We start from the raw sequence: 137,915 nt of genomic DNA on the forward strand, positions 1-137,915 counted from the left end.
TAGAGATAGTAGAGAACCTGGAGACCCTCTCTCTCTCTCTGGAGTTATATACAGTAGTGTTATCAGAGATAGTAGAGGACCTGGAGACCTCTCTCTCTCTCTCTGGAGTTATATACAGTAGTGTTATCAGAGATAGTAGAGAACCTGGAGACCTCTCTCTCTCTCTCTGGAGTTATATACAGTAGTGTTATCAGAGATAGTAGAGAACCTGGAGACCTCTCTCTCTCTCTCTGGAGTTATATACAGTAGTGTTATCAGAGATAGTAGAGAACCTGGAGACTCTCTCTCTCTGGAGTTATATACAGTAGTGTTATCAGAGATAGTAGAGAACCTAGAGACTCTCTCTCTCTGGAGTTATATACAGTAGTGTTATCAGAGATAGTAGAGAACCTGGAGACCTCTCTCTCTCTCTGGAGTTATATACAGTAGTGTTATCAGAGATAGTAGAGGACCTGGAGACCTCTCTCTCTCTCTCTGGAGTTATATACAGTAGTGTTATCAGAGATAGTAGAGAACCTAGAGACTCTCTCTCTCTCTCTGGAGTTATATACAGTAGTGTTATCAGAGATAGTAGAGAACCTGGAGACCTCTCTCTCTCTCTGGAGTTATATACAGTAGTGTTATCAGAGATAGTAGAGAACCTGGAGACCTCTCTCTCTCTCTCTGGAGTTATATACAGTAGTGTTATCAGAGATAGTAGAGAACCTGGAGACCTCTCTCTCTCTCTGGAGTTATATACAGTAGTGTTATCAGAGATAGTAGAGAACCTGGAGACTTCTCTCTCTGGAGTTATATACAGTAGTGTTATCAGAGATAGTAGAGAACCTAGAGACCTCTCTCTCTCTCTCTGGAGTTATATACAGTAGTGTTATCAGAGATAGTAGAGGACCTGGAGACCTCTCTCTCTCTCTCTGGAGTTATATACAGTAGTGTTATCAGAGATAGTAGAGAACCTAGAGACCTCTCTCTCTCTCTGGAGTTATATACAGTAGTGTTATCAGAGATAGTAGAGAACCTGGAGACCTCTCTCTCTCTCTCTGGAGTTATATACAGTAGTGTTATCAGAGATAGTAGAGAACCTGGAGACCCTCTCTCTCTCTCTCTGGAGTTATATACAGTAGTGTTATCAGAGATAGTAGAGAACCTGGAGATCTCTCTCTCTCTGGAGTTATATACAGTAGTGTTATCAGAGATAGTAGAGAACCTGGAGACTTCTCTCTCTCTGGAGTTATATACAGTAGTGTTATCAGAGATAGTAGAGAACCTAGAGACATCTCTCTCTCTCTCTGGAGTTATATACAGTAGTGTTATCAGAGATAGTAGAGAACCTGGAGACCTCTCTCTCTCTCTCTGGAGTTATATACAGTAGTCTTATCAGAGATAGTAGAGAACCTGGAGACCTCTCTCTCTCTCTCTGGAGTTATATACAGTAGTGTTATCAGAGATAGTAGAGAACCTAGAGACCTCTCTCTCTCTCTGGAGTTATATACAGTAGTGTTATCAGAGATAGTAGAGAACCTGGAGACCTCTCTCTCTCTCTCTGGAGTTATATACAGTAGTGTTATCAGAGATAGTAGAGAACCTGGAGACCTCTCTCTCTCTCTGGAGTTATATACAGTAGTGTTATCAGAGATAGTAGAGAACCTGGAGACCTTCTCTCTCTCTTTCGGGAGTTATATACAGTAGTGTTATCAGAGATAGTAGAGAAACTGGAGACCTCTCTCTCTCTCTCTCTGGAGTTAAATACAGTAGTGTTATCAGAGATAGTAGAGAACCTAGAGACTCTCTCTCTCTCTGGAGTTATATACAGTAGTGTTATCAGAGATAGTAGAGAACCTAGAGACCTCGCTCTCTCTCTCTCTCTCTGGAGTTATATACAGTAGTGTTATCAGAGATAGTAGAGAACCTGGAGACCTCTCTCTCTCTCTCTCTGGAGTTAAATACAGTAGTGTTATCAGAGATAGTAGAGAACCTAGAGACCTCTCTCTCTCTCTGGAGTTAAATACAGTAGTGTTATCAGAGATAGTAGAGAACCTAGAGACCTATCTCTCTCTCTCTGGAGTTATATACAGTAGTGTTATCAGAGATAGTAGAGAACCTAGAGACCTCTCTCTCTCTCTGGAGTTAAATACAGTAGTGTTATCAGAGATAGTAGAGAACCTAGAGACCTCTCTCTCTCTCTGGAGTTATATACAGTAGTGTTATCAGAGATAGTAGAGAACCTAGAGACCTCTCTCTCTCTCTCTCTCTCTGGAGTTATATACAGTAGTGTTATCAGAGATAGTAGAGAACCTGGAGACCTCTCTCTCTCTCTCTGGAGTTATATACAGTAGTGTTATCAGAGATAGTAGAGAACCTAGAGACCTCTCTCTCTCTCTCTGGAGTTATATACAGTAGTGTTATCAGAGATAGGAGAGAACCTGGAGACCTCTCTCTCTCTCTCTCTCTGGAGTTATATACAGTAGTGTTATCAGAGATAGTAGAGAACCTGGAGACCTCTCTCTCTCTCTCTGGAGTTATATACAGTAGTGTTATCAGAGATAGTAGAGAACCTGGAGACCTCTCTCTCTCTCTCTCTCTCTGGAGTTATATACAGTAGTGTTATCAGAGATAGTAGAGAACCTGGAGACCTCTCTCTCTCTCTGGAGTTATATACAGTAGTGTTATCAGAGATAGTAGAGAACCTAGAGACATCTCTCTCTCTCTCTGGAGTTATATACAGTAGTGTTATCAGAGATAGTAGAGAACCTGGAGACCTCTCTCTCTCTCTCTGGAGTTATATACAGTAGTCTTATCAGAGATAGTAGAGAACCTAGAGACCGCTCTCTCTCTCTGGAGTTAAATACAGTAGTGTTATCAGAGATAGTAGAGAACCTGGAGACCTCTCTCTCTCTCTGGAGTTATAACAGTAGTGTTATCAGAGATAGTAGAGAACCTAGAGACCTCTCTCTCTCTCTCTGGAGTTATATACAGTAGTGTTATCAGAGATAGTAGAGAACCTGGAGACCTCTCTCTCTCTCTGGAGTTATATACAGTAGTGTTATCAGAGATAGTAGAGAACCTGGAGACCTCTCTCTCTCTCTCTCTCTGGAGTTAAATACAGTAGTGTTATCAGAGATAGTAGAGAACCTAGAGACCTCTCTCTCTCTCTCTCTGGAGTTAAATACAGTAGTGTTATCAGAGATAGTAGAGAACCTAGAGACCTCTCTCTCTCTCTGGAGTTATATACAGTAGTGTTATCAGAGATAGTAGAGAACCTAGAGACCTCTCTCTCTCTCTGGAGTTATATACAGTAGTGTTATCAGAGATAGTAGAGAACCTGGAGACCTCTCTCTCTCTCTGGAGTTATATACAGTAGTGTTATCAGAGATAGTAGAGAACCTGGAGACCTCTCTCTCTCTCTCTCTCTGGAGTTAAATACAGTAGTGTTATCAGAGATAGTAGAGAACCTAGAGACCTCTCTCTCTCTCTCTCTCTGGAGTTAAATACAGTAGTGTTATCAGAGATAGTAGAGAACCTAGAGACCTCTCTCTCTCTCTGGAGTTATATACAGTAGTGTTATCAGAGATAGTAGAGAACCTAGAGACCTCTCTCTCTCTCTCTCTCTGGAGTTATATACAGTAGTGTTATCAGAGATAGTAGAGAACCTGGAGACCTCTCTCTCTCTCTCTCTGGAGTTAAATACAGTAGTGTTATCAGAGATAGTAGAGAACCTAGAGACCTCTCTCTCTCTCTGGAGTTAAATACAGTAGTGTTATCAGAGATAGTAGAGAACCTAGAGACCTCTCTCTCTCTCTGGAGTTATATACAGTAGTGTTATCAGAGATAGTAGAGAACCTAGAGACCTCTCTCTCTCTCTGGAGTTAAATACAGTAGTGTTATCAGAGATAGTAGAGAACCTAGAGACCTCTCCCTCTCTTTTCTCTCTCTCTGGAGTTATCTGAACCGGTACATGCTGACTACACCGGCCACCGCATGTCCATGTGCACCATCGTGTGTATGTTGATTTTGTATATCCCCACCAGATGCAATCATGACACGCAGGTTAAAATACCAAAATAAACTGTGAATCAATTATATTAATTTTGGGGTCGGTCGAAACCAGTAGCGGTGCATGGGTAAAAACACTGGGGAAGCCAGAAAAAAAAGCCATATTACAATCTCTGTGTTGTAATAATTGAGTTATTTTCTCTATAACCTGTTAGTTCATATGCCTTGCCACCGTGATATATAGTCCTAAGGTCAAGACAATAAGACACAGTGGCAGAATAAATTCAACCACACCTTTGTTTAATCACAAAACCGGATAGCAACCTGTTATGCATGTTTAGCATGTAGCAAACAGGTACAGTACACGACCTACAGTATGTTCAAGAAAGTTCATGTTTCCAACATTGTCAGACTACTAAACAACTATTGATTTAGAACCACGGAGACTTACCGCAAGTTGCAAAGAAAAACAGGAGCAGCCTCCACTATTCCAGCACCATTTCAACTTCAACATTTCATCATCATCAAATCACCTCTGCTTAGTCTAATACAGTGACAACTAAAAGATACCAAAAACAATTTAGTCCAATCAACGTAAGATAAATATGATGTGGCTGTCCATTGTTCTGATTTGCGTGTGTGTGTGGGTGTGGGTGTGTGCGCGTTCGTGCACGTATAAAAAACATGTTGACTCACCCTACTTGTAGAGAATTGCCAATGCCATCCTCCTCTCTTTCAACGAAACGGTCTATGACTCTTTCATACAGTACACGCTTTAAGTTAACTGGCTAAAATGCTTGCTCGCTAGCCTAACTTCCTTTCATGGGCAACGTTAGCTAGTTAACATTAGCCTTTTACATCTAGCTACATATTGAACTTCCATCCTCTCAGTCCAGGGGCACAATGTATTTTATGGTTGGATCAGAATCGTCGTTATAATCACTGGGCAGTACGGAGAATTGAGTAAAACGTCCATATCCCGATCTCCATCCATATCCCTATCTCCATCCATATCCCTATCTCCATCCATATCCCGATCTCCATCCATATACCTATCTCCATCCATATCCATCCATATTTACATTTTACATTTTAGTCATTTAGCAGACGCTCTTATCCAGAGCGACTTACAGGAGCAATTAGGGTTAAGTGCCTTGCTCAAGGGCACATCGACAGATTTTTCACCTAGTCAGCTCGGGGATTAGAACCAGCGACCTTTCGGTTACTGGCACAACGCTCTTAACCACTAAGCTACCTGCCGCCCCCATATCCCTATCCATATCCCTATCTCCATCCATATCCCTATCTCCATCCATATCCCTATCTCCATCCATATCCCGATCTCCATCCATATCCCGATCTCCATATCCCGATCTCCATCCATATCCCGATCTCCATCCATATCCCGATCTCCATCCATATCCCGATCTCCATCCATATCCCTATCTCCATCCATATCCCTATCTCCATCCATATCCCGATCTCCATCCATATCCCTATCTCCATCCATATCCCTGTCTCCATCCATATCCCTATCTCCATCCATATCCCTATCTCCATCCATATACCTATCTCCATCCATATCCCGATCTCCATCCATATTTACATTTTACATTTTAGTCATTTAGCAGACGCTCTTATCCAGAGCGACTTACAGGAGCAATTAGGGTTAAGTGCCTTGCTCAAGGGCACATCGACAGATTTTTCACCTAGTCAGCTCGGGGATTAGAACCAGCGACCTTTCGGTTACTGGCACAACGCTCTTAACCACTAAGCTACCTGCCGCCCCCATATCCCTATCTCCATCCATATCCCTATCTCCATCCATATCCCTATCTCCATCCATATCCCTATCTCCATCCATATCCCGGTCTCCATCCATATCCCTGTCTCCATCCATATCCCTATCTCCATCCATATCCCTATCTCCATCCATATCCCGATCTCCATCCATATCCCGATCTCCATCCATATCCCGATCTCCATCCATATCCCGATCTCCATCCATATCCCGATCTCCATCCATATCCTTATCTCCGTCCATATCCCTATCTCCGTCCATGGCTAATTTAGGAAAGGGCCAATTTTAGCTAGCTAGCCACCGGAGGACAACATGCAACAATTCAAGTTGTTTCCATCGATGACGTGCAGTATTTCTCTCGGAGTGAAGCAGAATCCAAGCTGGCTTCCCTTGACACTTTTTTTTTCACTCAGTTTAGCTCAACGCTGATTGGCTATTATTTTATACTTTTTTTATCAAGGGAGGCCAAATGATCGTTGACTCATTTGGACCAGACAGAATCAGATAGATGGCACTGTTTCTCTCCCTTGGATGCTTTCTCCGGTGAGATAAATTCAGCCTCTTGTGAAATGAAGGAAAATTATGGAAACACAGAGACGAAAGATACAACGTTTTTTTCTTTGGTACATTTTTTACCATGAATACACGCCACTGGTCGAAACACAAATGAAACATTCATGGACATTTAACTAGCTAGCTTTTGCTAGCTAGTTTGTCCTGGGAGATGAACATTGGGTTGTTATTTTACCTAACATGTATATGGTCCAATGTACAGCACTTGTACAGCACACAATAATAATAATAATAATAATAATAATAATAATAATAATAATAATAATGTCACATAAGATACGAATCACTTGTCAATGTTGGTCCAGACATGAGATGGGTAGGCTGTCATGGGTAGGCTGTCATGGGTAGGCTGTCAAGGGTAGGCTGTCATGTGTAGGCTGTCATGGGTAGGCTGTCAAGGGTAGGCTGTCATGGGTAGGCTGTCATGGGTAGGCTGTCATCAGCTTTATATCTTACTGGAGCTGTAATATAATGTATTGGAACATGTTCCATGTGTATCCAGAAGGACAGGAGAGGGCAGCGGGACAGGAGGACAGGAGGACAGGAGGACAGGAGAGGGCAGCGGGACAGGAGGACAGGAGGACAGGAGGACAGGAGGACAGGAGGACAGGAGAGGGCAGCGGGACAGGAGGACAGGAGGACAGGAGGACAGGAGAGGGCAGGAGGACAGGAGGACAGGAGGACAGGAGAGGACAGGAGGACAGGAGGACAGGAGAGGACAGGAGAGGACAGGAGGACAGGAGAGGACAGGAGGACAGGAGGACAGGAGAGGACAGGAGGACAGTAGGACAGGAGGACAGGAGAGGGCAGCGGGACAGGAGGACAGGAGGACAGGAGGACAGGAGGACAGGAGGACAGGCGAGGGCAGCGGGACAGGAGGACAGGAGGACAGGAGAGGGCAGGAGGACAGGAGGACAGGAGGACAGGAGAGGACAGGAGGACAGGAGGACAGGAGAGGACAGGAGAGGACAGGAGGACAGGAGAGGACAGGAGGACAGGAGGACAGGAGGACAGGAGGACAGGAGAGGACAGGAGAGGACAGGAGGACAGGAGAGGACAGGAGGACAGGAGGACAGGAGAGGACAGGAGGACAGTAGGACAGGAGGACAGGAGGACAGGAGGACAGGAGGACAGGAGGACAGGAGGACAGGGAGGACAGGAGGACAGGAGGACAGGAGAGGACAGGAGGACAGGAGGACAGAGGAGAGGACAGGAGGACAGGAGGACAGGAGGACAGGAAGGACAGGAGGACAGGAGGACAGGAGGACAGGAGAGGACAGGAGGACAGGAGGACAGGAGGACAGGGAGGACAGGAGGACAGGAGGACAGGAGAGGACAGGAGGACAGGAGGACAGGAGGACAGGAGGACAGGAGGACAGGAGGACAGGAGAGGGCAGTGGGACAGGAGGACAGGAGGACAGGAGAGGACAGGAGGACAGGAGGACAGGAGAGGACAGGAGGACAGGAGAGGACAGGAGGACAGGAGGACAGGAGGACAGGAGAGGACAGGAGGACAGGAGGACAGGAGGACAGGAGGACAGGAGGACAGGAGGACAGGAGAGGGCAGCGGGACAGGAGGACAGGAGGACAGGAGAGGGCAGCGGGACAGGAGGACAGGAGGACAGGAGGACAGGAGGACAGGAGGACAGGAGGACAGGAGGACAGGAGAGGGCAGCGGGACAGGAGGACAGGAGGACAGGAGAGGGCAGCGGGACAGGAGGACAGGAGGACAGGAGAGGACAGGAGAGGGCAGCGGGACAGACAGTCAACTATTTCCATACAGCAGCTGCTGTCTATTTGTAACTACTGCTGTACACTTCTGACACTGAATAGATATAGATGTTCATTACATTGATTATCCCTGATTTGTTTTCTCTCAAATTACATGGTGACATGTATGGAACTGACTGAACTGCTAAACCGATTGTTTAGAATCTGAACACATAACTAAACGCATAACTAAACGCATAACTAAACGCATAACTAAACGCATAACTAAACGCATAACTAAACTCGTCACAGTGTTTAGATTGTAAACGCCAGAACATGTTTATTCGCTGTAACCCTTTTTAAACACCTGAACACGTTTATTCAGCACAAGGCATTTAGGGTTTAAACACTAAACACTGGGGGAGTTGTTTTAACACCATCGGGAGAGGTTGTGTTTTTCTCTAGCAGGAGGTAAGCAGGAGGTAAGCTTCTCATATGGTGTTGAGTAAAGCTTAACCATGTATTAGATCGTAGGTAGGTAGTTAGTTGTAGTTAGGTATTGTAGTTATTGTAGGTTAGTATTGTTGTTATTGTAGGTTTCCGTAGGTAATTGTAGGTTAGTATCGAAGCACGAGGCTAGCTAGCTAGCGGGTAGCTACTGGTAACGTTTAGCAACGGTGGAGAGCTGTTTCCAATGTTAATGTGCTGCTAGCCAACGTTTAATTTTTGCTGCGTTATGCGTTATGAAAGGAACTAGACACGGACATGAATTATCTGTTTAGTGTGCTAACACACTCTTGGCAGTTTGTTGTAACCAAGTATTGGTGCTAAACTGTGTGTTAATGGATGCTAGCATGCTAGTTAGCTATGGCGTCATAGCTAGGCATCGTGGGTTGTTGTGGGTAGTTACTGTAAGTTGGCAGTGTCTTCGGCCGTGCCGGCTGTAGCACGAAGCGAGCTAACTAGCCGTTTTTCGAACAGAGTCAGAGTCAACACAGTAGCCATTGTGTGCCGGGTGTAGCACGAAGCTAGCTAGCTAGCCGTTCTTCAAACAAAGTCAACACAGTGGCCATTGCTAGCTACCCAACACGACCAGCTAACTGTACTGTAGTAGCTAAATACAATATACTTGTCCTAGCTAGCCAACGTTTAATCATTGCTGCGTCATGAAAGGAACTTGACACAGACACGAATGATCTGTTTAGTGTGTTATCACACTATTGGTGGTTTGTTGTGACCAGTGTTGGTGCTAAACTGTGTGTTACTGGATGCTAGCATGCTAGTTAGCTAGTTAACACACTATTGGTGGTTTGTTGTGACCAAGTGTTGGTGCTAAACTGTGTGTTATTGTTATTGGATGCTAGCATGCTAGTTAGCTATGCTGTCATAGTTAGCTAGCTGAATAAAGTGGGTTGAGTCTATTCCTTTAAACATTGAACCGCTGTGGTTCACACACAATTCTGATTTCTAAAGGTGGAAGTTGGGAGAGTTTTTGTTCGGGGGGTTCAGTGAAACAATTTTAGTTTCTGAGGTAGAAGTTTTTGGTGAGGGAGGCCCTGCTCTCTCCTCTCCCAGATGCTTAGCTCATTTCATTCCGATCTCCTCTGCATTTTTGTAGCCATTTGCTACAGCCTGTCAACTATGCCTCTGCCTATCCCTGTTCTCTCCCTCTCTGCACAGGCTACACAAACGCACCACACCGCGTGGCTGCTGCCTCTCTAACCTGGTGGTCCCTGCACGCACCCCACACCTGGAGTTCCAGGTCGCAGGCAGCCTCTGGAACTGCCGTTCTGCTGCCAACAAAGCTGACTTCATCCCAGCCTATGCCAACCTCCAGTCCCTCGACTTCCTGGCGCTGACGGAAACATGGATCACCATTGAAAACATTGCTACTCCTACTGCTCTCTCCTCGTCTGACCATGTGTTCTCGCATACCCGCGAGAGCATCTGGTCAGAGGGGTGGTGGTACAGGAATCCTCATCTCTCCCAAGTGGACATTCTCAATTTTTCCCCTAACCCATCTGTCTATCTCCTCATTTGAATTCCATGCTGTCACAGTCACTAGCCCATTTAAGCTTAATATCCTTGTCATCTATCGCCCTCCAGGTTCCCTTGGAGAGTTCATCAATGAGCTTGACGCCTTGATAAGTTCCTTCCCTGAGGATGGCTCACCCCTCACAGTTTTGGGGGGATTTCAACCTCCCTATGTCCACATTTGACTCATTTCTCTCTGCCTCCTTCTTTCCACTCCTCTCCTCTTTTGACCTCACCCTCTCACCGTCCCCCCTACTCACAAGGCAGGCAATACGCTTGACCTCATCTTCACTAGATGCTGCTCCTCTACTAATCTCACTGCAACTCCCCTCCATGTCTCCGACCACTACTTTGTTTCCTTTTCTCTCTCGCTCTCCTCCCACACTACTCACTCTGCCCCTACACAGATGGTAATGCGCCGCCGCAACCTTCGCTCTCTCTCTCCCACTACTCTCTCCTCTTCCATCCTATCATCTCTTCCCTCTGCTCAATCCTTCTCCCTCCAATCTCCTGATTCTGCCTCCTCAACCCTCCTCTCCTCCCTTTCTGCATCCTTTGACTCTCTGTGTCCCCCTATCCTCCCGGCCGGCTCGGTCCTCCCCCTCCAGCTCCGTGGCTTGATGACTCATTGCGAGCTCACAGAACAGAGCTCCGGGCAGCGGAGCGGAAATGGAAGAAAACTAAACTCCCTGTCGACCTGGCATCTTTTCACTCCCTCCTCTCTACATTTTCTTCATCTGTTTCTGCTGCTAAGGCCACCTTCTACCACTCTAAATTCCAAGCATCTGCCTCTAACCCTAGGAAGCTCTTTGCCACATTTTCCTCCCTCCTGAATCCCCCCTCCTCTCTCTCTGTGGATGACTTCGTCAACCACTTTGAAAAAGAAGGTTGACGACATCCGATCCTCGTTTGTTAAGTCTAATGACACTGCTGGTCCTGCTCACACTGCCCTACCCTATGCTTTGACTTCTTTCTCCCCTCTCTCTCCAGATAAAATCCTGCGACTTGTGACTGCAGGCCGCCCAACAACCTGCCCGCTTGACCCCATCCCCTCCTCCCTTCTCCAGACCATCTCCGGTGACCTTCTCCCCTACCTCACCTCGCTGATCAACTCATCCTTGACCGCTGGCCATGTCCCTTCCGTCTTCAAGAGAGCGAGAGTTGCTCCCCTTCTCAAAAAAACCAACACTCGACCCCACTGATGTCAACAACTACAGACCAGTATCCCTTCTTTCTTTTCTTTCCAAAACTATTGAGCGTGCCGTCTTTAGCCAACTCTCTTGCTATCTCTCTCAGAATGACCTTCTTGATCCAAACCAATCAGGTTTCAGGACTGGTCATTCAACTGAGACTGCTCTTCTCTGTGTCACGGAGACTCTCCGCACTGCTAAAGCTAACTCTCTCTCCTCTGCTCTTGTCCTTCTAGACCTGTCTGCTGCCTTTGATACTGTGAACCATCAGATCCTCCTCTCCACCCTCTCCGAGCTGGGCATCTCCGGCGCGGCTCACTCCTGGATTGCGTCCTACCTGACCGGTCGCTCCTACCAAGTGGCGTGGCGAGAAGCTGTCTCCGCACCACGTGCTCTCACCACTGGTGTCCCCAGGGGCTAAGTTCTAGGCCCTCTCCTTTTCTCCCTATACACCAAGTCACTTGGCTCTGTCATATCCTCACACGGCCTCTCCTATCATTGCTACGCTGACGATACACAACTAATCTTCTCCTTTCCCCCTTCTGATAACCAGGTGGCGAATCGCATCTCTGCATGTCTGGCAGACATATCAGTATGGATGACGGATCACCACCTCAAGCTGAACCCTGGCAAGACGGAGCTGCTCTTCCTCCCGGGGAAGGACTGCCCGTTCCATGATCTCGCCATCACGGTTGACAACTCCGTTGTGTCCTCCTCCCAGAGTGCGAAGAGCCTTGGCGTGACCCTGGACAACACCCTGTCGTTCTCCGCTAACATCAAGGCGGTGACCCGCTCCTGCAGGTTCATGCTCTACAACATTCGGAGAGTACGACCCTGCCTTACACAGGAAGCGGCACAGGTCCTAATCCAGGCACTTGTCATCTCCCGTCTGGATTACTGCAACTCGCTGTTGGCTGGCCTCCCTGCATGTGCCATTAAACCCCTACAACTCATCCAGAATGCCGCAGCCCGTCTGGTGTTCAACCTTCCCAAGTTCTCTCACGTCACCCCCCTCCTCCGCACACTCCACTGGCTTCCAGTTGAAGCTCGCATCCGTTACAAGACCATGGTGCTTGCCTTTGGAGCAGCGAGGGGAACGGCACCTCTGTACCTTCGGGCTCTGATCAGTCCCTACACCCAAACGAGGGCATTGCGTTCATCCACCTCTGGCCTGCTGGCTCCCTTCCTCTGCGGAAGCATAGCTCCCGCTCAGCCCAGTCAAAACTGTTCGCTGCTCTGGCACCCCAATGGTGGAACAAGCTCCCTCACGACGCCAGGACAGCGGAGTCACTCACCACCTTCCGGAGACATTTGAAACCCCACCTCTTTAAGGAATACCTGGGATAGGATAAAGCAATCCTTCTACCCCCCACACACACAGCGGAGTCACTCACCACCTTCCGGAGACATTTGAAACCCCACCTCTTTAAGGAATACCTGGGATAGGATAAAGCAATCCTTCTCCCCCCCCACACACACAGCGGAGTCACTCACCACCTTCCGGAGACATTTGAAACCCCACCTCTTTAAGGAATACCTGGGATAGGATAAAGCAATCCTTCTACCCCCCCCCCACACACACAGCGGTGTCACTCACCACCTTCCGGAGACATTTGAAACCCCACCTCTTTAAGGAATACCTGGGATAGGATAAAGTAGTCCTTCTACCCCCCCCACACACACAGCGGAGTCGCTCACCACCTTCCGGAGACATTTGAAACCCCACCTCTTTAAGGAATACCTGGGATAGGATAAAGTAATCCTTCTCCCCCCCCCCCCCCAAAAAAAAAAATTGTAAAGTGGTTATCCCACTGGCTATAGGGTGAATGCATCAATTTGTGAGTCGCTCTGGACTAGAGCGTCTGCTAAATGACGTAAATGTGCCCTTGAGCAAGGCACTTAACCCTAATTGCTCCTGTAAGTCGCTCTGGATAAGAGCGTCTGCTAAATGACTAAAATGTAAATGTAAATGTAAAATGTAAATGTAACGCTGTATTTGCATATTTACCAGCATGCCTTTCAAGTTAATGTGAGAGATACCCACCCATGACTGTGTTTGTTAATGATAGAGACATGGTTGTAGCATTCAATAACTTATATTCCTGAAGCCTTCACCAAGTGACTGTCTAAGTGAATGTTTTTCAATTAAAAGTAAACCCTTTATGACCACATATTAGACATGTCATAAGGCCTTTAGTTATGACCTAGTTATCCTCTACCTTTAGTTATGGTCTAGTTATCCTCAACCTTTAGTTATGGTCTAGTTATCCTCAGCCTTTAGTTATGACCTAGTTATCCTCAACCTTTAGTTATGGTCTAGTTATTCTCAGCCTTTAGTTATGACCTAGTTATCCTCAACCTTTAGTTATGGTCTAGTTATCCTCAACATTGTGGTCTAAAAATCCAGGATCAAGGACCACATCAAACCAAGTCACAATAAGCTGGTTTGTGAAGTGATTAGTAATTCCTATCGGAATCCAGCCAAAGAGAGAACATCCAACAATTTAAATAGTTTATCATCCACAATCTACACTCAGCATGACTGCTATAATGAATGAATTAACAAACAAGACTACCTAACCCATCTCAACTGGAACAACCATCTCAATAACGGGTGCAATAACTCCAACCCTTACAGATTGGATTATTTTAGAAAAATGTTAGTTATTTATCTTTGTGTAGTATAAGATCAATAAATCAATCAACATGCATGAGGAAACCGATATTAAAACAAACTATTCTAAAAACAGAACTGCAACAAAGCATGCTGGGAAATAGGATAATGGAAGGTCACATACATTTCTAATGACTAAATGCTCTCTAAACAGGACTGAATGCACTCTAAACAGGACTGAATGCACTCTAAACAGGACTGAATGCACTCTAAACAGGACAATGACTGAATGCACTCTAAACAGGACAATGACTGAATGCACTCTAAACAGGACAATGACTAAATGCACTCTAAACAGGACAATGTGAAAAGCAAACACTAGTGTTTAAAATCTGAACACTTAGCAGATATAGGTGTTCTCCTGGTTGGAAACACACCGGAAAAAAACTGACTGTCTTCTTTAATCTAGTATTCTAAACGCATGTGTTTAAGATGAGAACACTTATTGGCAAATCTAAATGCCTAATGTTTAAGTTTTAAACACTGACATTTAGGTCATAAACGTGTCACATGTTTCATGGTTTTCCAGTGTAGCCTGTTGCATTAGCCGAAGGGTTATTGCCCATTGACCAATTTTAGTCTACTTAATACTTTTATTAGGCTACTTTATTCTGCTTGCTATGAATAATAGCCTACGTTGCATTAAACATGCACATTTGATCTCCATAATCAAAACTGTTGCTGCTATTAAAATCACTTCTCTGTGATGTTAGCTGGTTAAATGTCACATGGTCATGCACTGCCATTTGTAGCCTTATAATAGCAACACCTGTTTCGGTACTGACCTTGAGGCGGCAAAGTAGCTGAAACCCCAAACAAGTGTTGGTGAAACCAAGTCAACAAGTCAACAAAGTAAATGCAATCCCCCCTAAAACTAAATAAAAAGACAAAATGGAAAAAACAAGAGAGGGGGAAAGAAAGCAGTCTAGTGCATCGGTAGTGTTGTTACAGGTCCAATGGTGTGGTCGGCGCTAGTGCATCGGTAGTGTTGTTACAGGTCCAATGGTGTGGTCGGCGCTAGTGCATCGGTAGTGTTGTTACAGGTCCAATGGTGTGGTCGGCGCTAGTGCATCGGTAGTGTTGTTACAGGTCCAATGGTGTGGTCGGCGCTAGTGCATCGGTAGTGTTGTTACAGGTCCAATGGTGTGGTCGGCGCTAGTGCATCGGTAGTGTTGTTACAGGTCCAATGGTGTGGTCGGCGCTAGTGCATCGGTAGTGTTGTTACAGGTCCAATGGTGTGGTCGGCGCTAGTGCATCGGTAGTGTTGTTACAGGTCCAATGGTGTGGTCGGCGCTAGTGCATCGGTAGTGTTGTTACAGGTCCAATGGTGTGGTCGGCGCTAGTGCATCGGTAGTGTTGTTACAGGTCCAATGGTGTGGTCGGCGCTAGTGCATCGGTAGTGTTGTTACAGGTCCAATGGTGTGGTCGGCGCTAGTGCATCGGTAGTGTTGTTACAGGTCCAATGGTGTGGTCGGCGCGCGGGGGGACGGAGCTGCCAACAATTAAAGGTGCGCGCGGATGTATTCATATTCCCCAGGGGGCGGACCCGTTACAGCAGCCTGTCACAGCTAAATACAGCGGTAAATGTAGCTGACCGTTATATCTGTTGCCCTGTCATATCTCTCATTTAACTATTATTATCTGTCAATTCATCCTGTATCCAATAGATAAAGGTTCGTTGGGTTTACCTGGTTAGAATATCCATGACATGTCCAGTTCATAGAGAAGAGCTCAGTTTTGTTCTGGAACTGGTGGCCAGGATGAGCTGAAACAGGGGAGATTAGGGGTGATAGGGGGTATCAATGTCAGGATTCAAATTTAAATTTGGATGGAAAGTCTTCCTTCCTCTGATGTCCTGAGAAAATGTTCAGTTTATTTGCTTGTTGAATTATCTCAAAATCATTGTCATTACAATAAATAATTGACTGACAGATGAGGAGATCACTTCAGATGAAGCTAACTGTGCTGTCATAACCCCAGCTGGTCTGACAGTACATTGCTTTCTATTCATAATCTATTGGGTCTCAACAGAACAATGCAAACCACAGCTGTCTATGCAGCAGGACAGGAGCAGTACATTACTTTCTATTCATAACAGGAGCAGGTGCAAAAACCGTTCTGGTCTGACAAGGCTGTGAACATAATACTTTTTTTTAAATTAACTTAAAGGCTAATCAATTATGTTCATTTAAAGTTCTGATCAAAATAATTTATTTCACACTTTATAAGTAGACTGTAACATTTTAACAGAGTCATGTGTTTCTTTCCTCTCTCATCAGTGTTGCCAGGTCTGTTTGGGGAGGGTCTGAACCTGTAGTTCTCTCTGTTGCCAGGTCTGTTTGGGGAGGGTCTGAACCTGTAGTTCTCTCTGTTGCCAGGTCTGTTTGGGGAGGGTCTGAACCTGTAGTTCTCTCTGTTGCCAGGTCTGTTTGGGGAGGGTCTGAACCTGTAGTTCTCTCTGTTGCCAGGTCTGTTTGGGGAGGGTTGAACCTGTAGTTCTCTGTTGCCAGGTCTGTTTGGGGAGGGTCTGAACCTGTAGTTCTCTCTGCTGCCAGGTCTGTTTGGGGAGGGTCTGAACCTGTAGTTCTCTCTGTTGCCAGGTCTGTTTGGGGAGGGTCTGAACCTGTAGTTCTCTCTGTTGCCAGGTCTGTTTGGGGAGGGTCTGAACCTGTAGTTCTCTCTGTTGCCAGGTCTGTTTGGGGAGGGTCTGAACCTGTAGTTCTCTCTGTTGCCAGGTCTGTTTGGGGAGGGTCTGAACCTGTAGTTCTCTCTGTTGCCAGGTCTGTTTGGGGAGGGTCTGAACCTGTAGTTCTCTGTGTTGCCAGGTCTGTTTGGAGAGGGTCTAAGCGTCATTCAGCAATACAGCCTTATCAAAACATTGTTACAATACAGCCTTATCAATACAGGGTTACATTACAGCAATACAGCCTTATCAATACAGTGTTACATTACAGCAATACAGCCTTATCAATACAGTGTTACATTACAGCAATGCAGCCTTATCAATACAGTGTTACATTACAGCAATACAGCCTTATCAATACAGTGTTACATTACAGCAATACAGCCTTATCAATACAGTGTTACATTACAGCAATACAGCCTTATCAATACATTGTTACATTACAGCAATACAGCCTTATCAATACAGTGTTGCAATACAGCAATACAGCCTTATCAATATAGAGTTGCAATACAGCCATAATCCCTTATACGTTTACATTTACATTTACGTCATTTAGCAGACGCTCTTATCCAGAGCGACTTACAAATTGGTGCATTCACCTTATAGCCAGTGGGATAACCACTTTACAATATATATATTAATTTTTTTTGGGGGGGGGGGTGTAGAAGGATTACTTTATCCTATCCCAGGTATTCCTTAAAGAGGTGGGGTTTCAAGTGTCTCCGGAAGGTGGTGAGTGACTCCGCTGTCCTGGCGTCGTGAGGGAGCTTTTTCCACCATTGGGGTGCCAGAGCAGCGAACAGTTTTGACTGGGCTGAGCAGGAACTGTGCTTCCGCAGACGTAGGGGGGCCAGCAGGCCAGAGGTGGATGAACGCAATGCCCTCGTTTGGGTGTAGCTGATCAGAGCCTGAAGGTACGGAGGTACCGTTCCCCTCACAGCTCCGTAGGCAAGCACCATGGTCTTGTAGCAGATGCGAGCTTCAACTGGAAGCCAGTGGAGTGTGCGGAGGAGCGGGGTGACGTGAGAGAACTTGGGAAGGTTGAACACCAGACGGGCTGCGGCATTCTGGATGAGTTGTAGGGGTTTAATGGCACAGGCAGGGAGCCCAGCCAACAGCGAGTTGCAGTAAAACAGCCTTATCAATACTGTGGTTCAATACAGCAATACAGACTTATCAATACAGTGTTACAATACAGCAATACATTCTTATCAATACAATGTTAAGATACAGTGTTACAACACAGTAATACAACCTTATCAATACAGTCTTATCAATATAGCCTTATCAATACAGTTTTACAATACAGCAATACAACCATTTCAATACAGACATTATCAATACAATGTTACAATACAGCAATACAGCCTAATCAATACAGTGTTACAATAATTTAATTACAGCCTTATCAATACAGCCTTATCAATACAGCCTTATCAATACAGTGTTTCAATACAGTGGTTGTATTGATAAGGCTGTATTGCTGTATTGTAACACTGTATTGTTAAGGCTGTATTGGTGTATTGTAACACTGTATTGATATGGCTGTGTTGCAACACTGTATTGATAAGGCTGTTTTTGTGTATTGTAACACTGTATTTATAAGAACATATTGCATTACTATAACACTGTATTGATGAGGCTGTAATGATAAGGCTGTTATTGTATTGTAAAACTGTATTGATACGTCTGTATTGCTATATTAATAATATAATAATAATAATATGCCATTTAGCAGACACTTTTATCCAAAGCGACTTACAGTCATGTGCGCATACATTTTTATGTATGGGTGGTCCTGGGGATCGAACCCACTACCCTGGCGTTACAAACACCATGCTCTACCAATTGAGCTACAGAGGACCACCCATAATCGTGTGTTTAGTACGTTAATTTAATAAAATAATGTACGCTTATCACGCTGCGCCTTGGTCCGCTTCTTACAACGATCGTGACAGAAGATCCCACCAAAACAGGACCAAGCAGCGTGTTCAGGAACAAACGCCGGGTAAGGAACAGGAGGTTACTCTAGTGGATGTCCTCCTCGGTTGGGGGAAGATCACGGAGGAGGAGGCCGTCCGCTACCGGAGGGCGATGAGGGAGGATGCCCAGGCAGGAGAGGAGAAGCGGCGCCAACCGGGTCTTCGTCGGACAGGCGAGAGGCAACCACAATACATTTTTTGGGGGGGGGCACACGGCATGGACGACGGGGATGCTGGAGGCAGCTACAGGACGTATCGGCGGATTAGAAGAGGAGGCCACCAGGTTTGGGGGGCTGGAAGGGAGGTTGGCGGAGCCTAGAGGTAGAGCAGAGCCAACTCCCCGTACTCAGGCTAGGCAGCGTGAGACTGGGCAGGTTCCGAGTTATGCGGAGCTGCGTACTGTGCCGCGAGTGGTCCGGCACAGTCCTGTACGTCCTGTGCTAGCACCACGCACGTGTTGTGCTAAGGTGGGCATGCAGCCAGGACGGAGTGTGCCGGCTCAACGTTCGTGGCCTCCAGTACCCCTCCTCGGTCCCGGATATCCTGCGCCAGTGCCACGTGCTGTAGTGCCAGTACGAGTGCACAGCCCTGTACGTCCTGTGCTGATGCCTCACACAGAGTGTGTAGAAATAGGCATTCAGCCAGGACGGGTTGTGTCAGCTCTTCGCTCCAGACCTCCAGTCCGTCTCCACAGTCCAGTCCGGCTTGTTCCTGCTCCCCGCACCAAGCCAGTGGTGCGCGTCGCCAGCCCGGTCCGGCCCGTTCCTGCTCCCCGCACCAAGCCAGTGGTGCGCGTCGTCAGCCCGGTCCGGCCCGTTCCTGCTCCCCGCACCAAGCCAGTGGTGCGCGTCGCCAGCCCGGTCCGGCCCGTTCCTGCTCCCCACACCAAGCCAGTGGTGCGCGTCGCCAGCCCGGTCCGGCCCGTTCCTGCTCCCCGCACCAAGCCTGTGGTGCGCGTCGCCAGCCCGGTCCGGCCCGTTCCTGCTCCCCGCACCAAGCCTGTGGTGCGCGTCGCCAGCCCGGTCCGGCCTGTTCCTGCTTCCCGCACCAAGCCTGTGTTGCGCGTCGCCAGCCCGGTCCGGCCCGTTCCTGCTCCCCGCACCAAGCCAGTGGTGCGCGTCGCCAGCCCGGTCCGGCCTGTTCCTGCTCCCCGCACCAAGCCAGTGGTGCGCGTCGTCAGCCCGGTCCGGCCTGTTCCTGCTCCCCGCACCAAGCCAGTGGTGCGCGTCGTCAGTCCGGCACAGCCCGTGCCTGTTCCACCAGGCACCGGTCAGCTGCTCCACACCGGAGCCTGAGCAATCCGCTCCACCGGTGTCCAGTCCAGCTCCGGCCAGCGGGGCCAGACCAGACCAGGGGCGCTACGGGGGGGTAGCGAGAGAGTGGTGGTCACGCCCGGAGCCGGATCCGCCTCCGATGCGGAATGCCCACCCGGCCCCTCCCCTGTTGGGTTTGGTTGGGGGGGGGTACTGTCACGCCCTGGCTCTGGGGACTCTTATATGTTGAGTTAGGGTGTGGATTTTCTATGTGTGATTTTCTATGTTGTGTTCTAGTTCGTGTTTTCTATGTTGGCCAGGGTGGTTCCCAATCAGAGGCAGCTGATTCTCGTTGTCTCTGATTGGGAACCATACTTAGGCAGCCTGTTGGCACTAGTTATTTGTGGGATCTTGTTCCGTTAAGGTTTGTGTTGTATGACCTAGGACTTCACGTATAGTTTGTTGTTTTGTGTTGATCGTGTGTTTAGTACATTAATTGAATAAAATAATGTACATATCACGCTGCGCCTTGGTCCGCTTCTTACAACGATCGTGACATTATCAAAAATAAATTTACAATAAACCGTTGCATGTAAAAACATCAGTGGTTGTTAGTAGAGGCAGTTAAAGGTAGCTGGTCAGAGGTTATAGGTGAGTTGCCAGGAATCATCAGTGATCTGGCCAACGGCTTCATGACTTGGGCCAAGGTGCAGAGCAAGTACCCCATCTTTGAGGGACAGGAGACCAGCAAGAAGGAGTAGACCTCTGACCTCTGACCTCTGACCTGACCTGGAGAGATAGCATAGAAAACATACAGTTAACCCAGACAATAGTTAATTAACATGACCTTTCAGTCAGTCACTTCTAGTACACAGTAATACAGTATGTTGACGTATTTGAAGTAAAGATGTCGTACCTCGGCCCAGATCTGCCTCATGGAGTCGCGGTCCCTCAGCGTGGCGGCGTGGGGCGTCTTGTTCACCGTGTCAAAGTCGAACGCCACTCCGATCTTGTCCGTCCTGGGATAGCGCTTCCTGATGGATCCTGATGAGTCGTCCACCTTGTGGGACACGCCCTGTTTGGTCATCGCTTCAGCTGTTATCAGGGCAGGAAATAGTGACAATTAGATCAAAATGTATCATTTCAGCTCTGATTGTCTTTGCACGATATATCGATAACATTGGAGATTAATCAACAGAAGGAATATAAAAACTGATTAAAAACGAAGTTCTCTAGATGAGGTGGATACTCACAAAGTTCCTAAATGAAAGGGTGAATTCCTGGTTTTGGCTCATAGGATTTATGTGGAGCTACAGGGAAGCTGAAGAACTGGAGACGAGAGGAGAGAGAAGCGAAGAGAGGAGAGGAGAGAAGAGGAGAGAGGAGAGAAGAGGAGAGAGGAGAGGAGAGGAGGAGAGAGGAGAGAAGAGGAGAGAGGAGAGAAGAGGAGAGAGGAGAGGAGGTTAATACTAGTGAATAAGAAAATAATTTGTTACTGTAACAACTATGCTAGTAATTATGAATACATCACATTTTAAATTATATAATAACTATGAATACATCACATATTTTAAACAATAACAACTATGAATACATCACATAATTTACAATATTATGTGCATGGGTGATACAGTGGGTTTAACTGAACAACGTCCTCTTCACAGTGACTCTACCATTCTCTGTTGGTCTCCCTCCGGATATGGAACGAGTGCTCGAAGATTGAGTACATGATTCTACCGATGCCAAAGGAGGGATCGATTACATTGGGAACAATCTCTTCCACTGTGGGAACAGAGAGAGAGATGTTTCCCACCAGAATTAAAGGGATTTATTTGTTATCCATCAATAGCGTCTGGGAGTCTAGGTTCTAGAAGGTTCTAGAGTGTAGTCTCACCATGCAGGGTCTAGGTTCTAAGGTTCTAGAGTGTAGGTTCTAGAGTGTAGTCTCACCATGCAGGGTCTAGGTTCTAGAAGGTTCTAGAGTGTAGTCTCACTATGCAGGGTCTAGGTTCTAGAAGGTTCTAGAGTGTAGTCTCACCAGGGTCTAGAATATTAAAATGTAGAGGGAATATTAAAGTCATATAGACTACTAACACCTGTAGAGGGAATATTAAAGTCATATAGACTACTAACACCTGTAGAGGGAATATTAAAGTCATACAGACTACTAACACCTGTAGAGGGAATATTAAAGTCATATAGACTACTAACACCTGTAGAGGGAATATTAAAGTCATACAGACTACTAACACCTGTAGAGGGAATATTAAAGTCATACAGACTACTAACACCTGTAGAGGGAATATTAAAGTCATACAGACTACTAACACCTGTAGAGGGAATATTAAAGTCATAGAGACTACTAACACATGTAGAGGGAATATTAAAGTCATACAGACTACTAACACCTGTAGAGTGAATATTAAAGTCATAGAGACTACTAACACCTGTAGAGGGAATATTAAAGTCATATAGACTACTAACACCTGTAGAGGGAATATTAAAGTCATAGACTAACACCTGTAGAGGGAATATTAAAGTCATATAGACTACTAACACCTGTAGAGGGAATATTAAAGTCATATAGACTACTAACACCTGTAGAGGGAATATTAAAGTCATACAAACTACTAACACCTGTAGAGGGAATATTAAAGTCATACAGACTACTAACACCTGTAGAGGGAATATTAAAGTCATACAGACTACTAACACCTGTAGAGGGAATATTAAAGTCATATAGACTACTAACACCTGTAGAGGGAATATTAAAGTCATATAGACTACTAACACCTGTAGAGGGAATATTAAAGTCATATAGACTACTAACACCTGAGGAGGGAATATTAAAGTAATATAGACTACTAACACCTGTAGAGGGAATATTAAAGTCATATAGACTACTAACACCTGTAGAGGGAATATTAAAGTCATACAGACTAACACCTGTAGAGGGAATATTAAAGTCATACAGACTACTAACACCTGTAGAGGGAATATTAAAGTCATATAGACTACTAACACCTGTAGAGGGAATATTAAAGTCATACAGACTACTAACACCTGTAGAGGGAATATTAAAGTCATATAGACTACTAACACCTGTAGAGGGAATATTAAAGTCATATAGACTACTAACACCTGTAGAGGGAATATTAAAGTCATACAGACTACTAACACCTGTAGAGGGAATATTAAAGTCATACAGACTACTAACACCTGTAGAGGGAATATTAAAGTCATACAGACTACTAACACCTGTAGAGGGAATATTAAAGTCATACAGACTACTAACACCTGTAGAGTGAATATTAAAGTCATACAGACTACTAACACCTGTAGAGGGAATATTAAAGTCATACAGACTACTAACACCTATAGAGGGAATATTAAAGTCATAGAGACTACTAACACCTGTAGAGAGAATATTAAAGTCATACAGACTACTAACACCTGTAGAGTGAATATTAAAGTCATAGAGACTACTAACACCTGTAGAGGGAATATTAAAGTCATAGAGACTACTAACACCTGTAGAGGGAATATTAAAGTCATAGACTAACACCTGTAGAGGGAATATTAAAGTCATACAGACTACTAACACCTGTAGAGGGAATATTAAAGTCATACAAACTACTAACACCTGTAGAGGGAATATTAAAGTCATACAGACTACTAACACCTGTAGAGGGAATATTAAAGTCATATAGACTACTAACACCTGTAGAGGGAATATTAAAGTCATATAGACCACTTACACCTGTAGAGGGAATTTTAAAGTCATACAGACTACTAACACCTGTAGAGTAATATTAAAGTCATACAGACTACTAACACCTGTAGAGGGAATATTAAAGTCATATAGACTACTAACACCTGTAGAGGGAATATTAAAGTCATACAGACTACTAACACCTGTAGAGGGAATATTAAAGTCATATAGACTACTAACACCTGTAGAGGGAATATTAAAGTCATACAGACTACTAACACCTGTAGAGCGAATATTAAAGTCATATAGACTACTAACACCTGTAGAGGGAATATTAAAGTCATATAGACTACTAACTCCTGTAGAGGGAATATTAAAGTCATACAGACTACTAACACCTGTAGAGGGAATATTAAAGTCATATAGACTACTAACACCTGTAGAGGGAATATTAAAGTCATACAGACTAACACCTGTAGAGGGAATATTAAAGTCATATAGACTACTAACACCTGTAGAGGGAATATTAAAGTCATACAGACTACTAACACCTGTAGAGGGAATATTAAAGTCATACAGACTACTAACACCTGTAGAGGGAATATTAAAGTCATACAGACTACTAACACCTGTAGAGGGAATATTAAAGTCATATAGACCACTTACACCTGTAGAGGGAATTTTAAAGTCATACAGACTACTAACACCTGTAGAGCAATATTAAAGTCATACAGACTACTAACACCTGTAGAGGGAATATTAAAGTCATATAGACTACTAACACCTGTAGAGGGAATATTAAAGTCATACAGACTACTAACACCTGTAGAGGGAATATTAAAGTCATACAGACTACTAACACCTGTAGAGCGAATATTAAAGTCATATAGACTACTAACACCTGTAGAGGGAATATTAAAGTCATATAGACTACTAACTCCTGTAGAGGGAATATTAAAGTCATACAGACTACTAACACCTGTAGAGGGAATATTAAAATCATATAGACTACTAACACCTGTAGAGGGAATATTAAAGTCATACAGACTAACACCTGTAGAGGGAATATTAAAGTCATACAGACTACTAACACCTGTAGAGCGAATATTAAAGTCATATAGACTACTAACACCTGTAGAGGGAATATTAAAGTCATATAGACTACTAACTCCTGTAGAGGGAATATTAAAGTCATACAGACTACTAACACCTGTAGAGGGAATATTAAAGTCATATAGACTACAAACACCTGTAGAGGGAATATTAAAGTCATACAGACTAATAACACCTGTAGAGGGAATATTAAAGTCAAACAGACTACTAACACCTGTAGAGGGAATATTAAAGTCATACAGACTACTAACACCTGTAGAGGGAATATTAAAGTCATACAGACTACTAACACATGTAGAGGGAATATTAAAGTCATACAGACTACTAACACCTGTAGAGGGAATATTAAAGTCATACAGACTACTAACACCTGTAGAGGGAATATTAAAGTCATATAGACTACTAACACCTGTAGAGGGAATATTAAAGTCATAGACTAACACCTGTAGAGGGAATATTAAAGTCATATAGACTACTAACACCTGTAGAGGGAATATTAAAGTCATATAGACTACTAACACCTGTAGAGGGAATATTAAAGTCATACAGACTACTAACACCTGTAGAGGGAATATTAAAGTCATATAGACTACTAACACCTGTAGAGGGAATATTAAAGTCATACAGACTACTAACACCTGTAGAGGGAATATTAAAGTCATATAGACTACTAACACCTGTAGAGGGAATATTAAAGTCATACAGACTACTAACACCTGTAGAGGGAATATTAAAGTCATATAGACTACTAACACCTGTAGAGGGAATATTAAAGTCATATAGACTACTAACACCTGTAGAGGGAATATTAAAGTCATATAGACTACTAACACCTGTAGAGGGAATATTAAAGTCATATAGACTACTAACACCTGTAGAGGGAATATTAAAGTCATACAGATTACTAACACCTGTAGAGGGAATATTAAAGTCATATAGACTACTAACACCTGTAGAGGGAATATTAAAGTCATACAGACTACTAACACCTGTAGAGGGAATATTAAAGTCATATAGACTACTAACACCTGTAGAGGGAATATTAAAGTCATACAGATTACTAACACCTGTAGAGTGTCACGATCGTTAGACGGAGTAGACCAAGGTGCAGCGTGATGAACGAACATATTTCTTTATTTAATGAAAACACGATAAACAAAACAACAAACGATGACGTGACGTCCTAGGTTAACAACCAACACGGAACAAACCAAACGGAACAAGATCCCACAAACACTAAGGGAAAACAGACTGTTTAAACATGGCTCCCAATCAGAGACAACCAGCAACAGCTGACACTCGTTGCCTCTGATTGGGAACCACTCTGGCCAACATAGAAATACAAGAACTAGACTGTGAACATAGAACAAAACACATAGAAACTACACACCCTGGCTCAACATATAGAGTCCCCAGAGCCAGGGTGTGACAGTACCCCCCAAAGGCGCGGACTGCGACCGCGCCTCCACATAAACCAAACAGGGGAGGGCTGGGTGGGCATTCCTCCTCGGAGGCGGTTCCGGCTCCGGGCTTGCCCACCACCCTCCAATAATCCCCCCGTAACGCCCCTGGTCCGGTCTGGCCCCGCTGGCTGGAGCTGGACTGGACATCGTAGGAGCGGATTGCTTCAGCTCCGGTGTGGAGCAGCTGACCGGTACCTGACCAGGCACCGGTGACCCAGGCACGGGTTGTGCCGACTGACGACGCACACCCCTGGCTTGGTGCGTGGAGCAGAAACGGGCCGGACCGGGCTGACGAGCGCGCACCCCTGGCTTGGTGCGTGGAGCAGCAACGGGCCGGACGGGCTGACGATGCGCACCCCGGCTTGGTGCGTGGAGCAGGAACGGGCCGGACCGGGCTGACGATGCGCACCCCTGGCTTGGTGCGTGGAGCAGCTACGGGCCGGACGGCTGACGATGCGCACCCCTGGCTTGTGCGTGGAGCCGGAACGGGCCGCACCGGGCTGACGATGCGCACCCCCTGGCTTGGTGCGTGGAGCAGGAACGGGCCGGACCGGGCTGACGACTTGCACCCCTGGCTTGGTGTGTGGAGCAGGAACGGGCCGGACCGGGCTGACGACGCACACCCCTGGCTTGGTGCGTGGAGCAGGAACGGGCCGGACCGGGCTGACGATGCGCACCCCTGGCTTGGTGCGTGGAGCAGGAATGGGCCGGACCGGGCTGGCGACACGCACCGTAGGCTTGGTGCGAGTGGCAGGAACAGGCCGGGCCGGGCTGGCGACGCGCACCGTAGGCTTGGTGCTAGTGGCAGGAACAGGCCGGGCCGGGCTGGCGACGCGCACCGTAGGCTTGGTGCGGGGAGCAGGAACAGACCGGACCGTACTGGGGACACACACCACTGGCCCTACGCAGGGATCTGGAACGGGCCGGACCGGACTGGTAACACACCCCAGTACCTCTCGCCGTGCCTCTACACCTTCCTTCCCCTCTTTGACCAGTGGCCCCCGTAACCTGGCGGCCTCCTCTGCCAACCCGCTGGGCCGCTCAATCGCGGTCTCCTGCTGTCCCGTCGTCCACGGCGTTAGCCCCCCCCTAAAAAAATTCTGGGATTCTCTCCTACCCGTGGACCAGGTCTCCATACTTTTCGCCAGACTCTCACCCCACTGCTCCAAAGTCCAACCTCTCTGCTCTTCACTTGGCTTGGCCCAGTCGAGACTCTTACTCCACTGCTCCAAAGTCCAACCTCTCTGCTCTTCACTTGGCTTGGCCCAGTCGAGGTTGCAAAGGCGATCAGCTAGAGATTCCCCTGGCGATGGCTCCTGGACACGCTGCTTGGTCCAGTTTTGGTGGGATCTTCTGTCACGATCGTTAGACGGAGTAGACCAAGGCGCAGCGTGATGAACGAACAAATTTCTTTATTTAATGAAAACACGATAAACAAAACAACAAACGATGACGTGACGTCCTAGGTTAACAACCAACACGGAACAAACCAAACGGAACAAGATCCCACAAACACTAAGGGAAAACAGACTGTTTAAATATGGCTCCCAATCAGAGACAACCAGCAACAGCTGACACTCGTTGCCTCTGATTGGGAACCACTCTGGCCAACATAGAAATAAAAGAACTAGACTGTGAACATAGAACAAAACACATAGAAACTACACACCCTGGCTCAACATATAGAGTCCCCAGAGCCAGGGTGTGACATAGAGGGAATATTAAAGTCATACAGACTACTAACACCTGTAGAGGGAATATTAAAGTCATAGAGACTACTAACACCTGTAGAGGGAATATTAAAGTCATAGACTAACACCTGTAGAGGGAATATTAAAGTCATACAGACTACTAACACCTGTAGAGGGAATATTAAAGTCATATAGACCACTAACACATGTAGAGGGAATATTTGAATGGTTGAAAGTTGCCTATGGGCACAGCAAGATGTCAAGTAATTCTGGCTGCCCTGCATACTGCATGATAGTTATGGCTGGGATGATGGTGTTGTCAAAGCCCTTCATGGCTACAGACGTGAGTGCTACGGGTCGGTAGTCAGTTAGGGAGGTTACCTTGGTGTTGTTGGTTACAGGGACTATGGTGGTCTGCTTGAAACATGTAGGTATTACAGACTCAGTCAGGGACAGGTTGAAAATGTCAGTGAAGACACTTGCCAGTTTGTCAGCGCATTCTCAGAGTCCACGCCCTGGTAATCCGTCTGGCCCTGCGAATGTGAATGTTGACCTGTTTAAAGGTCTTACTCACATCGGATACGGAGAGCGTGATTACGCAGTCGTCCAGAACAGCTTGTGCTCTCATGCATGCTTCAGTGTTGCTTGCCTCACAGCGAGCATATAAGTAATTTAGCTCGTCTGGTAGGCTTGTGTCACTGGGCAGCTCGCAACTGTGCTTCCCTTTGTAGCCTGTAATAGTTTGCAAGCCTGTTTGATGTTTCGTTGGAGGTTATATCGGTATTTCTTATAAGCGTCCGGGTTAGAGTTCCACTCCTTGAAAGTGGCAGCTCTACCCTTTAGCTCAGTGCGGATGTTGCCTGTAATCCATGGCTTCTGGTTGGGGTATGTACAGTACATACGGTTACTGTGGGGACGACATCATCGATGCACTTATTGATGAAGCCAGTGATTGATGTGGTATACTCCCTAATCTTGGAACAGTTTCTAGTCTGTGCTAGCAAAACAGCCTTGTAGCTTAGCATCTGAGTCATCTGACTTCCGTATTGAGCGAGTCATTAGTCCTTCCTGCTTTAGTTTTTGCTTATAAGCAGGAATCAAGAGAATATAATTATGGTCAGATTTGCCAAATAGAAGGCGAGGGAGAGCTTTGTACACATCTCTGTGTGTGGAGTAAAGGTGGTCTATAGTTTTTTTCCCCTCTAGTTGTACATGTGACATGCTGGTAGAAATTAGGTAAAACGGATGTAAGTTTCATGCATTAAAGTCCCCGGTCACTAGGAGCGCCGCCTCTGGACAAGCATTTTCTTGTTTGCTTATGGCCTTATACAGCTCGTTGAGTGTGGTCTTAGTGCCAGCATCGGTTTGTGGTGGTAAATAGATTGCTACAAAAAATATAGATGAACTCTCTTGGTAAATAGTGTGGTCTACAGCTTATCATGAGATACTCTACCTCAGGCGAGCAAAACCTTGAGACTTCTTTAATATTAGATTTCTCGCACCAGCTGTTATTGACAAATAGACACAGGCCACCACCCCTTGTCTTACCGGAGGTAGCTGTTCTGTCTTGCCGATGCCAACTGTATATTATCCATGTCGATGTTCAGCCACGACTCGGTGAAACATAAGATATTACAGTTTTTACTGTCCCGTTGGTAGGATAGTCTTGATCGGAGCTCATCCAGTTTATTCTCCAGTGATTGCACGTTGGCCAATAGGACGGATGGTAGAGGCGGGTTACCCACTCGCGACGAATTCTCATAAGGCACCCCTGTATCAGCATCTCTTATTCTTGCGAATGACGGGGATTTGGGCCTGGTCCGGTATCAGCAGTAAATCCTTCGCGTCCGACTCGTTAAAGAAACAATCTTCATCCAGGTCGAGGTGAGTTACTGCTGATCTGATATCCAGAAGCTCTTTCGGTCATAAGAGTCGGTAGCAGAAACATTATGTACAAAATAAGTTACAAACAACTCGAAAAAACACACATAATAGCACAGTTGGCATAATGAATTAGGAGCTTGTAAAACGACAGCCATCCCCTCCGTAAAACGACAGCCATCCCCTCCGTAAAACGACAGCCATCCCCTCCGTAAAACGACAGCCATCCCCTCCGTAAAACGACAGCCATCCCCTCTGTAAAACGACAGCCATCCCCTCCGTAAAACGACAGCCATCCCCTCCGTAAAACGACAGCCATCCCCTCCGTAAAACGACAGCCATCCCCTCCAGCGCCATTGCGTACCTATAACATTATCACAGAGAATCTGACAAATTATGCTCCCCTCTGCCTATTGGCTACTAAACTTATCCAAGCCTGTCTCAAAATACAACACTGCCCATTTAAGACAGAAAAAAAGCTCTTTACCTGACTCGTTTTTCGAAGATGGGTAGAAATGCATAGGTTGGAAGCAACCACTTCCCCATTGATGACTATAAATCAGCCATAACTGGGCTAATAACTCAAATAGTATGAACAAATGTGCACAGGTGGCTACATGCAGCTCTCGCTTTGATCTCAAAACAAGCACATCTACTCACGACCGCTCATGCTGTGAACACAGTCCAGTTCAAAGTGAATGGCACAGATACATATATGACAATGGTCTATTTGCATATAGGGATACTGCAGCTCTGATTGGTTATGGCGCACTGGTCTGGTAGGGTCGTTCCTGTCACTGGAATAGAATCCTACTCCAATGCGCTCTGCCTAAAATAAAATATATTGCGTAGTTCGTTTCGTTTCGGTATGTTGCATTGAAAGTGGCTAATATTGTGTTGATTCAATCACAATTCTCACAGCAGAGGGAAACATTGATAGTGTTAACTAAATGTAGAAAGTTGAATGGAATTCAATCTTGTGCTTCTCTGCACGGGCTGATATTTCCTCTGCTTGGCAGACCCGGGGGAGCTGCGTGCCCGCTTGTTGACTACCTATATTTTAATAGCAATAAAATAGCATTTAGTTTCGATTAGTCAACAAAAACGAAGGCTCCCCCACCTCCCAATTATCAATTCAATTAACCTCTGTCTATCAGATTACAACAAGGATTAGGCCGAGTTCAAATGCTAACATCAAATTCAAAGCAATTGGCGCACTGCCTAAACATCTGACTGGAAAAGCAAACTGTCTGTCTCTGCTCTCTGATTTCTAAAAGTGAAAGAAAAGGCACACATGCTGGCAGCTGCTATCCGTCCTAAAGCCAGCCAACCCAATGCTAAACAGCCATTGCATTTTAATCGGGATTGGAATGGTTTTAGTTTTTATTTAGCCTGTTTGGTCTTGAGCTAGGCAATTGGCCATTTAAAGCCACAGAAATTAGGCTAAACCTTATTTTATCCTTTCCAAAGATCCGTATACCATTCATTCATTATCTCCCTTAACAGCTCAAACACATCTGTTGTCGCTAGCTATTACTGGTAGCTATTTGGCTAGCTAGCCAGCTAACAATGCCATGTGACGGATATCTCTGCAGTAGCTAGCTATCGGGTAGCGCCATAACTAACGCCTTGATCACACCGACAGTGTCTTGCGCAAAATGGTACACAGCATCATCTGGATGTGTGCAACACAAGTTCAACATTCACCTTCTGCTCCCATTTCTGTCAAGCCGTGAACACATACAGTTTGATGCATACAGTCGATAAATACAACGTATGCACCACACAGAACGTAGTGCCTCTGGAACGCAATGCTGCAAGGCAAACGTAGCGTTCCGTTGGAAATAAATGTACTTCTGCTGTACCAAAATGCAAGATGCTATCAGTGTGATCGAGGCGTAACTTCGCTACCGGTAGCTAGTATGATAATTAATGTTTTGTGCTTAAGTCCTGTGGCCGGCCAGTTAGCTGGAGATCTGCAGAGCAGCTTTGTGAGAGCAACACATTCATCATTTGTTTATTGTGTTGACTGTTAACGTTATCTATACCAAGTGCTAGGTTGTGATATGGTAGCATTGGTAACATCAGGGAAGACGCGGCTGCTAAAAGCCCCGTTTACAGGGTGCAGCGGAGGGAAAGTTTACAGACACAGTCCTAGCTAGTCCTAGCTAGGCTACTAAAAATGTTGCAGTCTGGCTTTGGTTTTTAAATCTTCACAATGAATAAACTGAAAAGAAAACCTGCAACAACACACAATGCAAAGGAGAAACATGTAGGCCCATTACAGCAACATTTTAACAGTAGCCTAGGATAGCTAGCTAGGATAGCTACTCAACCAAAGGCAGTTTGCTAGTTACAGCAGCAGCGCGGAACGACAACGAAGAGGTAGGTGAGAAGCTTGGAGACGGAGGTGAGAAGCTTGGATGACGGAGGTGAGAAGCTTGGATGACGGAGGTGAGAAGCTTGGATGACGGAGGTGAGAAGCTTAGAGACGGAGGTGAGAAGCTTGGAGACGGAGGTGAGAAGCTTGGAGACGGAGGTGAGAAGCTTGGAGACGGAGGTGAGAAGGTGATGAAGTGTACTTCATGAGCTGCAACCAAAAAACAACTGGCATTTGGAAAAGTTTGAGGTGAGGTAGAAAGTGTGGTGGAAAAAGAATTGTTAGCATTGTTAAGTATCTTGCTACAGTAGCTGGATTGAATTCTCCGTTAGCAGGCCAGAGAAATGTTGAGCAACATTAGCTAACTTAGCTGGTCAAATATTTGAGTTCATGGTGTGAAAATTAGCTGGCTAACAATTTCAGACAGCTAGCTAGCTAACGTTACAACATCAGATGAGGTAACGTTAGTAACGTTAGCGCGAGGAACCAATTAGCTATAGTATTAACTGGTATACGACTCCTTGCCGTTCCTCAAGCTATAACGTTAGTTGCTCACTGGACCCTGGCAATCTGTGTGAAATGTTAACTAGTTAGCTAGCTAACGAACTAACTACTATCCATGAACTAATGTTTTCTCTTTATGTGTTTAATTTTCAGAATGAGAGAATTAGGTGAAAATGAGGCGTTGCTTGATAAACAATTGGATTCAGGGATCAAGTGTAGTTGGAGCTGGGCCTGGTTTAAGATGGATGCCACTATAGAGGTGGGCCTGGTTTAAGATGGATGCCACTATAGAGGTGGGCCTGGTTTAAGATGGATGCCACTATAGAGGTGGGCCTGGTTTAAGATGGATGCCACTATAGAGGTGGGCCTGGTTTAAGATGGATGCCACTATAGAGGTGGGCCTGGTTTAAGATGGATGCCACTATAGAGGTGGGCCTGGTTTAAGATGGATGCCACTATAGAGGTGGGCCTGGTTTAAGATGGATGCCACTATAGAGGTGGGCCTGGTTTAAGATGGATGCCACTATAGAGGTGGGCCTGGTTTAAGATGGATGCCACTATAGAGGTGGGCCTGGTTTAAGATGGATGCCACTATAGAGGTGGGCCTGGTTTAAGATGGATGCCACTATAGAGGTGGGCCTGGTTTAAGATGGATGCCACTATAGAGGTGGGCCTGGTTTAAGATGGATGCCACTATAGAGGTGGGCCTGGTTTAAGATGGCTGCCACTATAGAGGTGGGCCTGGTTTAAGATGGATGCCACTATAGAGGTGGGCCTGGTTTAAGATGGATGCCACTATAGAGGTGGGCCTGGTTTAAGATGGATGCCACTATAGAGGTGGGCCTGGTTTAAGATGGATGCCACTATAGAGGTGGGCCTGGTTTAAGATGGATGCCACTATAGAGGTGGGCCTGGTTTAAGATGGATGCCACTATAGAGGTGGGCCTGGTTTAAGATGGATGCCACTATAGAGGTGGGCCTGGTTTAAGATGGATGCCACTATAGAGGTGGGCCTGGTTTAAGATGGATGCCACTATAGAGGTGGGCCTGGTTTAAGATGGATGCCACTATAGAGGTGGGCCTGGTTTAAGATGGACGCCACTATAGAGGTGGGCCTGGTTTAAGATGGATGCCACTATAGAGGTGGGCCTGGTTTAAGATGGATGCCACTATAGAGGTGGGCCTGGTTTAAGATGGATGCCACTATAGAGGTGGGCCTGGTTTAAGATGGATGCCACTATAGAGGTGGGCCTGGTTTAAGATGGACGCCACTATAGAGGTGAGGCCTGGTTTAAGATGGATGCCACTATAGAGGTGGGCCTGGTTTAAGATGGATGCCACTATAGAGGTGGGCCTGGTTTAAGATGGATGCCACTATAGAGGTGGGCCTGGTTTAAGATGGATGCCACTATAGAGGTGGGCCTGGTTTAAGATGGATGCCACTATAGAGGTGGGCCTGGTTTAAGATGGATGCCACTATAGAGGTGGGCCTGGTTTAAGATGGATGCCACTATAGAGGTGGGCCTGGTTTAAGATGGATGCCACTATAGAGGTGGGCCTGGTTTAAGATGGATGCCACTATAGAGGTGGGCCTGGTTTAAGATGGATGCCACTATAGAGGTGGGCCTGGTTTAAGATGGATGCCACTATAGAGGTGGGCCTGGTTTAAGATGGATGCCACTATAGAGGTGGGCCTGGTTTAAGATGGATGCCACTATAGAGGTGGGCCTGGTTTAAGATGGATGCCACTATAGAGGTGGGCCTGGTTTAAGATGGATGCCACTATAGAGGTGGGCCTGGTTTAAGATGGATGCCACTATAGAGGTGGGCCTGGTTTAAGATGGATGCCACTATAGAGGTGGGCCTGGTTTAAGATGGATGCCACTATAGAGGTGGGCCTGGTTTAAGATGGATGCCACTATAGAGGTGGGCCTGGTTTAAGATGGATGCCACTATAGAGGTGGGCCTGGTTTAAGATGGATGCCACTATAGAGGTGGGCCTGGTTTAAGATGGATGCCACTATAGAGGTGGGCCTGGTTTAAGATGGATGCCACTATAGAGGTGGGCCTGGTTTAAGATGGATGCCACTATAGAGGTGGGCCTGGTTTAAGATGGATGCCACTATAGAGGTGGGCCTGGTTTAAGATGGATGCCACTATAGAGGTGGGCCTGGTTTAAGATGGATGCCACTATAGAGGTGGGCCTGGTTTAAGATGGATGCCACTATAGAGGTGGGCCTGGTTTAAGATGGATGCCACTATAGAGGTGGGCCTGGTTTAAGATGGATGCCACTATAGAGGTGGGCCTGGTTTAAGATGGATGCCACTATAGAGGTGGGCCTGGTTTAAGATGGACGCCACTATAGAGGTGGGCCTGGTTTAAGATGGATGCCACTATAGAGGTGGGCCTGGTTTAAGATGGATGCCACTATAGAGGTGGGCCTGGTTTAAGATGGATGCCACTATAGAGGTGGGCCTGGTTTAAGATGGATGCCACTATAGAGGTGGGCCTGGTTTAAGATGGATGCCACTATAGAGGTGGGCCTGGTTTAAGATGGATGCCACTATAGAGGTGGGCCTGGTTTAAGATGGATGCCACTATAGAGGTGGGCCTGGTTTAAGATGGATGCCACTATAGAGGTGGGCCTGGTTTAAGATGGATGCCACTATAGAGGTGGGCCTGGTTTAAGATGGATGCCACTATAGAGGTGGGCCTGGTTTAAGATGGATGCCACTATAGAGGCGGGCCTGGTTTAAGATGGATGCCACTATAGAGGTGGGCCTGGTTTAAGATGGATGCCACTATAGAGGTGGGCCTGGTTTAAGATGGATGCCACTATAGAGGTGGGCCTGGTTTAAGATGGATGCCACTATAGAGGTGGGCCTGGTTTAAGATGGATGCCACTATAGAGGTGGGCCTGGTTTAAGATGGATGCCACTATAGAGGTGGGCCTGGTTTAAGATGGATGCCACTATAGAGGTGGGCCTGGTTTAAGATGGATGCCACTATAGAGGTGGGCCTGGTTTAAGATGGATGCCACTATAGAGGTGGGCCTGGTTTAAGATGGATGCCACTATAGAGGTGGGCCTGGTTTAAGATGGATGCCACTATAGAGGTGGGCCTGGTTTAAGATGGATGCCACTATAGAGGTGGGCCTGGTTTAAGATGGATGCCACTATAGAGGTGGGCCTGGTTTAAGATGGATGCCACTATAGAGGTGGGCCTGGTTTAAGATGGATGCCACTATAGAGGTGGGCCTGGTTTAAGATGGATGCCACTATAGAGGTGGGCCTGGTTTAAGATGGATGCCACTATAGAGGTGGGCCTGGTTTAAGATGGATGCCACTATAGAGGTGGGCCTGGTTTAAGATGGATGCCACTATAGAGGTGAAAGGAGCACCACACACTTTCCCTCTTTCTCACTTTTTCAATACGTGGATGAAAGGGGTGTGCCTGAAAGTGATCAGTTATGCCAACAGAGGGTCTCATGCTCTGCTGCTGGCACACTGTAGAACAGACGTCCACAGGCAGAAAGTGTACGATGTAATAACGCGCAGTGTAACCCAACGATATTGCTGTTGTTGTGTTGAACTTGACATACTGTAACACTTGTGTGTGAGTGAGGGGGGATCCTTTCATTTTTTACACAGTGAACGTTATTTTTTCACATGTAGCCTTGTGCACTTGATCGATGACTACTATAGTGGCCACTATAACAGAGAAAAAATATAATTCCTGTTTCATTCTATTTCTTAAGATGTTTTTTTCCCAAGTGCAATATTTAGATGTGTGTGGTCACAAGGCTGTCATGGCTAACTGCAATATTAATGTATTGTTTTTTCTCTGGACATTTGCAGTAAAGGCATCAAATATCATTGGATTGCTTTCCTTAAAATGTTTAGCTATGAGTTTGGTTCACATTAACAACTTTTTATTTTACACACAGAGACTGATCATGTAGATTATATTCTTTGTTGTTTAACAGTTAAAACCTGCATTTCAAGAAGGGATCTAGCCTAAAAGTCACTAAAGCCATAGACCGTAAAAAGAAACCGAACTCAGAGCAAAATTGATGCTTTTGAGATTTCAAAACTTTTAAAATCATGACTAGAGAGACTCAATAAATACAGCAAAGAGCTGCTGTTTTTATGAGTAAGTTCATGTTTAAGCTGTTATTCAGCTGTCAACACTTTGTTCAACTTTTATAAGCCATAAAATGCAAGTTTTCCCTACTTCCACTCACACTACAACCAGCACTGCAGCTGTAATGAATGAGTATAGCAATTTTTTATATCAAGGAATATTTCACTTTCTCTGGTCATGGGAGTAACAACATGAATTGGTGCATGAGGCAGAAATAAAGCAGTGCGACTTGAGTTTCACCATCAGCTGGAAGACTGTCCCCTGTTCTCAGTGAAGGGAGGGAGGGAGAGAGGAGGCAGCCTCATGGCTGCTCCCTCCCTCCTCTGACAGACCATCAGATGCAGGGAATAGTCACAACAACCAAAAAGCTAATGATTATGCTCACTCAGCTGTGCCTCACAAATAATACAACACATGATCTATTACCAGTGTGATCATATACCTACATTTAAATATCATTTCAAAACGGAATGTGAGAACATATTGGGCCCTATAGTCTACTACACAATCTGCTACAGAACTGTTTTAACTAGTTAATGTTGCATAGGCTTACGTTTTTTAAAAGTCATGTTCCAAAAAAATAATCTGAGCGGTTGAGATCTCGGCTTGCGTTTTTGACTCAAAGTGATCTTGACTCAAAAATTTTGGTGATCAGTGTCCTACAGTATCTCTCACAGTATCTCTGGCTAGCATGCTAGTAGATACCCAGTATCTCTTGCTAGCATGCTAGTAGATACCCATAGACTTCCAGTCACTAATGTTAATTGGCGTGTGAACCTACCTCTAACCTCGTTCATACTGGACACAGAGACATTAAAATGGACAATCTGACTCTGGAAACTCATCTGACTCTGGAGAAGTAGATTAAGGGCTGTTATGTTCTCTGGGCCTTTTAATAGCCCTGTATTAGCAGACCGTTCCCCAACAAGAAAATCAAAATGTCACTCAAACAGAAGAGGGAACTAACAGAGTCACTGACGACAACCAAAGCGAAACAGGTGAGGTTTTATGAGGGGTTCTGAAAGGCACTCATGGGGGTGTCCACTGGAGGTTGACTAGCAACAACACCTGGAACCTAAAAGACACCCACTATAAGACAAAACAATAGAAAAACAATAGAAAAACCTTACGGAGATTTTTAGTGGACTATGAGATAAAACTGGGTTAATCACGAACATAGAGTTAGAATTCTTTGTTGCTAGGCAAAGAACGTAATTGGGTCATTTCACTGTGTGTGAGTGGGTGAAGTGGGGATCTGAGCTAGGGTCGAATTGCTCGCTCTTACTTAAATCCATGGCTGTCCTACCTTATCAGAGACTGAAACCAGACTGTGGTCAAACAAAGGTTCTGAGAGCCAGGGTTGAACAGAGTTTAAACTAAGATAAGAGCGTCTGCTAAATGACGTAAATGTAAATGTTGATTAAATGCTTTTTTCATTAGACAATTTTCTCTTGAACCACATCTATCTACGAGAAACTCATGGAAACAAAATAATACTATATGAATAAATATTGATTTACAAAGTTAAAGTATAAATTACATATTAGATATATTTTCTGTTAATTATAAAAATGTACTGAATATTCCAGTAACTGGGGTAAATGACCAGTAGCTTTGCTACTCTTCAGAGACAGGCAAAACAATCACTATACAACAGGCTGGCATACAGACAGATCTAGCATCTCATATCAGGACATTGCTGGTAGTAAGTACATTTTTCCTGAAAGTAGCTACAGTTGAAGTCGGAAGTTTACATACACTTAGGTTGGAGTCATTAAAACTCATTTTTCAACCACTCCAAAAATGTATTGTTAACAAACTATAGTTTTGGCGGTTAGGACATCTACTTTGTGCTTGACAAGTAATGTTTCCAATAATTGTTTACAGACAGATTATTTCACTTATAATTCACTGTATCACAATTCCAGTGGGTCAGAAGTTTACATACACTAAGTTGACTGTGCCTTTAAACAGCTTGGACAATTCCAGAAAATGATGTCATGGCTTTAGAAGCTTCTGATAGGCTAATTGACATCATTTGAGTCAATTGGAGGTGTACCTGTGGATGTATTTCAAGGCCTACCTTCAAACTCTTTGCTTGACATCATGGGAAAATCAAAAGAAATCAGCCAAGACCTCAGAAAAAGAATTGTAGACCTCCACAAGTCTGGTTCATCCTTGGGAGCAATTTCCAAACGCCTGAAGGTACCACGTTCATCTGTACAAACAATAGTACGCAAGTATAAACACCATGGGACCACGCAGCCGTCATACCGCTCAGGAAGGAGACGCATTCTGTCTCCTAGAGATGAACATACTTTGGTGCGAGAAGTGCAAATAAATCCCAGAACAACAGCAAAGGACCTTGTGAAGATGCTGCAGGAAACAGGTACAAAAGTATCTATATCCACAGTAAAACGAGACCTAAATCGACATAACCTGAAAAGCCGCTCAGCAAGGAAGAAGCCACTGCTCCAAAACCGCCATAAAAAAGCCAGACTACGGTTTGCAACTGCTCATGGGGACAAAGATCGTACTTTTTGGTGAAATGTCCTCTGGTCTGATGAAACAAAAATATAACTGTTTGGCCATAATGGCCATTGTTATGTTTGGAGGAAAAAGGGGGTGGCTTGCAAGCCAAAGAACAACATCCCAACCGTGAAGCACGGGGGTGGCAGCATCATGCTGTGGGGGTGCTTTGCTGCAGGAGGGACTGGTGCACTTCACAAAATAGATGGCATCATGAGGAAGGAATATTATATGGATATATTGAAGCAACATCTCAAGACATCAGTCAGGAAGTTCAAGCTTGATCGCAAATGGGTCTTCCAAATGGACAATGACCCCAAGCATACTTCCAAAGTTGTGGCAAAATAGATGATGGATGTTATGTCCCCAAAAAACAGTGAATATATTGCAGGCCTAACTGTTAGGGTAACCTGCCCCCTGCCTTCTCACAGAATCCAATTCATGTCACAATCCCCCCCCCCTAACACTTTCCCTGGTTGCCACTACTCTTGCTCAATTAAAAATGTAATCGGTCTCATATCAATTTAAGTCACTCCCAAAAAAAAGATTGAGGTAGGGTGGCGTTTCACCCCAAGTTACCCTATACAGTGCCTTCGGAAAGTATTCAGACCCCTTGACTCCACATTTTGTTACGTTACAGCCTTATTCTAAAATGGATTTCACCAGTTATGTGAAATCCATAGATTAGGGCCTAATTTATTTATTTCAATTGACTGATTTCCTTATATCAATATGTAACTCAGTAAAACCTTTTAAGTTGTTGCATATTGCGTTTATATTTTTGTTCAGCATACTAACTTCTGTACACTGGAATCTTCCAGGGTTAATAAAGTTGGTTGGTAAGATGGGTCAGTCAAGTTGTTTATTGTAGTCATGGTCATAAGATGCAAGGTAAGATGTCAGAATCGATCCAATCAGCATCCCATTCATAGTTACTATGCACAGCTACACCCAGAGACATACATGATATATATCTGTAACGTTATCATAAATATGCTCAATGTGTGACATGTCTGGTGAGTATGCAGGCCATGGAAGAACTGGGACATTTTCAGCTTCCAGGAATTGTGTACAGATCCTTGCAACATGGGGCCGTGCATTTTCATGCTGAAACGTGAGGTGATGGTTGGAGATGAATGGCACGACAACGGGCCTCAGGATCTCATCATGGTATCTCTGTGCACCACCAGGAGGCACTCTGTTCACAGCTTTGACATCAGCAAACCACTCGCCCACACAACGCCATACAAGTGGTCTGTGGTTGTGAGGCCGGTTGGACGCACTGCCAAATTCTTTAAAACAATGTTGGCGGTGGCTTATGGTAGAGAAATGAACATTCAATATTCTGGCAACAACTATGGTGGACATTGCTGCAGTCAGCATGCCAATTGAACACTCCTCAAATATTGAGACATCTGTGGCATTGTGTTGTGTGACAAAACTGCACATTTTAGAGTGGCCTTTTATTGTCCCCAGCACAAGGTGCACCTGTGTAATGATCATGCCTTTTAATCAGCTTCTTGATATGCCACAGCTGTCAGGTGGATGGATTATCTTGGCAAAATAAAAATGCTGACTAAGAGAGATGTAAACAAATTTGTGCACAACATTTGAGAGAAATAGGCTTTTTGTGTGTATGGAACATTTCTGGGATCTTTTATTTCAGCTCATGAAACCTGGGACCAACACTTCACATGTTGCGTTTATATTTTTGTTCAGTATGCAATCAACATGCAATCATATTGATTTTGGAATGGCAAACTTAAAGAGCTGTCAAATGAAATATAAGCGCTATTAATTATTTTCTTAATTTACCAGTGCAAGAGATGCCCAAGTATATGATCTATGAAAACTGCTTGCTCTAATTCTTCGAACATTGTCCATCTTGTAACCTCTGTGCAACTGAGATGAATTTGAAGGGGACATGCACTTCGCATAGCCTATAGATAATTTGATTGAGATCGCCACTTGCTATGTACAGGCGTAGAGACATTCTGAAAAGAAGTTGGTTTGCTCTGTGACATCACTGGGGGAACACTTGCTAAACTGGTGCCATAGGTATGCAAACATTATGCACATGGCACATTTTATTTCCTATGAAATTGCTTTGAAACGAAATGTTCTGTATATCTTAAGATAAAACGCGATCTGACAGTCTAACTTAGGAGGGTTTGAGCACAAGAGAGCTAAAAAATAAATAAGGTGCAGTCCAGTGAAAATAGTGGAGGAGAATGGATCCAGACATATTGTTCAGGTAAGTCGTGGACAAAAATGACAAAAATGACAAAACGTCAAAACAATAAACTGTAATAGCAACCCAATCTGCTACAAATGGCAAAACGCCTATAAACCTTTAGGCCTGCTAGGTCAAACGACTGAGAATTAGAGAACTTAGTTACCTTCTAGTTACTTAGTTACCCTAGTTACCTAGTTACCTACAGTCCCCCAGAGAATGGCAAAGAGCAGCCTTTTATACCCTGGTGCTCCAATTAGGATACGGAGAAACCATACCAATGCACACATAATCAAATCAAATTGTATTTGTCACATGCGCAGAATACAACAGGTGTAGACCTTACAGTGAAATGCTTACTTACATGCCTTTAACCAACAATGCAGTTTAAAGAAAAATAAGTGTTATGTAAAAAATTTATGAAAATTAAAAATTAAAGAGCAGCAGTAAAAATAACAATAGCGAGGCTACCTCTGGTCAGTGCGGCGGTGGCACAGGAATCCTCATCTCTCCCAAGTCTTTCCCCTCATCTCCTCATTTGAATTCCATGCTGTCACAGTCACTAGCCCATTCAAGCTTAACATCCTTGTCATTTATCGCCCTCCAGGTTCCCTTGGAGAGTTCATCAATGAGCTTGACGCTTTGATAAGTTCCTTTCCTGAGGATGGCTCACCCCTCACAGTTCTGGGTGACTTTAACCTCCCTACGTCTGCATTTGACTCATTTCTCTCTGCCTCCTTCTTTCCACTCCTTTCCTCTTTTGACCTCACCCTCTCACCGTCTCCCCCTACTCACAAGGCAGGCAATACGCTTGACCTCATCTTTACTAGATGCTGTTCTTCTACTAATCTCACTGCAACTCCCCTCCAAGTCTCCGACCACTACTTTGTATCCTTTTCTCTCTCGCTCTCCTCCAACACTACTCACTCTGCCCCTACTCAGATGGTAATGTGCCGTCGCAACCTTCGCTCTCTCTCTCCCGCTACTCTCTCCTCTTCCATCCTATCATCTCTTCCCTCTGCTCAATCCTTATCCCTCCAATCTCCTGATTCTGCCTCCTCAACCCTCCTCTCCTCCCTTTCTGCATCTTTTGACTCTCTATGTCCCCCATCCTCCCGGCCGGCTCGGTCCTCCCCTCCTGCTCCGTGGCTTGACGACTCATTGCGAGCTCACAGAAGAGGGCTCCGGGCAGCCGAGCGGAAATGGAGGAAAACTAGACTCCCTGCGGACCTGTCATCTTTTCACTCCCTCCTCTCTACATTCTCTTCCTCTGTTTCCGCTGCTAAAGCCACTTTCTACCACTCTAAATATTCAAGCCTCTGCCTCTAACCCTAGGAAGCTCTTTGCCACCTTCTCCTCCCTGCTGAATCCTTCTCCTCCTCTTATCCAGAACGCTGCAGCCCGTCTGGTGTTCAACCTTCCCAAGTTCTCTCATGTCACCCCGCTCCTCCGCACACTCCACTGGCTTCCAGTTGAGGCTCGCATCTACTACAAGACCATGGTGCTTGCCTACGGAGCTGTGAGGGGAACGGCACCTCCTTACCTTCAGGCTCTGATCAGACCCTACACCCAAACGAGGGCACTACGTTCATCCACCTCTGGCCTGCTAGCTCCCCTACCTCTACGGAAGCACAGTTCCCGCTCAGCCCAGTCAAAGCTATTTGCTGCTCTGGCACCCCAATGGTGGAACAAGCTCCCCCACGACGCCAGGACAGCGGAGTCACTGACCACCTTCCGGAGACACTTGAAACCCTACCTCTTTAAAGAATAACTGGAATAGTATAAAGTAATCCTTCTACCCCCAAATATATCTGTCCGGAGGGGCAATTACACGCCCCTGATTGCAGAAGTTGTTTGTTGCCATAGTGCCAAGTTGACAGGCCTGTCTGTTCTTAGGCCACCTGTTTTCCAGAGCAGACAGAATAGGCATGAAGTTCCCTGCTTTCATAATGGGCTCTTTACTGCAGAACACCTTTACCCCTAAAACTACCGACTGGGGTCATTTTCACCCCGGAGGCATATTTTTGATCACAGCCTAAAGGTGGTTTATTAAATTCTTCAATTATGTTATGACTTTGTCATTCAACTTGCTCTTAAAAAATCTAAATCATTGTTTAGTGTTTCTGTATCAATATGGTCTTAAAATTTGTTTAGACCCCTGCCCAAAACTCCTAATTTGCCTATAGTAATTTATAGATAGGACCTTTATTTGAATCTAGGTTTCTCTGGAGACACAATAACAAGTACCACCCTCGGGACCTGTATCAGGGATTTAGACCAGATAGACAGATCATCTGCAGATTGGTTAGGAAGGGTTATGAAGGTTTAGAGCATATGAAGGGTTATGAAGGGTTAGGAAGGTTTAGGAAGGGTTAGGAAGGTTTAGAGCAGGGGTGTCAAACTCATTTTAGCTCAGGGGCCACATGGAGGAAAATCTATTCCCAAGTGGGCCGGACCGGAAAAATCATGGTATATATAACTTAAAAACAACAACTTCAGATTGATTTCTTTGTTTTAATATGATCAACATACAACATAAAGCTGGAGCCTGAGGACAGTGTGTCCAAAATAGTACACGCACAACATCACTATTAATCATAAAACACGTCAAGTTTATTTGAAAATTCGAAAGAAAAAGAACACACAAACACACAATGCCTCAGTGATTAACAGAACTGTTTCACAGATCACAGAACTATATCAGGGTGTCATTTCTCAGGCAGAAATGTAGATAGAAATAATGAAATCCTGTTCCCCAAACAAGTGCAAGAACCACAGAGTCAAGAATAGGTTAAATATACAAATAAAATAAAATCAATTAAAAACAATAGCACATCAACATAAAAACATATAAACATAAAGCTGGAGCCTGAGGACAGTGTCCAAAAGCACAACATCACTATTAATCATAAAACACCTCAAGTTATTTGAAAGTTCTGAGGACAAAGAACACACAAACACACAATGCCTCAGTGATTCACAGAAGTATATCACAGATCACAGAACTATATCAGGGTGTCATTTCTCAGGCAGAAATGTAGATAAAAATAATGAAATCCTGTTCCCCAAACAAGTGCAAGAACCACAGAGTCAAGAATAGGTTAAATATACAAATAAAATAAAATCAATTAAAAACAATAGCACATCAACATAAAAACATATAAACATAAATCTGAAAGCGTTGCTCAAACTCCCGTAACAGTCCCGTTATTTTATCTTTGAACCGCTTCATGTCTGCCACATGTTGGGTCGCGCACACATTTTTCAGACAGGGGAAGTGAGCTGCATCACCACCGTCAAGTTGCGTCTCCCACAATGACAGCTTCAACTTGAAAGAACGTATGCTGTCATAATACTGCGTGACAACTTTGTTGCGCCCTTGCAGCTGTTTGTTCAAGTTATTCAGGTGCTCTGTAACATCCACCATAAATGCAAGGTCCTGCATCCATTCTGCGGAATGAAATTCTAACACTGGTTTGCCCTTTTCTTCCATGAACTGTTCAATTTCTTCTCGTAAATCAAAGAAACGCCTCAGCACAGCACCTCGGCTTATCCATCTTACCTCAGTGTGGTATGGCAGGCCATAGATGTGGTCTTTCTCTCTGAGAAGGCTGTCAAACTGACGGTGATTCAGGCTTCTGGATGGGATGAAATTAACAGTTTGGATGACCACCTTCATGACGTTATCCATCTTTAATGACTTGCAACACAAAGCCTCCTGGTGCAAAATACAGTGAAAAGTCAAAAAATCACGTCCTCCATTTGCAGATTGCACTTTCTCTCTGAACTTTGTCACAACGCCTGCTTTTTTCCCGATCATTGAGGGCGCACCATCTGTAGCCAGGCTGACAGCGCGGGACCAGTCCACTCCGGCCCTGTCCAGCGCGCCGACGAGTGCGGTAAAAATATCAGCTGCTGTCGTTGTATCTGTCATCGGCACCAACTCCACGAACTCCTCGGTGACGGTCAATGTGTCATCAACTCCGCGGATGAAAAAAATGGCCAGTTGTGCAACATCTGTAATGTCCGTGCTTTCATCAATTGCAACCGAAAACGCAATAAATGACTTTACTTTTGCTTCAACTGGCTGTCCAATTCCACTGAAAGATCGGAAATCCTGTCTGCAACTGTGTTTCTTGTCAGGCTGATATTTGCAAAAGCCTGCCGCTTTCAGGGCACACAATCTCTGCTGCCTTCATCATGCATGTTTTTACAAATTCACCCCTCACTAAATGGTTTTGAAGCCACTGCGATTTCATTAGCAATGAGGTAGCTAGCTTTCACTGCAGCGTCACTGATGTCTCGGCTGTGAGTAAACACAGACTGCTGTTTCTTCAGACCCGCCAACAGTTCATTCACCTTCTCTCATCTCCGCTGTCCTTGAAAGTTGTCATATTTGTCAGCATGAAGACTCACATAGTGGCGACGAAGGTTATATTCTTTCAGCACTGCAACATGCTCTGAACACACCAAACATACAGCTTTCCCATTCAATTCCGTGATTAAATAGGATGACAATTTTTCTTGGAACACTCTGCACTCTGCGTCCACTTTTCTCTTTTTTGACAGAGACATATTGGGGCAATGAGGGTGCCAAAGCACATAATGTTAAAAGTAGAAGCCGTGATAAATATCGCGGGCAAAACAAAGTAGCTCATTGGCTGCACGTGCTTGACCTACTTGCTCTGCCCCGGTATAAACAGTTTGCTTGCTTAACACAATTGCTATTGCGCCATCCAGTGGACGCAATTGGAACAGCAGTTTATTTTATTGAAAAATTGCAGAGCATTTTTATACTTGAAAAAAAAGTTTTTTTTTTTTTTTTTTTTTTTAATCATCTCGCGGGCCGGATTAAACCCGTTTGCGGGCCTGATCCGGCCCGCGGGCCGTACGTTTGACACCCCTGGTTTAGAGCATATGAAGGGTTATGAAGATCAACTGCAGAGATGTAGCACCCCATGTACCTGCCTAACGTTGGACTTTTCTATACCATGTACAGTGTTAGGGTTAGGGTGAGGGTTAGGGTGAGGGTTAGGGTGAGGGTTAGGGTAAGGGTTAGGGTTACCATATATGTCTATATCACGTACAGTGCATTCTGAAAGTATTCAGACCCCTTGACTTTTTCCCCATTTTGTTACGTTACAGCCTTATTCTAAAATTGATTAAATTGTTTTCCCACTCATTAATCTACACACAATACCCCAATACCCCTAAGGAAAAACACGTTTTTAGAATTTTTTGAAAAATGTATAACAAATGTCAAACAGAAATATTACATTTACATAAGTATTCAGACCTTTTACTCAGTACTTTGTTGAAGCACCTTTGGCAGCGATTACAGCCTCGTGTCTTCTTGGGTATGACGCTACAAGCTTGGCACACTTGAATTTGGGGAGTTTCTCCCATTCTTCTCTGCAGATCTTCTGGATCCAAACTGTTACAGACCTATATCCATCCTGCCCTGCCTTTCGAAAGTATTTGAAAGCCAAGTTAACAAACAGATCACCGACCATTTCGAATCCCACCGTACCTTCTCCGCTACGCAATCTGGTTTCCGAGCTGGTCATGGGTGCACCTCAGCCACGCTCAAGGTCCTAAACGATATTATAACCGCGATCAATAAAAGACAGTACTGTGCAGCCGTCTTCATCGACCTGGCCAAGGCTTTTGACTCTGTCAATCACTGCTTCATTATTGGCAGATTAAATAGCCTTGGTTTCTCAAATGACTGCCTCGCCTGGTTCACCAACTACTTCTCAGATAGAGTTCAATGTGTCAAATCGGAGGGCCTGTTGTCTGGACCTATGGCAGTCTCTATGAAGGTGCCACATGGTTCAATTCTTGGGCCGACTCTTTTCTCTGTGTATATCAATGATGTAGCTCTTGCTGCTGGTGACTCTCAGAACGCTGCAGCCCGTCTGGTGTTCAACCTTCCCAAGTTCTCTCATGTCACCCTGCTCCTCCGCACACTCCACTGGCTTCCAGTTGAGGCTCGCATCTACTACAAGACCATGGTGCTTGCCTACGGAGCTGTGAGGGGAACGGCACCTCCTTACCTTCAGGCTCTGATCAGACCCTACACCCAAACGAGGGCACTACGTTCATCCACCTCTGGCCTGCTAGCTCCCCTACCTCTACGGAAGCATAGTTCCCGCTCAGCCCAGTCAAAGCTATTTGCTGCTCTGGCACCCCAATGGTGGAACAAGCTCCCCCACGACGCCAGGACAGCGGAGTCACTGACCACCTTCCGGAGACACTTGAAACCCTACCTCTTTAAAGAATAACTGGAATAGTATAAAGTAATCCTTCTACCCACCCCCCTACCCCCTCCCCCACCCCCCCATTAAAAAAGAAGAAAAAAGTGGTTGTCCCACTTGCTATCATAAGTTGAATGCACCAATTTGTAAATCGCTCTGGATAAGAGCGTCTGCTAAATGATGTAAATGTAAATATACAGGGGTACCGATACTGAGTCAATGTATGGAGGCACCGGTTAGTCGAGGTAATTGAGGTAATATGTACATGTAGGTAGAGTTATTAAAGTGACTATGCATAGATAATAAACAGAGTAGCATTTTGGACCTAGACTTGGTGCTCTGGTACCGCTTGCCGTGCGGTAGAAGAGAGAACAGTCTATGACTAGGGTGGCTGGAGATTTTGAGGACCTTCCTCTGACACAGGGAATGGGCTTTGTCGTGCCCTCTTCACGGCTGTCTTGGTGTGTTTGGACCATGATAGTTTGTTGGTGATGTGGACACCAAGGAACTTGAAGCTCTCAACCTGCTCCACTACAGCCCCGTCGATGAGAATGGGAGCGTGCTTGGTCCTCTTTTTCCTGTAGTCCACAATCATCTCCTTTGTCTTGGTCACGTTGAGGGAGAGGTTGTTATCCTGGCACCACACGGCCAGGTCTCTGATCTCCTCCCTATAGGCTGTCTCATCGTTGTCGGTGATCAGGCCTACCACTGTTGTGTCGTCTGCACTTAATGATGGTGTTGGAGTCGTGCCTGGCCATGCAGTCATTGCTGCTCTGGCACCCCAATGGTGGAACAAGCTCCCCCACGACGCCAGGACAGCGGAGTCACTGACCACCTTCCAGAGAACAGGGAGTACAGGAGGGGACTGAGCACGCACCCCTGAAGGGCCCCCGTTTTGAGGATCAGCTTGGCAGATGTGTTGTTACCTACCCTTACCACCTAGGGGCGGCCCGTCAGGAAGTCCAGGATCCAGTTGCAGAGGGAGGTGTTTAGTCCCAAGGTCCTTAGCTTAGTGATGAGCTTTGAGTGCACCATGGTGTTGAACGCTGAGCTGTAGTCAATGAATAGCATTCTCAAGTAGGTGTTCCTTTTGTCCATTACATTTACGTCATTTAGCAGACGCTCTTATCCAGAGCGACTTACAGGAGCAATTAGGGTTAAGTGCCTTGCTTAAGGGCACATCGACAGATTTTTCACCTAGTCGGCTCGGGGATTAGAACCAGCGACCTTTCGGTTACTGGCACAACGCTCTTACCCACTAAGCTACCTGCCGTCCAGGTGGGAAAGGGCAGTTTGGAGTGCAATAGAGATTGCATCATCTGTGGATCTGTTGGGGCGGTATGCAAATTGGAGTGGGTCTAGGGTTTCTGGGATAATGGTGTTGATGTGAGCCATGACCAGCCTTTCAAAGCACTTCATGGCTACAGACGTGAGTGCAACAGGCCGGTAGTCATTTAGGCAGGTTACCTTAGTGTTCTTGGGCACAAGGACTATGGTGGTCTGCTTGAAATATGTTGGTATTACAGACTCAGACAGGGAGAGGTTGAAAATGTCAGTGAAGACACTTGCCAGTTGCTCAGAGTACACATCCTGGTAATCCGTCTGGCCCTGCGGCCTTGTGAATGTTGACCTGTTTAAAGGTCTTACTCACATCGGCTACGGAGAGCGTGATCACACAGTCGTCCAGAACAGCTGATGCTCTCATGCATGCTTCAGTGTTGCTTGCCTCGAAGTGAGCATAGAAGTAATTTAGCTCGTCTGGTAGGCTTGTGTCACTGGGCAGCTCACGGCTGTGCTTCCCTTTGTAGTCTGTAATAGTTTGCAAGCCCTGCCACATCCGACGTGTGTACATGAACAGATCCTAGTTTACACAAAGCAAATAACATATACAGAATTCGACCCCATAAACATTCCCGACAATTGCTACAGTGACTAAATAAGCAATAGCAATAACCAATGAATAGAATAGGCCTAATTAATCGGAAAGGGAACTAACCAATGCATTGACAACATTGTGATATTATGAGATGGGAGGCGCGCCCAACAACTACTACGTTTTAAATAAACAGGTATTTACATTTACATTTACGTCATTTAGCAGACGCTCTTATCCAGAGCGAGGTATTGTAATTACTGAATCTCGTAAAATAAAGCACATTCTTTTATAAACAAATAAAATAGTCCTTGAGTCTGTGTTGCCACTAATAGCAACCCTCATAAGTTTAATACAACGACAGCAAAGGAGTTTCTAGAAATGGAATTGTCTGTAGGCCTACTTTGGTTTGCCGTGATCAGAGAGCAGCATAGTCACAGTATTACACAATAGCCCATTTTGGATAATTTTGTCCATGTCCTATTGAAGGATGTATAGATCCATGAATCCACACTACTGTTTTAGGAGTGTCTGTTTGTGAAAAATATCCTTTAATAGGGAACTTGGGAAGTGTAGTCAACTGGTGGTTAGGCTGAAGGCTGGGAAGTGTAGTCAACAGGTGGTTAGGCTGAAGGCTGGGAAGTGTAGTCAACAGGTGGTTAGGCTGAAGGCTGGGAAGTGTAGTCAACAGGCTGGTGGTTAGGCTGAAGGCTGGGAAGTGTAGTCAACAGGCTGGTGGTTAGGCTGAAGGCTGGGAAGTGTAGTCAACAGGCTGGTGTTTAGGCTGAAGGCTGGGAAGTGTAGTCAACAGGCTGGTGGTTAGGCTGAAGGCTGGGAAGTGTAGTCAACAGGCTGGTGGTTAGGCTGAAGGCTGGGAAGTGTAGTCAACAGGCTGGTGTTTAGGCTGAAGGCTGGGAAGTGTAGTCAACAGGCTAGTGGTTAGGCTGAAGGCTGGGAAGTGTAGTCAACAGGCTGGTGTTTAGGCTGAAGGCTGGGAAGTGTAGTCAACAGGCTGGTGTTTAGGCTGAAAGCTGGGAAGTGTAGTCAACAGGCTAGTGGTTAGGCTGAAGGCTGGGAAGTGTAGTCAACAGGCTGGTGTTTAGGCTGAAGGCTGGGAAGTGTAGTCAACAGGCTGGTGGTTAGGCTGAAGGCTGGGAGGTGTAGTCAACAGGCTGGTGGTTAGGCTGAAGGCTGGGAAGTGTAGTCAACAGGCTGGTGGTTAGGCTGAAGGCTGGGAAGTGTAGTCAACAGGCTGGTGGTTAGGCTGAAGGCTGGGAAGTGTAGTCAACAGGCTGGTGTTTAGGCTGAAGGCTGGGAAGTGTAGTCAACAGGCTAGTGGTTAGGCTGAAGGCTGGGAAGTGTAGTCAACAGGCTGGTGTTTAGGCTGAAGGCTGGGAAGTGTAGTCAACAGGCTGGTGTTTAGGCTGAAAGCTGGGAAGTGTAGTCAACAGGCTAGTGGTTAGGCTGAAGGCTGGGAAGTGTAGTCAACAGGCTGGTGTTTAGGCTGAAGGCTGGGAAGTGTAGTCAACAGGCTGGTGGTTAGGCTGAAGGCTGGGAGGTGTAGTCAACAGGCTGGTGGTTAGGCTGAAGGCTGGGAGGTGTAGTCAACAGGCTGGTGGTTAGGCTGAAGGCTGGGAAGTGTAGTCAACAGGCTGGTGGTTAGGCTGAAGGCTGGGAAGTGTAGTCAACAGGCTGGTGGTTAGGCTGAAGGCTGGGAAGTGTAGTCAACAGGCTGGTGGTTAGGCTGAAGGCTGGGAAGTGTAGTCAACAGGCTGGTGGTTAGGCTGAAGGCTGGGAAGTGTAGTCAACAGGCTGGTGGTTAGGCTGAAGGCTGGGAAGTGTAGTCAACAGGCTGGTGTTTAGGCTGAAGGCTGGGAAGTGTAGTCAACACGCTGGTGGTTAGGCTGAAGGCTGGGAAGTGTAGTCAACAGGCTGGTGTTTAGGCTGAAGGCTGGGAAGTGTAGTCAACAGGCTGGTGGTTAGGCTGAAGGCTGGGAAGTGTAGTCAACAGGCTGGTGGTTAGGCTGAAGGCTGGGAAGTGTAGTCAACAGGCTGGTGGTTAGGCTGAAGGCTGGGAAGTGTAGTCAACAGGCTAGTGGTTAGGCTGAAGGCTGGGAGGTGTAGTCAACAGGCTGGTGGTTAGGCTGAAAGCTGGGAAGTGTAGTCAACAGGCTGGTGTTTAGGCTGAAGGCTGGGAAGTGTAGTCAACAGGCTGGTGGTTAGGCTGAAGGCTGGGAAGTGTAGTCAACAGGCTGGTGGTTAGGCTGAAGTCTGGGAGGTGTAGTCAACAGGCTAGTGGTTAGGCTGAAGGCTGGGAAGTGTAGTCAACAGGCTGGTGGTTAGGCTGAAGGCTGGGAAGTGTAGTCAACAGGCTAGTGGTTAGGCTGAAGGCTGGGCTGGTGGTGGCTACAGCAGGTATTGTAGTGGTATTGTTGGTAAAGGGAGTGACAGCGACGCAGGGAGAGGGAAAGAGAGAGACAGAGAGAGCGAGAGGGAGGTAGAAGGAGGGAGAGCTAGAGGTTGGGAGGGAGGGAGGGAGGGAGAAAGTGAGGGAGAGGTAGGTACTGTAGGGAGGGAGGGAGGGAGGGAGGGAGGGAGGGAGGGAGGGAGGGAGGGAGGGAGGGAGGGAGGGAGGGATAGAGAGAGCGTATGTGGTAGGTGGGAGGAGAGTAGGTAGGTAACGAGGGAGGGAGGGAGGGAGGGAGGGAGGGAGGGAGGGAGGGAGGGAGGGAGTGAGGGAGGAGGGAGGGGGGAGGCAGTGAGGGAGGGAGGGAGGGAGGGAGGGAGGGAGGGCGAGTAGGTTTGTTCAGAATAGTGGGTGGAGAGAACAGACATAAACACACCCTACCTGACCGACGCCGCCACACAGAGGGAGAGAGAGGAGTGGAAAGTTTAGTTCTCAACCAGAGTTATATCCAGACCAGACCACTGGAGGTATCACTGCTTCTCTCACACCTGGACTATTCTGGATCACTCACCTGCCATAGGTAAGATTCATTCAGTAGGGTAGTAATTTCACCTATGGCGGTGTTACTATTTTATTACTGTTAAATCAGTCCGTTTTCATATTGAGATTGATAAGGTTGATATTTTGCTCTTTCAGTCAGTGTTGTTACAGGTATCATTACAGTTCTTGTCGATTTCATTCTCTGTGAACTGGCACATAAAGCTTTATTTGTGATATCACATTATGAGGTAGTTCTATGTACTTAGTAAGGTGTGTGCTCTTTGACCATTGTCTGATAATAATAGTGCTTAATAGATGTGGAACCAGTCTTTCCTGACAGGACCGTATCAACAGTAGGCCATGACATGGGGGGTTAGGAAGGGTTAGGAAGGGTTAGGAAGGGTTAGGAGGGGTTAGGAAGGGTTAGGAAGGGATAGGAAGGGTTAGGAGGGGTTAGGAAGGGTTAGGAAGGGTTAGGAAGTGTTAAGAGGGGTTAGGAAGGGTTAGGAAGGGTTAGGAAGGGTTAGGAAGGGTTAGGAAGGGTTAGGAGGGGTTAGGAGGGGTTAGGAGGGGTTAGGAAGGGTTAGGAGGGGTTAGGAGGGGTTAGGAGGGGTTAGGAAGGGTTAGGAAGGGTAAGGAAGGGTTAGGAAGGGTTAGGAGGGGTTAGGTAGGGTTAGGAAGGGTTAGGAATGGTTAGGAGGGGTTAGGAAGGGTTAGGAAGGGCTCCCGAGTGGTGCAGTGGTCTAAGGCACTGCATATCAGTACTTGAGGCATCACTACAGACCCCCTGGTTCGATTCCAGGCTGTATCACAACCGGCCGTGATTGGGAGTCCCATAGGGCGGCGCACAATTGGCCCAGCGTCGTCCGGGTTTGGCCGGTGTAGGCCGTCATTGTAGATAAGAATTTGTTCTTAACTGACTTGCCTAGTTAAATAAAAATAAATTTTAAAAAAGGATGGGTTAGGAAGGGTTAGGAAGGGTTAGAGCATATGAAGGGTTAGGAAGGGTTAGGGAGGGGTTAGGAGGAGTTAGGAGGGGGTAGGAGGGGGTTAGGAGGGGTTAGGAAGGGTTAGGAAGGGTTAGGAAGGGTTAGGAGGGGTTGGGAGGAGTTAGGAGGGGTTAGGAGGAGTTAGGAGGGGTTAGGGGGGTTAGGAAGGGTTAGGAAGGGTTAGGAGGGGCTAGGAAGGGTTAGGAAGGGTTAGGAGGGGTTAGGAGGGGTTAGGAAGGGTTAGGAAGGGTTAGGAAGGGTTAGAGCATATGAAGGTTTAGGAAGGGTTAGGAAGTGAGAGCTCCATCTGTGCTATTTTAATAAGCCTGATCATGACTTTTAAGTATTGCAGTTGTTGCTTCTCATGTGGAACTAAACTCTTGGTGGGTGGAGGTTAGTTACTGGACTCACTGCTCTTTAATGTGGAACTAAACTATTGGTGGGTGGAGGTTAGTTACTGGACTCACTGCTCTTTAATGTGGAACCAAACTCTTGGTGGGTGGAGGTTAGTTACTGGACTCACTGCTCTTTAATGTGGAACCAAACTCTTGGTGGGTGGAGGTTAGTTACTGGACTCACTGCCCTTTAATGTGGAACCAAACTCTTGGTGGGTGGAGGTTAGTTACTGGACTCACTGCTCTTTAATGTGGAACCAAACTCTTGGTGGGTGGAGGTTAGTTACTGGACTCACTGCTCTTTAATGTGGAACCAAACTCTTGGTGGGTGGAGGTTAGTTACTGGACTCACTGCTCTTTAATGTGGAACCAAACTCTTGGTGGGTGGAGGTTAGTTACTGGACTCACTGCTCTTTAATGTGGAACCAAACTCTTGGTGGGTGGAGGTTAGTTACTGGACTCACTGCTCTTTAATGTGGAACCAAACTCTTGGTGGGTGGAGTTTAGTTACTGGACTCACTGCTCTTTAATGTGGAACCAAACTCTTGGTGGGTGGAGGTTAGTTACTGGACTCACTGCTCTTTAATGTGGAACCAAACTCTTGGTGGGTGGAGGTTAGTTACTGAACTCACTGCTCTTTAATATGGAACCAAACTCTTGGTGGGTGGAGGTTAGTTACTGGACTCACTGCTCTTTAATGTGGAACCAAACTCTTGGTGGGTGGAGGTTAGTTACTGAACTTGTTCACTCTCTGTTTGTCTGAGGAGAAGCTGGAATCCTGGTAGGACCAGATGTAGTCATCAGCTGAACTAGCAGTTGGAACTGGACAAAGTCACTGTACGCCAGATATTTCTTCTGGTTCCATCACATTGGACCTCTAGTCTGGTGCTGCTATATAATGGAATCGTTTTGATACAGTCAACAGTCATACAAACAGCACCCTTTTATTTCCTTAAGGAGTTGTCCTTCATATGCCAGTCTGCCAGCAGAACAGTGTTGACTCAGTCACTTGTAATCACTTCTAGTCACTTCCAGAGGCCTGCAGTGGTTAGGTAGTGGTAAATAATGATAGGATGGTGGTAACTCTTATCTCCCTCACTAACTTTAAGCATCAGTTGTCAGAGCACCTTACCGATCACTGCACCTGTACACAGCCCATCTGTAATTAGCCCACCCAACTACCTCATCCCCATATTGTTATTTATTTTGCTCATTTGCACCCCAGAATCTCTATTTGCACATCATCTTCTGCACATCTATCACTCCAGTGTTAATACTAAATTGTAATTATTTAGCACTGTGGCCTATTTATTGCCTTACCTCCATAACTTGCTACATTTGCACACACTGTATATAGATTTATTATTGTATTTTTGACTTTATGTTTTGTTTTACCCCATATGTAACTCTGTGTTGTTGTTTTTATCACACTGCTTTGCTTTATCTTGGCCAGGTCGCAGTTGTAAATGAGAACTTGTTCTCAACTGGCTTACCTGGTTAAATAAATAAAATAAAAAATAAAAAACAGGTTAGATTAATCATACCACATTTTTCATTTGGAATGTTCACCTTCAGTTGACATGATGATGATGATGATGATGATGATGATGAGTCATGTGATCAGTGTGTTTGCTGGATAAACCCTGCATTACAATTTTACCTGACTCCACCTTTACCTGACTCCACCTTTACCTGACTCCACCTTTATCTGACTCCACCTTTACCTGACTCCACCTTTATCTGACTCCACCTTTACCTGACTCCACCTTTACCTGACTCCACCTTTACCTGACTCCACCTTTACCTGACTCCACCTTTATCTGACTCCACCTTTATCTGACTCCACCTTTATCTGACTCCACCTTTACCTGACTCCACCTTTATCTGACTCCACCTTTATCTGACTCCACCTTTACCTGACTCCACCTTTATCTGACTCCACCTTTACCTGACTCCACCTTTACTTGACTCCACCTTTACCTGACTCCACCTTTATCTGACTCCACCTTTACCTGACTCCACCTTTACCTGACTCCACCTTTACCTGACTCCACCTTTATCTGACTCCACATTTAGTAGTAGCAGTGATGATAGGTGACATGCGTCCTGGTTTGGCCTTCAGAAGCACTGGAGAGTTGCCAGTGAAATCACTGTTAGCACCCACCCTTTTGTTTAAGTTGAGTTGAACACTGTAGTGGCATTCGTGTTTGTTTTAAATGAGTCAGGCCTTAACCCGAGATTAGATCTCCGTCCCAAATGGCACCCTCCCCCCTACATAAGGCACTACTAATGACCAGGGCCCATAGAGGGTTGGGGTTGGGGTAGAGGGCCCAGGGGCGCTGGTCAATAGTAGTGCATTATGTAGGGAGTAGGGTGCTATTTGGGACTCAGGCCTGGTACCTGGACTGAGCAGGTTTTAATAAAGGGTGGGGATAGTTAATTAATGATGTTTGCAGGCAGCCGGGTCATATCCTGTTTGAGGTCACCAAGCTCCGCTCACCACACACTCCCTGTCCTCACTACACCCTGGACCTGTCAATCAGCTGTTGCCCAGCAACACTCAGTCCTGTTTCTAAAAAGAGAAGGTTGTAATAGTGCTCTTAGTGAAATGTTGTAAATATACTAAGTATGACCACTGAATGATTCTGCATTAAAGGAGGAACTAGACTTCCTCTATCTTACAATAAAGCAGTCATGTAGCTGTGATATCATTCATCAAAGCTCATTCATAGTTCTTTGCTTTGGTTTTGCCTTTGCCTTCTCATACAGCAGTACAGTAGGCTATAGTCTTACAGTGAGTGATATTTTATAGTCCTACCGTGAGACTAATTTGACAGTGATATGTTTTAGAGTTTGCTCAGTGACACCCCTGTGTGTTTGGCTGTCAATGCAAATATATCTGTCCGGAGGGGCAATTACACGCCCCTGATTGCAGAAGTTGTTTGTTGCCATAGCGCCAAGTTGACAGGCCTGTCTGTTCTTAGGCCACCTGTTTTCCAGAGCAGACAGAATAGGCATGAAGTTCCCTGCTTTCATAATGGGCTCTTTACTGCAGAACACCTTTACCCCTAAAACTACCGACTGGGGTCATTTTCACCCCGGAGGCATATTTTTGATCACAGCCTAAAGGTGGTTTATTAAATTCTTCAATTATGTTATGACTTTGTCATTCAACTTGCTCTTAAAAAATCTAAATCATTGTTTAGTGTTTCTGTATCAATATGGTCTTAAAATTTGTTTAGACCCCTGCCCAAAACTCCTAATTTGTAATTTATAGATAGGACCTTTATTTGAATCTAGGTTTCTCTGGAGACACAATAACAAGTACCACCCTCGGGACCTGTATCAGGGATTTAGACCAGATAGACAGATCATCTGCAGATTGGTTAGGAAGGGTTATGAAGGGTTAGGAAGGTTTAGAGCATATGAAGGGTTATGAAGGGTTAGGAAGGTTTAGAGCATATGAAGGGTTATGAAGATCAACTGCAGAGATGTAGCACCCCATGTACCTGCCTAACGTTGGACTTTTCTATACCATGTACAGTGTTAGGGTTAGGGTGAGGGTTAGGGTGAGGGTTAGGGTGAGGGTTAGGGTGAGGGTTAGGGTTACCATATATGTCTATACCACGTACAGTGCATTCTGAAAGTATTCAGACCCCTTGACTTTTTCCCCATTTTGTTACGTTACAGCCTTATTCTAAAATTGATTAAATTGTTTTCCCCCCTCATCAGTGTACACACAATACCCCAATACCCCTAAGGAAAAACACGTTTTTAGAATTTTTTGAAAAATGTATAAAAAATGTCAAACAGAAATATTACATTTACATAAGTATTCAGACCTTTTACTCAGTACTTTGTTGAAGCACCTTTGGCAGCGATTACAGCCTCGTGTCTTCTTGGGTATGACGCTACAAGCTTGGCACACTTGAATTTGGGGAGATTCTCCCATTCTTCTCTGCAGATCTTCTGGATCCAAACTGTTACAGACCCATATCCATCCTGCCCTGCCTTTCGAAAGTATTTGAAAGCCAAGTTAACAAACAGATCACCGACCATTTCGAATACCACCGTACCTTCTCCGCTACGCAATCTGGTTTCCGAGCTGGTCATGGGTGCACTTCAGCCACGCTCAAGGTCCTAAATGATATTATAACCCCGATCGATAAAAGACAGTACTGCGCAGCCGTCTTCATCGACCTGGCCAAGGCTTTTGACTCTGTCAATCACCGCTTCATTAATTGGCAGACTGTCGTCTGTTATTGGCCTGTTGTCTGGACCTATGGCAGTCTCTATGGGGGTGCCACAGGGTTCAATTCTTGGGCCGACTCTATTCTCTGTGTATATCAATGACGTCGCTCTTGCTGCTGGTGACTCGCAGATCCACCTCTACGCAGACGACACCATTTTGTATACATCTGGCCCTTCATTGGACACTGTTAACAAACCTCCAAACGAGCTTCAATGCCATACAACACTCCTTCCGTGGCCTCCAACTGCTCTTAAACGCTAGTAAAACTAAATGCATGCTCTTCAATCGAATGCTGCTTGCACCCGCCCGCCCGACTTGAATCACTACTCTCGACGGGTCTGACCTAGAGTATGTGGACAACTACAAATACCTAGGTGTCTGGTTAGACCGTAAACTCGCCTTCCAGACTCACATTAAGCATCTCCAATCCAAAGTTAAATCTAGAATCGGCTTCCTATTTCGTAAACAAAGCCTCCTTCACTCATGCTGCCAAACATGCCCTCGTAAAACTGGCTATCCTACCGATCCTTGACTTCGGCGATGTCATTACAAAATAGCTTCCAACACTCTACTCAGAAAATTGGATGTAGTCTATCACAGTGCCATCCGTTTTGTCTCCAAAGCCCCATACACTACCCACCATTTTGACCTGTACGCTCTCGTTGGCTGGTCCTCACTACATGTTCGTCGCCAAACCCACTGGCTCCAGGCCATCTATAAATCACTGCTAGGCAAATCCCTGCCTTATCTTAGCTCATTGGTCACCATAGCAACACCCACCCGTAGTCTGCGGTCCAGCAGGTATATCTCACTGGTCATCCCCAAAGCCAACACCTCCTTTGGCTGCCATTCCTTCCAGTTCTCTGCTGCCAATGACTGGAACGAACTGGAAAAATCTCTGAAGCTGGAGACTGTTATCTCCCTCACTAACTTTAAGCATCAGTTGTCAGAGCACCTTACCGAGTCACTTCCAGTCACTTCTAGTCACTTCCAGAGGCCTTCCAGAGGCCTTCCAGAGGCCTGCAGTAGTTAGGTAGTGGTAAATAATGATAGGATGGTGGTAACTCTTATCTCCCTCACTAACTTTAAGCATCAGTTGTCAGAGCACCTTACCGATCACTGCACCTGTACACAGCCCATCTGTAATTATCCCACCCAACTACCTCATCCCCATATTGTTATTTATTTTGCTCATTTGCACCCCAGAATCTCTATTTGCACATCATCTTCTGCACATCTATCACTCCAGTGTCAATACTAAATTGTAATTATTTTGCACTGTGGCCTATTTATTGCCTTACCTCCATAACTTACTACATTTGCACACACTGTATATATATTTATTATTGTGTTATTGACTTTCTGTTTTGTTTTACCCCATATGTAACTCTGTGTTGTTGTTTTTATCGCACTGCTTTGCTTTATCTTGGCCAGGTAGCAGTTGTAAATGAGAACTTGTTCTCAACTGGCTTACCTGGTTAAATAAAGGTTAAATAAAAAAAAATAAAAAAATAAACAGGTTAGATTAATCATACCACATTTTTCATTTGGAATGTTCACAAACAGAAAACTAAGCCATGTTTTTTGTCAATATCTCTCAAGATCACTTTTTGAAGTGAATTGAATAATTTCTTGGTCAGTAAAATGAGCTTGTTTTTGGTAAATGAACTTGTTAGTACTAATACAGACTTGGAATAAAGCTGCACATTATATAAAGGTATAATGTATATTTTTGTTTTACAGAATATGCAAATGTTGCTCAAATTGCTCAAATGTGACCGACCACAAAAATTGAAATGGTTTTTTTTACATTGGATAAAAGTAGAGACTCAGAGCTACAAAATGGTATATCATACACTACAGTTGAGGAACAAATGGGAAAGTAATTCTGCTTTCAAAGTTGATGAACTTGTAACCCAACGTTTGAGAAAATGGCCCTTGAATGTTTTGGTACCTACTGGAGAGCTCTTCTTTGTCTACACCCATTCAGCATCGTTCACACCCTCTTAAGCCTTAGCCCCACCCATCTCTTTAAGGATTCACATGTGAGGCCATGTGCTAAACAGTGAATACGGTAGTGTACAACCAAAGATTTCAAGACTAACGGCTGGTTTATAATACGTCTAGCGAAATGTCTGTATACAGTTGTCGCAGTGACATCATGAACATTCTATTGTCGTCCGACATCAAACTTGTCGTTATGAACAAGTATAAAACAAAAACAACAGGCTGCAACACATCAGCAGCCTTGTGGTCCAAAATAGTATAACTGGTGCATTTTAACACCAATAAACCCATCTGTTTAAAAATGTATTGAGTATATGTCAATCTAGCAAACCAGGCAACTAAAAGCAACTTTCTAAACAATGTTTTCGGTCAGTTTCTAGCTTGTTAGAAGGTGTAAACATTACAGTGAAATTGTTACTTGCATAGTGGAGTCTTTTTTTAGACATGTAGCTAGCTAGCTAGCTAAGCAATGAACCATAATCCGAACTCATACCATTACTACCCTGCATGAATCTACAGGTAGCTAAAGCTAACCAACTAGCTAGGTTCAATGTTAGCTAGCTATCTAACATTAGGCTATAACTAGCAATGCAAATGGCTCTGAGATACGAATAATATTACTACATAGATCATACAAGCTAACAGTACGCTTTAACTTGCAATGAAAACGACTGTCTGACAAAATTAGAAACGTGTAATATCTGAAAATGTAGCTAGCCAGACTATCTTATCCGTATACATGGATGGGGCCTCCCGAGTGGCGCAGTGGTCTAAGGCACTGCATCGCAGTGCTAGCTGTGCCACTAGAGATCCTGGTTCGATTCGAGGCTCTGTCGCAGCCGGACGCGACCGGGAGACCCATGGGGCGGCGCACAATTGGCCCAGCGCCGTCCAGGGTAGGGAAGGGTTTGGCCGGCAGGGATGTCCTTGTCCCATCATGAACTAGCGACTCCTGTGGTGGGTTGGGCGCAGTGCACGCTGACTCAGTCGCCAGGTGTACAGTGTTTCCTCCGGCACATTGGTGCGGCTGGCTTCCGGGTAGAGCAGGCACTGTGTCAAGAAGCAGTGCGGTTGGGTTGTGTTTCGGAGGACGCACGACTCTCGACCTTCGCCTCTCCCGTGTCCGTACGGGAGTCACAGAGATGGGACAAGACTGTAACTACCAATTGGATACCACAAAATTGGGGAGAAAAAGGGGGTAAAATACAAAAATATATATATATACAGTGGGGGAAAAAAATATTTAGTCAGCCACCAATTGTGCAAGTTCTCCCACTTAAAAAGATGAGAGAGGCCTGTAATTTTCATCATAGGTACACGTCAACTATGACAGACAAAATGCGAGAAAAAAAATCCAGAAAATCACATTGTAGGATTTTTTAATGAATTGATTTGCAAATTATGGTGGAAAATAAGTATTTGGTCAATAACAAATGTTTTTCAATACTTTGTTATATACCCTTTGTTGGCAATGACACAGGTCAAACGTTTTCTGTAAGTCTTCACAAGGTTTTCACACACTGTTGCTGGTATTTTGGCCCATTCCTCCATGCAGATCTCCTCTAGAGCAGTGATGTTTTGGGGCTGTCGCTGGGCAACACGGACTTTCAACTCCCACCAAAGATTTTCTATGGGGTTGAGATCTGGAGACTGGCTAGGCCACTCCAGGACCTTGAAATGCTTCTTACGAAGCCAATCCTTCGTTGCCCGGGCGGTGTGTTTGGGTTTATTGTCATGCTGAAAGACCCAGCCACGTTTCATCTTCAATGCCCTTGCTGATGGAAGGAGGTTTTCACTCAAAATCTCACGATACATGGCCCCATTCATTCTTTCCTTTACACGGATCAGTCGTCCTGGTCCCTTTGCAGAAAAACAGCCCCAACGCATGATGTTTCCACCCCCATGATTCACAGTAGGTATGGTGTTCTTTGGATGCAACTCAGCATTCTTTGTCCTCCAAACACAACGAGTTGAGTTTTTACCAAAAAGCTATATTTTGGTTTCATCTGACCATATGACATTCTCCCAATCCTCTTCTGGATCATCCAAATGCACTCTAGCAAACTTCAGACGGGCCTGGACATGTACTGGCTTAAGCAGGGGTACACATCTGGCACTGCAGGATTTGAGTCCCTGGCGGTGTAGTGTGTTACTGATGGTAGGCTTTGTTACTTTGGTCCCAGCTCTCTGCAGGTCATTCACTAGGTTCCCCCGTGTGGTTCTGGGATTTTTGCTCACCGTTCTTGTGATCATTTTGACCCCACGGGGTGAGATCTTGAGTGGAGCCCCAGATCGAGGGAGATTATCAGTGGTCTTGTATGTCTTCCATTTCCTAATAATTGCTCCCACAGTTGATTTCTTCAAACCAAGCTGCTTACCTATTGCAGATTCAGTCTTCCCAGCCTGGTGCAGGTCTACAATTTTGTTTCTGGTGTCCTTTGACAGCTCTTTGGTCTTGGCCATAGTGGAGTTTGGAGTGTGACTGTTTGAGGTTGTGGACAGGTGTCTTTTATACTGATAACAAGTTCAAACAGGTGCCATTAATACGGGTAACGAGTGGAGGACAGAGGAGCCTCTTAAAGAAGAAGTTACAGGTCTGTGAGAGCCAGAAATCTTGTTTTTTTGTAGGTGACCAAATACTTATTTTCCACCATAATTTGCAAATAAATTCATTAAAAATCCAACAATGTGATTTTCTGGGAAAAAAATTTTTTCTCAATTTGTCTGTCATAGTTGACGTGTACCTATGATGAAAATTACAGGCCTCCCTCATCTTTTTAAGTGGGAGACCTTGCACAATTGGTGGCTGACTAAATACTATTTTTCCCCACTGTATATATATATATATATATATGGATGAATGCTTCTCCCTCTCTGCCATGGTTGCCCTTAGTTTGAAGATGTAATCCGGAGACAGGTGTTTTATACAACAGCCTTCTGTGTTCTTTTTCGACTCCCTCCGCATAATTAAACACCTGCATTTTCTCTATCTCCTTAGCTATCATACTCTGCTTCCACCGGGCATTCCACTGATTTCCAGACTCGGTCCTCCAGAAAGAGGAGAGCCTTAGCAACACTTGTGCAGTTCTTTGTGATATCTTTCAAAAAAGCCTTGTTAGAAAGGATTACCTACACATACTGAGCAGCTCATGTTATAGACAGAAGCGAGCTACATGGCAGACTAAACCGAACTGATGTCTCTGCATGTTCAGCCCATCCATTATCTCAGCCAATCATGGCTAGCGGGAAGGATCCTGTCTTTTTCTGTGGCTAAACCAACTAGGCCCGTAATTTAACAATTTTATTTGTATTTACAGATGGCATACAAGTTTGTTCTTTAAGGCACATGAAAGTTCACATGTTCCAGAAGGCATTTATGCCGAAAAATGCATTTTGATTAAAAAAATACAATTACATTCAAATGCCTCTCCTGTGAAGTAGTGATGCGTGACATACTCCTAGTTTCCTGAAACGAGTCACAAACAACAGTCTATTATATTTAGTTTTGTAAAAATGTGTAGATAACATTATTTACATTATGTTTTTTTTAATAAGAAATAAGTTGATATTTTGCTGTGATCGTTGCTTTCTCCAGTGGTTTCTTCTTGGGGTTATCGATGTACACTGTAAAATAAATCTAGTTGTTTCCACTAACTTTTAGTCCCACAGCCTTTTTTGGTTTACTCAACTTTTCGGTCAAAGTGTTACCTGAACTTAACATTTTTAGTTTGCCCAAACTTAGCTCCAACATGAGAAAACGTAGATAAAAATTCTATCAATTTAAAATGATGGGTTTGCTCAAATTGTCTAGTATGTTCATTCAACTAGACTAGACATGTGTGTAACCAGTTGCACAGTCTTTTTTAGTTAAGATACCCAAATAATAATGTATAGTTGAATAAACATGAGACAGGTTGAGGAAACACATCATTTTAAATTGACTGAACGTTTTCTCAAGTTGGAGCAAAATTTGGGCCAACAATTTCTTTGGTTCAGGTAACATTTAGTCCAAAAAGTAAAAAAAAAAAAAAAAAAACGAAGCTGTGGAACCAGTTACTTAATATTAATTTGTTGAAACAACTAAATTTGTTGGTGTTTATTTTTTATTTTTACAGTGTATGTAAGATATAGTGGTAGCTGGAGGATTTAAGACTCTGTGGAAGATAGGCGCTTTTCAGTAAACATGCAGCAAGCTTTCTGAGGTGATTCACAGTACATTCAGCATGCTCTCTCCTGTGTTGTTAGTTGTGCAGTACATTCAGCATGCTCTCTCCTGTGTTGTTAGTTGTGCAGTACATTCAGCATGCTCTCTCCTGTGTTGTTGGTTGTGCAGAATGACTGAAGAAACTCCAGAAGCCTTTCAGCATGTCAGCAGGAAGTCTGGCCTGCAGATCTGGACCATCAATGTAAGTCACAAGTCTTTCTAAATACTACATATTGTAATATACTGTACAGATGTAGGATCTTCATTTCATCACCCTGTTACAGGATCACTTTCCTGCAATGCAGGACATTTTAAACTTGTAGTTTATTTGAGGTTTAAAAACGCTTCTGAAGTTTCCACTTTTAAATTGTATACTTGATTTTCCCTTACGAGAAATGCATCAACCCCTACTAAAATGTCCATTAATTATAACCCACTTAATAATTTAAATGTCCTGTTGCTGCAGGATTCTTCTTCTGCTGTAGCAAACTGGCACAAAAATGAAGATCTTACATCTGTTTATACAGCGGTCTCCACTGGGTTTTACAGCAGTCTCCACTGGGTTATACAGCAGTCTCCACTGGGTTATACAGCAGTCTCCACTGGGTTATAAAGCGTCTCCACTGGGTTATACAGCGTCTCCACTGGTTTATACAGCAGTCTCCACTGGGTTATACAGCGGTCTCCACTGGGTTATACAGCAGTCTCCACTGGGTTATACAGCAGTCTCCACTGGGTTATACAGCAGTCTCCACTGGGTTATACAGCAGTCTCCACTGGGTTATACAGCAGTCTCCACTGGGTTATAAGCAGTCTCCACTGGGTTTTACAGCAGTCTCCACTGGGTTATACAGCGGTCTCCACTGGGTTATACAGCGGTCTCCACTGGGTTATACAGCAGTCTCCACTGGGTTATACAGCAGTCTCCACTGGGTTATACAGCGGTCTCCACTGGGTTATACAGCGGTCTCCACTGGGTTATACAGCGGTCTCCACTGGGTTATACAGCGGTCTCCACTGGGTTATACAGCGGTCTCCACTGGGTTATGCAGCGGTCTCCACTGGGTTATACAGCGGTCTCCACTGGGTTATACAGCGGTCTCCACTGGGTTATACAGCGGTCTCCACTGGGTTATACAGCGGTCTCCACTGGGTTATACAGCGGTGTCCACTGGGTTACACAGCAGTCTCCACAGGGTTATACAGCAGTCTCCACTGGGTTATATAGCGGTCTCCACTGGGTTATACAGCGGTCTCCACTGGGTTATACAGCGGTCTCCACTGGGTTATACAGCGGTCTCCACTGGGTTATACAGCGGTCTCCACTGGGTTATACAGCGGTCTCCACTGGGTTACACAGCGGTCTCCACTGGATTATACAGCGGTCTCCACTGGGTTATACAGCGGTCTCCAGTGGGTTATAAAGCGGTCTCCACTGGGTTATACAGCGGTCTCCACAGGGTTATACAGCGGTCTCCACAGGGTTATACAGCGGTCTCCACTGGGTTATACAGCGGTCTCCACAGGGTTATACAGCGGTCTCCACTGGGTTATACAGCGGTCTCCACATGGTTATACAGCGGTCTCCACTGGGTTATACAGCGGTCTCCACTGGGTTATATAGCAGTCTCCACTGGGTTAAACAGCGGTCTCCACTGGGTTATACAGCGGTCTCCACTGGGTTATACAGCGGTCTCCACTGGGTTATACAGCAGTCTCCACTGGGTATATTACACTGCTGTAGTCTCACATCCAATGCTGAGATGGGACTATTGTAACAGTTTTCTTTGCAGTTCTTCATATATAATATTCTGAAAGTATGTTGTTGTTTTTAAGAACATGAAGATGGTTCCTGTTCCAGACCAAGCCTTTGGGAACTTCTTTGAGGGAGATTGCTACATTGTCCTCTATGTGAGTATTGCTACATTGTCCTCTGTGAGTATTGCTACATTGTCCTCTAGGCGAGTATTGCTACATTGGCCTCTGTGAGTATTGCTACATTGTCCTCTAGGTGAGTATTGCTACATTGTCCTACTTGTCCTCTGGGTAGTATTGCACATTGTCCTCTAGGTGAGTATTGCTACATTGTCCTCTATGTGAGTATTGCTACATTGTCCTCTGTGAGTATTGCTACATTGTCCTCTAGGCGAGTATTGCTACATTGGCCTCTGTGAGTACTGCTACATTGTCCTCTAGGTGAGTATTGCTACATTGTCCTCTATGTGAGTATTGCTAAATTGTCCTCTGTGAGTATTGCTACATTGTCCTCTGTGAGTATTGCTACATTGTCCTCTAGGTGAGTATTGCTACATTGTCCTCTGTGAGTATTGCTACATTGTCCTCTAGGTGAGTATTGCTACATTGTCCTCTAGGTGAGTATTGCTACATTGTCCTCTGTGAGTATTGCTACATTGTCCTCTAGGTGAGTATTGCTACATTGTCCTCTGTGAGTATTGCTACATTGTCCTCTAGGTGAGTATTGCTACATTGTCCTCTTGGTGAGTATTGCTACATTGTCCTCTAGGTGAGTATTGCTACATTGTCCTCTAGGTGAGTATTGCTACATTGTCCTCTTGGTGAGTATTACTACATTGTCCTCTAGGTGAGTATTGCTACATTGTCCTCTGTGAGTATTGCTACATTGTCCTCTAGGTGAGTATTGCTACATTGTCCTCTTGGTGAGTATTGCTACATTGTCCTCTAGGTGAGTATTGCTACATTGTCCTCTAGGTGAGTATTGCTACATTGTCCTCTTGGTGAGTATTGCTACATTGTCCTCTGTGAGTATTACTACATTGTCCTCTTGGTGAGTATTGCTACATTGTCCTCTGTGAGTATTGCTACATTGTCCTCTAGGTGAGTATTGCTACATTGTCCTCTTGGTGAGTATTGCTACATTGTCCTCTTGGTGAGTATTGCTACATTGTCCTCTGTGAGTATTGCTACATTGTCCTCTAGGTGAGTATTGCTACATTGTCCTCTAGGTGAGTATTGCTACATTGTCCTCTGTGAGTATTGCTACATTGTCCTCTGTGAGTATTGCTACATTGTCCTCTGTGAGTATTGCTACATTGTCCTCTAGGTGAGTATTGCTACATTGTCCTCTTGGTGAGTATTGCTACATTGTCCTCTAGGTGAGTATTGCTACATTGTCCTCTAGGTGAGTATTGCTACATTGTCCTCTTGGTGAGTATTGCTACATTGTCCTCTGTGAGTATTACTACATTGTCCTCTAGGTGAGTATTGCTACATTGTCCTCTGTGAGTATTGCTACATTGTCCTCTAGGTGAGTATTGCTACATTGTCCTCTAGGTGAGTATTGCTACATTGTCCTCTTGGTGAGTATTACTACATTGTCCTCTAGGTGAGTATTGCTACATTGTCCTCTGTGAGTATTGCTTGAATCCACAGGGGTTACACTGTTGGTGTTGATGCTCAACATACAAGTCTTAACACAATATTGTCTCATCTACATTGTTTATTTGTGTGCATCCCTGCGTGTGTGCGTGCGTGTATGTTTGTGAGTCTTGCCCAGAATATGCAGTGAATGTGTGGGGAGTCTCTAGCCTGGTACCCTGTAGAAATGATCTAGGGGTCGTTCCTGAATTATGGTGGCATTTTGAACACTTTTGATTTATTCCAATGTATTTGGGTACATCTTCCCATTCAAAACGTATCAATAAGGCAGCAGGTCACAACACCCACACACGGTAGAGGCTATATACAGGAGAGGCTATATACAGTAGAGAGGCTATATACAGTAGAGGCTATATACAGGAGAGGCTATATACAGTAGAGAGGCTATATACAGTAGAGAGGCTATATACAGTAGAGGCTATATACAGTAGAGAGGCTATATACAGTAGAGAGGCTATATACAGTAGAGGCTATATACAGTAGAGAGGCTATATACAGTAGAGGCTATATACAGTAGAGAGGCTATATACAGTAGAGGCTATATACAGTAGAGGCTATATACAGTAGAGAGGCTATATACAGTAGAGAGGCTATATACAGTAGAGAGGCTATATACAGTAGAGGCTATATACAGTAGAGAGGCTATATACAGTAGAGAGGCTATATACAGTAGAGAGGCTATATACAGTGAGAGGCTATATACAGTAGAGGCTATATACAGGAGAGGCTATATACAGTAGAGAGGCTATATACAGTAGAGAGGCTATATACAGTGAGAGGCTATATACAGTAGAGGCTATATACAGTGAGAGGCTATATACAGTAGAAGAGGCTATATACAGTAGAGGCTATATACAGTAGAGAGGCTATATACAGTGAGAGGCTATATACAGTAGAGGCTATATACAGTAGAGAGGCTATATACAGTAGAGGCTATATACAGTAGAGAGGCTATATACAGTAGAGGCTATATACAGTAGAGGCTATATACAGTGAGAGGCTATATACAGTAGAGGCTATATACAGTAGAGAGGCTATATACAGTAGAGGCTATATACAGTAGAGGCTATATACAGTAGAGGCTATATACAGTAGAGAGGCTATATACAGTAGAGAGGCTATATACAGTAGAGAGGCTATATACAGTAGAGAGGCTATATACAGTAGAGGCTATATACAGTAGAGGCTATATACAGTAGAGAGGCTATATACAGTAGAGAGGCTATATACAGTAGAGAGGCTATATACAGTAGAGAGGCTATATACAGTAGAGGCTATATACAGTAGAGGCTATATACAGTAGAGAGGCTATATACAGTAGAGGCTATATACAGTAGAGAGGCTATATACAGTAGAGAGGCTATATACAGTAGAGGCTATATACAGTAGAGGCTATATACAGTAGAGAGGCTATATACAGTAGAGGCTATATACAGTAGAGGCTATATACAGTAGAGAGGCTATATACAGTAGAGGCTATATACAGTAGAGAGGCTATATACAGTAGAGAGGCTATATACAGTAGAGGCTATATACAGTAGAGGCTATATACAGTAGAGAGGCTATATACAGTAGAGGCTATATACAGTAGAGAGGCTATATACAGTAGAGGCTATATACAGTAGAGGCTATATACAGTAGAGAGGCTATATACAGTAGAGGCTATATACAGTAGAGGCTATATACAGTAGAGGCTATATACAGTAGAGGCTATATACAGTAGAGGCTATATACAGTAGAGAGGCTATATACAGTAGAGGCTATATACAGTAGAGGCTATATACAGTAGAGGCTATATACAGTAGAGAGGCTATATACAGTAGAGGCTATATACAGTAGAGAGGCTATATACAGTAAAGGCTATATACAGTAGAGGCTATATACAGTAAGAGTGGCTATATACAGTAGAGGCTATATACAGTAGAGAGGCTATATACAGTAGAGGCTATATACAGTAGAGGCTATATACAGTAGAGAGGCTATATACAGTAGAGAGGCTATATACAGTAGAGGCTATATACAGTAGAGAGGCTATATACAGTAGAGGCTATATACAGTAGAGGCTATATACAGTAGAGAGGCTATATACAGTAGAGGCTATATACAGTAGAGAGGCTATATACAGTAGAGAGGCTATATACAGTAGAGGCTATATACAGTAGAGGCTATATACAGTAGAGAGGCTATATACAGTAGAGGCTATATACAGTAGAGAGGCTATATACAGTAGAGGCTATATACAGTAGAGAGGCTATATACAGTAGAGAGGCTATATACAGTAGAGGCTATATACAGTAGAGGCTATATACAGTAGAGAGGCTATATACAGTAGAGAGGCTATATACAGTAGAGAGGCTATATACAGTAGAGAGGCTATATACAGTAGAGGCTATATACAGTAGAGGCTATATACAGTAGAGAGGCTATATACAGTAAGAGGCTATATACAGTAGAGGCTATATACAGTAGAGAGGCTATATACAGTAGAGGCTATATACAGTAGAGGCTATATACAGGAGGCTATATACAGTAGAGGCTATATACAGTAGAGGCTATATACAGTAGAGGCTATATACAGTAGAGGCTATATACAGTAGAGGCTATATACAGTAGAGGCTATATACAGTAGAGGCTATATACAGTAGAGAGGCTATATACAGTGAGAGGCTATATACAGTAGAGGCTATATACAGTAGAGGCTATATACAGTAGAGGCTATATACAGTAGAGGCTATATACAGTAGAGGCTATATACAGTAGAGGCTATATACAGTAGAGAGTCTATATACAGTAGATACTATATACAGTAGAGACTATATACAGTAGAGGCTATATACAGTAGAGAGGCTATATACAGTAGAGGCTATATACAGTAGAGAGGCTATATACAGTAGAGGCTATATACAGTAGAGGCTATATACAGTAGAGAGGCTATATACAGTAGAGAGGCTATATACAGTAGAGAGGCTATATACAGTAGAGGCTATATACAGTAGAGGCTATATACAGTAGAGGCTATATACAGTAGAGGCTATATACAGTACACTGCGCCACTCGAGAGACTGTGTATGGTTAATAGCATAGTCATGTCCGACCCTGCTTGTTCCCTCAACTCCAACCACCAATCACCTACAGAGCCCATAACCTGTATCACTAGGCATCTCAGTGAGCTACAGGCAGGAATCAGTAATGAATCCCAGTAATGAGACACCTATGGTGAACTCTTGTAGACCGAGAGCGAATTGTGAAATGTATTACTCCCACCCTGAGGAGATATACCCCTTTAACCCTGTGAACACCGTGGAACGCGGGGGTACCAGACACACGTTCCTGTGAACACCGTGGAACGCGGGGGTACCAGACACACGTTCCTGTGAACACCGTGGAACGCGGGGGTACCAGACACACGTTCCTGTGAACACCGTGGAACGCGGCGGGGTACCAGACACACGTTCCTGTGAACACCGTGGAACGCGGGGGTACCAGACACACGTTCCTGTGAACACCGTGGAACGCGGGGGTACCAGACACACGTTCCTGTGAACACCGTGGAACGCGGGGGTACCAGACACACGTTCCTGTGAACACCGTGGAACGCGGGGGTACCAGACACACGTTCCTGTGAACACCGTGGAACGCGGGGGTACCAGACACACGTTCCTGTGAACACCGTGGAACGCGGGGGTACCAGACACACGTTGCGCTACCATGAGACTGTAGAGCCCGCATGAAGCCCAGCCCCCTTATGGGCACAGTGGGCTCTGGCAATGGCTGACGTAGCACCCCGTTTGCTGTAACAAAACGTGGGGGCACTGTCGTCACAGCAGTGTTTTTGTGGAGCGGCACAGTGGCTCGGGGGGCTACTTCCACATCGGAGGAGCACGCAAGCCCCCGCTCTCTCTACTCCCTCCAACTCCAGGAATCTAAAATAGGAATGGGGTAGCCACAGAGCCGGTGGGAACGCTAGTAAGCTTAATTCAATGGAAGTTACGCATGCTAGCCGACGTTAGCCAGGTGGCTCATTAGTCTAAGCTAGGCTAGCTAGCATGGTCCATTTAGAATAACCAAGCCACTTAACGCTACATATACTAAACAAGAGAGCATCTCCCCCGTGGGGAGGCAGGAATAGCAAGTTGTAGCTAACTCACCTCGGTGAGGCTAACCTGGCTAGCACTCTATGCAGCGCTTTTATTGAACCTTTATTTTGACAGGGATGACATATTGAGACCTGAGGTCTCTTTTCCAAATGCGCGCTGCATAATACAACATAAAATACACATTAAAACACACACACACACACACACACACACACATACATTAGATTGGCCATTGTGGAGAGGTTGGAGTCTGTTTGATTGAGTGTGTGGACAGGTGTCTTTTATACAGGTAACGAGTTCAAACAGGTGCAGTTAATACAGGTAATGAGTGGAGAACAGGAGGGCTTCTTAAAGAAAAACTAACAGGTCTGTGAGCGGAATTCTTACTGGTTGGTAGGTGATCAAATACTTCTGTCATGCAATAAAATGCAAATTATTTACTTAAAAATCATACAATGTGATTTTCTGGATTTTTGTTTTAGATTCTGTCTCTCACAGTTGAAGTGTACCTATGATAAAAATTACAGACCTCTACATGCTTTGTAAGTAGGAAAACCTGCAAAATCAGCAGAGTATCAAATACTTGTTCACCCACTGTATATATATATATATATATATATATATATATATATATATATATATATATATATATATATATATATATATATATATATATATATATATACAGTGGGGAGAACAAGTTAAAATACATTAAAATACAAAAACACAGTTGTGGTAAGCACAAATAAAACATCACAAATCACCCAGAAAAACTGTTATATTCATCCACAAATAAATCCCCGATCAATACTTTAAATTGCCCGAACGGCACCAGAACATGTTAGCTAGCCTGGTCTCGAAAGTGTACGTAGAACCAGATCACCGAGGTGGGACCCGGACCATTCTGGGAAGAGAGACAAGCGGTGTGTATCCCTTTCCTCAGTCAAATGACCTAGTGGCCTCATGGGTGGAATGTTATTAATCATTTCATAATTAATAAAACATTTTAAAAACCTGCCGAAAATATGGTGTTTTTATGTCAAACAGTTTTGTTATATTTCAGTCTTCCATGATGTATATCAAGTGTAATATTGGGATGCAAACTCAAAATTGAATACATTTCAATACATTTCAACTCTATATCTGACATGGTACAGGTGTCAGTATGAAGAAATGTATGCACTAACTGTAAGTCGCTCTGGATAAGAGCGTCTGCTAAATGACTAAAATGTAAAATGTGTCTTATTTTTTTAAAGCCCATCACTATGTGTGTGAGGTGTATAATTTAGTTCCAAACTAGATTTGTTTAAGACTCCCAAGAAACACTTTGTGTGACCCTGATTTAGCCCACTGCAGTAAAAGGTTAACCAACACAGACACAGGGGAATACCCACAGAACCTGGTCGCCCTCTCTCTTCGAGTAGCCTCACGTAACCGGCGACAGAGAGCACAGGAGCCGGGAGACATTCGACCCGACCAACGACTCAGAGGTGGTACGGGCACCGGGGAGAGGAAGTCACTATCGGAAACACCAAGACACCTAAAGACAAGTCAAGGGAACCTGCACTGCTGGCTACCAGAGCCAACCGTCCCCTAAACTCACACGTGAACTGATTCGAGCGAGGGCAGCCTGAGCATGCACCGAGCCGAGACATACAAGACAATCGTGTGTATCTTTTAATTCATTGAGGCATGGTCGCGAACCCGGCTTGTTAGCCTTCATCGTTTCGGTCGCGTTAGCCATCGTACTTATTGCTATAGCCTGGCCAAGCAATTAGAAGAATAAGGAACCACACAAACTTCAGCACACAACGTCCAGGGGGTGAGCACGCTTAAGGGACAGTTTAGTTGCTGCAACGTAAGACAGTCTTGTGTTCTAATTGTTTGTTTTAGTGGTGTGAAATCGTTTCTGTTCACACCGAGGTGAAGAGAGGAATAACTGAAGGAATGAATCTGAGCCTCACGCTTATCACCTGGGGAAAGCGGGGCTTCCAGCGAGGCAAGGATTTAATTGGCCTTGTCAGGCGTGATTGTAGATCCTTCAACCGAAGTCGTGAGAGAGCGACTCCCCCATAGCATGTTGTACTGAAGTTGACTGACTGAAAGGGAACTGAGGGACACACATTGCATTTTAATACCAATGTTGTTGTTTTTTAAATCTATACAATATACTAAATACTTTTGTTCACTGTCTAGCATTCAAAATAATATCTAGATATCTGTAAAAGCTGTCACTATACCTCCACACATCACCAACCCGCTACCCCTCAGTAGTTTATACAATACATATAAATATATGTTTTACACTATAAGGACTTACATATGCTTTAATATGAAATAACAGTTAAATAAAACTGAACATTTATCATTTGTCATGTTTTTGTCATTTTAAAGTGTTTTTACACTGTGCCAAAGTCAAGAGAAAGCATTTACCACCGCAATTCAAGACTGACCCCTCAAGAATGACCCCTCAAGAATGACCCTATGGCATATGTGTGTGTGCAGTATACAATATGAATGATGTGTATCTATGTCATGAACATGTATCTGTGTGTGTGTGTGTGTGTGTGTGTGTGTGTGTGTGTGTGTGTGTGTGTGTGTGTGTGTGTGTGTGTGTGTGTGTGTGTGTGTGTGTGTGCCCAGGGGAGTCCGGACTCCAGTAACTCCATGGACATCCACTATTGGATCGGTAACTCCTCCTCTCAGGATGAGCAGGGAGCAGCGGCCATCTTGGTGACTCAACTGGATGAGTTCCTGGGGGGCAGTCCTGTCCAGCACAGGGAGGTACAGGCCGCAGAGTCCTCCAAGTTTAGGAGCTACTTCAGGAACGGACTCATGTGAGTGGGGGAATATATTATACTGCACACACACACACACACACACACACACACACACACACACACACACACACACACACACACACACACACACACACACACACACACACACACACACACACACACACACACACACAGACACACACACACAGACACACACACACACACACACACACACACACACACACACACACACACACACAAAAACACAACACAGACACACACACACACACACACACAGACACACACAGACACACACACACACACACACACACACACACACACACACAGACACGCACACACACAGACACACACACAGACACACACACACACACACACACACACACACACACACACACACACACACACACACACACACACACACACACACACGAGTGACCAGAGACAGAAGTGATCATTTTAGACCATAGATTAGATTTTGATGTTAAATTGACTTTTTCTCCTCCTTTCTTCATCAATCCTCCATAATTAAATTATTACAATGTTCCAAACATCAACTGAGAACTCCCAGAATACCGAGATCCTTTTGCTAGTTTTCTTGCAGGAAGGAGGATAGAAAATGTCCCATGGATATGATTATACAGGTGAGGTGAATAGTGTGCATTATCATTATACAGGTGAGGTGAATAGTGTGCATTATGATTATACAGGTGAGGTGAATAGCGTGCATTATGATTATACAGGTGAGGTGAATAGTGTGCATTATCATTATACAGGTGAGGTGAATAGTGTGCATTATGATTATACAGGTGAGGTGGATAGTGTGCATTATGATTATACAGGTGAGGTGGATAGTGTGCATTATGATTATACAGGTGAGGTGAATAGTGTGCATTGTCATTATACAGGTGAGGTGGATAGTGTGCATTATGATTATACAGGACATTATCCATGGATAGTGTGCATTATGATTATGCAGATGAGATCTCAGGAGACATTTAAGAAATTCCACTCAACAGTCTAATCACATAGAAAGATTAAATATCAGAAGTGCCTTCTGTTGTTGATGCAATTAAAACCAATATTTTCTCTGCTCTCTCTTCCATAAAAAATGAAGGAAAACTAACTATACTGAACAAAAATAGAAACGCAACATGTAACATTTTGGTCCCATGTTTCATGAGCTGAAATATAAGATCCCTGAAATGTTCCATAGGCACAAAAAAAAAACTTTTCTCTCAAATGTTATGCACACATTTGTTTACATCCCTGCAGTCAGCATTTCCACCGGACAGGTGTGGCATATCATGAAGCTGATTAAACAGCATAATCATTACACAGGTGCACCTTGTGCTGGGGACAATAAAAGGCCACTCTAAAATGTGCAGTTTTGTTACACAACACAATGTCAAAGATGTCTCAAGTTTTAAGGGAGCATGCAATTGGCATGCTGACTGCAGGAATGTCCACCAGAGCTGTTGCAAGAGAATTGAGTGTTCATTTCTCTACCATAAGCCGCTTCCAATGTTGTTTTAGAGAACTTGGCAGTACGTCCAACCGGCCTCACAACCGCAGACTACGTGTAACCTGCGGGATCGTCTGAGACCAGCTACCAGGACAGCTGACACCCATGGCTACACCCCTGCCCAGTCATGTGACATCCATAGACGGGGGGGCCTAATTTATTTATTTAAATGGACTGATTTCCATTATATGAACTGTAACTCAGTAAAATTGTTGAAAATGTTGAAATTTATATTTTTGTTCAGTATAATTACATGGGGAAACACATATGCTAACAACTAATAATTCATTTTTGTTGAAAGAGAAACAGAAAAAGATCAACAGAATTAGGATTACAGATTCAAAGTGAGAATGCAGCATGTCTTGATTGGTTATCTATTTGATCTATAGTATGTTTGGGGCTGTGACGTATCAAACTGAAACCTAGCCATGGTAACTTAGCCACTCTCTCGTCTTGAGTAGCTAGCTAGCTAACGTTACATCCTGACAACATTGATGCTCAATATATATTTTGTTCTCAGCCATATTTCCAAATTGAATTCAAGCCAGACAGCCTGAATTATTAAAATTGTATCTGTTTCTTTTAGTTGACATTGTAGTTGCTAGCTAGCTATCTAGCCAGGCTCCAGGCTTAGCTGGAGCCTAGCTAGCTTGAGGCAAGATAGCTACAGATTTGTAATGTGATTCTCTATTACCCGTTACAGGATAGAAACTGTTTGGCATAGCACAGATACTTTACGACCAACTTTAAATTGGCGATACTATCTTCGTTCACGATTCGGCCAAACATGTATCTTCTAAAATAACTGTGTCCAGTCATTTGAATTTAGAGCGACATACATTTTCTTCCCTTTTTTCCTTTTCGTACTGGTCCCCAGTGGGATTCGAATCCATAATCCTTGCACTGCAAGCACCATGCTCTACAAACTGAGCAACACAGGACCTGTGCCATGAAGTAATCAAACAATGTGTACGCCGCCTTCTTGTCTATTTCAAAACTTCTTCACTGATGGAGAAAGGTGGGTGTCAACATGACATGCGACACTTGATGACACCCACCTGTCAATCAATGAGATCTGAAAATAGACAAGATAGAGGTGTACACATTGTTGGATTACTTCAACGAGTAGTCCTGTGATTACTTCAAATTCCTTCAAGTTCCTCAGTGTCCAAATCAATAAGGACTTAAAATGGTCAACACAGTCGTGAAGAAGGCATGACAGCGCATGGGCCCTCAAATCCTCAAAAAGTTATACAGCTGCACTAGTGAGATCTTTACTGGCGGCATCACTGCTTGGTATTGCAACTGCACTGCCCTCGATCGCATGGATCGTGGTCTGTAGCATGGACCGTGGTCTGTAGGAATTAGTGTACCTTGTGGTGTACCTTGATCCAATGCCGGACAACTAATGACTGTAAACACCTGTGAGCAGTCCCCAAGAGCCAACACAAATGGGTAGGGTCTGGTCACCTCCGCCTTGTGCAGGTACTCAACCATGTTGGTCCCAACCTGTTAGAGAAATATTTTGATTTTAGAATATGAGGACTTGTGCATAGCATGGAGGCACACTGACAATGCCATCACACACAATTTATTTTGTATATTCTATAGCTATTTACATCAATCAACACCCAATCCCTGTTTGATGTCTACATCTTCCATTAATTTGGGGCTGGGGCTCATAGGTTCATTTACACAACACAAACCACGTTTCCTTCCAACCATTTCATGTGGATTAATTACCTGACGCATGAAAAAATGTCACGGCCGGGCTGAGGAAATATGAAATGCCAGTACAATTTTATAAATGCCTACAGACTATTTGTTTGTTCGACATGGTGTCGTTAAAATTAATAATGCGAGAAATGGCAGTGGAAACTTTGTTATGCTCAAATACTGATGTAATAACCATCATATCGAAGTAAACTTGGAGTCACGCGATATGTTGTGTGTCTCCTCCCACTACGACCCGGGAAAGCATAGAGTTTATTAGGCTACAGATTAAAGCTCTCTGTGTACTTTTAAGGGCCAGCTGTGCTGCCCTGTTCTGAGCCAACTGTAATTTTCCCAAGTCCCCCCTTGTGGCACCTAACCACACTACTGAACAGTAGTCTAGGTGCGACAAAACTAGGGCCTGTAGGACCTGCCTTGTTGATAGTGTTGTTAAGAAGGCAGAACAGCGCTTAATTATGGACATACTTCTCCCCATCTTAGCTACTGGTGGTCCTCTGTAGCTCAATTGGTTGAGCATGGCGCTTGTAACACCAGGGTAGTGGGTTCGATCCCCGGGACCACCCATATGTAAAAATGTATGCACACATGACTGTAAGTCGCTTTGGATAAAAGCGTCTGCTAAATGGCATATTATTATTTTACTGTTGTATCAATATTCTTTGACCATGACAGTTTACAATCCAGGATTACTCCAAGCAGTTTAGTCACCTCAACTTGCTCAATTTCCACATTATTCATTACGAAATGTAGTTGAGGTTTAGGGTAGAGTGAATGATTTGACCCAAATGCAATGCTTTTAGTTTTGGAAATACAGTGAGGGAAAAAAGTATTTGATCCCCTGCTGATTTTGTACGTTTGCCCACTGACAAAGAAATGATCAGTCTATAAGAGACAGAATAACAACAACAAAATCCAGAAAAACGTATGTCAAAAATGTTATAAATTGATTTGCATTTTAATGAGGGAAATAAGTATTTGACCCCCTCTCAATCAGAAAGATTTCTGGCTCCCAGGTGTCTTTTATACAGGTAACGAGCTGAGATTAGGAGCACACTCTTAAAGGGAGTGCTCCTAATCTCAGTTTGTTACCTGTATAAAAGACACCTGTCCACAGAAGCAATCAATCAATCAGATTCCAAACTCTCCACCATGGCCAAACCAAAGAGCTCTCCAAGGATGTCAGGGACAAGATTGTAGACCTACACAAGGCTGGAATGGGCTACAAGACCATCGCCAAGCAGCTTGGTGAGAAGGTGACAACAGTTGGTGCGATTATTCGCAAATGGAAGAAACACAAAATAACTGTCAATCTCCCTCGGCCTGGGGCTCCATGCAAGATCTCACCTCGTGGAGTTGCAATGATCATGAGAACGGTGAGGAATCAGCCCAGAACTACACAGGAGGATCTTGTCAATCATCTCAAGGCAGCTGGGACCATAGTCACCAAGAAATCAATTGGTAACACACTACGCCGTGAAGGACTGAAATCCTGCAGTGCCCGCAAGGTCCACTTGCTCAAGAAAACACATACATAGGCCCGTCTGAAGTTTGCCAATGAACATCTGAATGATTCAGAGGAGAACTGGGTGAAAATGTTGTGGTCAGATGAGACCAAAATCGAGCTCTTTGGCATCAACTCAATTCGCCGTGTTTGGAGGAGGAGGAATGCTGCCTATGACCCCAAGAACACCATCCCCACCGTCAAACATGGAGGTGGAAACATTATGCTTTGGGGGTGTTTTTCTGCTAAGGGGACAGGACAACTTCACCGCATCAAAGGGACGATGGACGGGGCCATGCACCGTCAAATCTTGGGTGAGAACCTCCTTCCCTCAGCCAGGGCATTGAAAATGGGTCGTGGATGGATATTCCAGCATGACAATGACTCAAAACAAACGGCCAAGGCAACAAAGGAGTGGCTCAAGAAGAAGCACATTAAGGTCCTGGAGTGGCCTAGCCAGTCTCCAGACCTTAATCCCATAGAAAATCTGTGGAGGGAGCTTCGAGTTGCCAAACGTCAGCCTCTAAACCTTAATGACTTGGAGAAGATCTGCAAAGAGGAGTAGGACAAAATCCCTCCTGAGATGTGTGCAAACCTGGTGGCCAACTACAAGAAACGTCTGACCTCTGTGATTGCCAACAAGGGTTTTGCAACCAAGTACTAAGTCATGTTTTGTAGAGGGGTCAAATACTTATTTCCCTCATTAAAATGCAAATCAATTAATAACATTTTTGACATGCATTTTTCTGAATTTTGTTGTTGTTATTCTGTCTCTCACTGTTCAAATAAACCTACCATTAAAATTATAGACTCATCATGTCTTTGTCAGTGGGCAAACGTACAAAATCAGCAGGGGATCAAATACTGTTTTTTCCCTCACTGTATTTAGGACTAACTTATTTATTGCCACCCATTCCGAAACTAACTGCAACTCTTTATTAAGTGTTGCAGTTATTTCAGTTACTGTAGCAGCTGGCGTCTATAGTGTTGAGTCATCCGCATACATAGACACACTGGCTTTACTCAAAGCCAGTGGCATGTCGTTAATAAAGATTGAAAAAAGTAAGGGGCCTAGACAGCTGCCCTGGGGAATTCCTGATTCTACCTGGATTAAGTTTGAGAGGCTTCCATTAAAGAACACCCATTTATCCACATTATAGCAGGGGGTGTAAAGCCATAACACATATGTCTAACCAGCAGCAGACTATGATCAATAATGTCAAAAGCCGCACTGAAGTCTAAAACAGCCCCCACAATATTTTTATCGTCAATTTCTCTCAGCCAATCATCAGTCATTTGTGTAAGTGCTGTGCTTGTTGAATGTCCTTCTCTATGAGCATGCTGAAAGTTTGTTGTCAATTTGTTAATTTTAAAATAGCATTGTATCTGGTCAAACACAATTTTTCCTATAGTTTACTAAGGGTTGGTAACAGGCCAATTGGTCGGCTATTTGAGCCAGTAAAGGGGGCTTTAATATTCTTAGGTAGTGGAATTACTTTTGCTTCCCTCTAAGCCTTGGGGCACATACATTCTAGTAGGCTTAAATTGAAGATATGGCAAATAGGAGTGGCAATATCGTCCGCTATTATCCTCAGTAATTTTCCATCCAAGTTGTCAGACCGCGGTGGCTTGTCATTGTTAATAGACAACAATACTTTTTTCACCTCTTCCACACTCACTTTACGGAATTCAAAATTACAATGCTTGTCTTTCATAATTTGGTCAGATATACTTGGATGTATAGCGTCAGCATTTGTTGCTGGCATGTCATGCCTAAGTTTGCTAATCTTGCCAATGAAAAAATGATTATAGTTTGCAATATCAGTTGGTTTTGTGATGAATGAGCCATCTGATTCAATGAATGATGGAGCTGAGTTTGCCTTTTTCCCCAAAATGTCATTTCAGCTGCTCCAAAGCTTTTTACTATCATTCTTTATGTCATTTATCCTTGTTTTATAGTGTAGTTTATTTTCTTTTTATTCAGTTTAGTCACATGATTTCTCAATTTGCAATATGTTTGCCAATCGGTTGTGCAGCCAGACTTATTTGCCTTTCCTTTTGCCTCATCCCTCTCAACCATACCATTTTTCAATTCCTCATCAATCCACGGGGATTTAACAGTTTTTACAGTCATTTTCTTAATGGGTGCATGCTTATTAGTAACTGGAATAAGCAATTTCATAAATATGTCAAGTGCAACATCTGTTTGCTTCTCATTACACACCACGGACCAACATATATTCTTTACATCAACAACATAGGAATCACTACAAAACGTATTGTATGACCTCTTATACACTATATTAGGCCCAGCCTTTGGAACTTTGGTTTTCCTAGATATAGCTACTATATTGTGATCACTACATCCAATGGACTTGGATTCTGCTTTCAAACAAATTTCTGCAGCGTTAGTAAAGATATGATCAATACATGTTGATGATTTGATTCCTGTACTGTTTGTAACTACCCTGGTAGGTTGACTGATAACCTGAAACAGGTTGCAGGCACTGGTTACGGTTTGAAGCTTTCTCTTGAGTGGGCTGATGAAAGCCAGTCAATATTTAAATCACCCAGAAAGTATACCTCTCTATTGATATCACATACATTATCAAGCATTTCACATGTTATCCAGATGCTGACTTTTAGCACTTGGTGGTCTATAGCAGCTTCCCACCAGAATGGGCTTTAGGTGAGGCAGATGAACCTGTAGCCATATTACTTAAACAGCATTTAACAATATTTTTGAGTTGAGAACAGGTTCTCATTTACAACTGCGACCTGGCCAAGATAAAGCAAAGCAGTGCAATAAAAACAACACAGAGTTACATATGGGGTAAAAAACATAAAGTCAAAAATACAACAGAAAATATATATACAGTGTGTGCAAATGTAGCAAGTTATGGAGGTAAGGCAATAAATAGGCTATAGTGCAAAATAATTACAATAGTATTAACACTGGAATGCTAGATGTGCAAGAGATTATGTGCAAATAGAGATACTGGGGGTGCAAAAGAGCAAAATAAATAACAATATAGGGATGAGGTAGTTGGGTGGGCTAATTTCAGATGGGCTGTGTACAGGTGCAGTGATCGGTAAGGTGCTCTGACAACTGATGCTTAAAGTTATTGAGGGAGATAAGAGTCTCCAGCTTCAGAGATTTTTGCAATTCGTTCCAGTCATTGGCAGCAGAGAACTGGAAGGAATGGCGGCCAAAGGAGGTGTTGGCTTTGGGAATGACCAGTGAGATATACCTGCTGGAGCGCAGACTACGGGTGGGTGCTGCTATGGTGACCAATGAGCTAAGATAAGGCGGGGATTTGCCTAGCAGTGATTTATAGATGGCCTGGAGCCAGTGGGTTTGACGCACGAACATGTAGTGAGGACCAGCCAACAAGAGCGTACAGGTCACAGTGGTGGGTAGTGTATGGGGCTTTGGAGACAAAACGGATGGCACTGTGATAGACTACATCCAATTTGCTGAGTAGAGTGTTGGAGGCTATTTTGTAAATGACATCGCCGAAGTCAAGGATCGGTAGGATAGTCAGTTTTACGAGGGCATGTTTGGCAGCATGAGTGAAGGAGGCTTTGTTGCGAAATAGGAAGCCGATTCTAGATTTAACTTTGGATTGGAGATTCTTTATGTGAGTCTGGAAGTTGAGCTTACAGTCTAACCAGACACCTAGGTATTTGTAGTTGTCCGCATACTCTAGGTCAGACCCGTCGAGAGTGGTGATTCTAGTCGGGTGGGCGGGTGCCAGCAGCGTTCGATTGAAAAGCATGCATTTAGTTTTACTAGTGTTTAAGAGCAGTTGGAGGCTACTGAAGGAGTGTTGTATGGCATTGGATTACATTAGATCCTCTCTAATCTTCACAGGAATGTGGTTCTGAATATAAACAGCAACACCTCCACCATTGGCATTTCTATATTTTCTGTAAATGTTATAACCTTGTATTGCTACCACTATGTTAACGTGGGCTATTTTGAGCACTTTTCTTCTGGGATGCTTACTTGTTTTCATTGCGTTACTGGGAAGCTTAGCAGCAGTAGATGTGGTCATGTTCTTTATGTTAGTGCAGGGTGAGCTGCACACAGTGGACTTCCTCCTCGGGACACCGGCTCAGTGATAACAGTATAAATCTGGTTCTTAGGCACATGATTACTGCATCCAATAGCTGTAGGATCAGCAGAGGCATTCAGGGCAGTTAGAGGGACATACATTAGGTCACTTATATTGTGTCTACCGACGCCCCTGGTGTAATGTACATTTGCTGAAGCGTTTTGACAACTCTGCGTCACAATGGTAGGGATTAGCTGAGCTGGGCTTGGGTCATTGCTAAGTCATTGTCTCAACGCAGCCTTATAATGCTGTGAAAGGATCCAGGAACCCAAATGATTTGGGTGGAGCCCATCCTCCGTATAAAACGTGTTTTGTTTCCAAAAGGTATCGAAATTGTCAACAAAAGTTACACCCATTGAGCTGCAATAATCACGTAGCCAATTGTGAAGAGCAAGAATCCTGCTAAAGCGTTCAATGCAACGATTCAGAGAGGGCACAGGGCCAGATATGATGGGTTTTTTGTTAGTGTCTAACAGAGTCAATCAGTTCTTTAAAATCCAGTTCCAACTGTTCAGAGCTGCCCTTCATAATGTCATTAAAACCCACATGGACTACGATAGAATCCATTTCCATGTCCTGACATAGTACATTCGGGAGTAGCTTAGTAATGTCATTTACTCGAGCTCCGGGATAGGACATTGTTTTTGCACCAGGAATGGTCACATTTCTTACCATGGAGCTGCCCAAAATCACGGATGGCGAGAAGGACGAGGAAATTCGGCCACTCCCACGTTTCACAGGATGCAGGCCTCCGACAGATGGAGAAGCCCCGCTCGATCCAGAGCAGGGACAGAAGGTTGCCGACTTCGAAATTGTAGTAGTTGTGAGGAGGAGGAGCTCTGCAGAACCCTATCCTCTATTGAACTATACACAATAGAGTTGTGAGGAGGAGGAGGAAGAGGAGCTCCGTGGACCCTATCATCTACTGAACTATACACAATAGAGTTGTGAGGAGGAGGAGGAAGAGGAGCTCCGTGGACCCTATCATCTATTGAACTATACACAATAGAGTTGTGAGGAGGAGGAGGAAGAGGAGCTCCGTGGACCCTATCATCTATTGAACTATACACAAAAGAGTTGTGAGGAGGAGGAGGAAGAGGAGCTCCGTGGACCCTATCATCTATTGAACTATACACAATAGAGTTGTGAGGAGGAGGAGGAAGAGGAGCTCCGTGGACCCTATCATCTATTGAACTATACACAATAGAGTTGTGAGGAGGAGGAGGAAGAGGAGCTCCGCGGACCCTATCATCTATTGAACTATACACAATAGAGTAGTGAGGAGGAGGAGGAAGAGGAGCTCCGTGGACCCTTTCATCTATTGAACTATACACAATAGAGTAGTGAGGAGGAGGAGGAAGAGGAGCTCCGTGGACCCTATCATCTATTGAACTATACACAATAGAGTTGTGAGGAGGAGGAGGAAGAGGAGCTCCGTGGACCCTATCATCTATTGAACTATACACAATAGAGTTGTGAGGAGGAGGAGGAAGAGGAGCTCCGTGGACCCTATCATCTATTGAACTATACACAATAGAGTTGTGAGGAGGAGGAGGAAGAGGAGCTCCGTGGACCCTATCATCTATTGAACTATACACAAAAGAGTTGTGAGGAGGAGGAGGAAAAGGAGCTCCGTGGACCCTATCATCTATTGAACTATACACAATAGAGTTGTGAGGAGGAGGAGGAAGACGAGCTCCGTGGACCCTATCATCTATTGAACTATACACAATAGAGTTGTGAGGAGGAGGAGGAAGAGGAGCTCCGTGGACCCTATCATCTATTGAACTATACACAATAGAGTAGTGAGGAGGAGGAGGAAGAGGAGCTCCGTGGACCCTTTCATCTATTGAACTATACACAATAGAGTTGTGAGGAGGAGGAGGAGGAAGAGGAGCTCCGCGGACCCTTCGTGTCCCGAAGTAATTTAGCCATTCATTGTAAGTCGCTCTGGATAAGAGCGTCTGCTAAATGACGTAAATGTAAATTGTAGCCACTGGAGAGTTGCTATTTTCTGGACAGATAACTCAGATAACTCGAACCAGTCATGACTATTCAACAAAACAATAAATACTTTTCTAGTTTTCTTTGCAGCAAATTTCATAGTGACATGATTGTATAACTAGCCAAGGAGTTCTGAAGTTGAGTGTGCAGTATTTATGAAGTTTGTCAATGAGGACAGTAGAAGGGGTAGAGGTGTGGGAAAGGCTGATAAGGGTGCTAAAACAAAGCTTACCTCACTAATGTATGAAAACATCCTGACCCTGGTCTCCTCAGTTCCTCTCTGTTATTCTCCCCACTCACTCTCCTGTTCTCAATGTGTTGTTGTTGTTCAATGTGTGGCATATTTTGTACCTGTAATTCTGTATCTCCACCTGACTAACCCCTGTCCTCTCCCTCATATCTCCACCTGACTAACCCCTGTCCTCTCCCTCATATCTCCACCTGACTAACCCCTGTCCTCTCCCTCATATCTCCACCTGACTAACCCCTGTCCTCTCCCTCATACCTCCACCTGACTAACCCCTGTCCTCTCCCTCATATCTCCACCTGACTAACCCCTGTCCTCTCCCTCATATCTCCACCTGACTAACCCCTGTCCTCTCCCCTCATATCTCCACCTGACTAACCCTGTCCTCTCCCTCATATCTCCACCTGACTAACCCCTGTCCTCTCCCTCATATCTCCACCTGACTAACCCCTGTCCTCTCCCTCATATCTCCACCTGACTAACCCCTGTCCTCTCCCTCATATCTCCACCTGACTAACCCCTGTCCTCTCCCTCATACCTCCACCTGACTAACCCCTGTCCTCTCCCTCATATCTCCACCTGACTAACCCCTGTCCTCTCCCTCATACCTCCACCTGACTAACCCCTGTCCTCTCCCTCATACCTCCACCTGACTAACCCCTGTCCTCTCCCTCATACCTCCACCTGACTAACCCCTGTCCTCTCCCCTCATATCTCCACCTGACTAACCCCTGTCCTCTCCCTCATATCTCCACCTGACTAACCCCTGTCCTCTCCCTCATACCTCCACCTGACTAACCCCTGTCCTCTCCCTCATATCTCCACCTGACTAACCCCTGTCCTCTCCCTCATACCTCCACCTGACTAACCCCTGTCCTCTCCCTCATATCTCCACCTGACTAACCCCTGTCCTCTTCCTCATATCTCCACCTGACTAACCCCTGTCCTCTCCCTCATATCTCCACCTGACTAACCCCTGTCCTCTCCCTCATATCTTCACCTGACTAACCCCTGTCCTCTTCCTCATATCTCCACCTGACTAACCCCTGTCCTCTACCTCATATCTCCACCTGACTAACCCCTGTCCTCTCCCTCAGCTATAAGAAGGGCGGTGTGGAGTCGGGGTTCCGTCACGTTGAGTCCAATGTGTACAACATCCTGCGGCTGCTGCACGTTAAAGGAAGCAAGCATGTCACCGCCACAGAGGTATGCAGCAGTGGGAGGCTCCACTCCCTTTAACCCAGCCTCAGTCCCTCTAACCCAGCCTCAGTCCCTCTAGCCCAGCCTCAGTCCCTCTAACCCAGCCTCAGTCCCTCTAGCCCAGCCTCAGTCCCTCTAGCCCAGCCTCAGTCCCTCTAGCCCAGCCTCAGTCCCTCTAACCCAGCCTCGGTCTCTCTAACCCAGCCTCAGTCTCTCTAACCCAGCCTCGGTCCCTCTAACCCAGCCTCAGTCTCTCTAACCAATCCTCAGTCCCTCTAACCCAGCCTCGGTCTCTCTAACCCAGCCTCGGTCCCTCTAGCCCAGCCTCAGTCTCTCTAACCCAGCCTCGGTCTCTCTAACCCAGCCTCAGTCTCTCTAACCCAGCCTCAGTCCCTCTAACCCAGCCTCAGTCTCTCTAACCAATCCTCAGTCCCTCTAACCCAGCCTCGGTCTCTCTAACCCAGCCTCGGTCTCTCTAACCAATCCTCAGTCCCTCTAACCAATCCTCAGTCCCTCTAACCCAGCCTCGGTCCCTCTAACCCAGCCTCAGTCCCTCTAACCAATCCTCAGTCCCTCTAACCCAGCCTCGGTCTCTCTAACCCAGCCTCGGTCTCTCTAACCCATCCTCAGTCCCTCTAACCCAGCCTCGGTCCCTCTAGCCCAGCCTCGGTCCCTCTAGCCCAGTCTCAGTCCCTCTAACCCAGCCTCGGTCCCTCTAACCCAGCCTCAGTCTCTCTAACCCAGCCTCAGTCCCTCTAACCCAGCCTCGGTCTCTCTAACCCAGCCTCAGTCTCTCTAGCCCAGCCTCAGTCCCTCTAGCCCAGCCTCAGTCCCTCTAGCCCAGCCTCAGTCTCTCTAACCCAGCCTCAGTCCCTCTAACCCAGCCTCGGTCTCTCTAACCCAGCCTCAGTCTCTCTAGCCCAGCCTCAGTCCCTCTAGCCCAGCCTCAGTCCCTCTAGCCCAGCCTCAGTCGCTCTAGCCCAGCCTCAGTCCCTCTAGCCCAGCCTCAGTCTCTCTAACCCAGCCTCAGTCCCTCTAGCCCAGCCTCAGTCCCTCTAGCCCAGCCTCAGTCCCTCTAGCCCAGCCTCAGTCCCTCTAGCCCAGCCTCGGTCCCTCTAGCCCAGTCTCAGTCCCTCTAACCCAGCCTCAGTCCCTCTAGCCCAGCCTCAGTCTCTCTAACCCAGCATCAGTCCCTCTAATCCAGCCTCAGTCTCTCTAACCCAGCCTCAGTCCCTCTAATCCAGCCTCAGTCTCTCTAACCCAGCCTCAGTCCCTCTAATCCAGCCTCAGTCTCTCTAACCCAGCATCAGTCCCTCTAATCCAGCCTCAGTCCCTCTAACCCAGCATCAGTCATCCACACTGGGGCCTACCACTGCCTGTCTTTTCCCTGGGTGGAAGAATGCAGTGTTCTAGGTGTGTATTGTGTTTCCAGGTAGAGGTTTCGTGGAGCAGCTTCAACAGTGGAGACATCTTCCTTCTGGACATGGGGAAGGTCATAGTTCAGTGGAACGGCCCTCAGAGCAACCGGAGGGAGAAACTCAAGGTACCTAACCCGAACCCTGACCCTGACCCCGACCTCTATCCCTAAACCCCTTACCCTAACCCTCAACTCTTAACCCCAAGCCAAACCCTGACCCCTGTCCTCTATCCCTGACCCTAAACCTGAACCCTTAACCACTAACCCCTGACCCTGACCCTCAGAGCAACAGGAGGGAGAAACTCCAGATAGTCCTAGTGAATACCATGGCCATGTGTTTAGTGTGTCATCATGATAATGAGGATCAGATGACTGTTCATTTTTGATGACAGCCCCTTGAAAGCCTTCCATTTACAATACCAGGGTTGGTTTCTGTTTAGTTATTGGTTAGGTTTAGTTGCAGATGTTTTTCCACCAAACAATCAATGTTATATCCTCCCCTCCCTGTAGGCGGTGCTGCTGGCTCAGGATATCCGTGACAGGGAGCGAGGGGGGCGTGCTCAGATCGGGGTGGTGGAGGGGGGAGATGAGGAAGACTCCCCTGAGCTGATGAAGATCATGAGGGCCGTGCTGGGTCAGAGGTCAGGCAAGCTGAAGGAGGCGGAGCCTGATGACACACCAGACCACCAACAGCAGACCGCCAACATCAGGCTCTACAAGTACGTAGACTAACTCTGGAGACTGACACCCAGGCTACTGTTCCAGACTGACACCCAGGCTACTGTTCCAGACTGACACCCAGGCTACTGTTCCAGACTGACACCAGGCTACTGTTCCAGACTGACACCAGGCTACTGTTCCAGACTGACACCAGGCTACTGTTCCAGACTGACACCCAGGCTACTGTTCCAGACTAACACCCAGGCTACTGTTCCAGACTGACACCAGGCTACTGTTCCAGACTGACACCCAGGCTACTGTTCTAGACTGACACCCAGGCTACTGTTCCAGACTGACACCCAGGCTACTGTTCCAGACTGACACCCAGGCTACTGTTCCAGACTGACACCCAGGCTACTGTTCTAGACTGACACCAGGCTACTGTTCCAGACTGACACCCAGGCTACTGTTCCAGACTGACACCAGGCTACTGTTCCAGACTGACACCCAGGCTACTGTTCCAGACTGACACCAGGCTACTGTTCCAGACTGACACCCAGGCTACTGTTCCAGACTGACACCCAGGCTACTGTTCCAGACTGACACCCAGGCTACTGTTCCAGACTGACACCCAGGCTACTGTTCCAGACTGACACCCAGGCTACTGTTCCAGACTGACACCCAGGCTACTGTTCCAGACTGACACCCAGGCTACTGTTCCAGACTGACACCAGGCTACTGTTCCAGACTGACACCAGGCTACTGTTCTAGACTGACACCAGGCTACTGTTCCAGACTGACACCAGGCTACTGTTCCAGACTGACACCCAGGCTACTGTTCCAGACTGACACCCAGGCTACTGTTCCAGACTGACACCCAGGCTACTGTTCCAGACTGACACCCAGGCTACTGTTCCAGACTGACACCAGGCTACTGTTCCAGACTGACACCCAGGCTACTGTTCCAGACTGACACCCAGGCTACTGTTCTAGACTGACACCCAGGCTACTGTTCTAGACTGACACCAGGCTACTGTTCCAGACTGACACCAGGCTACTGTTCCAGACTGACACCCAGGCTACTGTTCTAGACTGACACCAGGCTACTGTTCCAGACTGACACCCAGGCTACTGTTCCAGATTGTGTCTAAATTAATTCTCACACCTTGGTGTGTGTGTGTAACAAAGGTGATGTGATGATCTTATCTCCTAATCCTTCAGTCTGTCTCCCAGTGTGTCTGATAACAGTGGTAAACTGGTGGTCCAAGAGATAGCCATGCAGCCTCTGACTCAGGACCTGCTGCACTCCACGGTACAATGACTTTATTATGCACTCAATATCATGATTAACCTCATTCTAACTTTTATTTTATTTCATTCGTATAACTATACATTTTCATATTTTTACTGTGTAATTCATCACACATTGCTTAACAGAAGACCTTAGTCTGCATGGCCTGTTCAGCTTTTCCATTACACACTCTCTCTCTCTCTCTCTCTCTCTCTCTCTCTCTCTCTCTCTCTCTCTCTCTCTCTCTCTCTCTCTCTCTCTCTCTCTCTCTCTCTCTCTCTCTCTCTCTCTCTCTCTCTCTCTCTCTCTCTCTCTCTCTCTCTCTCTCTCTCTCTCTCTCTCTCTCTAATCTCTCTCTCTCTCTCTCTCTCTCTCTCTCTCTCTCTCACTCTCTCTCTCTCTCTCTAATCTCTCTCTCTCTCTCTCTCTCTCTCTCTCTCTCTCTCTCTCTCTCTCTCTCTCTCCTCCCCCTCCCTCACTCCCTGTCAGGATTGCTATATTGTGGACCAGGGTGGTTCGAGTGTGTTGGTGTGGAAGGGAAAGGAGTCGTCTAGTGAGGAGCGTCGCTCGGCACTGAGCAGGGCAGTGGTGAGTCACAGTGGACCAAGTGGAACAGGAACACAGCATTACTGTAACCAAAATCAAAGTATGACTAAATTACATGCACATCTCAAGTTAGGATTCAACCCTCAATGCAGAGTAAACATCCCTCACCCTCTATCCTCTGTAGGGCTTCATCAAGGCTAAGAACTACTCAAGCAGCACTAATGTGGAGGTGATGGCAGAAGGAGGAGAATCAGCCATGTTCAAACACCTCTTCATTTCATGGAGAGAGAATGGACAGACAAAGGGCCTGGGGAATGTGTACTCCACTGGGAAGATAGGTAACTACCAACTAACCAAATAGGTAACTACTACCAACTAACCAAATAGGTAACTACTACCAACTAACCAAGATAGGTAAATACTACTAACTAACCAAATAGGTAACTACTACCAACTAACCAAATAGGTAACTACTACCAACTAACCAAATAGGTAACTACTACCAACTAACCAAATAGGTAACTACTACCAACTAACCAAATAGGTAAATACTACTAACTAACCATAGACTAACTATGCAATCTCCATAGACAAACATTGGCAGTAGAATGACCTTACTGAAGAGCTCAGTGTCTTTCAACGTGGCACAGTCATAGGATGCCACTTTCCAACAAGTGACTTAGTCAAATTTCTGCCCTGCTAGAGTTGCCCCGGTCAACTGTCAGTGCTGTTATTGTGAAGTGGAAACGTCTAGGAGCAACAATGGCTCAGCCGGCGAAGTGGTAGGCCACACAAGCTCACAGAACGGGACCGCCGAGCGCTGAAGCACGTAGTGAGTAAAAATCGTCTGTCCTCGGTTGCAACACTCACTACCGAGTTCCAAACTGCCTCTGGAAGCAACTCAGCACAATAACTGTTCGTCGGGAGCTTCGTGAAATGGGTTTCCATGGCCGAGCAGCTGCACACAAGCCTAACATCACCATGCGGCTGGAGTGGTGTAAAGCTTGCCACCATTGGACTCTAGAGCAGTGGAAATGTGTTCTCTGGAGTGATGAATCACGCTTCACCATCTGGCAGTCCGACAGACGAATCTGGGTTTGGCGGATGCCAGGAGAACGCTACCTGCCCCAATGCATAGTGCCAACTGTAAAGTTTGGTGGAGGAGGAATAATGGTCTGGGGCTGTTTTTCATGGTTCGGGCTAGGCCCCTTAGTTCCAGTGAAGGGAAATCTTAATGCTACAGCATACAATGACATTCTAGACGACTCAGTGCTTCCAACTTTGTGGCAACAGTTTGGGGAAGGCCCTTTCCTGTTTCAGCATGACAATGCCCCTGTGCACAAAGCGAGGTCCATAAAGAAATGGTTTGTTGAGATCGGTGTGGAAGAACTTGACTGTCCTGCACAGAGCCCTGACCTCAACCCCATCGAACACCTTTGGGATGAATTGGAACGCCGACTGCGAGCCAGGCCTAATCACCCAACATCAGTGCCCGACCTCACTAATGCTCTTGTGGCTGAATGGAAGCAAGTCCCCGCTGCAATGTTCCAACATCTAGTGGAAAGCCTTCCCAGAAGAGTGGAGGCTGTTATAGCAGCAAAGGGGGGACCAACTCCATATTAATGCCCATGATTTTGGAAATTAGATGTTCGACAAGCAGGCGTCCACATACTTTTAGTGTATGTAACTACTATTAACTAAGACAGGTCTCTAGCAGCCAAGATAGGTAACTACTACTAACTAACTAAGATAGGTAGCTACTATTAACTAACCAAGACAGTTAACTACTAACCAACCAAGATATGTAACTACTACTAACTAACCAATATATGTAACTACTATTAACTAACTTAGGTAACAACTACACAACACACACACACACACACACTACACACACTACACATACTACACACACTACACACACTACACACACTACACACACACACACACACACTACACACACTACACACACACAACACACACACACACACTACACACACTACACAATGAGCAACTTCTGTACTCTACAGTCAAGGTAGATAAATACTACTAACTAATTAAGATAGTAACAGTGCCTTCAGAAAGTATTCGCACCTCTTGACTTCTTCCACATTTTGTTGTATTCAAGTCTGAATTTAAAATGGATAGACATTTTTACTAATTCATCCTTAAATCTGTTGAAGCACCCGTCCATCAAAGTAACATAATAAGTAAATCCCCATCAAAATCCTTCAGTTTAAATCAAATAAAATCAAATAAAATCAAATTTTATTGGTCACATGCGCCGAATACAACAGGTGCAGACATTACAGTGAAATGCTTACTTACAGCCCTTAACCAACAGTGCATTTATTTTTAACAAAAAAAGTAAAAATAAAACAACAACAAAAAAAGTGTTGAGAAAAAAAAGAGCAGAAGTAAAATAAAGTGACAGTAGGGAGGCTATATATACAGGGGGGTACCGTTGCAGAGTCAATGTGCGGGGGCACCGGCTAGTTGAGGTAGTTGAGGTAATATGTACATGTGGGTAGAGTTAAAGTGACTATGCTTAAATAATTAACAGAGTAGCAGCAGCGTAAAAAGGATGGGGTGGGGGGGCAGTGCAAATAGTCCGGGTAGCCATGATTAGCTGTTCAGGAGTCTTATGGCTTGGGGGTAGAAGCTGTTGAGAAGTCTTTTGGACCTAGACTTGGCACTCCGGTACCGCTTGCCGTGCGGTAGCAGAGAGAACAGTCTATGACTAGGGTGGCTGGAGTCTTTGACAATTTTGAGGGCCTTCCTCTGACACCGCCTGGTATAGAGGTCCTGGATGGCAGGAAGCTTGGCCCCAGTGATTTACTGGGCCGTACGCACTACTCTCTGTAGTGCCTTGCGGTCGGAGGCCAAGCAGTTGCCATACCAGGCGGTGATGCAATCAGTCAGGATGCTCTCGATGGTGCAGCTGTAGAATTTTTTGAGGATCTGAGGACCCATGCCAAATCTTTTCAGTCTCCTGAGGGGGAATAGGCTTTGTCGTGCCCTCTTCACGACTGTCTTGGTGTGTTTGGACCATGATAGTTCGTTGGTGATGTGGACACCAAGGAACTTGAAGCTCTAAACCTGTTCCACTACAGCCCGTCGATGAGAATGGGGGCGTGCTCAGTCCTCTTTTTTTTTCCTGTAGTCCACAATCATCTCCTTTGTCTTGGTCACGTTGAGGGAGAGGTTGTTGTCCTGGCACCACACGGCCAGGTCTCTGACCTCCTCCCTATAGGCTGTCTCATCGTTGTCGGTGATCAGGCCTACCACTGTTGTGTCGTCGGCAAACTTAATGATGGTGTTGGAGTCGTGCCTGGCCATGCAGTCATGAGTGAACAGAGAGTACAGGAGGGGACTGAGCGCGCACCCCTGAGGGGCCCCCGTGTTGAGGATCAGTGTGGCAGATGTGTTGTTACCTACCCTTACCACCTGGGGGCTGCCCGTCAGGAAGTCCAGGATCCAGTTGCAGAGGGAGGTGTTTAGTCCCAGGATCCTTAGCTTAGTGATGAGCTTAGAGGGCACTATGGTGTTAAATGCTGAGCTGTAGTCAATGAATAGCATTCTCACGTAGGTGTTCCTCTTGTCCAGGTGGGAAAGGGCAGTGTGGAGTGCAATAGAGATTGCATCATCTGTGGATCTGTTGGGGCGGTATGCAAATTGGAGTGGGTCTAGGGTTTCTGGGATAATGCTGTTGATGTGAGCCATGACCAGCCTTTCAAAGCACTTCATGGCTACAGACGTCAGTGCTACGGGTCGGTAGTCATTTAGGCAGGTTATCTTAGAGTCCTTGGGCACGGGGACTATGGTGGTCTGCTTGAAACATGTTGGTATTACAGACTCAGTCAGGGACATGTTGAAAATGTCAGTGAAGACACTTGCCAGTTGGTCAGCACATGCTCGGAGTACACGTCCTGGTAATCCGTCTGGCCCTGCGGCCTTGTGAATGTTGACCTGCTTAAAAGTCTTACTCACATCGGCTACGGAGAGAATGATCACATAGTCATCCGGAACAGCTGGTGCTCTCATGCATGCTTCAGTGTTGCTTGCCTCGAAGCGAGCATAGAAGTGGTTTAGCTCGTCTGGTAGGCTTGTGTCACTGGGCAGCTCGCGGCTGTGCTTCCCTTTGTAGTCTGTAATAGTTTTCAAGCCCTGCCACATCCGACGAGCGTCAGAGCCAGTGTAGTACGATTCAATCTTAGTCCTGTATTGACTCTTTGCCTGTTTGATGGTTCATCGGAGGTCATAGCGGGATTTCTTATAAGTGTCCTTGTTAGAGTCCCGTTCCTTGAAAGCGGCAGCTCTACCCTTTAGCTCAGTGCGGATGTTTCCTGTAATCCATGGCTTCTGGTTGGGGTATGTACGTACGGTCACTGTGGGGACGACATCATCGATGCACTTATTGATGAAGCCAGTGACTGATGTGGTGTACTCCTCAATGCTGTCTGAAGAATCCCGGAACATGTTCCAGTCTGTGCTAGCAAAACAGTCCTGTAGCTTAGCATCTGCGTCATCTGACCACTTTTTTTATTAACCGAGTCACTGGTGCTTCCTGCTTTAGTTTTTGCTTATAAGCAGGAATCAGGAGGATAGAGTTATGGTCAGATTTGCCAAATGGAGGGCGAGGGAGAGCTTTGTATGCGTCTCTGTGTGTGGAGTAAAGGTGGTCTAGAGTTTTTTTTCCTCTGGTTGCACATTTAACATGCTGGTAGAAATTAGGTAGAACGGATTTAAGTTTCCCTGCATTAAAGTCCCCGGCCACTAGGAGCGCTGCGTTTTCCTGTTGATTTATGGCCTTGTACAACTCATTCAGTGCAATCTTAATGCCAGCATTGGTTTGTGGTGGTAAATAGACAGCTATGAAAAATATAGATGAAAACTCTCTTGGTAAATAGTGTGGTCTACAGCTTATCATAAGATACTCTACCTCAGGCGAGCAAAACCTTGAGACTTCCTTAGTATTTGATTTTGTGCACCAGCTGTTGTTTACAAATATACACAGACCGCCACCCCTTGTCTTACCGGAGTCAGCCGTTCTATCCTGCCGATGTAGCGTATAGCCCGCTAGCTGTATGAAATCCATGTTGTCGTTCAGCCACGACTCGGTGAAACAAAAGATATTACAGTTTTTAATGTCCCGTTGGTAGGATAACCGTAATCTTAAGTCATCCAATTTATTTTCAAATGATTGAATGTTGGCTAATAGGATTGATGGAAGAGGCAGTTTACTCGCTCGCCGTCGGATCCTTACAAGGCACCCCGATCTACGTCCACGATATCTCCGTCTCTTCCTCACGCGAATGACGGGGATTTGGGCCTTGTCGGGTGTCTGTATGATATCCTTCGCGGCCGCCTCGTTGAAGAAAAAATCTTCGTCCAATACGAGGTGAGTAATCGCTGTCCTGATATCCAGAAGCTCTTTTTGGTTATAAGAGACAATGGCAGAAACATTATGTACAAAATAAATTACAAATAACGCGGAAAAACACACATAATAGTACAATTGGTTAGAGGGCTGTAAAACGGCAGCCATCTTCTCCGGCGCTGTTCTTGAACATAAGCTAGAGATATCCGTTTTTTTGCATGTGCTGGGTCTCAATCCCCCACATCCTCCTGTGTCGGCCTTCCGCACCTGCGGTGGAAGGTGGCCGAGCTACAGCGGTGTTTGTCAGACCAGGAGACATCCCGAAAATCAGTCTTCATACGAAAACGTCTGAAGTGTCCGAACGGTTTGGCCTCCAAGCTATCATGACCACTCTATGGAAAGATCCAGACTCTCACTGACAAGATATAGCAGTGGTAACCCTGATATCAGCTCCGATCAGACTCTCACTGACACGACATAGCAGGGGTAACCCTGATATCAGCTCCGATCAGACTCTCACTGACACGACATAGCAGTGGTAACCCAGATATCAGCTCCGATCAGACTCTCACTGACACGACATAGCAGGGGTAACCCAGATATCAGCTCCGATCAGACTCTCACTGACACGACATAGCAGGGGTAACCCAGATATCAGCTCCGATCAGACTCTCACTGACACGACATAGCAGTGGTAACCCAGATATCAGCTCCGATCAGACTCTCACTGACACGACATAGCAGGGGTAACCCAGATATCAGCTCCGATCAGACTCTCACTGACACGACATAGCAGTGGTAACCCAGATATCAGCTCCGATCAGACTGTCACTGACACGACATAGCAGTGGTAGGCAACCCTGGTCCTGGAGCTCCGCAGGCGCTTCATGTTTTATTTAACCGACCTGGAAGACCAGATGTGTTGAATTTAGGCAATCACTGAACTGATCAATCAGCTCAGTTGGTCAGGTGTGGTGCCTAGTTGGAACAAAGTCCTGCAGTACCTTCAGAACTCCAGGAACAGGGGGTTGCCTTCCCCTGCAATATAATACAGACACTTCAAAAACATATTCCTTATGATTTATTTTCTGACTGTCTGTTTTGCCATTAATGAGTGTGCATTTATTCAATGTGTTTCTATGGACTATGGTAGTAAGTACCAAATTCAATATTTTATCCCCCCCCCCAAAAAATACTAAAAGACTAAAATATATATATGCCTATGGGAGTCCTAAAATTAAAAATCAAATAGCTAAATGATCCATGGTTTGACCATCTTAAAACAATTCCATATGTTAGCCTAGTAAAACTAGACATTGAATATCCCTTTGAACATAGTGAAGTTATTAATTAGACTTTGGATGGTTTATCAATACACCCAGTCACTACAAAGATACAGGCATCCTTCCTAACTCAGTTGCCGAAGAGGAAGGAAACCGCTCAGGGATTTCACCATGAGACCATTGGTGACTTTAAAACAGTTACAGAGTCTAATGTCACTGAGTGGCCTAGTTACAGTTTTGACTTAAATCGGCTTGAAAATCTATGGCAAGACCTGAAAATGGCTGTCTAGCAATGATCAACAACCAACTTGACAGAGCTTGAAGAATTTTTAAAATAATAATGTGCAGATATTGTTCAATCCAGGTGTGCAATGTATTGACTCAGGGGTGTGAATACTTCTGTAAAATATATATTTCTGTATTTCATTTTCAATACATTTTGCAAAAATGTCGAAAAACATGTTTTCAGTTTGTCATTATGGGGTATTGTGTGTAGATGGGTGAGATGTTTTATTTTATTTAATCCATTTTAAATTCAGGCTGTAACACAACAAAATGTGGAATAAGTCAAGGGGTATGAATACTTTCTGAAGGCACTGTAACTAGCTACATAAAATAAATATGTAAGATTAGGTGACTAACTAAACAACAACAACTTCTTCACAATGAGTAACTTCTGTACACTGTAAATACATCCTTAACAACCCTGGCTTTTGTTCCATCTCAACACCTGTCCTGTCCTGTAGCTAAGGTTGAGCAGGTGAAGTTTGATGTGATGGAGCTCCATGCTCGTCCTGAACTGGCAGCACAGCAACGCATGGTGGACGACGCCTCTGGACAGGTTCAGGTGAGACACGCGCGCCCACACCAAGGTTTTCAATGGAGTTGTCAATCTTTTGGGGGATTTCAAGCTACTGAATCTATGGGGTAAATGCTGTCAGGAGAGGACGATATTTCAAACCTAACTTACTAGGTAGCTAACTTGATTCTACTTACATGTACTACTAATGTTAAAACACATTGGATTGTTGTAAACATGGGTTAAAGTTCTTTGAACTATATGTTTAAACTATACAACCTAAATGTCTCATAGCCTCCCACACATGCTTTCTGTCCTAACACTAAAACTAAAACTGAAACTAAATAATTAAAAAAACAAATATATATATTTTTATACATAGCTCACGCCAGATCGTCATTTCCTGTCACTTCCTGTTGAACGTGGAACGAGGGAGAGCTCGGTTTGTTGTTTTGGAAAGTTTTTTGTTTTAAAAGTGTATACTAAGTTTCTTAGTAGCTAGATAACTTTTTTGTTTGGATCCCGCGACGTAGTCGGCATCAGTTGCTGGGAACTTTGTTCTGAAGCTGTATCCGTACCCATTGGATGCAGTGATCACAATATAGTGGCTATATCCAGGAAAGCCAAAGTTCCAAAAGAGGTCGTATAAAAGATTTAGCTGTGACTCTTATGTGGATGATGTTAAAAATATTTGTTGGTCTGATGTGATTAATAAGGAGCATCCAGACGCTGCTCTTGATGAATTTATGAAATTGCTTCTTCCAATTATTGATAAACATGCACCTGTTAAGAAACGGACTGTTAGAACTGTTAAGACTCCAAGGGTTGATGAGGAATTGAAAAACTGTCTGGTTGAAAGAGACGGGGCAAAAGGAGTGGCTAATAAGTCTGGCTGCACATCTGACTGGCTGACTTATTGCAAATTGAGAAATTATGTGACTAAACTCAACAAAGAAGAAGAAACTGACTTATGAGGCCAGGATCAATGATATAAAGAATGATGGGGGGAAAAACTTGAGTACTTTAAATGAAATGATGGGCAGAAAGACAAATTCAACTCCATCTTTCATCGAATCAGATGGCTTTTTCATCACAAAACCATTTGATGTTGCCAATTATTTACATGATTATTGGGAAAGTGGGCAACCTTAGGCAGGAAATGCCAACAACGAACAGTGAGCCATCGTATTCATGCATAAAAAAACAAATAATGAAAGAAAAGCATTGGAAGTTTGAATTTTGTAAAGTTTGTGTGGGAGAGGTGGTTAATATATTGTTATCGAACAATAATGACAAACCTCCTGGCATTGACAAATTACATGGAAAGCTACTGAGGATGGTAGCTGACTCTATAGCCACTCCTATCTGTCATATCTTTAATCTGAGCCTAGAGGAAAGTCTTTGTCCTCAGGCCTGGAGGGAAGCCAAAGTCATTCCGCTACCCACGATTGATAATGCGGCCTTTACTGGTTCTAACAGCAGACCAATAAGCTTGCTACCAGCTCTTAGCAAACTTTTGGAAAAAATGGTGTTTGACCAAATACAATGCTATTTCTCTGTAAACTAATTAACAACAGACTTTCAGCATGCTTATAGAGAAGGGCACTCAACATGTACTGCACTGACACAAATTACTGATGATTGGTTGAAAGAAATTGATAATTAGAAGATTGTGGGAGCTGTACTGTTAGATTTCAGTGCAGCCTTTGACATTATTGACCATTACCTGTTGTTGAGAAAACTTATGTGTTATGGCTTTTCAACCTCTGCCATAGTGTGGATTCAGAGCTATCTATCTAATAGAACTCAAAGGGTTTTCTTTAATGGAAGCTTCTCTAATGTCAAACATGTAAAGTGTGGTGTACCGCAGGGAAGATCTCTAGGCCCTCTACTCTTTTCTTGTTTTACCAATGACCTGTCACTGGCATTAAACAAAGCCTGTGTGTCCATGTATGCTGATGATTCAACCATATACGCATCAGCAAACACAGCTAATGAAGTCACTGAAACCCTTAACAAAGAGTTGCAGTCTGTTTTGGAATGGGTGGCCAGTAAAAAACTGGTCCTGAACATCTCCATAACTAAGACCATTGTATTTGGTGCAAATCATTCCCTAAGTTCTAGACCTCAGCTGAATCTGGTAATAAATGGTGTGGCTGTTACACAAGTTGAGGAGACTAAATTACTTGGCGTTACCTTAGATTGTGAACTGTCATGGTCAAAACATATAGATTCAAAGGTTGTAAAGATGGCGAGAGGTCTGTCCGTAATAATGAATGCTGCAAGGAAAGACATAGTGAAGCTGCAGCTGGCCCAGAACAGAGCAGCACGCCTTGCTCTTCATTGTAATCAGAGGGCTGATATAAATACTATGCATGCCAGTCTCTCTTGGCTAAGAGTTGAGGAGAGACTGACTGCATCACTTCTTATTTTTATAAGAAACATTCATGTGTTGAAAATTCTAAATTGTTTGCATAGTCAACTTACACACAGCTCTGACACACACACTTACCCCACCAGACATGCCACCAGGGGTCTTTCCACAGTCCCCAAATTCAAAACAAATTCAAGAAAGCGTACAGTATTATATAAAGCCATTATTGAATGGATCTCCATTCCATCTCAGATTGCTCAAATGAACAGCAAACCTGGTTTAAACAAACAGATAAAGCAACACCTCACAGCACAACGCCTCTCCCCTATTTGACCTAGATAGTTTGTGTGTAAGTATTGATATGGATGTAGTTCTGTCCTTGAGCTGTTCTTGTCTATTAATGTTCTGTATTATGTCATGTTTCATGTTCTGTGTGGACCCCAGGAAGAGTAGCTGCTGCTTTTACAACAGCTAATGGGGATCCTAATAAAAAATAAAATATAATAACAAACACCCACTCACACACTTACTTACTTAAACTTGCAATGGTCTTTGTCCAGATCTGGCGCATAGAGGACCTGGAGTTGAGAGAGCTCCACCCCAGCTCGTTCGGTCAGTTCTATGGAGGAGACTGTTACCTGGTGCTCTATACCTACAAGAGAGCTAACAAGCTGCAATACATACTCTACATGTGGCAGGTGAGACACCCCCTACTGACAACCACGGGTTCTAACCATGATGTCTTCTTTAGTGTATATAATGCCTCGAGCTCCAGCATTATAGTGGTGGTCAATATTACACTAGTCAGTGGTTCGTTTATTAAACACTTTATTAAACACTACAAGCTTAGACTAGTCAGTGGTTAGTTTATTAAACACTTTATTAAACACTAGACGCTGAGACTAGTCAGTGTATAGTTTATTAAACACTAGAAGCTGAGACTAGTCAGTGTATTGTTTATTAAACACTAGAAGCTGAGACTAGTCAGTGTATAGTTTATTAAACACTAGAAGCTGAGACTAGTCAGTGTATAGTTTATTAAACACTAGACGCTGAGACTAGTCAGTGGTTAGTTTATTAAACACTAGAAGCTGATACTAGTCAGTGGTTAGTTTATTAAACACTAGAAGCAGATACTAGTCAGTGGTTAGTTTATTAAACACTTTATTAAACACTAGAAGCTGAGACTAGTCAGTGGTTAGTTTATTAAACACTAGAAGCTGAGACTAGTCAGTGTATAGTTTATTAAACACTAGACGCTGAGACTAGTCAGTGTATAGTTTATTAAACACTAGAAGCTGAGACTAGTCAGTGTATAGTTTATTAAACACTAGACGCTGAGACTAGTCAGTGGTTAGTTTATTAAACACTAGAAGCTGATACTAGTCAGTGGTTAGTTTATTAAACACTTTATTAAACACTAGAAGCTGAGACTAGTCAGTGGTTAGTTTATTAAACACTAGAAGCTGAGACTAGTCAGTGGTTAGTTTATTAAACACTAGAAGCTGAGACTAGTCAGTGGTTAGTTTATTAAACACTAGAAGCTGATACTAGTCAGTGGTTAGTTTATTAAACACTTTATTAAACACTAGAAGCTGAGACTAGTCAGTGTATAGTTTATTAAACACTAGACGCTGAGACTAGTCAGTGGTTAGTTTATTAAACACTAGACGCTGAGACTAGTCAGTGTATAGTTTGTTAACCTCTACGGGATCGGTGTCAGGTATACGGGACGGTTGAGCTAACGTGCGCTAATGTGATTAGCATGACTGTTGTAAGTAACAGCAAACTTTCCAGGACATAGACATGTCTTATATGGGCAGAAATCTTAAATTCTTGTTAATCTAACTGCACTGTCCAATTTACATTAGCCATTTCAGTGAAAAAATGCAATGCTATTGTTTGAGGAGAGTGCAACAAAAAACTGGTTTGATACATTCACCTCTGAAGGTAAATAATGTACTTACATTCAGTAATCTTGCTCTGATTTGTCATCCTAAGGGTCTCAGAGATAAAATGTAGCATAGTTTAGTTTGATAAAATCCATTTTTATATTCAAATGTAGGAACTGGGTTCTACAGTTTGAATCCCTGCTGTCTCTGTCTCCAAACCCACCCCGCCCGGCCATCTAGATCTGTGAAAGTTAGTGTATAAGCAACTGATCCATCATGTATGACATTCCTGGGAGTGTGTAGACTTACATTTTGTATTTTGTATGTTCTCTATGGTTATGTACTTGAAAATGTATCAATTGACCAATTCGGCACATTTGGGCAGACTTGATAAGAAATAGTCCAGTATTGCAATGATTCACTGTATCAATCTGAAAATGTGCATACACACTGCTGCCATCTAGTGGCCAAAATCTAAATTGCGCCTAAACTGCAATATTAAATTGTGGCCTTTCTCTTGCATTTCAAAGATGATGGAACAAAAACAAAACAAAAAACAAATATTTTTTTGTTTGTATTATCTTTTACCAGATCTAATGTGTTATATTCTCCTACATAAATTTCACATTTCTACAAACTTCAAAGTGTTTCCTTTCAAATGGTATCAAGAATATGCATATCCTTGCTTCAGGTCCTGAGCTACAGGCAGTTAGATTTGAGTATGTCATTTTAGGAGGAAATTGAAAAAAAGGGTCAGATCCTTAAGAGGTTAAACACTAGAAGCTGAGACTATTAACCACCAGAAGACTATTAACCACCAGAAGACTATTAACCACCAGAAGACTATTAACCACCAGAAGACTATTAACCACCAGAAGCTGAGACTATTAACCACCAGAAGCTGAGACTATTAACCACCAGAAGACTATTAACCACCAGAAGACTATTAACCACCAGAAGACTATTAACCACCAGAAGCTGAGACTATTAACCACCAGAAGACTATTAACCACCAGAAGACTATTAACCACCAGAAGACTATTAACCACCAGAAGCTGAGACTATTAACCACCAGAAGACTTTAACCACCAGAAGACTATTAACCACCAGAAGACTATTAACCACCAGAAGACTATTAACCACCAGAAGACTATTAACCACCAGAAGACTATTAACCACCAGAAGACTATTAACCACCAGAAGACTATTAACCACCAGAAGCTGAGACTATTAACCACCAGAAGACTATTAACCACCAGAAGACTATTAACCACCAGAAGACTATTAACCACCAGAAGACTATTAACCACCAGAAGACTATTAACCACCAGAAGACTATTAACCACCAGAAGACTATTAACCACCAGAAGACTATTAACCACCAGAAGACTATTAACCACCAGAAGACTATTAACCACCAGAAGACTATTAACCACCAGAAGACTATTAACCACCAGAAGCTGAGACTATTAACCACCAGAAGCTGAGACTATTAACCACCAGAAGCTGAGACTATTAACCACCAGAAGACTATTAACCACCAGAAGACTATTAACCACCAGAAGACTATTAACCACCAGAAGCTGAGACTATTAACCACCAGAAGACTATTAACCACCAGAAGACTATTAACCACCAGAAGACTATTAACCACCAGAAGACTATTAACCACCAGAAGACTATTAACCACCAGAAGACTATTAACCACCAGAAGACTATTAACCACCAGAAGCTGAGACTATTAACCACCAGAAGACTATTAACCACCAGAAGACTATTAACCACCAGAAGACTATTAACCACCAGAAGACTATTAACCACCAGAAGACTATTAACCACCAGAAGCGGAGACTATTAACCACCAGAAGCTGAGACTATTAACCACCAGAAGACTATTAACCACCAGAAGACTATTAACCACCAGAAGACTATTAACCACCAGAAGCTGAGACTATTAACCACCAGAAGACTATTAACCACCAGAAGCTGAGACTATTAACCACCAGAAGCTGACTATTAACCACCAGAAGGAGACTATTAACCACCAGAAGACTATTAACCACCAGAAGACTATTAACCACCAGAAGAGACTATTAACCACCAGAAGCTGAGACTATTAACCACCAGAGGAGACTATTAACCACCAGAAGCGAGACTATTAACCACCAGAAGGAGACTATTAACCACCAGAAGACTACATAACCACCAGAAGAGACTATTAACCACCAGAAGAGACTATTAACCACCAGAAGCTGAGACTATTAACCACCAGAAGGAGACTATTAACCACCAGAAGCTGAGACTATTAACCACCAGAAGACTATTAACCACCAGAAGACTATTAACCACCAGAAGACTATTAACCACCAGAAGCTGAGACTATTAACCACCAGAAGCTGAGACTATTAACCACCAGAAGCTGAGACTATTAACCACCAGAAGCTGAGACTATTAACCACCAGAAGCTGAGACTATTAACCACCAGAAGCTGAGACTATTAACCACCAGAAGCTGAGACTATTAACCACCAGAAGCTGAGACTATTAACCACCAGAAGCTGAGACTATTAACCACCAGAAGCTGAGACTATTAACCACCAGAAGCTGAGACTATTAACCACCAGAAGGAGACTATTAACCACCAGAAGCTGAGACTATTAACCACCAGAAGCTGAGACTATTAACCACCAGAAGCGAGACTATTAACCACCAGAAGCTGAGACTATTAACCACCAGAAGCTGAGACTATTAACCACCAGAAGACTATTAACCACCAGAAGCTGAGACTATTAACCACCAGAAGCTGAGACTATTAACCACCAGAAGCTGAGACTATTAACCACCAGAAGCTGAGACTATTAACCACCAGAAGCTGAGACTATTAACCACCAGAAGCTGAGACTATTAACCACCAGAAGCTGAGACTATTAACCACCAGAAGCTGAGACTATTAACCACCAGAAGCTGAGACTATTAACCACCAGAAGCTGAGACTATTAACCACCAGAAGCTGAGACTATTAACCACCAGAAGCTGAGACTATTAACCACCAGAAGCTGAGACTATTAACCACCAGAAGCTGAGACTATTAACCACCAGAAGCTGAGACTATTAACCACCAGAAGCTGAGACTATTAACCACCAGAAGCTGAGACTATTAACCACCAGAAGCTGAGACTATTAACCACCAGAAGCTGAGACTATTAACCACCAGAAGCTGAGACTATTAACCACCAGAAGCTGAGACTATTAACCACCAGAAGCTGAGACTATTAACCACCAGAAGCTGAGACTATTAACCACCAGAAGCTGAGACTATTAACCACCAGAAGCTGAGACTATTAACCACCAGAAGCTGAGACTATTAACCACCAGAAGCTGAGACTATTAACCACCAGAAGCTGAGACTATTAACCACCAGAAGCTGAGACTATTAACCACCAGAAGCTGAGACTATTAACCACCAGAAGCTGAGACTATTAACCACCAGAAGCTGAGACTATTAACCACCAGAAGCTGAGACTATTAACCACCAGAAGCTGAGACTATTAACCACCAGAAGCTGAGACTATTAACCACCAGAAGCTGAGACTATTAACCACCAGAAGCTGAGACTATTAACCACCAGAAGCTGAGACTATTAACCACCAGAAGCTGAGACTATTAACCACCAGAAGCTGAGACTATTAACCACCAGAAGCTGAGACTATTAACCACCAGAAGCTGAGACTATTAACCACCAGAAGCTGAGACTATTAACCACCAGAAGCTGAGACTATTAACCACCAGAAGCTGAGACTATTAACCACCAGAAGCTGAGACTATTAACCACCAGAAGCTGAGACTATTAACCACCAGAAGCTGAGACTATTAACCACCAGAAGCTGAGACTAGTCAGTTTATAGTTTATTAACCTGTGTGTTGTGCTAGGTGTGTGTGACTGACGTGTGTCTTGGTTTACGGTGCAGGGGCGCCATGCTACCAAGGATGAGATCACAGCGTGTGCCTACCAGGCCGTTGCCCTGGACAACAAGTACAGCGGAGCGCCGGTCCAAGTCAGGGTGGTCATGGGTAAAGAGCCGCGTCACTTCCTGGCCATCTTTAAAGGAAAACTCATCATCTTCGAGGTAAGACGATCTTTCATCTGGTGATGTAGTCCTTCATCTTAAAGGGATAGTTCATCCAAAATCTTATTTTCGGTCACATTTCCCTTTCCTTGAGTTTTGTCTGAAGGTCCATGGTGACAGAATCCACAATAATCCATGATTTACTTCTGTCTACAGCCTGAAGTTAGCATGTTAGCATGGTCAGATTTCATCAGTGGTTCCAGGCGAACCGATGTTAGCAAAGCTGCACTTCAAGCCAAAACTTCCTCCAAAACACTTCAAACTAAGTTCGGTAGAGTCCATAATAATGAAGAACCTGTCCATGTTTTCTTCACCATGGGAATGTTGTTATCTTGGTCTAATGGTCTAATCCTCTGATACTTCCTATGTTTACCCGTCAGTTTTGTTCACATCTGGAAAGCAAACCATGTCGAAGTGCAGCTTTGCTAACATCGGTTCGCCTGATGAAATCTGACAACGCTAACATGCTAACTTCAGGCTGTAGACAGAAGTAAATCATGGATTATTGTGGATTCTGTCACCATGGACCTTCAGACAAAACTCAAGGAAAGGGAAATGTTACCGAAAGTAAGATTTTGGATGAACTATCCCTTTAAGATGAGGGACTATGTGTGTGTGTGTGTGTGTGTGTGTGTGTGTCTGTGCAGGGTGGAACAGGCAGAGCGGGGGTGACTGGCCCAGGTCCAGGAGCCAGACTGTTCCAGGTTCGAGGGACTAATGAGTTGAACACCAAGGCTACTGAGGTCCCAGCCCGCTCCTCATCACTCAACACCAACGATGTCTTCCTGCTAAAAACTGACCACATTATTTATATGTGGTATGGCAAGGTACTGCACTGTTGCCTGTGGTATGACAAGGTTCTACACTGTTCCCTGTAGTATGACACGGTTCTACACTGTTACCTGTAGTATGACAAGGTTCTACACTGTTACCTGTAGTATGACAAGGTTCTACTCTGTTACCTGTGGTATGACAAGGTTATACACTGTTACCTGTGGTATGACAAGGTTATACACTGTTACCTGTGATATCAATCAATCAATCAATCAATTTTATTTTATATAGCCCTTCTTACATCAGCTAATATCTCGAAGTGCTGTACAGAAACCCAGCCTAAAACCCCAAACAGCTAGTAATGCAGGTGTAGAAGCACGGTGGCTAGGAAAAACTCCCTAGAAAGGCGAAAGCCTAGGAAGAAACCTAGAGAGGAACCAGGCTATGAGGGGTGGCCAGTCCTCTTCTGGCTGTGCCGGGTGGAGATTATAACAGAACCATGCCAAGATGTTCAAAAATGTTCATAAGTGACAAGCATGGTCAAATAATAATCAGGAATAAATCTCAGTTGGCTTTTCATAGCCGATCATTAAGAGTTGAAAACAGCAGGTCTGGGACAGGTAGGGGTTCCATAACCGCAGGCAGAACAGTTGAAACTGGAATAGCAGCAAGGCCAGGCGGACTGGGGACAGCAAGGAGTCACCACGGCCGGTAGTCCCGACGTATGGTCCTAGGGCTCAGGTCTCTCAGTTGGCTTTTCATAGCCGATCATTAAAGAGTTGAAAACAGCAGGTCTGGGACAGGTAGGGGTTTCGTAGCCGCAGGCAGAACAGTTGAAACTGGAATAGCAGCAAGGCCAGGCGGACTGGGGACAGCAAGGTGTCATCATGCCCGGTAGTCCTGACGTATGGTCCTAGGGCTCAGGTTCTCAGAGAGAAAGAGAGAACGAGAGAATTAGAGAGAGCATACTTAAATTCACACAGGACACTGGATAAGACAGGAGAAGTACTCCAGGTATAACCAACTAACCCCAGCCCCCGACACATAAACTACTGCAGCATAAATACTGGAGGCTGAGACAGGAGCGGTCCGGAGACACTGTGGCCCCATCCGAAGAAACCCCGGACAGGGCCAAACAGGAAGGATATAACCCCACCCACTCCGCCAAAGCACAGCCCCCGCACCACTAGAGGGATATCCCCAACCACCAACTTACAATCCTGAGACAAGGCCGAGTATAGCCCACAGAGGTCTCCACCACAGCACAAACCAAGGGGGGCGCCAACCCAGACAGGAAGATCACGTCAGTAACTCAACCCACTCAAGTGACGCACCCTCCCAGGGACGGCATGAAAGAGCACCAGCAAGCCAGTGACTCAGCCCCTGCAACAGGGTTAGAGGCAGAGAACCCCAGTGGAGAGGGGAACCGGCCCGGCAGAGACAGCAAGGGCTGTTCGTTGCTCCAGCCTTTCCGTTCACCTTCACACTCCTGGGCCAGACTACACTCAATCATATGACCTACTGAAGAGATAAGTCTTCAGTAAAGACTTAAAGGTTGAGACCGAGTCTGCGTCTCTCACATGGGTAGGCAGACTGTTCCATAAAAATGGAGATCTATAGGAGAAAGCCCTGCCTCCCGCTGTTTGCTTAGAAATTCTAGGGACAATTAGGAGGCCTGCGTCTTGTGACCGTAGCGTACGTATTGATATGACAAGGTTCTACACTGTTCCCTGTGGTATGACAAGGTTCTACTCTATTACCTGTGGTATGACAAGGTTCTACACTGTTACCTGTGATATGACAAGGTTCTACAATGTTCCCTGTAGTATGACAAGGTTCTACACTGTTCCCTGTAGTATGACAAGGTTCTACACTGTTACCTGTAGTATGACAAGGTTCTACACTGTTACCTGTAGTATGACAAGGTTCTGCACTGTTACCTGTAGTATGACAAGGTTCTACACTGTTACCTGTGGTATGACAAGGTTCTACACTGTTCCCTGTGGTATGACAAGGTTCTACTCTATTACCTGTAGTATGACAAGGTTCTACACTGTTCCCTGTAGTATGACAATGTTCTACTCTGTTACCTGTGATATGACAAGGTTCTACACTGTTCCCTGTGGTATGACAAGGTTCTACACTGTTCCCTGTAGTATGACAAGGTTCTACACTGTTCCCTGTAGTATGACAAGGTTCTACACTGTTACCTGTGATATGACAAGGTACGATGTTTGACAGGGATTATACAATGGGTGGGTCTAATCCTGAATGCTGATTGGATAAAACCGCATTCCAGCCATTGTGTATTCCACAAGTTACCACCGGCTAAATCTGTGACGTTAAAATCCTATTTACTCTGTTCCATCTGACTGCGCAATCCACTGTCTCCTCAGCCCAGCCAGGCAATTTATAAACTTGATCTCCACTATAAAAAGCATCTAGACATTATCTCACATTTCTTTTAGACTAACATTTCGTTTTCAACAGCGGAGATTTGTATAGACCTTTCTGTCTGTTTTCCGACATTTGCAACATTGTTTAAATATTCAACTTCGATCTCAGTAATGAACGTGTTGTAGTCGGGACGAGACGGACAGACAGCGTTTCTCAGCCAGTCAAAATCATGAATCATCTGGCATCATTTTTATTGGATATATACAGTGGGGAGAACAAGTATTTGATACACTGCCGATTTTTTTTGCAATAAAATGCAAATTAATTACTTAAAAATCATACAATGTGATTTTCTGGATTTTTGTTACAGACCTCTACATGCTTTGTAAGTAGGAAAACCTGCAAAATCGGCAGTGTATCAAATACTTGTTCTGCCCACTGCACAAGGAAATGTCAATTGAAAAAAAGTAAAACGAAATGAAGTGCAGCTAGTTTGCAGTCTTTCCAGCTTCAGTTTGAAGTGATTGTGTTACTGTAGCTGTGTTGTTGGCTAGCTCCTCTGAACAACCGTGTCCTGATGAGTGAGCACATTTTCTATGCCAGGCGAACTCGCACCTCATTAGCTCATTGTTATGGATGTATCCAAATAAATGTCACTAGAAAACAGCCTAAACAAGTGCAAATGCGACTACTTTGCTGTTATTCTGGCTGCACTTTTTGACGTAACTGTAAGTTAGCCGTATTTGGCTAGCTAGCAAGAAATGGATAAGAACGTTGCCAGCCAGTAAGGCAATGGAACATCAAGAACGAACGACTGGGTTGCGTCCATAGATACAGAAAAAAAGACTGAACGATTGGGTCGCGTCTCTGGCAACCGAACCGATAGAACGAACGACCAGCCGGCTTTCATGTGTCTGTATTGTATCTGACATGTACCTGTATGTTCCATGTTCTGTCTCAGGGTTGTAGTGGTGATGAGAGAGAGATGGCAAAGGCGGTGTCAGACGTTCTGTCCAGGCAGGATAAACAGGTTGTTACGGAGGGACAGGAGCCTGCTGAGTTTTGGGTGGCTCTGGGAGGGAAGGCCCCCTACGCCTGCGACAAGAGGTACACACACACTGATGACACGGTACACACACACTGCTGACACGGTATACACAGACTGATGACACGGTATACACAGACTGATCATAGTAGAACTAGGATGATACTATAACTAGGATGATACTATAACTAGGATGATACTAGGGTGATACTATAACTAGGATGATACTATAACTAGGATGATACTAGGGTGATACTATAACTAGGATGATACTAGGGTGATACTATAACTAGGATGACACTATACCTAGGATGATACTATAACTAGGATGATACTATAACTAGGATGATACTATAACTAGGATGATACTATAACTAGGATGATACTATAACTAGGGTGATACTATAACTAGGATGATACTATAACTAGGATGATACTATAACTAGGATGATACTAGGGTGATACTATAACTAGGATGATACTATAACTAGGATGATACTAGGGTGATACTATAACTAGGATGACACTATAACTAGGATGATACTATAACTAGGATGATACTAGGGTGATACTATAACTAGGATGACACTATAACTAGGATGATACTATAACTAGGATGATACTATAACTAGGGTGATACTATAACTAGGATGATACTAGGGTGATACTATAACTAGGATGACACTATAACTAGGATGATACTATAACTAGGATGATACTATAACTAGGATGATACTATAACTAGGATGATACTATAACTAGGATGATACTATAACTAGGACGACACTATAACTAGGATGATACTATAACTAGAATGATACTATAACTAGGATGATACTATAACTAGGATGACACTATAACTAGGATGATACTATAACTAGGATGATACTATAACTAGGATGACACTATAACTAGGATGATACTATAACTAGGGTGATACTATAACTAGGATGATACTATAACTAGGGTGATACTATAACTAGGATGATACTATAACTAGGGTGATACTATAACTAGGATGATACTATAACTAGGATGATACTATAACTAGGATGATACTATAACTAGGGTGATACTATAACTAGGATGATACTATAACTAGGATGATACTATAGGATGATACTATAACTAGGATGATACTATAACTAGGATGATACTATAACTAGGATGACACTATAACTAGGATGACACTATAACTAGGGTGATACTATAACTAGGATGATACTATAACTAGGATGATACTATAACTAGGATGATACTATAACTAGGATGATACTATAACTAGGATGATACTATAACTAGGATGACACTATAACTAGGGTGATACTATAACTAGGGTGATACTATAACTAGGATGATACTATAACTAGGATGATACTATAACTAGGATGATACTATAACTAGGATGATACTATAACTAGGATGATACTAGGATGATACTATAACTAGGATGATACTATAACTAGGATGATACTATAACTAGGATGATACTATAACTAGGATGATACTAGGATGATACTATAACTAGGATGATACTATAACTAGGATGATACTATAACTAGGATGATACTATAACTAGGGTGATACTATAACTAGGATGATACTATAACTAGGATGATACTATAACTAGGATGATACTATAACTAGGATGATACTAGGATGATACTATAACTAGGATGATACTATAACTAGGATGATACTATAACTAGGATGATACTATAACTAGGATGATACTATAACTAGGATGACACTATAACTAGGATGATACTATAACTAGGATGATACTATAACTAGGATGATACTATAACTAGGATGATACTATAACTAGGATGACACTATAACTAGGATGACACTATAACTAGGATGATACTATAACTAGGATGATACTATAACTAGGATGATACTATAACTAGGATGATACTATAACTAGGATGATACTATAACTAGGATGATACTATAACTAGGATGACACTATAACTAGGATGACACTATAACTAGGATGATACTATAACTAGGATGATACTATACCTAGGATGATACTATAACTAGGATGATACTATAACTAGGATGACACTATAACTAGGATGATACTATAACTAGGATGATACTATAACTAGGATGATACTATAACTAGGATGATACTATAACTAGATGATACTATAACTAGGATGATACTATAACTAGGATGATACTATAACTAGGATGATACTATAACTAGGATGATACTATAACTAGGATGACACTATAACTAGGATGATACTATAACTAGGATGATACTATAGGATGATACTATAACTAGGATGATACTATAACTAGGATGATACTATAACTAGGATGATACTATAACTAGGATGATACTATAACTAGGATGATACTATAGGATGATACTATAACTAGGATGATACTATAACTAGGATGATACTATAACTAGGATGATACTATAACTAGGATGATACTATAGGATGATACTATAACTAGGATGATACTATAACTAGGATGATACTATAACTAGGATGATACTATAGGATGATACTATAACTAGGATGACACTATAACTAGGATGATACTATAACTAGGATGATACTATAACTAGGATGATACTATAACTAGGATGATACTATAACTAGGATGATACTATAGGATGATACTATAACTAGGATGATACTATAACTAGGATGACACTATAACTAGGGTGATACTATAACTAGGATGATACTATAACTAGGATGATACTATAACTAGGATGATACTATAACTAGGATGATACTATAGGATGATACTATAACTAGGATGATACTATAACTAGGATGATACTATAACTAGGATGATACTATAGGATAATACTATAACTAGGATGATACTATAACTAGGATGATACTATAACTAGGATGATACTATAACTAGGATGATACTATAACTAGGATGATACTATAGGATGATACTATAACTAGGATGATACTATAACTAGGATGACACTATAACTAGGGTGATACTATAACTAGGATGATACTATTACTAGGATGATACTATAACTAGGATGATACTATAACTAGGATGATACTATAGGATGATACTATAACTAGGATGATACTATAACTAGGATGATACTATAACTAGGATGATACTATAGGATGATACTATAACTAGGATGATACTATAACTAGGATGACACTATAACTAGGATGATACTATAACTAGGATGATACTATAACTAGTTTGATACTATAACTAGGATTATACTATAACTAGGATGATACTATAACTAGGATGATACTATAGGATGATACTATAACTAGGATGATACTATAACTAGGATGACACTATAACTAGGATGATACTATAACTAGGATGATACTATAACTAGGATGATACTATAACTAGGATGATACTAGGATGATACTATAACTAGGATGACACTATAACTAGGATGATACTATAACTAGGATGATACTATAACTAGGATGATACTAGGATGATACTATAACTAGGATGACACTATAACTAGGATGATACTATAACTAGGATGATACTATAACTAGGATGATACTATAACTAGGATGATACTATAGGATGATACTATAACTAGGATGATACTATAACTAGGATGATACTATAACTAGGATGACACTATAACTAGGATGACACTATAACTAGGATGATACTATAACTAGGATGATACTATAACTATGGTGATACTATAACTAGGGTGATACTATAACTAGGATGATACTATAACTAGGATGATACTATAACTAGGATGATACTATAACTAGGATGATACTATAACTAGGATGATACTATAGGATGATACTATAACTAGGATGATACTATAACTAGGATGACACTATAACTAGGGTGATACTGTAACTAGGATGATACTATAACTAGGATGATACTATAACTAGGATGATACTATAACTAGGATGATACTATAGGATGATACTATAACTAGGATGATACTATAACTAGGATGATACTATAACTAGGATGATACTATAACTAGGATGATACTATAGGAAGATACTATAACTAGGATGATACTATAACTAGGATGATACTATAACTAGGGTGATACTATAACTAGGATGATACTATAACTAGGATGACACTATAACTAGGATGATACTATAACTAGGATGATACTATAACTAGGATGATACTATAACTAGGATGACACTATAACTAGGATGATACTATAACTAGGATGATACTATAACTAGTTTGATACTATAACTAGGATGATACTATAACTAGGATGATACTATAGGATGATACTATAACTAGGATGATACTATAACTAGGATGATACTATAACTAGGATGACACTATAACTAGGATGATACTATAACTAGGATGATACTATAACTAGTTTGATACTATAACTAGGATGATACTATAACTAGGATGATACTATAACTAGGATGACACTATAACTAGGATGATACTATAACTAGGATGATACTATAACTAGGATGATACTATAGGATGATACTATAGGATGATACTATAACTAGGATGATACTATAACTAGGATGATACTATAACTAGGATGATACTATAACTAGGATGATACTATAACTAGGGTGATACTATAACTAGGATGATACTATAACTAGGATGATACAATAACTAGGATGACACTATAACTAGGATGATACTATAACTAGGGTGATACTATAACTAGGATGATACTATAACTAGGATGATACTATAACTAGGATGATACTATAACTAGGATGATACTAGGATGACACTATAACTAGGATGATACTAGGGTGATACTATAACTAGGATGATACTATAACTAGGATGACACTATAACTACGATGATACTATAACTAGGATGATACTATAACTAGGGTGATACTATAACTAGGGTGATACTATAACTAGGACCTAGAGTTTTCATGGTCAGGTCCCTCTTGCAATATCTTTAGATGTAAGCCTGCTATTGATCAGTCTATCGTTCTGAACATCAAATGCTGTCATGTGACAATGTGACATCACATCCTGTCTGTCAGACTGCAGAAGGAGGAGCCGACCCACAGCCCTCGGTTGTTTGAATGCTCCAATCAGACGGGTCGGTTCAGGATGACAGAGGTGCAGGACTTGGCTCAGGAGGACCTGGACCAGGATGATGTCATGCTGCTGGACACCTGGGAGGAGGTGAGGGTCAGGGGTCATCACTATGGTTACCTGGGAGGAGGTGAGGGGTCAGGGGCCATCACTATGGTTACTTGGGAGGAGGTGAGGGGTCAGGGTTCATCACTATGGTTACTTGAGAGGAGGTGAGGGGTCAGGGGTCATCACTATGGTTACCTGGGAGAAGATGAGGGGTCAGGGGTCATCACTATGGTTACCTGGGAGGAGGTGAGGGGTCAGGGGCCATCACTATGGTTACCTGGGAGGAGGTGAGGGGTCAGGGGTCATCACTATGGTTACCTGGGAGAAGATGAGGGGTCAGGGGTCATCACTATGGTTACCTGGGAGGAGGTGAGGGGTCAGGGGCCATCACTATGGTTACCTGGGAGGAGGTGAGGGATCAGAGGCAATCACTATGGTTACCTGGGAGGAGGTGAGGGATCAGGGGCCATCACTATGGTTACCTGGGAGGAGGTGAGGGGTCAGGGGTCATCACTATGGTTACCTGGGAGGAGTTGAGGATCAGGGGTCATCACTATGGTTACCTGGGAGGAGAGTGAGGTGTCAGGGGCCATAGTATGAAAATGTATGCACTCACTAACTGTAAGTTGCTCTGGATAAGAGCGTCTGCTAAATGACTCACTAACTGTAAGTTGCTCTGGATAAGAGCGTCTGCTAAATGACTAAAATGTAAAAAACTGTAAATAACTGTGGTTACCTGGGAGGAGGTGAGGGGCCTCCTGTAGCTCAGTTGGTAGAGCATAGCGCTTGCAACGCCAGGGTTGTGGGTTCGATTCCCACGGGGGGCCAGTATGAAAAATGTATGCACTCACTAACTGTATGTCGCTCTGGATAAGAGCGTCTGCTAAATGACTAAAATGTAAATGTCATGGGTCATCACTATGGTTACCTGGGAGGAGGTGAGGGGTCATTAACAGGGTCATGGGACCTGGGCTCAGTCAAATCCCCTGGTAACATATACATACAGTAGTTGATGAGGCAAGGATCCACATTCCAGTAGAGTTCTCATGTAGAGCATGATCATAAAGCCCAGTTCAGTTCAGGTGAACCATATCATCATTACCACTGAATAACCCTGACTCCATACCTGTCCAATCCCGTCAGATCTTCCTGTGGATTGGCAGGTCTGCCAACGAATATGAGACCAAGGAAGCGTGTAACAGTGCTCTAGAATACCTGAGGACCCACCCAGCGGGGCGGGACCCTGACACACCCATCATCTCCGTCAAACAGGGCTACGAGCCGCCAACCTTCACCGGATGGTTCAACGCATGGGACCCTCACAAGTGGAGCGTGAGTAGGGCTGGGATACCATACCAGCCATCACCACTAGAGGGAATACTGGAGGAACTGGTAGAAATGTGATTGGATGTGGTTTATTGAATAACTTCACCAAAGTGAATTTAATTTATTAGGGGAAGAGGATTCGAGTCAATCTGTGTTTGTAAATGTGTTCTGTGCATGTACTTACAGTCAGGTAGAGTTTTAATAAATTGATTTATGATTCTTAACATGATGATCACAGACCAAACTGGTGTTAACAGACTCGTGGATCTTCTCTTCTCAACAGGGAGGATCCTCCTATGAGGAAATGAAACAAAAGCTGGGCGATGTTTCGACTATCTCTCAGATTACTGTAGTAAGTGATTCACTAACAAACTCTAAAAATAATGAAGTTAATAACTCAACCAAGTAACAAAAATAACCATTAACCACCTTTATTGTCATTATGAAGTCTAACCTTTGCATGCATCAAACATGCATGATTGTAACTGAAGAAACATGAATTTACATATTTTCTAAATCATCCAACCAGCTTTCACCTGTTAGAGTGGATATCACCTGTTAGAGTGGATATCACCTGTTAGAGTGGATATCACCTGTTAGAGTGGATATCACCTGTTAGAGTGGATATCACCTGTTAGAGTGGATATCAGCTCTTAGAGTGGATATCACCTGTTAGAGTGGATATCAGTTGTTAGAGTGGATATCACCTGTTAGAGTGGATATCACCTGTTAGAGTGGATATCACCTGTTAGAGTGGATATCACCTGTTAGAGTGGATATCAGCTCTTAGAGTGGATATCACCTGTTAGAGTGGATATCAGTTGTTAGAGTGGATATCACCTGTTAGAGTGGATATCAGTTGTTAGAGTGGATATAACCTGTTAGAGTGGATATCAGCTCTTAGAGTGGATATCACCTGTTAGAGTGGATATCAGTTGTTAGAGTGGATATCAGCTGTTAGAGTGGATATCAGTTGTTAGAGTGGATATCACCTGTTAGAGTGGATATCAGCTCTTAGAGTGGATATCACCTGTTAGAGTGGATATCAGTTGTTAGAGTGGATATCACCTGTTAGAATGGATATCACCTGTTAGAGTGGATATCACCTGTTAGAGTGGATATCAGTTGTTAGAGTGGATATCACCTGTTAGAGTGGATATCACCTGTTAGAGTGGATATCAGCTCTTAGAGTGGATATCAGCTGTTAGAGTGGATATCAGTTGTTAGAGTGGATATCACCTGTTAGAGTGGATATCAGTTGTTAGAGTGGATATCACCTGTTAGAGTGGATATCAGTTGTTAGAGTGGATATCACCTGTTAGAGTTGATATCACCTGTTAGAGTGGATATCACCTGTTAGAGTGGATATCAGCTGTTAGAGTGGATATCAGTTGTTAGAGTGGATATCACCTGTTAGAGTGGATATCAGTTGTTAGAGTGATATCAGTTGTTAGAGTGGATATCAGTTGTTAGAGTGGATATCACCTGTTAGAGTGGATATCACCTGTTAGAGTGGATATCAGTTGTTAGAGTGGATATCACCTGTTAGAGTGGATATCAGCTGTTAGAGTGGATATCAGTTGTTAGAGTGGATATCACCTGTTAGAGTGGATATCAGTTGTTAGAGTGGATATCACCTGTTAGAGTGGATATCACCTGTTAGAGTGGATATCACCTGTTAGAGTGGATATCAGCTCTTAGAGTGGATATCACCTGTTAGAGTGGATATCAGTTGTTAGAGTGGATATCACCTGTTAGAGTGGATATCAGTTGTTAGAGTGGATATCAGCTGTTAGAGTGGATATCATCTTTCATCTGTTAGGTTAGCTGATATCAGTATTTTAATCTCAGTCATCCTCTTGTTCCGTGTTTGTAGAATCTGAACAACACAGACCTGAATCAGGGTTCTGCTGGGGGCGGTAGTGGATACAGCGCTCCAGGAGGCCCAGCCCAGTTCAGCTCTCCCCCATCCTACAAGCCCCCCCTTGGGACAGGAGGAGGCTCCTTTGGTCCCTCCAGCCCAGCCACCCCTGGAGGTCAGAAATGCCTGTCCACCAACTTCAGCACTACGCTGTCCCCCACCCTGTCCTCACCCTCCCTGGGCCCCTCCACCACCCCGGCCCCCAGGACTGGAGAGTACCTGGACCCTGAGCTGCTGCTCAACAAGAGCCCCAAGGAGCTGCCCCAGGGAGTGGACCCCAGCAGGAGAGAGGTGATGATGCTATGATGAAATAGTCCAGCTGAGACTCTATCGTATAGCAGGTTATTAGGGGAATGGTAATCTCTCGTGGACAGATGAAACGGTGAGAATATGTCTATGCTCACGTAGAACTATGTAATTACGACCAGCAGTAGTTCTTGGTTTTGATCATTGATTATTTGGACAAATCAGGATTGGGCGAAGGTGGTTCTTAAACTGGTGCAGTGATCTTCAAGCCTGTGTGCAGCTGATAAATGGTTTCCACAGCCACAAAGTCAATATTGGCTATATCATTACAATTCAGGAAAACAAAAATGCCATTTTTGGCCATGATAAACACGGGTGAAATTAGCGGAAGGGATGGGTTTGGCCTAGAGTTTCCATTTGCGAGGGAGGAGACTGATTGTTAATTAACCATTAACAATCACAATTGTTAATGGTTAATTAATTAACGTTAATCGTTAACTTCCCCCCAGAAGTAAAAGAGGAAATGACAATCTTTCGCGAAATACTTTTACTTCTGGGGAACCGAGATTAGTGTAATGGTGTTGAACTGACAGCAGGGGTCAGCAAGGGTCAGCATAACACATACAGTACCTCTCTTTCTAACTATGTTTCTCTCTCTCTCTCTCTGTCTCTGTCTCTCTCTCTCTCTCTCTCTCTCTCTCTGTCTCTGTCTCTCTCTCTCTCTCTCTCTCTCTCTCGCTCTCTCTCTCTCTCTCTCTCTCTCTCTCTCTCTCTCTCTCTCTCTCTCTCTTTCTCTCTCTTTCTCTCGCTCACTCTCTCTCTCTCTCCGTTGTCAGGACTATCTCTCTGATGTGGATCTGGAGAACCTGCTGGGTTGTTCTCGGTCTGGTTTCCAGCGGCTGCCCAAGTGGCGGCAGAACGACCTGAAGAAGAAGGCGGGCCTGTTCTGAGTGGGCGGAGTCAGTCAGTCAGGGATGACATCAGGACATAGCTTATTAGAGTTGAAAATGTTCCTTGATTGTGTTAAAGTTGTTTTGAAGTTGAGAGAGAGAGAGAGAGAGAATGTTTTTTAAATGGTTTTTCAACAGAACAGTGTAGAAGTGGCAGCAACATGCTGAACTGAAGACCTGGAACAGAGACACTGTGCTGAACTGTGAGAACAACTCACAACAAAGATGCCAAAATTTTTCAAATCCAAGATGGATGCACTGTACAGAAGTGTACTTCATACATACTTCAGCTGAATTTGTGCTATGCTTGATTACTAACAGTAAGTTACGAGCAGTAAAATAACTTTTTTTGTTTTTAGTCTCTTTAAAAAAGACATTATTTATTGAACAATTGAACAAACCATGCCCAGTCCTTCATCGATATGTTCTATATGCTGAACAGAAGAAATAGCAGGACGGTGTCTTTTTTTAACTTTAATTAAATCGAGGAACATTTCTTAAATTTTTATCTTATGATCAGTTTCTATTTTTGTTATATTTGCTCTACTTTTCAATGATGAGTTATGATTTTAAAACCGTTTTTTTAAATGTATTTTCTAACAATCAAACATAATGAACAAACCCTCTCAAAATCACACAGCTAATTATCATAAAGCTAATTATCATAAAGCTAATTATCATAAAGCCTCTAATAATAAAACAATATACAATCAAATCTCTGATTCAAATTCTTCTTTTACTCAAGAGCTTGTGCAAATGAGGTTTAGTGAAAAATGACAAAGGAATATTGCAATATACAGTGCCTTCGGAAAGCATTCAGACCCCTTGACCTTTTCCACATTTTGTTACGTTACAGCCTTATTCTAAAATTGATTACATTGTATTTTTTCCTCATCAGTATTCACACAATATCCCATAATGACAACGCAAAAATAGGTTTTTATAAATTTTTGCAAAAATATTACAAATAAAAAATTTAAATATCACATTAATATAAGTATTCAGACCATTTACTCAGTACTTTGTTGAAGCACCTTTGGCAGCAATTACAGCCTTGAGTCTTCTTGGGTATGATGCTACAAGCTTGGCACACCTGTATTTGGGGAGTTACTCCCATTCTTCTCTGCAGATCCTCTCAAGCTCTGTCAGGTTGGAGGGGGAGAATCGCTGCACAGCTATTTTCAGGTCTCTCCAGAGATGTTCGATCGGGTTGAAGTCCGTGCTCTGGCTGGGCCACTCAAGGACATTCAGAGACTTGTTCCGAAGCCACTCCTGCGTTGGCTTGGCTGTGTGTTTAGGGTCGTTGTCCTGTTGGAAGGTGAACCTTCGCCCCAGTCTGAGGTCCTGAGTGCTCTGGAGCAGGTTTTCTTCAAGGATCGCTCTGTACTTTGCTCCGTTCATCTTTGCCTTGATCCTGACTAGTCTCCCTGTCCCTGCCACTGAAAAACATCCCCACAGCATGATGCTGCCACCACCATGCTTCACCGTAGGGATGGTGCCAGGTTTCCTCCAGACGTGACACTTGGCATTCAGGCCAAAGAGTTCAATCTTGGTTTCATCAGACCAGAGAATCTTGTTTCTCATGGTCTGAGAGTCTTTAGGGGCCTTTTGGCAAACTCCAAGCGGGCTGTCATGTGCCTTTTACTGAGGAGTGGCTTCCGTCTACCCACTCCAACATAAAGGCCTAATTGGTGGAGTGCTGCAGAGATGGTTGTCCTTCTGGAAGTTTCTCCCATCTCAGAGGAACTCTAGAGCTCTGTCAGAGTGACCATTGGGTTCTTGGTCACCTCCCTGACCAAGGCCCTTCTCCCCCGATTGCTCAGTTTGGTCGGGCGGCCAGCTCTAGGAAGAGCCTTGGTGGTTCTAAACTTCTTCTATTTTAAGAATGATGAAGGCCACTGTGTTCTTGGGGACTTTCAATGCTGCAGACATTTTCTGGGACCCTTCCCCAGATCTGTGCCTCGACACTAAATCCTGTCTCGGAGGTCTACAGACAATTCCTTCGACCTCATGACTTGGTTTGTGTTCTGACATGCACTGTGAACTGTTGGACCTTATATAGACAGGTGTGTGCCTTTCCAAATCATGTCCAATCAATTTAATTTACCACAGGTGGACTCCAATCAAGTTGTAGAAACATCTCAAGGATGATCAATGGAAACAGGATGCACCTGAGTCTCATAGCAAAGGGTCTGAATACTTATGTAAATAAAGTATTTCTGTTATACATTTTTAATACATTTGCAAAAATTTATAAGAAACTGTTTTTGCTTTGTCATTATGGGGTATTGTGTGTAGACTGATGAGGATTTCCTTTAATTTAATACATATTTAGAATAAGGCTGTAATGTAACAAAATGTGGAAGAAGTCAAGGGGTCTGAATACTTTCCAAATGCACTGTCTACAACTCCATAATGTCTTTGTATTCTGATGTCTCCTGTTATATTGTTACTCAGCTGATATTAAGAGAAGAGTGTTAGCTGATATTAAGATTTGGACTCCAGACCAAAGGACATTGCTCGTCTCTTCTTCTTATTGGTGTCCTTTAGTAGTGGTTTCTTTGCAGCAATTCGACCATGAAGGCCTGATTCACACAGTCCCCTCTGAACAGTTGATGTTGAGATGTGTCTGTTACTTGAACTCTGTGAAGCATTTATTTGGGCTGTAATTTCTGAGGCTGGTAACTCTAATGAACTTATCCTCTGCGGCAGAGGTAACTCTGGGTCTTCCGTTCCTGTGGCGGTCCTCATGAGAGCCAGTTTCCTCATAGCGCTTCATGGTTTTTACAACTGCACTTGAAGAAACTTTCAAAATTCTTGAACTGTTCCGTATTGACTGACCTTCATGTCTTAAAGTAATGTTGGACTGTCATTTCTCTTTGCTTATTTGAGCTGTTCTTGCCATAATATGGACTTGGTCTTTTAGCAGATACGGCTATCTTCTGTTGAGCAAGTTGAGGAAACTAAACTTCTTGGGGTCACCTTAGACTGTAAATTGTCATGGTCAAGGCATATTGATTAAATTGTTGTCAAGATGGGGCGAGGTCTGTCTGTGATAAAGAGATGCTCAGTCGACCAAACAAGTCCTGCAGGCTCTAGTTTGATCTAATCTTGACTATTGCCCAGTGATATGGTCAAGTGCTGCAAAGAAGGACCTAGAAAAGCTGCAGCTGGCCCAGAACAGATGAGTACGTCTTGCCCTTCAATGTACACAGAGGGCTAATGTCAACAGTATGCATGGCTCAATGTAGAGGAGAGACTGACTGCATCAATTCTTGTTTTTGTGAGAAATCCAAAATGTCTGTATAATCAACTTACATATAGCTCTGACAGACATACTTACCCCACCAGACATGCTCTTCACAGTCCCCAGGTCCAGAACAAGCTTACAGTATTATACAGAGACATGATTGCATGGAAGTTCCTTTCATCTTCTATAGCTCAAGTGAACAGCAAACCTGGTTTCAAAAAACTAATAAAGCATCACCTCACGTCACAACACCTCTCCCACTTGCTGTGTGTATATACTGACATGTACACTGTGTGTAACTGATAGATGCACACAAACACACACACACACACAGTCAGTAACAACAGTCAGTCAAAACAGTCAGCACAACAGTCAGTCAAAACAGTCAGTAACAATAGTCAGTCAAAACAGTCAGTATCAACAGTCAGTAACAACAGTTAGTAACAACTGTCAGTCAAAAACAGTCAGTCAAAAACAGTCAGTCAAAAACAGTCAGTCAAAACAGTGGGTAACTTTGAAAAGGCTTTTGAGAAATAACGACTGGAGTTTATATATAAATGCCTGGAGCATTTCAATTTTGGATAATCTCTTTTAAAATGGGTTAAAATCATGTATAGTAACCCTAGGTGTAAAATAGTAAACAATGGCTATTTCTCAGAAAGTTTTAAACTGTCAAGAGGAGTAAAACAAGGTTGTCCACTATCGGCATATCTATTTACTATTGCCATCGAAATGTTAGCTGTTAAAATCAGATCCAACAATAACATCAAGGGATTAGAAATCCAGGGCTTAAAAACAAAGGTGTCATTGACGCTGATGATTCATGTTTTCTTTTAAATCCACAACTTGAATCCCTCCACAGCCTCATAGAAGATCTAGATACATTTTTTTAACTTCTCTGGATTACAACCTAATTATGATAAATGTACTATATTACATATTGGATCAATAAAAGATACAACTTTTACATTACTGTGTAGTTGACCAATAAAATGGTCTGATGGTGATGTGGATATACTCAGTATTCATATCCCAAAATAAATAAATGATCTCACTCCAATACATTTTAATAGAAAGTTAGCAAAAATAGATAAGATCTTGCTACCATGGAAAGGTAAATACCTGTCTATTTGTGGAAAAATCACCCTGATTAACTCTTTAGTATTATCCCAGTTTATCTATTTGCTTATGGTCTTGCCTACACCTAGCGAACAGTTTTTTCAATTATATGAGAAAAAAAGATTCCATTTTATTTGGAACGGCAAGCCAGACAAAATTAAACAGGCCTATTTATATAATGAATATGAATTCAGAGGACATAAATTATTCAATATTAAAGCATTAGACCTATCACTAAAAGCATCAGTCATACAAAAGTTATGCTTAAATCCGAACTGGTTCTCTAGCAAAATTAGTAAGATTGTCTCACCCCATGTTCAAGAATGGCCTTTTCCCCTTTATTCAGATTACAACCTCTCACTTTCAGTTATTTGAAAAGGAAATCATCTCCCAAATATCACTATTTCTAAAACAAGCCATAGAAAGTTGGGTGCAATTTCAATAGAATCCTCCAGAAACGACAGAACAAATAATGCAACAAATATTGTGGTTAAACTCAAATATACTAATTGATTAAAAAAACACATTAATCTTCGTAAATTATATCATAGGTAGGACTGGTGGAGTTATGTCGCACATTCAGCTAACAAAAACATATGGAAATGTCTGCTCTACCCAAAATTACAACCAAATAATTGCAGCATTACCGCAAAAATGGAAGAGGAAAGTGGAAGGGGGAAAAGTAAAGAACTTGTCTGTCGGCCCTGCATTAAAGAACATAATTGGTTAAAGAAAATTGTGATAAATAAAAAAGTATACCAGTTTCATTTAAGGACCAAAGGATTGACAGCCGTCCCATTGTCAACGATGTAGTGATGGTGTGGTGGGGAATCAGGCGCAGAAGCAGAGGTACAGTCCAACAAGACTTTACTATGCAAAATAATCCACAAACGGCAGGAGGCCAAACAGACGCGCACAGGCGTCAACACACGATCGCACGAAAACACAGTGCGCAAAACTCTCCTAAACAGAGGAGGACACTACTAATACTGGCGTACTGGAAAATTAACACAGCTACGCAACCATCTGACAAGCGACAATTACACACAACACTATACACACAAACAGGGAACTAAATAGGGTGCATAATGAGACCTAACACAAAACAGGTGTGGCTAACAGACAAAACTAATCAAACAGGAAACACAGAACATAGAACGGTGGCAGCTAGAATTCCGGAGACGACGAACGCCGAAGCCTGCCCGAACAAGGGAGAGAGGCAGCCTCGGCCGAAACCGTGACAGTACCCCCCTTGACGCGCGGCTCCAGACGCGCGCCGACTCGGCCTTGGGGACGACCCGGAGGCCGCGGCGCAGGGCGCGTCGGATACCCCGATGGAATTCCGTCAGGAGCGACGGGTCCAAAATGTCTCTCCTCGGCACCCAGCACCGCTCCTCCGGACCGTACCCCTCCCACTCCACTAGATACTGAAGACCCCCCTCCGACGTCTAGAATCCAAGATGGATCTCACGGGTGTACGCCGGTGCCCCCTCGATGTCCAACGGGGCGGAGGAGTCTCCAAGATCTCATGTTCTTGGAGTGGGCCCGCTACCACCGGCCTGAGAAGGGACACATGGAACGAGGGGTTAATACACTTATACTCCACTGGTAACTGTAATCTATAACAAACCTCGTTCAACCTTCTCAGGACTTTAAATGGCCCTACAAACCGCCGACCCAGTTTCCGACAGGGCAGGCGGAGGGGCAGGTTTCTGGCAGAGAGCCAGACTCGATCTCCAGGTGCGTACACAGGCCCCTCACTGCGGTGTAGGTCGGCGCTCGTCTTCTGTCGACGTATGGCACGCTGCAGATGGACGTGTGCAGCGTTCCACGTCTCCTCCGAGCGCCGCACCCACTCATCCACAGCGGGGCCTCGATCTGGCTCTCATGCCATGGTGCCAGAACCGGCTGGTACCCTAAAACACACTGAAAAGGGGTTAGTTGGGTGGAGGAGTGGCGGAGAGAGTTCTGTGCCATCTCGGCCCAGGGGCACATATCTCGCCCACTCCTCCGGCCGGTCCCGGCAGTATGTTCTGAGAAACCTGCCCACATCCTGGTTTACGCGTTCCACCTGCCCATTACTCTCCGGGTGGTAACCCGAGGTGAGGCTCACCGAGACCCCCAACCGCTCCATAAAAGCTCTCCAGACTCTGGAGGTGAATTGGGGACCCCGGTCAGCCACAATGTCCTCGGGCACCCCGTAGTGCCGGAACACATGAGTGAATAGTGCTTCGGCGGTCTGTAGGGCAGTAGGAAGACCCGGCATGGGGAGCAAACGACAGGCCTTAGAGAACCGGTCCACAACGACCAGGAGTGTAGTATTCCCTTGAGAGAGGGGAAGGTCAGTTATAAAATCCACCGAGAGGTGGGACCATGGTCGTTGTGGAACGGGCAGGGGCAGTAACTTACCCCTAGGCAGATGTCTAGGCGCCTTACACTGGGCGCACACCGAGCAGGAGAAACATAAACCCTCACATCCCTGGCCAACGTGGGCCACCAATATTTGGCACTAAGACAGTGCACTGTCCGGCCGATACCCGGATGTCCAGAGGAGGGTGACGTGTGAGCCCAATAGATCAATCGATCCCGACACTCGAGCGGAACATACTTCCGACCCTCCGGGCATTGTGGTGGACTAGGGTCGGGTGCGTAATGCCCGCTCGAGCTCAGAATCGAGCTCCCACACCACCGGTGCCACTAGACACGACTCCGGCAGTATGGGGAGTGGGCTCCACGGACCTCTCCTCCCGTCATACCGCCGAGACAGCGCATCTGCCTTACCGTTTTGTGACCCAGGGATGTAGGTGATCTTAAAAGAGAAACGGGTCAAAAACATACTCCATCTAGCCTGTCGAGGGTTCAGCCTCCTCGCTGCCCGGATGTACTCCAGGTTACGGTGGTCCGTCAAAAATGAGGAAAGGGTGTTGAGCCCCCTCAAGCCAGTGCCTCCACACCTTAAGGGCCTGTACCACAGCTAACAGCTCCCTGTCCCCACGTCATAATTTCGCTCCGCCGGGCTGAGCTTCTTGGAATAGAAGGCACAGGGGCGGAGTTTAGGTGGCGCGCCTGACCGTTGTGAAAGCACGGCGCCAATACCGGCCTCAGACGCGTCCACCTCTACCTGAAATGGTAAAGAGGGATCCGGATGCGCCAGCACCGGAGCCGAGGTGAACAGGTCCTTCAGCTTCTCAAACGCCCTGTCCGCCTCGACTGACCACTGCAGACGCACCGGGCCCCCCTTTAAGAGAGACGTGATGGGAGCTGCCACTTGCCCAAAACCCCGGATAAACCTCCGGTAGTAATTCGCAAACCCCAAAAACTGCTGCACCTCTTTCACAGTGGTTGGTGTTTGCCAATTACGCACGGCTGACACTCGGTCTACCTCCATCTTCACCCCTGACGCAGACAACTGATACCCCCAAAAAGGAAATCGACTCCTGGAAAAACAGACACTTCTCTGCCTTCACATACAGGTCGTGCTCCACCAGCCTCCGCAACACCCTGCGCACCAGGGCCACATGCTCGACACGGGTAGGTGAGTACACGAGAATGTCATCTATGTACACCACGACTCCCTGTCCCTGCATGTCCCTGAAGATCTCATCCACGAATGATTGGAAAACTGACGGAGCATTCATCAACCCGTATGGCATGACTAGATACTCGTAATGGCCCGAGGTGGTACTAAAGGCTGTTTTCCATTCATCATCCTTCCTGATGCGCACCAAGTTGTACGCGCTCCTGAGATCTAATTTCGTGAAGAAACGCGCCCCATGCAACGACTCAGTCATGGTCGCAATCAGCGGGAGTGGATAACTATACTTCACCGTAATCTGATTGAGACCACGGTAATCGATGCACGGACGCAAACCCCCATCCTTCTTCTTCACGAAAAAAGAAACTCGAGGACGCGGGGAAGTGGACGGCCGTATGTATCCTTGTCTCAGTGATTCGTCTATGTAAACCTCCATAGCTTTCTTCTCCTCCTGAGACAGAGGATACACATGACTCTGTGGGAGCGCAGCTCCTGCCTGAAGGTCTATCGCACAATCCCCCTGCCTATGGGGTGGCAACCGCGTCGCCCTCGCCTTACTAAACGCAATAGCCAAATCCCCATACTCAGGTGGAATGTGCAATGCGGGCACCTGGTTTGGACTCTCCACCGAGGTAGCCCCTATGGAAACGCCCAAACATCTACCCACACACTGAGCAGACCACTCCATCAGAGCCCTCTCCTGCCACGAAATAACGGGGTTATGGGTACTTAACCAGGGCATGCCCAGCACCACCGGATACGCAGGAGAGTCAATCAGAAACAGTTGAATTATCTCCTGATGACTCCCCTGCGCACACATCCTAAGTGGCGCCGTGACCTCCCTGATTAAGCCCGTACCCAACGGACGACTATCTAGGGCGTGAACGGGAAAAGGAACATCAACAGGGAGAAGGGGAAACCCTAACTCTAAACAAAACTTCTTATCAATAAAATTCCCAGCCGCGCCTGAATCTACCAGCGCCTTATACTGGGAATGAGGTGCCACCTGCGGAAAACGCACAGGCATACAAAAATGGGCAACAGTGAGCTCTGGGTGAGTGGGGCGCCTACTCACCTGGAGGGAATCCCCAGTGCGGGACCTGTCGTCATCTCCCGAGGAGGCCATCCCCAGCACCTAGCCGCGGTGTGTCCTCCCCCGACCACAGTTGGTGCAGTGGATGGACCCCCTCACCTGCCGACTCCTCCTATCTCTAGCGCCAGCGCCCCCGAGCTCCATAGGACACGGCTCGGATGCGCTGGAGGGTGAAATGGACGGACCCCCCTCAGGACGTCCGCGGGTGGCCAATAGGTTATCTAACCTGATTGACATGTCGACCAGCTGGTCGAAAGAGAGACTGGTGTCCCTACAGGCCAGCTCCCTACGGACGTCCTCTCTTAGGCTACATCGATATATATCGACGAGGCCCGCTCATTCCACCCTGCATCAGCCGCTAGAGTACGGAATTCAAGCGCGAATTCCTGAGCACTCCTCCTCCCCTGCCGGAGGAAGACCAGACGCTCCCCCCGCCGCTCCCCTCCGGGGATGGTCGAACACCGCCCTAAAGCGGCGGGAGAACTCGTCGTAGGTGATACTCGCGGCGTCGATCCTCCTCCACTCGCGTTGGCCCATTCCAACGCCTTCCCGGACAGGCAGGATATCAGGGCAGACACGCTCTCATGCCCCGAGGGTGCCGGGTGTACGGTGGCCAGGTACAACTCCACCTGGAGGAGGAATCCCTGACACCCAGCCGCGGTTCCGTCGTAGGCCCTCGGGAGAGCGAGTCGGATCCCTCGGTGTTCTGGCGCTGGAATGGGCAGGCTGGCCGATGGTGCTGGCTGGGCTGGCGGTGAGGAAGGTGTTGGAGGTGCGCCCCAGCCTCGGAGCGTGGTGATTACCTCCTGCAGGGCGGTTCCCATCTGGAGGATCTGTTCCTGTTGCTCCCGAACCTGGACCTCCAGTCTCGTCGGCGCTGCTTCGGCTCCCGCTGATTCCATGTTTAAGGTGTGTAATTCTGTCAACGATGTAGTGATGGTGTGGTGGGGAATCAGGCGCAGAAGCAGAGGTACAGTCCAACAAGACTTTACTATGCAAAATAATCCACAAACGGCAGGAGGCCAAACAGACGCGCACAGGCGTCAACACACGATCGCACGAAAACACAGTGCGCAAAAATTCTCCTAAACAGAGGAGGACACTACTAATACTGGCGTACTGGAAAATTAACACAGCTACGCAACCATCTGACAAGCGACAATTACACACAACACTATACACACAAACAGGGAACTAAATAGGGTGCATAATGAGACCTAACACAAAACAGGTGTGGCTAACAGACAAAACTAATCAAACAGGAAACACAGAACATAGAACGGTGGCAGCTAGAATTCCGGAGACGACGAACGCCGAAGCCTGCCCGAACAAGGGAGAGAGGCAGCCTCGGCCGAAACCGTGACACCCATATAGATTGCAAAATAGTTGAAAAGAGATTTTTGACATACCGATTCCATGGCACATGGTTTATGAACTGATACGCAAAACGACGCCGGATTCAAAACTTAGAATTGTTCAATTTACGTTATTATACAAAATTATTGCTACCAAAATGTTATTTGTATGGGGGATACAATCTTCCCAGCTCTGCAGATTTTGTTGCGAAGAGACAGAATCATTAGATCATTTGTTTTGGTTCTGTCCATTTATAGCTTGTTTTTGGTCACAGGTCCAGGAATGGCTAAAGGATTTCAATATTTACCAGGAGCTAACCCTACAGATAGCACTACTGGGTGAGCTGAAAAGTCATAGTCAATCGTTCAATAATATAATAATACTTTTAGCAAAAATGTTTATTTTCAATTTACAATCTGTAGAAACAGTGAGAATAGAAAGGTTCAGAACATTTTTTAAACATCACAGTACAGTTGAAAAATATATGGCAAATAGAAATCCAATATGGATGGTGTTAAGAGATAGATGGGAGGGGTTGAATAGAGACACACACACTCCATTTTATTGCTTTTTTAAATACCGAGTGCACTGTTCAGCCTCTCCATCTCTGTCTGCAGTAAACTGTTAGCCTTGAGAGGGTTTCCAGGCTAGTGAACTGTTAGCCTTGAGAGGGTTTCCAGGCTAATAAACTGTTAGCCTTGAGAGGGTTTCCAGGCTAATAAACTGTTAGCCTTGAGAGGGTTTCCAGGCTAGTGAACTGTTAGCCTTGAGAGGGTTTCCAGGCTAGTGAACTGTTAGCCTTGAGAGGGTTTCCAGGCTAATAAACTGTTAGCCTTGAGAGGGTTTCCAGGCTAATAAACTGTTAGCCTTGAGAGGGTTTCCAGGCTAATAAACTGTTAGCCTTGAGAGGGTTTCCAGGCTAATAAACTGTTAGCCTTGAGAGGGTTTCCAGGCTAATAAACTGTTAGCCTTGAGAGGGTTTCCAGGCTAGTGAACTGTTAGCCTTGAGAGGGTTTCCAGGCTAGTGAACTGTTAGCCTTGAGAGGGTTTCCAGGCTAGTGAACTGTTAGCCTTGAGAGGGTTTCCAGGCTAGTGAACTGTTAGCCTTGAGAGGGTTTCCAGGCTAGTGAACTGTTAGCCTTGAGAGGGTTTCCAGGCTAGTGAACTGTTAGCCTTGAGAGGGTTTCCAGGCTAATAAACTGTCTGTACACGCAACATGAACTACTCCTGAACCCAGATCCATCAACAAACATTACCCTAACCCAACAAACATTACCCTAACCCAACAAACATTACCCTAACCCAACAAACATTACCCTAACCCAACAGACATTACCCTAACCCAACAGACATTACCCTAACCCAACAAACATTACCCTAACCCAACAAACATTACCCTAACCCAACAAACATTACCCTAACCCAACAAACATTACCCTAACCCAACAAACATTACTCTAACCCTAAATCATGTTCAACAGTCATTGGTTCTAATTATAGTTTTATTGGTTAGGCATAAGTCAAGTCCCGTACAATGCTTTAACCTTCTGATACATCAAATGATTCATAAAGGGACCACTCTGAACATTTGTCAGAATACGTTTTACACCAATTAGGTACATCTACGAGTGGGTGTGCAAGTTGTATATTATATATATTTTTTCTACTCTTACAAAGAGACCAAAGATAACCCTGATGGAGCTGCAAAGCTCCACAGCGGAGATTGGAGTATCAGTCCATAGGACCACTTTAAGCCGTACACTCAACAGAGCTGAGCTTTACGGAAGAGTGGCCAGAATAAAGCCATTGCTTAAATAAATAAATAAGCAAACACGTTTGGTGTTCGCCAAAAGGCATGTGGGAGACTCCACAAACATATGGAAGATGGTACTCTGGTCAGATGAGACTAAAATTTAGTTTTTTGGCAATCAAGGAAAACGCTATGTCTGGCGCAAACCCAACACCTCTCATCACCCCGAGAACACCATCCCCACAGTGAAGCATGGTGATGGCAGCATCCTGCTGTGGGGATGTTTTTCATCACCAGGGACTGGGAAACTGGTCAGAATTGAAGGAATGATGGATGGCGCTAAATACAGGGAAATTCTTGAGGGAAACCTGTTTCATTCTTCCAGAGATTTGAGTCTGGGACGGAGGTTCACCTTCCAGCAGGACAATGACCCTAAGCATACTGCTAAAGCAACACTTGAGTGGTTTAAGGGGAAACATGTAAATGTCTTGGAATGGCCTAGTCAAAGCCCAGACCTCAATCCAATTGAGAATCTGTGGTATGACTTAAAGATTGCTGTATACCAGCGGAACCCATCCAACTTGAAGGAGCTGGAGCAGTTTTGCTTTGAAGAATGGGCAAATTGTTCATGGATGATGTGTCTCCTCCTGGGAAGCTCAGAGTAAGGGTCTGTTCTGGGCGGGTCTCATCGTCTTTTGGTCAGATGGGAATTTCCCTCATGCTTCATAAAATGCACTGGAAAGCTACACAGGCAGAATCAATCATCATGTTTGTTGACGCCAAAATGTTGTGGAAATTCTTATACAGGGACACTCGAAGTCAATCTTAAATGAATCATTGTTTATTATCAGCACGCTGGAGAGGTTCCAACCAACTTGATGCACCATAGTGAACGTCTGTCAGGAGCTCTAACGGGGCAGTCCCGTTTATTTCCCTTATATACTGGTTACAGACACATTACATAAGCATAGTTCATAGGGTTGGTTCCGGCATGTGTCTGGCACTGTCTCCTATGTTAACTTAAAGAACATATTCTGGGTGTTCTGCCAACTAGTCTAACGGAGGAGGTCATAACGCCCCCCCATCAATCTACACACAATACCCCACAATGACAAAGTGAAAACAGGTTTTTTAGAAATGTGTGCAAATGTATTTACAATTTTAAAAATATGTTTCTACAACTTCATTGGAGTCCACCTTTGGTAAATTTAATTGATTGGACATTATTTGGAAAGGCACACACCTGTCTATATAAGGTCCCACAGTTGACAGTGCATATCAGAGCAAAAACCAAGCCATGAGGTCGAAGGAATTGTCCGTAGAGCTCCGAGACAGGATTGTGTCAAAGCACAGATCTGGGGAAGGGTACCAAAACATTTCTGCAGCATTGAAGGTCCCCAAGAACGCACTGGCCTCCATCATTCTTAAATGGAAGACATTGGGAACCACCAAGACTCTTCCTAGAGCTGGTCACTCTGAGAGAGCTCCAGAATGCATCTGTGGAGATGGAGAACCTTCCAGAAGGACAACCATCTCTGCAGCTCTCCACCAATCAGGCCTTTATGTTAGAGTGGCAAGACTGATCCACTCCTCAGTAAAAAGCACATGACAGCCCGCTTGGAGTTTGCCAAAAGGCACCTAAAGACTCTCATGAAAGCAAGTCTGATGAAAGCAAGATTGAACTCATTGGCCTGAATGCCAAGCAACACGTCTGGAGGAAACCTGGCACCATCCCTGCGATGAAGCATGGTGGTGGCCGCATCATGCTGTGGGGATGTTTTTCAGCGTTAGGGACTGGGAGACTAGTCAGGATCGAGGGAAAAATGAACGGAGCAAAGTACAGAGAGATCCTTGATGAAAACCTGCTCCAGAGCGCTCAAGACCTCAGACTGGGGCGAAGGTTCACCTTCCAACAGGACAATGACCCTAAGCACACAGCCAAGACAACGCAGGAGTGGCTTCGAGACAAGTCTCTGAATGTCCTTGAGTGGCCCAGCCAGAGCCCGGACTTGAACCCGATCAAACATCTCTGGAGAGACCTGAAAATAGCTGTGCAGCGATTCTCCCCATCCAACCTGGCAGAGCTTGAGAGGATCTGCAGAGAAGAATGGGAGAAACTCCCCAAATATAGGTGTGCCAAACTTGTAGCGTCATACCCAAGAAGACTCGAGGCTGTAATCGCTGCCAAAGGTGCTTCAGCAAAGTACTGAGGTAGGGGTCTGAATACTTATGTAAATATGATTTTTCAGTTCTTTTTTTTATAGATTTGCAAACATTTCTAAAAACCTGTTTTTGTTGTATGCTGGTAGATGAGGGTAAAACACAGTTTATTCAATTTTATAATAAGGCAGTAGCATAACAAAATGTGGAAAAAGTAAAGGGGTCTGAATACTTTCCGAATCCAGTGTAGCTATTTTAAGATTAATGCAATTTCTGTAAGTCTCTCTGGATAAGAGCATAAATGACTAGAATGTAAATGTAAGATCTCTTGTACCTCTTAATAATTTGGTGAAATGTGGGGTTGGAGGGGTGGGATGGGTTGGCTTTTATTTTGGGTTTATTTTCTAATTCCTGTTGTTTTTTGTTTTACTTGTAATGGTGGAATCAATTAGCGTAGCATCTATTATTGCTTGGTAAATACTATGAATGTACCTTATGTTATTGATATTTTTTTTTACATTTTAGTCATTTAGCAGACACTCTTATCCAGAATGACTTACAGTTAGTGCATTCATCTTAAGATAGCTAGGTGGGACAAGCACATATCACAGGCACAGTAAGTAAACTTCAATGAAGTATAAAGTAGCTGTCAGCAAAGTCAGAGCTAGAAAGAGGGGGTCAAGTGCAACTGTGTTGGTTCAGGATTGTGTTGGTTGGGGGGGGGGGGATTGGTGGGCAGGGGTATTATTTAAGATACTCTTTGAAGAGCTAGGGTTTCAGGTACTTTCGAAAGATGGGAAGGGACTCTGTTGTCTTCAAGGGGAAGCTGGTTCCACCATTGGGGTGCCAGGACAGAGAAGAGCTTTGACTGAGCTGAGCGGGAGCTGTCCTCTCCCGAAGGGGTGGGAGGGGCAAGAGACCAGAGGTGGCAGAACAGAGTGCTCTGGTTGGGGTGTAGGGTTTGAGCATAGCCTGAAGGTAGGGAGGGGCGGTTCCTCTTGCTGCTCCGTAGGTAAGCACCATGGTCTTGTAGTGGATTCAAGCTTCGACTGGAAGCCAGTGGAGTGTGCAGAGGAGCGGGTGACATGGGAGAAGTTGAGAAGGTTGAAAACCAGGTGGGCTGCATTGTTCTGGATTAGTTGCAGGGGTTTGATGGCACAAACAGGGAGTCCAGCTAACAACTAGTTGCAGTTGTCCAGCGCCGCTTCCTGTGTGAGGTAGGGTACTACTCTACGGATGTTGTAGAGCATGAACCTGCAGGAGCGAGTCACTGCTTTGATGTTTGCAGAGAATGACAGGGTGTTGTCCAGTGTCACGCCAAGGTTCTTTGCTCTCTGGGAGGGCGACACCGTGGAGTTGTCAACCATGATGGAGAGGTCTTTGAGCGGGCAGGCCTTTCCCGGGAGGAAGAGCAGCTCCGTCTTGTTCGAGGTTGAGCTTGAGGTGGTGGGCCAAACATCCAAGCTGAGATATCTGCCAGGCACGCAGATATGCGTGTCGCCACCTGGGTGTCAGAAGGGGGTAAGGAGAAAAGTAGTTAAGTGTCATCCGCATAGAAATGATAGGAAAGACCATGTAAAGATATGTGAGGATATGTTAGGATATGACAGAGCCGAGTGACTTGGTGTATAGAGAGAAGAGGAGAGGGCCAAGAACTGAGCCCTGGGGGGACACCAGTAGTGAGAGTATGTGGTGCAGACACAGATCCTCTCAACGTCACCTGGTAGGAGTGGCCTGCCAGGTAGGATGCAATCCAAGAGTGTGCAGAGCCTGAGACGCCCAGCCCTGAGAGGTGTCGAAGGCAGCGGATAGATCTAGGAGGATGAGAACAGACACAGAGAAGAGCGGTCTCGGTTGAGTGACCCGTCTTGAAGCCTGACATGTTAGGGTCAAGAAGATCGTTCTGAGAGAGATAACAAGAGAGTTAATCAGAGACAGCACACTTTTGGAAAGAAAAGAAAGAAGGGATACAGGTCTATAGTTTTTGACATCAGATGAGTCGAGTGTTGTTTTCTTGAGGATGGGAGCGACTCGGGCCATTTTGAAGTCAGAGGGGATGCAGCCAGTGGTCAGGGATGAGTTGATGAGGGAAGTGAGGAATGGGAGAAGGTCTTCAGAGAAGGTCTCCAGGGGAGGGGATGGGGTCAAGCGGGCAGGTTATCAGGCGGCCAGACTTCACTAGTCGCAGGATGTCATCTCCAGAGGAGGGGAGAAAGAGGCCAAGGCGTAGGGTAGTTCTGTGTGAGTGGGACCAGTGGACTCAATAGGCTGATTGAATGAGGAGCGGATGTCATCAACCTTCTTTAAAAGTGGTTGACAAAGTCATCCGCAGAGAGGGAGGAGTGGGGGGGGATTAAGGAGGGAGGAGAAGGTGGAAAATAGTTTCCTAGGGTTAGAGGCAGAAGCTTGACATTTAGAGTGGTAGAAAGTGGCTTTAGCAGTGGATACAGAGGAAGAGAAGGTAGAGAGGAGGGAGTGAAAGGATGAAAGGTTCTCCGGAAGTTTAGTTCTCCTCTATTTTCGCTCAGCTGCCCGCAGCCCTGTTCTGTGAGCTCGTAATGAGTCTGTTCAGCCATGGAACAGGAGGGGAGAGCCAAGCCGGCCGAAAGGAAAGGGGACAGTGCGAGTCATAGGATGAGGAAAGGGGGGAGAGTAGGGTCGAAGAGGCAGAATCAAGAGACAGGAGGGAGAAGGATTTAGCAGAAGGGAGAGTAGATTGCGATGGCGCTTGACCATCTGGGTAGGGGCTGAGTGGTTAGGGTTGGAGGAAAGGGAGACTGAAAAGGAAATTAAGTAGTGATCAGAGACCTGGAGGGGGGTTGCAGTTAGATTAGTAGGAGAACAGCCTCTAGTAAAGATGAGGTCAAGCATTTTGCCTGCCTTGTGAGTTAGAGGGGATTGGGAAAGGGTGAGGTCAAAAGAGGCAAGGAGGGGAAATAAATTAATCGAAGGCAGATGTCAGGAGGTTGAAGTCGCCAAGTACGAAGAGCGGT

At 44.5% G+C, this 137,915-nt stretch overlaps 1 protein-coding gene across 1 annotated transcript; it reads left to right on the forward strand.

The window, feature by feature from the left end:
* The first annotated feature begins 52,594 nt into the window (after positions 1-52,594).
* vill (villin-like) lies at positions 52,595-121,333 on the forward strand. The gene is made up of 20 exons (XM_041870345.1): positions 52,595-52,660; positions 64,597-64,669; positions 66,304-66,378; positions 74,625-74,818; positions 87,006-87,114; positions 88,541-88,651; positions 89,036-89,244; positions 90,419-90,497; positions 90,966-91,064; positions 91,207-91,360; positions 98,432-98,532; positions 101,419-101,556; positions 106,718-106,876; positions 107,524-107,703; positions 111,009-111,154; positions 116,114-116,258; positions 117,360-117,548; positions 117,826-117,894; positions 119,419-119,754; positions 120,546-121,333. Exons 2-20 carry the CDS (start codon positions 64,598-64,600, stop codon positions 120,657-120,659), a joined length of 2,679 nt encoding a protein of 892 aa, XP_041726279.1. The 5' UTR covers positions 52,595-52,660; position 64,597; the 3' UTR covers positions 120,660-121,333.
* The last annotated feature ends 16,582 nt before the right edge of the window (positions 121,334-137,915 follow it).

This window comes from Coregonus clupeaformis, chromosome 7, assembly GCF_020615455.1.
Source record: "Coregonus clupeaformis isolate EN_2021a chromosome 7, ASM2061545v1, whole genome shotgun sequence".
NCBI lineage: Eukaryota > Metazoa > Chordata > Actinopteri > Salmoniformes > Salmonidae > Coregonus > Coregonus clupeaformis.

Coding starts and splice junctions, on each gene's coding strand:
- vill (XM_041870345.1), top strand. CDS start 64,598: ATGACTGAAGAAACTCCAGAAGCCTTTCAGCATGTCAGCAGGAAGTCT. Junction 89,245..90,418: donor GCCAACATCAGGCTCTACAA/GTACGTAGACTA, acceptor TCTGTCTCCCAG/TGTGTCTGATAACAGTGGTA. Junction 98,533..101,418: donor ACGCCTCTGGACAGGTTCAG/GTGAGACACGCG, acceptor GTCTTTGTCCAG/ATCTGGCGCATAGAGGACCT.